Source organism: Lepeophtheirus salmonis, chromosome 1, assembly GCF_016086655.4.
Source record: "Lepeophtheirus salmonis chromosome 1, UVic_Lsal_1.4, whole genome shotgun sequence".
Lineage (NCBI taxonomy): Eukaryota > Metazoa > Arthropoda > Copepoda > Siphonostomatoida > Caligidae > Lepeophtheirus > Lepeophtheirus salmonis.
The window spans coordinates 22,642,108-22,786,286 of record NC_052131.2 but is presented as its reverse complement, the minus strand read 5'-3'; the positions used below and the strand labels follow the sequence as shown (position 1 = coordinate 22,786,286).

General features: G+C 32.4%; 11 protein-coding genes, 10 long non-coding RNA genes and 1 other non-coding gene across 34 annotated transcripts; 9 read left to right on the top strand and 13 right to left on the bottom strand.

Moving 5' to 3' along the window:
- Nucleotides 1-4,707: 4,707 nt before the first annotated feature.
- l(2)k09022 (HEAT repeat containing 1 homolog l(2)k09022) lies at nucleotides 4,708-11,463 on the bottom strand. Its single transcript, XM_040719038.2, has 5 exons — nucleotides 10,943-11,463; nucleotides 10,672-10,888; nucleotides 5,522-10,600; nucleotides 5,360-5,464; nucleotides 4,708-5,293 (listed from the first exon to the last, which is right to left on the bottom strand). Exons 2-5 carry the CDS (start codon nucleotides 10,783-10,785, stop codon nucleotides 5,090-5,092), a joined length of 5,502 nt encoding a protein of 1,833 aa, XP_040574972.1. The 5' UTR covers nucleotides 10,786-10,888; nucleotides 10,943-11,463; the 3' UTR covers nucleotides 4,708-5,089.
- A 738-nt stretch (nucleotides 11,464-12,201) lies between these two features.
- Nucleotides 12,202-13,741, top strand: LOC121123969 (acyl-coenzyme A diphosphatase NUDT19). The gene is made up of 2 exons (XM_071889390.1): nucleotides 12,202-13,197; nucleotides 13,259-13,741. Exons 1-2 carry the CDS (start codon nucleotides 12,793-12,795, stop codon nucleotides 13,718-13,720), a joined length of 867 nt encoding a protein of 288 aa, XP_071745491.1. The 5' UTR covers nucleotides 12,202-12,792; the 3' UTR covers nucleotides 13,721-13,741.
- Nucleotides 13,742-13,981: 240 nt separating this feature from the next.
- Nucleotides 13,982-16,587, bottom strand: Rbsn-5 (Rabenosyn-5). The gene is given in 6 exon segments (XM_071889396.1): nucleotides 13,982-14,240; nucleotides 14,309-14,713; nucleotides 14,715-15,019; nucleotides 15,021-15,773; nucleotides 15,988-16,065; nucleotides 16,417-16,587. Coding segments are annotated over 4 exon segments (1,656 nt in total). The 5' UTR covers nucleotides 15,768-15,773; nucleotides 15,988-16,065; nucleotides 16,417-16,587; the 3' UTR covers nucleotides 13,982-14,041.
- Nucleotides 16,588-16,873: 286 nt separating this feature from the next.
- Nucleotides 16,874-17,324, top strand: LOC121123980 (uncharacterized). Its single transcript, XR_005866168.2, has 2 exons — nucleotides 16,874-17,004; nucleotides 17,090-17,324. It is a non-coding gene; the product is annotated as an uncharacterized lncRNA (long non-coding RNA).
- Nucleotides 17,325-19,086: 1,762 nt separating this feature from the next.
- RagC-D (Ras-related GTP binding C/D) lies at nucleotides 19,087-20,837 on the top strand. 2 transcript variants are annotated; one of them, XM_040719084.2, is made up of 2 exons: nucleotides 19,087-19,423; nucleotides 19,511-20,837. In XM_040719084.2, the coding sequence occupies exon 2, from the start codon at nucleotides 19,533-19,535 to the stop codon at nucleotides 20,616-20,618; it is 1,086 nt and encodes a 361-aa protein (XP_040575018.1). In that variant the 5' UTR covers nucleotides 19,087-19,423; nucleotides 19,511-19,532; the 3' UTR covers nucleotides 20,619-20,837. The 2 variants fall into 2 exon arrangements, with proteins under 2 accessions (XP_040575018.1, XP_040575012.1); XM_040719078.2 differs by having other exon boundaries at nucleotides 19,500-20,837.
- Nucleotides 20,838-23,078: 2,241 nt separating this feature from the next.
- On the bottom strand, nucleotides 23,079-25,010 carry LOC121124001 (RNA exonuclease 4). The gene is made up of 5 exons (XM_040719091.2): nucleotides 24,765-25,010; nucleotides 23,964-24,646; nucleotides 23,699-23,892; nucleotides 23,418-23,638; nucleotides 23,079-23,349 (listed from the first exon to the last, which is right to left on the bottom strand). The coding sequence occupies exons 2-5, from the start codon at nucleotides 24,335-24,337 to the stop codon at nucleotides 23,161-23,163; spliced, it is 978 nt and encodes a 325-aa protein (XP_040575025.1). The 5' UTR covers nucleotides 24,338-24,646; nucleotides 24,765-25,010; the 3' UTR covers nucleotides 23,079-23,160.
- LOC121124012 (transmembrane protein 242) lies at nucleotides 24,373-24,918 on the bottom strand. The gene is made up of 3 exons (XM_071890495.1): nucleotides 24,765-24,918; nucleotides 24,431-24,646; nucleotides 24,373-24,377 (listed from the first exon to the last, which is right to left on the bottom strand). Exons 1-3 carry the CDS (start codon nucleotides 24,916-24,918, stop codon nucleotides 24,373-24,375), a joined length of 375 nt encoding a protein of 124 aa, XP_071746596.1.
- Nucleotides 25,011-45,988: 20,978 nt separating the features above from the next.
- LOC121124061 (uncharacterized) lies at nucleotides 45,989-50,676 on the top strand. The gene is made up of 3 exons (XR_011780742.1): nucleotides 45,989-46,522; nucleotides 50,476-50,596; nucleotides 50,659-50,676. It is a non-coding gene; the product is annotated as an uncharacterized protein (transcript).
- A 445-nt stretch (nucleotides 50,677-51,121) lies between these two features.
- LOC121124018 (leukocyte receptor cluster member 8 homolog) lies at nucleotides 51,122-55,781 on the bottom strand. Its single transcript, XM_040719115.2, is given in 7 exon segments — nucleotides 51,122-52,420; nucleotides 53,332-53,539; nucleotides 53,601-54,505; nucleotides 54,572-54,715; nucleotides 54,989-55,355; nucleotides 55,416-55,658; nucleotides 55,661-55,781. Coding segments are annotated over 7 exon segments (2,166 nt in total). The 3' UTR covers nucleotides 51,122-52,242.
- Nucleotides 55,782-55,895: 114 nt separating this feature from the next.
- LOC121124036 (uncharacterized) lies at nucleotides 55,896-58,107 on the top strand. Of its 2 annotated transcripts, XR_011780739.1 has the most exons (4): nucleotides 55,896-56,031; nucleotides 56,114-56,188; nucleotides 56,321-57,065; nucleotides 57,122-58,107. It is a non-coding gene; the product is annotated as an uncharacterized lncRNA (long non-coding RNA). The 2 variants fall into 2 exon arrangements; XR_011780738.1 differs by lacking the exon at nucleotides 55,896-56,031 and having other exon boundaries at nucleotides 56,066-56,188.
- Nucleotides 58,108-58,883: 776 nt separating this feature from the next.
- Nucleotides 58,884-60,606, bottom strand: LOC121124042 (uncharacterized). 5 transcript variants are annotated; one of them, XM_040719158.2, is made up of 3 exons: nucleotides 60,432-60,583; nucleotides 59,983-60,376; nucleotides 58,884-59,521 (listed from the first exon to the last, which is right to left on the bottom strand). In XM_040719158.2, exons 2-3 carry the CDS (start codon nucleotides 60,354-60,356, stop codon nucleotides 59,461-59,463), a joined length of 435 nt encoding a protein of 144 aa, XP_040575092.1. In that variant the 5' UTR covers nucleotides 60,357-60,376; nucleotides 60,432-60,583; the 3' UTR covers nucleotides 58,884-59,460. The 5 variants fall into 5 exon arrangements, with proteins under 5 accessions (XP_040575092.1, XP_040575085.1, XP_040575100.1 ...); XM_040719166.2 differs by having other exon boundaries at nucleotides 59,312-59,521; nucleotides 60,489-60,606; XM_071889367.1 differs by having other exon boundaries at nucleotides 59,312-59,521; nucleotides 59,983-60,441; nucleotides 60,580-60,606.
- Nucleotides 60,607-61,053: 447 nt separating this feature from the next.
- Nucleotides 61,054-62,764, top strand: LOC121124026 (inhibitor of growth protein 5). The gene is given in 3 exon segments (XM_071889375.1): nucleotides 61,054-61,464; nucleotides 61,536-62,274; nucleotides 62,276-62,764. Coding segments are annotated over 2 exon segments (807 nt in total). The 5' UTR covers nucleotides 61,054-61,464; nucleotides 61,536-61,707; the 3' UTR covers nucleotides 62,516-62,764.
- A 1,584-nt stretch (nucleotides 62,765-64,348) lies between these two features.
- Nucleotides 64,349-66,619, top strand: LOC139905708 (uncharacterized). Its single transcript, XR_011780720.1, has 2 exons — nucleotides 64,349-65,426; nucleotides 65,571-66,619. It is a non-coding gene; the product is annotated as an uncharacterized lncRNA (long non-coding RNA).
- A 1,089-nt stretch (nucleotides 66,620-67,708) lies between these two features.
- On the bottom strand, nucleotides 67,709-68,985 carry LOC139905705 (uncharacterized). The gene is made up of 4 exons (XR_011780719.1): nucleotides 68,305-68,985; nucleotides 68,113-68,252; nucleotides 67,963-68,051; nucleotides 67,709-67,903 (listed from the first exon to the last, which is right to left on the bottom strand). It is a non-coding gene; the product is annotated as an uncharacterized lncRNA (long non-coding RNA).
- Nucleotides 68,986-69,751: 766 nt separating this feature from the next.
- LOC121124069 (uncharacterized) lies at nucleotides 69,752-73,939 on the bottom strand. Of its 5 annotated transcripts, XR_005866193.2 has the most exons (9): nucleotides 73,258-73,875; nucleotides 71,792-71,975; nucleotides 71,319-71,714; nucleotides 70,917-71,229; nucleotides 70,718-70,747; nucleotides 70,516-70,664; nucleotides 70,360-70,461; nucleotides 70,201-70,294; nucleotides 69,752-70,142 (listed from the first exon to the last, which is right to left on the bottom strand). It is a non-coding gene; the product is annotated as an uncharacterized lncRNA (long non-coding RNA). The 5 variants fall into 5 exon arrangements; XR_005866190.2 differs by lacking the exon at nucleotides 73,258-73,875 and adding an exon at nucleotides 73,882-73,939 and having other exon boundaries at nucleotides 70,917-71,714; XR_005866194.2 differs by having other exon boundaries at nucleotides 70,917-71,717.
- A 1,897-nt stretch (nucleotides 73,940-75,836) lies between these two features.
- On the top strand, nucleotides 75,837-79,505 carry LOC121132309 (chymotrypsin-like protease CTRL-1). Its single transcript, XM_040727724.2, has 6 exons — nucleotides 75,837-75,914; nucleotides 78,110-78,204; nucleotides 78,263-78,421; nucleotides 78,480-78,688; nucleotides 78,781-78,994; nucleotides 79,052-79,505. The coding sequence occupies exons 2-6, from the start codon at nucleotides 78,141-78,143 to the stop codon at nucleotides 79,339-79,341; spliced, it is 936 nt and encodes a 311-aa protein (XP_040583658.2). The 5' UTR covers nucleotides 75,837-75,914; nucleotides 78,110-78,140; the 3' UTR covers nucleotides 79,342-79,505.
- Nucleotides 79,506-87,130: 7,625 nt separating this feature from the next.
- Nucleotides 87,131-89,330, bottom strand: LOC139907599 (uncharacterized). 2 transcript variants are annotated; one of them, XR_011784314.1, is made up of 3 exons: nucleotides 89,122-89,330; nucleotides 87,247-87,430; nucleotides 87,131-87,169 (listed from the first exon to the last, which is right to left on the bottom strand). It is a non-coding gene; the product is annotated as an uncharacterized lncRNA (long non-coding RNA). The 2 variants fall into 2 exon arrangements; XR_011784315.1 differs by having other exon boundaries at nucleotides 87,134-87,172.
- A 1,741-nt stretch (nucleotides 89,331-91,071) lies between these two features.
- On the top strand, nucleotides 91,072-94,251 carry LOC121132394 (transmembrane protease serine 2-like). The gene is made up of 5 exons (XM_071890444.1): nucleotides 91,072-91,161; nucleotides 93,359-93,453; nucleotides 93,512-93,670; nucleotides 93,729-93,937; nucleotides 94,030-94,251. The coding sequence occupies exons 2-5, from the start codon at nucleotides 93,390-93,392 to the stop codon at nucleotides 94,249-94,251; spliced, it is 654 nt and encodes a 217-aa protein (XP_071746545.1). The 5' UTR covers nucleotides 91,072-91,161; nucleotides 93,359-93,389.
- Nucleotides 94,252-99,410: 5,159 nt separating this feature from the next.
- On the bottom strand, nucleotides 99,411-101,579 carry LOC139905695 (uncharacterized). Its single transcript, XR_011780715.1, has 2 exons — nucleotides 101,123-101,579; nucleotides 99,411-101,057 (listed from the first exon to the last, which is right to left on the bottom strand). It is a non-coding gene; the product is annotated as an uncharacterized lncRNA (long non-coding RNA).
- Nucleotides 101,580-102,079: 500 nt separating this feature from the next.
- LOC121124088 (uncharacterized) lies at nucleotides 102,080-110,602 on the bottom strand. Its single transcript, XR_005866204.2, has 3 exons — nucleotides 108,064-110,602; nucleotides 105,214-108,006; nucleotides 102,080-102,449 (listed from the first exon to the last, which is right to left on the bottom strand). It is a non-coding gene; the product is annotated as an uncharacterized lncRNA (long non-coding RNA).
- Nucleotides 102,949-104,179, bottom strand: LOC121124081 (uncharacterized). Its single transcript, XR_005866196.1, has 2 exons — nucleotides 103,562-104,179; nucleotides 102,949-103,506 (listed from the first exon to the last, which is right to left on the bottom strand). It is a non-coding gene; the product is annotated as an uncharacterized lncRNA (long non-coding RNA).
- Nucleotides 110,603-116,500: 5,898 nt separating the features above from the next.
- On the bottom strand, nucleotides 116,501-138,885 carry LOC139905697 (uncharacterized). Of its 2 annotated transcripts, XR_011780717.1 has the most exons (4): nucleotides 138,796-138,885; nucleotides 138,388-138,757; nucleotides 117,418-117,594; nucleotides 116,501-116,718 (listed from the first exon to the last, which is right to left on the bottom strand). It is a non-coding gene; the product is annotated as an uncharacterized lncRNA (long non-coding RNA). The 2 variants fall into 2 exon arrangements; XR_011780716.1 differs by lacking the exon at nucleotides 117,418-117,594.
- Nucleotides 138,886-144,179: the final 5,294 nt, after the last annotated feature.

The window sequence follows — 144,179 nt, the reverse complement described above, 5'->3', positions numbered from 1 at the left end:
AAGAGGTAATTGTCAAAAAGAAAAAAGTGGATATTGAAACAGGGAATGGGACCTTTAGACATTTTTTTTACAAAGACATAAGTGAAAGGCTCCAATGACAAGTATTAAATTACAATCGAATCGAAAAATTAGAATATATGAGAAGCATGGCCCCTGGAATCTCCATACATTTTACCATCAGTTACGTAGTATGTATTTTATGTGTCTTCTTATTTTAATAATTAAAATAATGTATATAATCGTTATTATAGCAATTGAAGGATATAAAATCATCCTATTAAAATATTTTATTTATATGAACTATAACTAATGACTTGAGTATATATATATATATATAAAATAGACATAACACAAACTATTGGCTTCTCCAGAGCTGATCTATAAATAGATGGCATAAAATGAAACATGCAAAATCACGTTGAATAAAAAGTAATCAATTAAGTATTAAGTGATAAAAAGTCATACACCACAACGTAATGAAAATATGGTATCCTTCAGGGCTGATGTTTTTTCCCTATTATCAATGATCCAAACAAGGTTGACAAGATAGCCCTCTTGATTGAGCATGATCGAGAGAGTTCCAAGAGCGGAAAATAGGCTTCTGAAGAATGATAGGGTAAATTCAGAAAATATACAAAGGAGATCATTGATTAAGATATAGTCCAGCTTGATGATTTTACCGACCATCTGGGATAACTAAGATGTAATATATACATTGCCGGCGTCGCTTTGGCCAAGGAGTGAGCAGGGAAATTATTCAGAAAATACTTATATATACTAATAAATTTGATTTGAATGTTTTGTTGTTGTCGAGAAAGATCCTAATAATTGTAATTCTCTTACTATTGTATTAACGATGGAGCAGGAAATTGTATAAATTTTATACTAGATATACTAAGCACACTATATCAATCCTGTTAAATATATCTTAGTTAGATATTTTAAAATAGTTTGTTCTGATAAAATTCTTTGGTGATTTCCAGCTTGAGAAGAAAGTCGAGACGGAGTCTACAAAGAATGAGTAGTAATATCGTAAGAACTAATATTAATAAAATATATATATATTACACAATGGAATAATACTAAGGCCAAGTGAGATGAATCCAAGAAAGGGATACACCTTCGTAAACTATTTAATCTCGTTGATAGTAAAAGTAGATACGTTAGAGAAATAAGAGGCTACCCGCCATCTTCGGACAAGAGCTATGAATAATGACTCATTAATCAATATTCTTTTCTTTCTATCGATGGGAGTTTTTTCCATTTCTTCAATCCTCAACCCAATCCCACGAATATGATTCATTAACGTGCCAAAAGTCAATGAGTCCTTGGTTTTTTATAATGCCATAAGATAGTACTATACATTGATGCAAGTTTTGTCCATGTAATTTATAGGATCAAAATAATATTAATTTAATGGTTTTTCGGGGTACTTTGTGGGGAGTCTGACCTTAAGTTTCCGACAGAATTTATTTAGCAGTCTTGGTTTTTTATGATGTCCTGACATAGTACTATGCAGTATTTGCAAAAATAAACCAGATTAAACAAATTTATTTGAAGGGTGGGGAAGGGTGATGTGATGAGACTTTGTGGATCACCTTATTTAACAGGATTGATATAGTGTGCTTAGTATATCTAGTATAAAATTTATACAATTTCCTGCTCCATCGTTAATACAATAGTAAGAGAATTACAATTATTAGGATCTTTCTCGACAACAACGAAACATTCAAATCAAATTTATTAGTATATATAAGTATTTTCTGAATAATTTCCCTACTCACTCCTTGGTCAAAGCGACGCCGGCAATGTATATATTACATCTTAGTTACAGACTGTAAATAACAATACAGAATCAAGCATAGTGCATAGGTACTTGTGCATTGTGCGCGTTAAATTATTTCCTATAATTAACAACATATTTCGATTACATTCTCTTCGAGCTGGCATGAACTATTTGAATTGGACAAAAATGGATTACTCTCAAACATTATAATAATTGACCCAAACCTTAAGATCTAAATATATTCGAAGATTACAAGAAGGTTGTTTCACTTCACAAATTGAAGTTTTAATATGGTCAACCTAGGTAATTCGTTCTTGAATCTGGTTTATATCCTAATAAGTTAAAACTTTTAAGGATAACTTTAAATGACGTCATAATAATGAAATAATATTTGATGAGTATCATCCTGATTATATCATTGAGTATCATTTTCCATCCCTAGAAATGACGCATCAATATAAATAATGCTTTCTTTTGTTTGGTAATCAGGAAAATAAAACAAAGGAACCAGATAATTGAAGTAGTATTTGGGAGGTACGATTACGTTTAACACAACTCCCTAGCTCGGTTTATCTGGAACTTACCCAATATATATATTTTCATCATCTATTAAAAAAGTATATTCTCGACATTTTTCACCCTGGTTTCTAGTGCCCGTATGTCGGAAGACAGTGTATTGTCAGTGCATGAGCCACTCCAGGCTGACATGCAACAACGCTTCTACCATGAATTGTCTCATGTAAGAGCCAACGTTGCTAAATATAGATACCAACGTGTTCATTTGGAAAAAAAGTGAAGGCCATCATTAGGAAGACACCAAGAAACAATGTTCTTAAACATTATGACGTCATGACAGTTGGAAATAGGAACAAATTAATATATTACTTGAAAGTAAATTCAAGTAATATTCTATTTTATATCTCAGACTCTGAGTTATTATTCATTTTGACTAAGACCCATTTGGCTATCGGTCATGGTGGAGGAGACAAAATGTCGGAAAAACTTGCTCAAAAGTTTACAAGAATATTACCCGTTATGATGTTGAACTATTTTTTTCAACTGTGTGAGACATCCCAGAAAAAACGAAAAGGTGCCAAAAGAGGTAAAGTGGTTAAGCCAATGATGAATTTTACAAGCTTGGAACTACAGAAGGAAAACAATTATATGTACTATTACAATTCCCTGTATGCAAAAATAATTTGGTGAGATTTGCTAATTGAATCCCTCTTCGATTAGAAGCTATTTCTCAATCTACTGGAAGCGGCAAGGATTTTCCAAAATGCCAAAATAGTAGGTGCCTTTGCGTTAAACAAAAGTTAAGTGCAATTCAAAATCTCATTGTTGTCTTTTTACTACAATAAGTAATATGTATAAGTGAATTTATCTGAATGTAAAAAGATATTTTAATCGAAAGATGTATGTCTGTGTGTACATCAGAGTGTCGGAACAGTTTTTTGCGAATAATCTATATTAACTAGTAACATGCCAGCTTTTCCATTTTCAGTCTCCTTTTTACTATCATTTTTTTCTAAAAAATAATATCTATTATTTCAAATACCTAATTCATAATAAAGTTTTCGAATCCCATCTCGTCAACATTTAATACTTTGCCTAAACAGTTAGTGGTCATTATATATGATACCTAGTTATTACATATATTACCTAGGAAAATATTTAAAAAAAATCATTTATTATATAATTTGCTTGACACCATCAGACCTTATATACATTACCGAGGTATTCAATATAATGCCTCATTATTCATATTGCCGGTAACATTCATATAAAATAGAATTTGTGTGTCCTTCATGAGCGCCCACACCGTTGAACCTAGGAGTCTGAAATTTTGCAGTGGATGCCTCTTTTGAACCTGGTAAAGCTATGATGAGTGGCGATTTCGGGGGGCATATAAGGGGGGATTATACCAGATAAAAGGGTTGTTTGATGCTTAGAGAATCTGTAACGATGGAATTTGACCTACTTCGGGGCACAGACCTTCACCATCTGTGGTTTTGGTTGTGTTATAACACGGCAGCTGTGGAGTTTAAACTACTATGGGTGCCAGCGATAGGTTTTGATTCCTGTAGGGACCAACTGTCCACCTGTACAACCTTATGGGCGAGGTATATTTTTCAAAATAAAATGGGGTCTCGCGTGACAATTTCTTATCATAAAATAGTTTGATTGTCCGAATACAATATAAATTTCAATGAAAGTGCACACAATTATAAAATTGCTTGAAATGAAGTTGTATAATAATAAAATTGCTTCCGATGAATTATTAAACAATCAAATTACCTGCTACTTTTTATTTCCATGCTATGCATACAATTTAATAATTTAGGAAGATGAAATATATCAGAAAAGTGATGATGAGAATTCCAAAACTTCTTCATATATTTGATTAGAAATGGATATGACAATTTTTGAACCTAAGATTAAGAGTGACAATGAGAATTTAAGAGATAACAGTCTTTACATAATTTTCATGTCAAAAATATTGTTCGTTCATATTGGATATTCCTTAAAATCGTTCTTCCTCCATGTACATTATAATAGTGATCCTGAATCCCTAGTTGAGAAAAACTTATTTCTTCCCCTTATATTTATGTATCTTTAAATTTTTAGTACATTCTCTCTTTCCCGTGAGTCATTTAGGTTTATGAAGTGTTGAAATTATGCAAATATATTTAGAAAGAGACTAATTGGAACATAGGTTACACTTAAGGAAATATAATTAAAATCCCTGAAATCAAAATAACAAAAAAAAATTTAATCGATATTTAGATGTCATATTTAACACTGAGTCTTTATATTAATGGGAAAAATAGTCTTCAAGGAATGACTTGTATGCATTTTTTTTAATTTGCACAAATACATATATAGATAGCGGACCGTAGACAAAATTACGCCACTGACACTCTACAACTAAGTCGTTTTTTATTGTTTCTATATTTTTCACAAATATTATTATACGAGTATAATAGTAAAATATTTTCATTCCAACAAAAAAATATGCAAATGTAAGGAAGTGTAAAAAGAAATTATTGGTACATAGGGAAATACAACACAATATTTTTATATGTATACATTAGTTTTCTTAAATAAGGCTAACTTGGAAGAAGCTGATTTCTTAACAACAAATAATGTAATTAAAGGTATATTATTATAAGTTAATTTCAAAAACTTGATTCAAAAATGGAGGCGTCAAGATTGAGTACTCCTGAATAGTTATCATTATTATCAATCATATACTCCTACTGAAAAAACTAACTTCTAAGTTCTTCAAGACAACAAATAATTTTACATTTCAAAGAAGTTATCGATGGACTGTCCAAATACATTCTCCATTTTCTTAAGCAGATTTTTGGTTTGTTTTTGAATGCTCTTGTCGTCATCTTCCGTAGTTTCTGCTAAAAAGGGAACAGCATCGGGGAGGACACTCATATAACTATCTCCTCTTGAATCCACAAATTCGGAAATTAGTTTCAAAATGTACTTACGAATCTAGGAAAATAAAAATAACGTTAAAAAATTCTACAAGAACATATAAATAAGTAAATAATTTCGTACCTTCACGTTAGTACTTCTAAGATTCAACAAGACTTGATAATGAAGATATTTCCATTGAGAGTCGTCTTCCATACTGTTAGCAAGGACACTCACACAGGCATTCATCTACAAAAAAAAAAAGTAGTAATCAAGTAAGTTCAATCTAAATAAGCCACAAATTACCCTCTCTAACATAGTATCCGACGGTTTTTCAATTTCATAATGATTGAGAATAACATTAACGTTATCCTCATAGTTTGAACCCATTACAGTTTCTGCTTTGTTATAGGTAAGAATAGTTTCCAGTCCCTCAAGAGCAAAAGCAACAGTTTGTTCATCTTCTGAATCCAATGAAGGAACCAAGATTTTATCCTCAATTCCATCCACTTCCTTCTTAATAAATCTCTTCGATAAATGAGCAATCAATTTAGAAATGACAGGCTCAATCATAAAAGAAAAGAGGGATTTGAGTTTCTTCCCAACTTGAAGAATCACATGAAAAATGGTTGTTACGTGACAAGTTTCTTCAGGTGAATTGAGTACTCGATAAAATAGTGGTTTAAAATCATCTAGAGGTAATTTTAAGGTGAGAGTCAAAAATGTTTCAATGACGGAGGACTCAATCATATCAACTTGATTGTTTTCATTTTCCAATCGATAACGAAATGCTAATGTGAAAAAATCCATAAGTGGTGGACATAAAGTCATAGCTTCTTTCTTGGAAAGATTTGATAAGCTTTCCTTTAGTATCTCTAATAAATTGTCCAGAGAAGATGGAGTATCCCGAAGTTGCTGGAAGCATTTTAAACTGATATTAATCAGAGATTGAGTCGGTATACCAGAGGAGAGAGTCAGCATCAAGTTTTTGATGTGTTTATTACCATCTTTATCCAGCGAACAGGTTGCAATTATCAATTTACAGTAAAATGGATTGAGAAAGCCTCCGAAGGCTTCTACTACCTTTTGAGTTGCAAGAATGGTTGAGTTAAGAACAACGGCTTCGTTGGACCCTATCGCGAGTAATTTCAAAATCCAATTCATAAATCCAGATAGTAGAGGAACAGCCTTTGGACCAATCGAAATTAGTATCTCAATAACACACAATAGAGTGGACGCCTCAAGATTATGCTGTCCAGAGAGCGTTGATAAATATTTTTTATTGCAGAGCTTAATGGCAATATTTTGAAATTCTTTACTGTATTGCGACCCTAAAAGTCTTGACAAAGACCGAATTGCCATGAGAGCCATTTGACGATTATAATCCACTGGATTGTTAAAAGAAATGTTGAGAAGAGGCTCCAATAATTCAATATCATCTTCATTGAAATTAACTGCTCCCAACTTGATATTAAGAACCTCTAGAGTTTTACGTAGGACCGAATCCGTCTCAGAAGCTAAAAGAGACTTCATAAGTCCAATTAGAGCTTCGTTAGGAAGAATGTTTAAAGCAGATTCAAGTACTTTTTCTGATTGTGAAACTAAGTGCTTGTGGATCTTGGAATCTTTGGAAGACTTCAACACTTCTTCCAAATTTAAAATGGCAACTTCCAAGAGTAATTCCAATTCACGAGGATGTTTCTTGATCGCTTTTTTGTTATCCCCTTGATAGGTGGAAAGAGCTTCTGTCAACTGAGACGCAAAAACTCTAGATGTTAGCAGATGAGTAACAAAAATGAGGCCTTTTAGTTTGAGTAGATCAAATTCATTACTAGCTTTATCCTCGTCTTTCTCTTCCTTGAGTGCCAAAATTGACCTCAGCTTAGAAGTATTTTGTTTTGTGTTAACGGCAATTCGAATAATGGTCTCCAATTGAGTCAGGACGTTAAATGACTCGAACAAATCCATAAGTTTAATTTGTACCTCATGGGCCCTTTTGGCCTTCTGATAAATTGTTTTCGAAAGTAATTGCATAGCAAATATCCAGAGATACTCATTTTCACCAAGCAGAACTAGCAACTTATGCAGAAAAGTTTTGAATCTATGAGAGGGAAGATCATCAGCAGCATCTGCAAAGGTAGTGATTATTTTGACAGTAGTTGAACGCAATTTTTCAGAGTCGGAGTCACATACTTTTTGTATGTGAGGTATTATAATTTCAATCGCTTGACAGGCAACATCAAACGAATGCCTAGAATCCATTTTAACAAAATGATTACCCATAAACGTAAAAATGGGTATAGAGTTATGCAATACATAGTCTGGATTGCAAGCAGATGATTTTGCCAAGATGAGGAGAGCTGTGCTTTTTGTATTTGGGATTCGTGAATTACGAATGCAGTGAACTATCAACTCAGGATTGATTGAATCCACAGTTGATAATTCAGATTCACTTAAGCATTCAATAATAGCTAAGACACCAGAGAGAACCAAGTCTTGGGAATATGAATCAGATGAACTAGATTGGTCATAGAAAAGAGCATGCTTAAGAAGCACAAAATATGGCTTAATCAGAGATATTCCTTTAGGGCCCAAATTTCTTCTACGAAGAATGCATTCCAATAGAAAATGAGTTTTCGCCCATTTTAATTCAATTTCCTTCAAAGAATTTTCATCCATTTTTTTACGGGCATGAGTAGAAGATGTAAAGAAGGAGCTACCCCAAATATCATTAAGTTTCACAACAAAATCGTCAACGCCAACCCTAGCAAGTTTATCCAAAACCATCCTACAAGCCATCATGGTATCACCTTCAACTTTTAAGCAACCACTGAGGTCGATAAACTGATTAAACAAAGTAACTTGATCTTCAATGAGCACAATGTTGTTTTCCAAGACTTCCAAGATCTTTGAGGAAACGAAAGTATTCAACCCGTATCCCATCTTTTGTGATGACATCATTAGATTCCAAAAAAAGTTGGAACATTCATTATTTTTCTGCGTTAAGAACGCAATCATTTTATGGAAAAAATAATCGAATATCCTTGACCAAGAGTCTGAAACGAAAGAATCTTGAATTGTAGATACATTCATCAAATTTTTTGAGGCAAAACGTGCAACCAAGCTAATTTCAGGTGTGTTAACAAGGAATAGGGAGAGTCTAGCAAAAATGTGAACATCACAGTCAACACATAACTTTGACAAGGCAATAAGATTTTGTTCTTCATTTTTTCCCTTAAATTCTTTCATGAGATATGGTAAATTCCCTAAATCAGCCTCTATTTCAGCTCTATGGCTTAGTATAAACCCAATGAGAGGAAGAAAGTTATCATTTTTAGATATGACTTTAAATTTCCCCGAGTGGACAAAGTTCAGAATATCAAAACACAACCCCATAGTTTCGGGAGTTCGTTCAAGATCTGACAGACTTGCCAATATTCGAGGGAAAACGTGAGAATTATACGAAATAAACCTCTTGTTAGTATGTCTACATTTCTCAATGTATGATAGAAATTCAGAAAGCAGTTTAGTGACAATATTGGTTGATACTCCATAGTCTGAGGAAAGTGGCAATGAAAATATGTTGGCTAGAATGTTCTCATACATGTAATCTTGTGCTATGCCCCAAGTGCGGATAAAAGTTTTCACTCTAAAGAACAAATTTTTGAAGCGCTTTTTATCAGACTTGGATGCAAAGAGAATAAATTCATTAGAAATTTTTTCAAATTCTGACTCAGTGAATGAACCCATTTTCAAAATTTCATCAAAAACATGGTCTAACAATTGACTATTAATTCCCCGGGATCCTTCTTTGAGAGGCTTAACAATCCATTCCTCAACACGATTGCATTTTTCATCCTCCATTGTCATTTTGGATGAGACAATCAGATTTAAAAACTTTAAAATACGATTCACAGACTTGACAGGATCACTTTTGTCATTACAAAAGGATAGAAGACCAATGACAACTACTGCAGAATCTTGATATAGTTCTTCCTTTATGTCATCAAAACTAGAAGGCAAAGATGACATTTCCATCAAGCTTTTGTAGATATCGTGATTGAAATTATCCTCACTCGAGATTTCTTTCGTACCCAATTCAGAAAATATTTTAAGCCTTATTTCGTTAGCAGATTTTTTTGCAGAGGGAAGGCAAGCAAATAACAAGGGAAGAGCAAGGAGGCGAAGATCAATTTTCAGCTCTTCAAATAGTTTCATATGATGTTCAGACTCAAAGAGAGCAATGAAATTATGAACGCAGTGCGAAATAATTCCATCATTTTTGGGATACAATCTCATCACATTTGTGGTAAAGTTAAGCAAATCAAGAGGTTCCATTTGCATCAATAAAAACTTTTGAGGACTTTGCCCGATGACTTTGGTAACGAGGTCAATGTTATCAACGACTTCGCCACTCGAAATAAGTTTGGTGTATTCGGAATAAGACAAAATCTTTTTACTTAGTGTTGAGTTGATGAAAGCTTCATCGAGAAGAATTTTTTTCGCTTCTATCTGGCTCTCAGAAGGAGAATCATTTGTTTCATCCATAAACAATATATCTGCTTCAGCAGAACTCTTCTTCATAGAGTATTTATTGGATTCATAGGGAAAAAGGGATCTAATAAGACCTAAAATCTTCTTGCAAAGCCTCGAAATAGCTTTGACTAGTCTCTTGATCTCCTCTTTTTTCAATGCTTTCATCCGTATTTGAACTATACTGACTTTTGCAGCAAGGGCTTTAGCTGCTTCGACACTAGGTACCCATGATGAACTCAGCATTTCATTTATAATGGAAAGTAGTTTTTCTAGCTCAAGGGTAGGAACTAATAAGTCATCATCTTCATTGACCAGGGATACTAAGCACATGACATATGTATCACAGACCACGCTTTTATAGCTCAATGCATCATCAATTTCCTCTGTTGAATCTTTGGAAAATATACTTGTGACAACATCCTCCATTTTTAAAAGTAACCGGAGAGCTTTTTCTTTTGCACCTTGGGTTCGATACAGCACCATAATTAAGGATAGAACCTCACGACATGGTGTTATGGTATTCATAATCTTCACAAGTCGATTACTAACTTTCTCCGTGAATTCTACTCTTGGAAGAATAAAAGAAAGGAGAACGTAGGCACATGACTTGAACTCCTTTTCAGATGATTTGAGACCTGCAAAAATAACTTTTAAAAGCAGAATCAATTGCCCTTCTCTAAGACTGTCCATGGTGTTTAGAGAAAGAGTAACATAAGAGGCGTAAAAATGAGCCAATTTGGCACCAAGGGGTTTATAGGAGAGTAGAGATTCTGTCATAAGTTTTAAGAAGCCGTCATTTCCAGAGATATGCCTTAGAATCCCCTGCTTGGAGACAGGAGAACATGATGCCTATAAGGAATGTCATAATTAGCATATATAAGATGAATAATTAAGATGTTTGGGAAGAGTTTAATAATTACTTTGAAGCTACGTAGCCAGTGGGGATAGGCAGGGCAATTCTTTTCGGGTAGGATTTGGACTGCTCTTGCGAATATTTCATATTCGTAGAAAGGAAGAAGAGTGATGAAAAACATTTCTGGCTCAGAGACATGGAGTTTTTTTTTCAGTAACGAGGAATTGCAAAATCCATTGGACGTCTTTGAGTAAGGCGTAGGGCCCTAGGATGGGAAGGATGTCCTGAAAAAAGAGAAATTAGAACATTACTAGGTATGAACAAAGTATGTGCTTTACCTTGATATGAGCGGGTTTCGGAGTGTCAGTAGGAGGAAGGTACTCGTGGCGCGCATTGGGCCAAAGGAGTTCCCAAAATCCGGCCAAATCTTTGATTTTGTCGTGTACAAGTGCCAAAAATGCTTCTTTGGCAAGGTTATGAAGTGTAGCTTTGTCAAAGGATCCATCAGCGATGAGTGAGTCCTCCGTATGTACTAAGGAGGTGGCCTTGAGTTGATTCAATTGCCTTGAGAGCGAGGTACTCATGATGAATGGAAAAGAGGATTAAATTAGTGACCGACCACGTGGATAAATTAAAGTTCCTCTCCTCAACTTAGATTGAAATCCAGATTCTAGTGTTTATTTATGTGTGTGCTGATTAGTTAAGCTGCTGGCTAAACAACATGTGAGATGTATTTACTGTCTATAGCTTAGTATTTAAAATCTGATATTTTATATATCCATATTATATATATACTGTGTACTGATATACTATAGTTTTATACCTACACGATACACATATATAGGCTAGGTTTATATATATTTATAATAATATTTCATAGCATGTATGAATTCATACGCATTATCTCTAGAGCAAAAGCTAGGGCTGGCCTTCAGGATAATATCTTAAAAGTTCTAACTTTTTAACTATAACTTATTATAATATCAATTATTTTCTCTCTAGCTGGACTCTATCCAGCTAGTTCATTCTTTTGTAGCAATACTATTTACCTCCCGGCCAGTATTTACCCCATTTTCTTTCTCTCTCTTCATTTCTTAAATAATTATAATTTATTAAGAGTCGATAACATAGTAATGATATTATTAATTAATAATTATTATGATGACTATGACTAATGTACACATGGGACCCATGACATTAGTTATTATACTTTTATTATATAAATTTAGCTAAAAACTCCCATCATATCTAGTTCATAATAAATTAATAAAGGACTCAAGTCTATACTATTTTATATTGAACGTGTAATATATATATATATATATATATTTTTTGCATATTTGAAAATCCATTATTAGCAGCTACAGGAATTATATTTCAAAATTTCCAACCCTAATGGTCAGAGTATTCCTTGGATACTCTATACCAGGATATTAATTATTATAATAAATAGGAATGTACAGATTGTCTATATCCTCGTGAGAATACATTTTTTTTAAATAGATCATTTAGTGGTGCTTGATAATCAAACGTAATGACAGCTAAACTGCTCTTCCCTTAAACATTCTTCAAATTCTCAGTGTTACCATATTTTTTTCGGTTTCTTTTTATTTTTACATACCGAAAATACTTTCGATTTACAACCATATATTTTATATAACTCATTGTATTTACTATTTATGCAATCGTGATTCGTGATGCGTTGGTGCATCAAGTAATTGTAAACATGGACATTGCGTACTAGTTCTTATTTTTTTTTAGTTTTTACCTTTAAAAATAGTACTGACAACTCCTTGTGGAGAACAGATTGATAATGGGCATGACAACTCGATACTGGAGGGACGCTGCATCTCTCATTCTTCTATCAAATTATTCGAAGATGTCTAAGTATCAATATAACTATGAAGTCCTTACTGGGATTCGTAGTGCCAAGAGTTCATTCATGCCAAAGGCTCTTGTATATCCAGGTGGTACTATTTCAACTAAGGATGACTTGAATCATCTTTGGATGGATACACTCTCTACTTTCTGGAAAGAAGATCCATCAAGGAACACAGAAATATCATAAGGAAAATTACATTAGCTATTTTGTATTAATATACATAGTTAACTTATTAGTTGAACTGCTTGAAGTAAATCGTAAATGAAAAAATGCTTAATGTGATTCTCCTTACATGTTTTCTTTAAAATGATTTATATGTTATACAGTGTTATCATAGATCCCTCAACTGCAGATAGACCTTTTTTGATTTCTAATGTTGAGTGTTCTAGTCACCTACATCGAGATATTGGTTTTCGACTTACTGCATTGCGTGAAACATTCGAAGAGACTGGAGTTCTCCTTTTCAAGTCTCTTCATTCCCAACCTCTGGATGTGAGCTCCTTCACGGATTGGAGGATTAAGATCAAAGAAAATCCTGGATTGTTTATGAAAATGTGCCATGAGATGGAAATTGCTCCTGATATATGGTCATTGTATGAATGGTCAAGTTGGTTAACTCCTTTAGGACTTAAAGCGAAGGGTGGTAGACGATTTGATACCATATTCTACATGGCGTTTACGGATAAAGAGTCTCACTCTCATGTTAAAGGGGTTGGTGTTGAACTTAATAGTAGGATTTTCTTAAAATATTGCATGTAACATTTTTTAAAAGGATGAAAATGAAATTTTCTCCGTTGAATGGAGTAGTCCCGACTCAATACTTTTTGATCGCGAAGAAAAAGAATACTATGTTGGTCCACCCCAGCTGTGGGAAACTGCTAAACTTTTAAATTTCCGTACGCTTACCTCGTTACAAGAATTTTGCTTAAAAAGGAGTAAGAGGGGATGTAGATCTTTGTTCCCAGTTCTGGCAAGGCTTCCAAAAGAACAAGGGTACTTTTCCTTCTTACCCGGAGATGATTACTATCCAGAAGAAGTCAATCCGAGACAACCAGAAGAGGAATACGAAATCTATGATGTAGATGAAGATTATAAAGAAGTTATGAGATACACAAGATGTCGAAATAGGATTTACATGAGCTTAGATAGGCAATTTTCTCTTCCTTTTTCAAATGTGAAGGATCCTCATGGTCATGTTAAACCTGTTGAATATATGGATTTTATGATCAAATAAAGAACAACGTTGTGTAGTTTAGTAAGAAAGAATGTATTTATTAAAACATCTTTATAAGTTTGTTGGAAAGGTTCAGATGGGCCTGCATTTCTTGCAGTAAACATAAACATTACCCAATGGTAGAGGATTTTACTATTCCCTTTTCCCAGCTACATACTTAATATTTATAAAATACACAAAGGAAATACTTCTTGGAGTGTGATAAAATAACGAATCTTTTGTTATTTCGAATGTATCAAAACTAATTAAATAATTCGTTAGTGATGTTTATAAAGTGTATTTTGACTATATATAAAAAATACTTCATGACTAGAACAAAAATTAGTTTTCGTGAAATGGATTTTTATTGATAGATTCGTCATTGTTTTGGGATCCTGGGGGCATGGGAGGAGTAGAGGCAGTAAATATATGTTTGTAAGAGTTATAGTTGTCTTCAAGTTCTTTTCTTTCGGCAGTTGATCTTTTATATTCAACTTTTAAGTCCCTCAAGTTGGCTTCAAGTGTTTGAACTTCATTTATTCTATATATTTGGAGGGAAAAAAAGAGCATACAGCACTCAAACCAAAAAAAAAAATGTATAAAAGTTACCTATTGGCATTTTTGGCTTCAGAAATATATCCTTCTATAATATGTATCTGCTGTAAAATTGGATCATCATTGGAAGAGAGTAAGTTTAGATAGCTTGCATTAGGAGAAAGTACAAATCCATCCTCCAACCTCATTTTTTCTATCGAAGGTTTGGACTTAACCGGCATATTAAATGAAGATAATCTCTGTTGTTGTCTTTGTTCATACTTCTTTTGAGCAATAAGAGCTGAAATCTTTTCATCTTCTACCCGCTTAGAAGTTTCCTCTAGTCTTTTAAATTTCAGTATTTCAAATTCTGATTCAGAAGGCACGTCATCTAATCCTACAAGATTATCTTTGATAAACATAAGAGCTAGCGAACGTACTCTTTCTTGTAAATTGTTGGCTGTGCCGCCTTCCTCCCCCCTCAGTCAGTCCATTAGCAAGTATACGTTTTGAAATAGCATCTATATTATCAGCAACTTTCATGATCTTGACACGTATGTACTTAGCATCTTCTAAGCGATAATCAGTTTCTCCAGATTGAAGACTTTCGACCATTTTTGTATAAAACTTGCTCATTTCATCTGCTTCTGCCATCACATCTTTGAGATGTTCATAGTACTGAACGATGATAGGAGGTTCTCCCGTCTCATCACGTACATGTGAATCCCTTTTTTTTATAATATCGGCACAATATTTGCAACTTCGAAAAGAGGAAGATGAACTTTTAGAAGACTCGGGTGAAAAAAGAGATGTCAGACTCTCTTTGGATCCATATTTTTTTCATTGTTTTTATTCCAAACTCATGATCTGGAGAAGGAATATTAAACTCAGAGATAGTGGCTGGATTAATAAGGCGCTTTGCCATATCAAAAGAAATAGCACAAGAACATTCAGCACACAAAACAGATCCACAGAGTCTGCAATGATGTTTCCTCTTTGTAACATTGAATGACTTGGAGCAGTCTGGACACCTTTTAACCGTTTCCTCATCCATCCAAGGAACAATATTCTTTTCGTGATTTCTTCGCTTGACTGGATCATTAGGTAAATTAGTCATTAACTTTTCCAAGCGTATAATTAACTTATTTGTATCAGTAGCGAAACGATCCGTCTTTTTGGATCTCAGCCTAGAAAATTCCTCATAAAAATCTTGTTTTACAGGGTGATATGATTCCGGCCATGCATCGTAGTGTATTCCCGTGACAGGATGGGCATTTAATTCCTCTTGGCCATTATCAGTGTCATTAGTCTTCCAAGGAATGTGTGCTTTACTCAGCAAAGGTTTCTTTGAGACACGAATTTCATCGACTTTCTTCTTTAAACCATCTATTATGTTCAGAACGGATTTAGTTTCGGACGATGATGACGATTTGGTATTGTTATGTTTCTCATGAAAATGAACCTCTAGTTGCAAAACATCTCCAAGATCTTGCATACACATAGGACAAATGAAGCCTTCTTTAACACTTGCCATCTTGATCTATAACAGAACGACAGATATTTTAATACTATGTATCTTAAATCAACATACATTTTATTTTATTTTATTTTCTTATTTAAATATTCACACGAGAGTAATTTTTCAATTAGCAAATATTAAAACAGCAATCAAAATCGTGTTGTTCATACTTCTATCAGGACTTTTTATATCATGAATTTCATTGAATTATTTTGTATATTATAGTTATAATTACCTAATGCACATTCTATGAAATTGTATCCATTTAAGGTTAAGTTAGTGTGTGAACAAGAAAAGTGAATATTTTCCAAATCTAAAAATAATTATATAATAATCGTTATCGTTTCTTTAGTTATTTATATAATAATCATAATACTGATTCTAGTAATGCGTTAATTATAACCTAGTCTGAATGGATAATAATTGAGTATAATAAAAACATGTCATCTGACATCTGCTTCCTTATGAATACTAAGAGCAACTGAAGCTATACTCATGGGTCTTATTAAATAAAGAAAATTATATATATATATTTTTTTCAAATTCATTACAACATGATAGTCGGGCCAAACATCAATAATATAATTTATAATTCTGCAATTACCAAGTTAATAATTTATTTATTGATCTTACAAAAGAGTGTCATATTAACAAAGATACTAACCTTAAGATGAAATTAAAAAGTCCCGTCGATGAGGCACTTCACATGAATGTATGGTATTTATAATATTAAGTGGGTGTTCCGTTCACTTTTAGTTTTGTTGTGTGTTTATGTCAAACATCTAGCTCTAACCATTTTCATGAGGGGGAGTTGAGAAGAAGAAGAGAGAAAACTGAAAAGTAAAAATAAACATTTGTAGTCCATCATATCATATTTTTTATATATTCTGAAGGCTCTTTGTGGATCTAATTGTGTATTAGGTCAACAAAAACAATCATGTTCTCTCTCTTGAGTATCTCCCCAGTCTACAATCTATTATTTTTTAAAAAGGGCATACATATTCGTGAAACACGATGTATACGTTAGTTGAAAATATTATGATCTGTGAGTATGCTAAAAAAACAACAATATATAATTAACGTGGTAACCCTGACAATTAGAAGAATGTTTTGGGACAAGAGAAGCAGAGCTGTCATGACGTTTCATTAAATTATGCATCTATGAGAGCTAACTCCACTCCCAGTGATGTAGGTAGTAATTACTCCAATGTCGATCTTCAATTCTACTCTAGTCCAACAAGGACTTAGACAGGTTCATACAACGCTATAATTCTACTTCAGGACTAAAGTTATATTTCTTTTTTTTCGCCTCGGCTATGAACTTCCAAATTTCAAAGACTTTGTTATTTTTAACAAAATCTTTCCTTCATGACGTCACTCTCGCCCCTTTGTCCAAAGCTCGCCCTCTTTCCTCTGAAAAGGAACCGACTAGTTTTTGTGTTTTTTAAGAAAAAATTTGAAAAAACACATGGCAACAAGAAAATACAGAAGCCTCTTCTATATTTATTGATTCTGTATTTTGCTCTGAACTTGATATATTTCATTTTTTAAATAAAAGATGCGGAAAAACGACACTTTTCTTTAGATTCTTATAATTTATTCATCATTCATAGTGATAAGGAATATAATAGGTTATATTATATACAAGTTTTAATTTAAAAAATACTTATTTAAAAATATACATATATAAGAATTTTTGTTCGATTTAGTATATTGTAAGTGATCTCATTTTTTATGAGGGTGCCCTGTGAATTAATTAGGTATATTTAAAATATTAGAAATTTTTTACTCATCGAGAATTGTTTCGATCCTGATATCTCCTTCAAAAAACAGTCCACTTATGAGGTCTGTTATTTTTCCTATGAATTGATGAATTTTCATCCTGTCGTCCCTCGTGGAATAAGGAATCCGAATTGGAATATTTCTTGAGATAGATAATCAAGTTAGTAGTATCTTCCTTTGATCCTAATTCTTTCCGAAGTAATATAAAAAGTATATTTGTAATCGAAAGTTTCAAATTTTTGGAATAGATACATATAATTAATATCTTATATTTGAAGAAATATCGAAATGTGATAAAAATTTAAATTACAAGTTGTAGGAGAGACTGATAATGTGAAAAATCTTACTTTGTACCCGCCATAATTGAAATCAGTGAAGGTCCAAATTATTAATTAAATAATAAAATTATTTAATGCGGTGAAGGGCAGAATGAAATACTTAATTATGTTTATTATGTCTTGCAGTGGTAAAACGTGCTTAGACAAGTCCAAGTTGAGTCTCGAGTCCTATTCCTCATTTTAGTGATAATAATTAAGATATTCACAGATTTTAATGATGGTGGACACAAGTTTGGATTTTCTACGTTATTAGTCTCTTCTACTACTCGTAATCTTAAGTTTAAATATATCTCGATCTCTCGTCAAATATGAATTATATCCATCTATCTTTTGAAACTTTCCATTACGTTAATGCAGTTGATATTACTTCGAGTAGATTTGGGATATTTGTTTGTTTTTCAATGTTGGAATGATATTATATATTAAAAATTATAATGAACTATTTCAAGTATTCCATTTTGATGTTCATGACTCCATTTCAACGCATAAAGGAGTTATCCTAAAATCCCTTCTCAGATATTTATTATAGCATGAATCATCTTGTACATACTCCTTCAAAAATCGATCCCCAAATGCATCGCATAAAATAACTAATTAAAATTCATTGTTTAGCCAATTTTTTGTCATGGAAATGTTTATTAAAGGTTATATGTAATACTTAGGTCGAAAAAATCAGTCTAAGTAAAGGAGCTTTTGAGTCTTGTAACTTTAAGTAAAGCTAAGTATCTTTTAAAAATGTTCTTATTAATTTCAAGTATTAAAATTTTGATGAATTGGTGGATGATTATGCCACGTGACTTATATATAAAGAAGAGACATTGATGTTTTGAAGAAGAAAATAAATTGTACATATTGACTAAGAACCTGCCACTTAATTATTTCTGAGCAGCTCCCTGGCTCAAAGCTCTCTAGTTTTTTTTACTTAAAGTATCTTACACACCATCTATAAATATTAAGTACTCAATTCCAAACCCTGGAAATATAACATAATAAGAAATAATCTAATCGAAAATGATAGCATATGTATTAATGACCCATTTTTGTTTTCAATATTACTTATACACTTAGGCGGTCAGACTGGGCGAGGCATTGAATGTTATTCTTATTTGACATAACTGATAATAGAGATATAAAAATAACTCGTAATGATGATAAAATACTGTTTATTGTGCCTACTCTAAACTATTATATGTAATTTTTGCCCTTGATAATTTAGTATTTAAAGATTATAGGTTGTTAGAAGGGAAATTTTTGAGAGTCCATCCTGTTTTATTTAAGGAAATTATATTTATACGATGTTATAGCTAGACGAATATAGCATGAATTTCTCAACACTAGTTGAGAAATCCATGTATAGAAAAAACATAAAAAATCTCTTTGGTTGATAAATGATATTATATTATTTATCTAAATATATCATATATAATTAAAGTAGTCAAGTGAGAATTGCTCTACTTCTCCTTTAGAATAGTAATTACTTATTAGTTTCTACTTTTGTGTACCTAACTTCATCGTATAGATAATAATTATTAAGTACTATTATCATAATATGTAAGTGAAACATCAAACATTGAATGGAAACTTGTCAGGTCTCTCTGTCACTTGCGTCATTTTGATTTTAAATAAGTTTACTCCTAGTTTATCTGTCTCTGGAACCACCATGTCCTATGTGTCCTATACTGAGTCGTACTGTGAGGAAAGTGAAGGGAACTCTTCTCGATTTGCCATCTACGAATCCGATGACTATGAGCTCGATTCCAAGAAAAATCAAATAAATGAAATGGACAAGCCCAAAATCCTTCTTATGGGACTCCGCCGAAGTGGAAAATCTTCGATCCGCAAAGTAGTCTTCCATAAGATGTCTCCAAACGAGTCCCTCTTTTTAGAGAGCAACAACGTTGTGCTTAAGGAGGAGATCACCCACTCCTCCTATGTACAATTTAGCATTTGGGACTTCCCGGGACAAATTGACTTCTTTGACTCTTCATTCAATGCAGAGAAAATATTCAAGGGAACGGGAGCTCTGATTTTCGTTATTGACGCACAGGATGACTACTTGGAGGCACTCAATAAACTTAATAGTACAGTCATTAAGGCATATGCTGTTGATCCGAATATTAAGTTTGAGGTCTTTATTCATAAAGTGGATGGACTCCCTGATGATACAAAAATGGTTACACAAAGAGATATTCATCAGCGTGCTACGGATGAGCTGTCAGAGATGTGTCTGGAAATTCATCTCACCTTTTATTTGACCTCCATCTATGACTATTCCATTTTTGAAGCCTTTTCAAAAGTGGTTCAAAAACTCATTCCCCAGTTACCGACTCTAGAAAATCTTTTGAATGTGTTCATTTCTAACTCTACCATTGAGAAAGCCTTCTTATTTGATGTGATATCCAAAATATATCTTGCTACCGACTCATCTCCAGTAGATATGCAAACCTATGAACTCTGTTGTGACATGATTGATGTGGTTATTGACGTCTCATGTATTTATGGAGCAACAGGTTCCTCTGAAGAAGCATTGTCATTTGATCATAAAAGTTCAAGCATTATTAGACTCAACAATTCAACGATTCTATACTTGAAGGAAGTGAATAAGGCTCTTGCATTAGTTTGTGTGCTAAGGGAAGAAAATTTTATCAAACAAAGTTCTATTGACTATAACTTTTCAGTCCTAAGAAAGGCCGTTGAGGAAGTCTTTCAGTTCAAAAGTAAACTCCTATCCGGAATATCTATCTAGGTATCAGTACATTGAGTGCTTCAGTTAATTACTTTACACAAAGTTTGTCTTACTTATTTATATTTTCCTTTATTTCTTGGAAATATTTGTAAAATACCAATTCAAAAATTATTGTGATTCCTTCATTATATTTACTAATTATACATAGATAAATGCACTGCATTCTAATTGTTTCGACATAATGTTATAGTCTATTAATTAAATACATTTTAAAAACTATTGCATGAATTCGTTTATTACAATCCTCCTTAACTTGGACGTGAAAAAGTAAAGTACCGTGACCCACTAGTGTAGTGATGTGTTAATTAATCCTAACCGATTGACTTCTTATATAAAAAGCCAGAGGTAGCCTTGTATTATGAGTCTCGAGTCACACCCGATATACCTCATTTCAGTCCACATATTATATTATTTCTATAAAAAAATAAATGGGAAACAATATTAAGGAGTATTTTTATAAATAAGATTGCCAGATCTAAGGATATCTAAGTTAATATTAACCTTAAATTAACATTTACAGTGTTAATTTTGTCAGCTATGAATAGACGAAATGTATTTGTCAACGCATCTATTTTGCGAGACAATTATGAGGCAAATACGTTAGAAACCCTTTTTTTTTGTTACACCTGACTGAAACAAATCTTTTCTTTTCTTGAATAACATTAGATTTAAATTATATCAAATACTTTCTCAATAAATTTAAAAACTAAATTTTCGCCCAAATTCGGGAAAGTTATATTTTACAATGTAGATCACCTTTCTTAAAAGTAATGGCAATTGATTATTTTAGACTGTTTGAAATATACCTTCAAGAACAATTTCACCAACACCTTTCCAATCAAATAAAGTGATAGCATTAAATACTAAAATTTAAGTTTCAACTTGTAGGAAACGTTTTAGTAAGTCAATCATGTTCAATAAAAACTTCCTTGATATGTGTTACTGCTAAGATATTAAATATAGACACTTAGTCCCAATTAGGATCTATTAGCAATTAGTTCTAATGTAACAATATTTTAATATCAGTACAGTTGAAGAATATCAATGGTACAGATGACCATAGCTGTAATCACAATAATGAAATAGCATTTGTATGTCTAGTTTTGTCGAATATAATCACCTAATAGTTCCCAATAACTTATGCCTTTTTATAACTAATAGCAGAATAATATACCTTGTAGACAAATATAATTATTATCCATATAGACCGTTCATAATAAATGGAACCTTATAACTGGAATTGATATGAGTGATTTACGCATTATATACATCAGGGACACCGAAGGACTCTTATCAATGAAAAAGTCTGCTCAGAGTTGGAGACGAAGCTGAGTTGACTTAAAAAGGAATGGACTCAAAAATTTCGATGAAGGAACTTTGGATGGAGGACGATAACTCTCTTTGAGTCTTTTGTTTTTTAAATATAACTCCTTAGTTCTTATAGAAGTATACGATGATTCCTTAGAAGATCTGGAGCAATGTATGTATTCTTGAGCATAGATATAATTTTTCACGAGTTCAAACCACTACCACAGACATTAATATATACATGAATATTGTTTAGGCCTTCGTTGCCATCGACTTAAAATGACTTTAGATACCTTTTCTTTATAAAAGTGACAAAATTTTCTTAGCAAAACATTTCATTTTACATACATTTTGCTTTAACTAAGTAAAAGTATAGGTACTTGCAAATTTTGGTTTGTATCAGTTAAGGGCGTTGTTAGTTTTAATCATTTAGGGAGGGAGCGTAGCTCCAAAAATTATCAACACTTTAATATCATTACTTATATAAATAGGCTTATTTTTTAAGTATATATGATAAAAGGGGACTAGCAACAAAATTGGTATAAGGCAAATCGTTTGACAGTGATACAATGGAAAACAGATTCATTCAACTTCAATACCGTAGATTGTGATAAAAATACCTATCATATATTTGATGGCATTGTTATTTAACTAAATTTGTTATACTCATCAAAAAGCTGTTATGTGTAATACAATTGTATAACTACTTCTACTCATGAAATATTACTTAACTACTTAAAACAGGTAAAGTATTATTATTATTATAAAATGTGTACATTTTTTTAACTTTAGAGCCATTTTTAACTACCTTTCAATACTTTTCAAAAGAGCTCAAAATTTACAAATTTTAAATGGCATGGCCCTAGCCAAGTGACAACCCGCTCGGGAGATATTATTCTCTAGAAATCAATGTGCGTTCGATCCCCGGTGATTCCTAGAGAAAGAAATATATAATCTATGCATAAGGATTTCACTATAAGATTCCTAGGTTAGATGGAGTACTTGTAATACTATAATGTTTACTTATAATTAATCAGTGCAACTCCATCTAACAAATGAAAGGAACATTAAAAAAGACCAACAGGAACATTTTAAGACCTTAAACCCAAACATTTTTAAAATTAAAAAAAAATATCCACTTTGAAATACACATTTGATTAATTATTAATTTATTAAGAGCGACGACATTTATAATTTTTCTACAAAAAATGTCTTTATTACACAAAGATGTTGATCATTCGTTAGAATCACTACTACTGTCCACGTATATTGCTCTGTCATTGGACGAACTTTTAACAGTTTTTTCACAAGTTTGCTTCTTTTCCGATTTGTTCTTTTTCAGAGAATTTTCCCACTCTTTACGATGCATTGTGTAGAGACGAACAGCAGCACGAGCGTCCTCCACTGGACTATGTTCCCCTTCCTGAAAAAAAGAAGAGCAAAGATAATATTGGTTGAAATTGCCAAGATAGGATTCAAAAAGGGTATTACTTGAACATTAACAGACAAGATTGTAGCCGTAAGTTTTTTAAGACTTGGAGTTCTCCCATCGAATATTTTTCTAAAAGGTTTATATATTGATGTATCACGGATATACTTTTTCGGATGACTTAGATATAAAACTTTGAGATCGTGTTTTATGGCGTGTCCAACAAGGATACGGCCCTTGATGATTTCAGAGATCTCTTCTTGTACAACTTTAAATTCAATACCTAAAAATATTAAGGTATTCATTATCATGGCTAATTGGAGAGGAAAATGTAGAAACATGCCTTTTGCAATATCTTTTGGTCTTATGCCACTCACATCCGTACGGTAGTCGGTCACTTTTTCTGAAGGTTTCACAAATTTATCGTAGATTGTTTTACCAAAATGATTCACAATAGAAGCTCTAGCCAAAATAGATCGCGCCCCATTAAATCCCACACCCACCATTTCACAATCCATACCAATGATTTTAGTTAAACTAATAAAAAATAAAACACACACACACATATAAATTCGGAGTAAAACCTTGAAGACTACAATATACCCTACCCTTCAAAGGATTTGTTCTTGACTAACGACTTCTCACTACTAATATTGCCTGTATTTCCAGACTCTGTTTGAATACCATTTTCCGGTTCTGGTCGATCTTCAGGATCTAATAGCTCCATATCAACATCATCAAACCATATGTCGGGCTTAAGTTTGGCCTCTTTGATGGGAGGTTTTTTAGATATTATTTTCTTTATAAGTTTGCAATTGGGTTCAGTGTGTTTTTTTCCTTCAGTCTTTGAGGTTGATTTAATTAAGGATGCTGAGAGTTTTAGCCAGTTAGAAGAGTAATCTTTGGAGCTGGATGGGATTTTTGCAGAGGATGTCTCTTTTGGTTTCTTCTTAAATTTCTTTTTCACTAGTTTTTTGGACATTTTGTTGAGCTGCCTTTTTGGCTCTATCCTCTCTTTCAGACTGTTCAATTATATAGGTGAGTAGATCAGTGAGTCCTTCAAACTCAGTTCGACCTTTAGGTGGAGTCTTTTTTGTCACTCTAGGTAAGACTTGTCCTACTTTTTGTTTAAAATCCTCAAAGTCGTGAGCTCCCGACACTTTCCATATACCCCAGAAAAAGATTCCTGTGCCACAAATGGACAAGAGTGAACCATAAGCCAAAGCACGTGCAGCAAATGCAACACCAGACTCTTTTTTCACGACAATTCCTTCAGCAAAGGATTTGGGATCTATTTGAAAGGAATAGTCATTGTTGAACAAGATAAAATTCATGTCATTGATTAAATATCGCATAATTAATTAATAATTAAGAGAAGCATAACCGCATTAATTAATCACGTTACATACCTTTTTTTTTAATGGATGTAATGGCTCCCCCAAATCCAGAAAATAATCCAATTCCAGCAGCAAGAAACAAAAATAACCCAGATTTAAGTTTGTAGGATAAATTATTTGAGGGATTTTCACTTGCAGAAGAAGTAACAGTCTTGCCCGTATCCATTGGGTCTAACAACGTAAAGGAATATTTTTGTTGAATCTGTAGCCAATAATGAAGAATAACATCCAACTTCTAGCCAACATACTTAGAGATTCACAGCCAATATTATCAAAACAAGGTTAGGCCAATAAGCTCTAATACTATCTGGAAGGACACACGCTCAAATCACGCAACCTGTTGTGCCGAAAAACATCATTCTATAATTATAAGGCTATTATATTTGTCGTAATTGTAATTTTATATCAAAATCACGTGGTATTTTAAGCTTTTCCTCCATTTTGGAATGATATTTTGCATCCCAAAAAAATTGTATTCGAGCAAAGAATAACGGACTGACTAAATGAATACAATTTAAAATCTAAGTACATAAATGGTATAGAGTTTTCTAAATTAAAGTTTAAAAATATTATTAAATTAATTATTGAAACTAATGAATTTGCCATTCAAAAATAAAGTGTCAACTTCGGATCGGGTTTGTACAAGATTATGTATTAAGTTTCAATCAAATAATATAAAATATTATATCCTCCATAGATCTTAGAAAAATAATGTAATTAGTTCATAACAATGATTTATTGTGTTATTTGCCAAATAGAGAGGAATAGAAAACTTCATACTGACTGCATCGGTTACTCATATACCCAATTCATGATTTTAGAAGAATCAAAATAATGTAATATTAAGTAATTACATTTAATTGAGTCGGGAGATAGTATTTACGCACGCAAGTTGAATGGATTTGGAATTAGAATGAGTTTTTTTCACATGATATAAAATATTCTCCCATGAATGTTGTATTAATAGTATAGTTAATTCATTGGGAAGAACAAGATTCTTATGTTTGGTTCCGAAATAGAACAATTGGAAACATCCGTCAGACTGGATCAATTTCCTATATCCCCATTTATGAACTTAAAAGGATCAAAATAATATAATTTTGAGTAACAAGATACTTCGATTGAAGGTTTTTTTATGGATAACGTCATGACGTCTCTTTTATATTTCAAATTTTGTTTATCAGTCATTATGAACACAATTTTGGAAGTCCAATAATGTCTATGTCAGTCAATCGATTTTTTTAAAATTTTGCCATTTGATAAACAAAGTTTACCGGATCATACCCGTATTTTACCGTGGATTTCTGGAAGTTGACGAAAATTAACTTTTTAAAAAAGTCGAATTGAAATGTATTAAAAGTGTTTAAACTCGATTTTTTTATACGAAGTTGTAACTGACAAAAGAAAGCATAGGTAGCCATAGGTAAATTAGTTATTTATAGTTCTTATCTAACTAATTTTGTACCTTACTAGACAAAATCCTAAGTTTACATTATCATATTCGTATTTTACCGGAGACGTCTGGAAGTTTACCAAAATTAACTTTTTTTTTAAAAAGTATATTTCAAATGTATTAGAGCTGAGAAGAAAAAAAAGTTACACAGAATTGTAAATCGGTTCATAAAGAATAGTTCGCTGAGAAAAAGAAAGAAAATTAATTAAAATTCGCGGAGTAATTAGCGATAGAAAAAGTATATATATATTTTTTTATATAGAGAAAACAAGAAAAACCTCAAAAAGTAGGTATGTCACTTACTTTGTGGCGCCCTCTATGTTTGCAACCTCCCTACATAACAAGTATACGACTGATGCTAGACTTCCACCACGCTTTTTAATGGTGACGTCATACAATATGAGTGGTTGCGTCTTATGTGAATATCTTGCCATCAGTCGGTACGATAAATCAAATTGAAAATTCCAGCAAGCCCGATTAGATGTTGGTCTAACCTTGTATTTCTATTAACCTTGCATTAAAATAATGATTTAAACTGATGAATTTGCCCTAAAAAAATAAAGTGTCAACTTCAGATCAGATCAGAAGGACAAATTCATTAGATGAAGTTATTAGTTTGATAATTTTTTTTAACATTTACGTTACAAAAGCCTTTAACATATATGTACTTCGATTTTGAGTTGTAAATATGCAGTGAGTCATTATTTTTGCCTCAAAATCATTTTTTGGAGATTTCAAATATTACCCAAACATGGAAGAGTTACTTCAAAATACCATTTGATGTTGATATAAAACTAAAACTACGACACACGTTATACCTTTGTAAGTGTACTAAATATGGAGCAGACACTCTGGACGAAATGTGCCGCTTGTATTCAGCCAAGAGTGGGACAAGAAGATGGCCCGTTACCGTCTTTTCCAATATATTGGTCCTTGCCGCCATTAATACCTAGATTCTTTACAAAGAAACTCCAGGAATTTACATTTATCGCTGACATTTTTACTGAATTTAACAATTAATTTATGTAAAACAGATAATCTAGAACACCATATATACGAAGAATCCAACATCCCGAAAGCGTAAGAATTGTCGAATACAAGACTGCAAAAACAAAAGACCTATCAAATGCCAAAAATGTAATATGTTATTGTGCGGTAAATGTGCAGGAATTAAAAATAAAATTTGGCAGACTATTTGCAACAAAAAATGATATTGAAAAGTAAAAAAGATTTGTAATATTTATGTGTGTAAAAAATATAGCTAAGAGTTAAACTATTGGCTTGTTATTGTTCATTCAAATGATGTGTTCTATAGTATAAAGGTCTAAAAGGACCCCTTGGTAGTTACTAGGGGGTTTAATCAGTCGGTAGTTCTTGTGTTAAAAACCAGGAGGGATGAACTTGAATGATAAAGAAGAGTCAGAAGCTTATGTATGTACAGCTTTTTTAACCTACCCCTTTTTGGACTAAGCACATCTTAAGAGATTAAAACAAACATGAACGAATCATAAAGAGATCAGAGCTTATTCAAATGCCAGGTCCGAATAATAATGTCGAAAGTTAAATAATGAGAGAATTCGACTGATTGAAGAAGGAATCCATTAGAAAAAAACCAAATCTTCAAATTATCGAGACTGTAGAGACCACGGTGGATAAAGGTTATCATGAAAAATATCATATAATCAGGATACATTTCAAATAACTATTTTGACTTGCATTCATGAAGATACTGGTCTCTCAAACGAAATGCAAGATGGACACCAATAATAATTTCATCACAAAAAAGAAGAAGGTAATTTGGAAATAAAGGTATCCTAACGATAGCCATGTAGTCCAAATATGGCCCCAGCTCACTTTTTCTTCTTCTCTGAAATAAAAAAGAGATTGATTGGCCGCTGTTATGGGTCCCTGCTGAAGATCAAGAATGTCAGGGATGGGCCATCAAGAGTATAAAACAAACTGCTTTTAATGAAAACTTTAGCAAATACAAAAATTGCTGAAACAAGGTCTACAAAAAACAGGCTGATTACACCGAAAAATAATATTTATATTTCATGTCAGTATCTGAATCAATAAATTAGTCAACGACTAACACGTGTATTGAAATTTGTTACTCTCTTATATGCAAATCATATTACTACCACTCGTGAACCATCTCCTGCTACCAATGAGTCATCATTACCAACACCATCTACAAAAATTAGCCATCATTATCTGGACCAAAAATGAGTATTCCAAAGCAGCATAGTAATAGTTTTCCTCTACAAAGTCATATATGCCTTAATAAGAGGCTTCAAAGGACATGTGCATAATTGCGGTGAAAATTGGAGTTTTTAAAACATAGTATTCTAGGAATCCATTCGATCTTTGGGCTCAGTAATTATAAAGTAACTCTAATGTTAAAACGGAGAATATCTTCACAGTTTGTCTAGTTTTAAGATCTGCACCTTCTGATAGCCAATATTTTTCCATCATGACTGCTGTTGAAGGAAGAAGCAAAGCAAAACAAAATAGACGTATGTGCTTTAAAGTTCAGGTACCAATACGGTTTAACTTGTTCAAATAAAAACAAGTTATTTTATCCCAAATTTATCTGGCTTATTGCTGATAAATTGCGTAAATGGACATAAGGACTTAGTTGGGAATAACTGTTCATCAACCGTTACTTCATAACTGGGAACATAGTATTTAGAACAATTGTCGGCAAATTCATACCATACTAGGGATATCAGAGCAAATTTATAATTCTCTAGTCTCTGTGATCGTTTTGATCGTTAATCAAATCTTAAAAACTTAAAAGTTTCTCGGGAACATTTTCGACTCGTTGTGTTTTTGAATAGTTGAATGCCTCACATTTTTGACCAAAGTTGTTCAACGGATATATCCACCAACCTCAATACCCCTCTTGCATACATAAGCCCAACAAACTGCTCAAGTTCTTCCCCTGTCAAATCCTAATCACCCATAACACGTTTTCCCTCAACAACAGTACATTTTAGAATGTGACAAAGTATCTTTTCTTCAATCATTAGCCTTAGAGCTGATAATTTGGAATTAATGTTGATTTTTATTTTAATCAGCTGAGACAGGTCCTTTTTTACATGAGAATATGTTATGGACTGCAGTATGAACGGGTAATACACTATTGGGTCCTATTTTAGTCCAAACAGTTCCATTTTTGCATATTAGGTCATCAGAGAAACTGATTATAGACTCTTCATTGTGGTTTTTGCTACTGTGTAGAACTCTACTTTCATAGTCGCCAATTTCAGAATGATCACTCAAAATTTCATCCACGTTTGATTACTCAAAATAAATGTCAAAAATGTCCAACACATCAAAATCAATCGAATCATTGGCTTTTTCATCCTCAGATTGATCTTCAGAAATACTTTGAAGGAATTTCAAGGCTTTTTGGGCTGAAACTTTTCGTGATCCATCCCGAGACATTTTATATGATAGTCAATGATTATGTAAATCCCAAAACCGAAGTAAAACACAAGATATTACAATGAGCAATCCAAAAACGACACTGAACAAAGGAATTACTCAATTCAGTTGACTGTGATAAAATGCATGAGGTTCAATGATATATAAAAAGAACATATAAAATGGATAATCTGTATGAATATCCATGCAGTTTGGAAGACAAATCACTTCATAAAATAATGTTCTGTAGTATAAGGGTCAAAAATGACCCTTGGTAGGGTTTCGTTAATATTTCTTAAAATGAACAGAGCCATGAATAAGAGCTTTGGATATGTTACAAAGCTGATAGACATAGAAATCTATAGGAAAAATCATAATCATAATCTAAAATTAAGTTATTCCTTTTCAAAAATATATTTTCTAACAATACACCTAGATTAATTATTGTTATGTGTTTCCACCCCAAGTGTAACTCCAACTAATAATTATTATTATTAATCAATTTAAAATATGTTGACCTACATTCACTCTTTAAAAACTTTTATCTTAATTTCCTTCATGAAATTTATCCTTGAAATTAGGGTAATAATCATAAAAACATGATTTTTTTTGCCTAAATCGTTCTCAAAATTTTATAAAACCTGTGAAATTTTTTATTTTTATCCATTTTGAGTGTTTAAAAAAAAATTCATAAACCTGTTTTTGTGGAAATTGATATTTTATGTCAATTTTTTCATTATTTTATGGGCTAAAAGAAGAAGTATAAGCTGAATAAGTCGACAACAATTCAATTTTTTTCAAAATTTTTTATAGCGGTTGCATTTTGAACTACCACTTTTTCGACGTTTGACAGCTGTAGTAACATTTTCATTGTGTCTAATATATTGTAAAAGGTCTCCGGTTTACGAAATGATTAAGTTTACCCTCGAAGAAAATCGGAAAATACTGAAGACTTACTTCCAAAATGGAGAGTCTTCAAACGAAACTGCAAGAAAATTACGTCGGTCGAAATAAAGCGCCTTCCAGGCAGTTTGTGGATAAATTTGTGAAGCGTGTGCGCAAAATTGGTTCGTTAATGGATAAGACAACGCGTTCCCGTGTTCGTCCAATACGCTCAATCGAAAACATTGCTGCTGTTGCCGAAAGCGAAAAAACGAGCAAGGAGCTACCGTTACAGTCAATGGTGAGCGCTATCGGGCCATATTGGAAGATTTTTTGTTCCCCCAAATGGAAAAGGAAGACATCGACGACATTTGGTTCCAACAGGATGGCGCTACGTGTCACACAGCCAACGTTACAGTGGATCTTTTAATTTAATGATAAAGCGTTTTTTTTTAATTTAAAAAAATATTTTCTATTATATCCATGGATAATTCATTTTTAGTCTATAAATTATGACAATCTCAATTACTTCTTTTTCAGTCCATTAGGGAGGTTTAAACAGAAAAATGTCCGAATATATTTTGTACCTTTGTTATATTTAAAAAAATAAATATAAGTCCTTATATTTTCTAAATATGGACACTAATCAATTAAAATATCCTTGGAGCATAACGTTTATATTAATGTATATCTATAACATCCAATGTTGTTGTGATAAATATTAACAATAATTAAATATATATATATATATATCCTTGGTACTTTCAGACAGGCAATACAATTGTCATATTTATATTGTAACGCATAGATCAAACCTGCCAAATCTTATTTTAACAAAATTTACATGGAAAGATCTAAAAACTAGATAGTTTTTAGAATGCTTGACCGTTTTATTTCTAAAGGTAATGAATACTAAACTGAAAAGAAGATGAGGCGTGCAAGGGGAGATATGATTTAATATGGCATATTATCTAAAGAGGGGATGTATGCAAAGAAAAAAAATAAGTATAGCGATTAGCATACATATAAATCTGGTGTATTTTTTTGCTTGCCCGTGAATTTGTAATTGGTAGTATAGAGAAAAACTCGACTAGAAAAGGAAAAACGGTTGTTGTATGTTCTCTTTCTTATTTTTTCTTCAATATTTAATAATCTGTGGCGTGTTAACATCTCCCTCTAAAGGAGGAATTCTTCCCTACCTTTGGTGTAAATTGATTTAAAAATTAACGATAAATAAATATTTATAATATTTTCCCTGCATGTCGCTTTTTCTATGACGTCACTCTAATGTATCTTACATTTTCCACTTTTTGAAGGGGAAATGTGGGGTTTTTTTTTCAAGAACAAAACCTAAGCCCGAAAAGTATCTAAAGCCTGTGCTGTTCAAACCATATCCTCTGAGTTTAAAATGGAACCTGATCATAGCTATTGCATGAAAGTAGAAGCCAAGATATACTCTAGATAAGTACGGGATATTGTTGAATAATAACCAAGGATGCAGTCCATGGTTGTTAGTATCAGGCAGTATGAGCCGCTCTCACCTTCAAAATAGATTCTATGGATGCAAGTGGGAAGTTACTTGATCCCACACAATCATATAAGAGCATAAAGGACTTCCTAAAGAATTCGCCAAACAAAAGAAACAGAGGGGAAAGATTGAATCCGAACCCTCGCAGGCCCAGGAATCCACTTTCATTCTCTTTATAAGCCATCAATCAAATTATGATCTCAGACTCTGAGCCACTTAAAATGGTTCTCAAATTTTAAAACGTCCGCATTCTCCTATCTGCGGGAATTGGATCCATATTTAGGAATTCATCCTGATGCTTCAACGTCCGGATTTGACATCACTTTTTTCGGACGAGAGGTTGGAGCAAGGTGATAAAATTACACATCCATATGCCTAAAAGCATAGCTTTTAGTCAAATAATTCTAAACTAAATTTCTCGATATCCTACATAGAATTAAAATAATTTATGTGTGTGTCGGATGTACGTTCAGACCAGACCAGATTTCTGGGCACTGGAGGGCAAGTTTTTATTTCTTTTGCTAATAATTTTTTTTTCATAAAACAAGATGGATTCCCCGTGTCTCAAAGTTTTTTTTAAAAGAATATATTTGTGTTTTTAAAAAATGCACAAAAAAAAATCAAAAAAACGAATTATTATCCTAACAGAAAAAGGGAGAACGTATATTAAATAGGAATTAAAAAAGGAAAGAAAGGATAAAGAGGATTAGCGAGTTATTCTGAGTAGGTGTTTGCATTATGATTGAACTAGGAACAACTTATATAATAATTATATTTATTCCAAAATCAACCTTACTTCTGGTTGCGATGAGTTTCTTTTTTCTCCTATAATAAAACAGTTCCCCATTAGTTTAGGAATGTGAATGACAATAAATGAATCATAAAGTCAAACATTGAAAAAATTGGCTAATTTCTATCAAAATCAGTATTTTCACATGGTTTGCATTTTCAAGAGTGACAAAAAGGGGTACAGATTTGATTATATATTTACATCAAATGGACAGAAAACATCAAAAAATATTGGTTTAACAATAGAAATTTACCTATTAATTATTTATAGCAGATCGTTTTAGTTTAGAATTTTAACATAAACACACTAAATATTAATTAAATCTTTTTAATTTTTCAACACGGTATCTTTAAGATAGCGTGTTTGTGCTAGTATTTCTTTAATATATATATTTTTTTTTATCATTGGAGACTGATGGGTCTTACATCTTGTACATAGGTCGAAGATTCTTCATGAGACGATCTTTTCCGATGGTTATACATCTGCAAAGTGAGTATCTTCCCATAAATTAATTTAAAACTAAAGAGTAAATATAAGCTTTACTTCAAACAAGTTGGAAAGAAGGAACACAAATTCTAGCATAATTTATATATTTTATTTCTTTTAATTATTTATGGTATCATTAATCTCAGATAAACAATAAAACACTCAAAAATTCAATAACTGCCCATCTTGCCCCTTGGAGGTCCCATGCATCAATAACCACCGCTTGTAGTACCCTCTTTCCCGTCTAAAAAAACGAGCATTCCCTTTGCTGACCATTATTGAGCTGTCCCAACTTCCGTTTTAAACTTTGGAATTTCCATCAATTTCTCCACTTCTAGGGATATCCAACAAATACTTGAATGAATGATTTAAAGATGGATCCTTGAAGTTTAAAGCCTAATGAAAGAGGGTTTCATTCTTAATAAAGCTCAAGATCTTTCCGAAAAAGAAAACGCCTGTTCTATGGCCCAAATAGAATGGGAATAACCATTTGAATGCCTTTGTTTCTTAGGAGGAGAGCTACCCGTACTTTTTTTGGGGGGGTACCAAGGACGACTCCTGAAGGAACCAAGACAAACTTCCTTCCTCAACTTAATTGTCGAACCTCAATTCATCCTCAACAAAGACCTCTTTGTGCACTTTAGAATTAAAATTCTCTATAACATTAGACTGGAATATTGGAGTAGGTCTCATGCAGAGTTTCTCATTGAAGTTTAGATAATATATATTTCTTTAGTTTAACAATGAATTACTAAATTTGATAGATGATCACTTTCTACGAAACCTCTGAAGTTCATATTTCTCATTTAGTTATTCAAGTGTTATTTTTTAATACTGCTTTTGCTTTAGACTTCTGATAATGTCATTAATTACTTATTTTTACTCGTAAACAGTTAAGGAATATATTCATGAACTTCAGCAAGTCTTTGAAAGCCCTTATTTTTTATCAAAATCACGTGGCGAATAAGTATCACCATCATTTTTGTCATATAGGATTCAAGGTGTTTTGTTCCGAGACAACAATTGTATTTCCTTATTTTGGTAGAGTGACTGAAAATCCTTTCCTTGAGGAAGTACTCTTATGAGTGGGTGATGAAAAACACAAAACTTATCCCTTATTAATTGGAATGGGCCTTTCCAACCCAGGAATTAATACGACACCAGTTTTCCAAATTTACATCATACGAGAGATTGACCTAAGAATATAAAATTCACTACAACATATTATATCTACGATCTCTTCATGAGATCATAGACACGCTGAGGTTTTCGAGAAGAGTTGTCACTATCCGCATAAGTTTATGACATACTAGAATATATTATTCTTGCACCAATCCATTTATAATATCAATAAAATTTTAAATACTTAATTATTAATATTAATAGACTTCAAAAAAAGCGAGAAAATTGAAGACTTAAGAACATGAACTTTGTTAAATTAATGAGAATAACTTCTTTCATCTGAACCTTCTAATTTAATCTACAAATTTTATATTAACTAATATAATCAAACTGAATCCAATGATTAAGGAGCCGGAAAAAAATTATTCACACTTTATATTAAGCTAATGACAGTATAAAGTTATTAAAATTATTGAATTCAGAAATAAGCTTAATAGCTTCTGATTCTTTTTTGTTCTTTGAAAAAACAATTTTTAAAAAGCTAATAAATATATAATATTTATTAGCTTTTTGTTGGTAGTGTTTGTTCGTTATTGCATAATAAAGGTATTTGATTATTGAAAATCAGAATTATTATAAATGTAGTGTTCAGCTACACGAGTTGATCTCCTTTGAGACATTGTACCTCTCAGTTTTATTCGGATACGGAAATAAAGAAGTGCCTTAAATTACCGCATTTAATTACAGAAACACCAAACTGGTGACCCAAACTTGAGTAAATCTAACCCAAGTCTTGAAGTTTCTCTAGTATTATAGAAATTTAAGATTTTCCCTTCTCGCTGTGCAAGCCCAAATCGTAGTTCCGGCTTCTCGAAGCGCAATTCAATTTGTATCGTGTCACAGAAAAGTATGAAAGGTATAATCACCTACTATCAGCGAATGACGATTGAGTCCTGGATTTCTTTGATGATGAAGATGAGGATACCCCAAGCAGCACGCTCTATTCTGATATGAAGGAGTAAATCCTGGATGAATATAAAATTTCGACACAAGATAAAATAGAGAGCCTTTTTTAGCTTATCGAAGCGCCTCAAAATCATTCTGCCGACGAAATGGTTAGCTTTGTGAGGTGTTACCTGTCCAACATCCCGGACATGTGTGGGGGGGGGGCATCATCAAACGAATCCTCGTAAGGAGTCTTCCAGAGGACCAAAGAGCTGGATTGTCCGTGCCGTTTGCTGATAATAATTTATCGGACTTCATAAGGATTGTCAAATACAATGTGATTATATCAGATAAATCTAGTATCCTTAGTAACATCGAGCTACCTTTTGGTTCTTCACTTTGCCTTACTAGTAAAGGGATAGAATGTTTTTACCATTGGGAATGAGGTAAAGAAGTGACTAAGTGGGAAACGTCTCACACTTTTCCAAAACTTATTAGTTCAAAAAATGGATTAGTCGGTGAATGTCGAACTCAACGTTAAAAATCTGTAGTTCCTTAAGTATAGACTCAGGTTCAATGCCTAATAATCTTTTATTTGTCAATAGTGAGGAAAAACGGTTCCTCATTGATACTGGATCTCAGGGGTCCATAGTTCAGAAAACATCACATTTCAGCTACATTGATCGAGCGCCTCCCAAGCGTGTTGCTGCCAACGGAGCTCGCCTGGAAACATATAGTCTTAGGAAATTATGGATAAAGTTCGATCCTGTTGGCCTGGTTGAGTGGCAAACATAGAATACAGTGTCATTGGTGCCAATTTCCTAGCCATTTCAGATTGTCTGTCGATATGGAATGTAGAATGTTGCGACGTAACGAAGTGTTGATAACAATAAAAGTAATATCGCCAATAAATTATGTTTCGAATTTCCTTCCTCTCAGTTTGAGGAGGAATTCTGCTATTTACTCTGTCACGGTGTCAAACACGAGATCTTCACAACAGGGAGCCCTTGTTACTCGCGTACTCGTCGAATAACTCTGGAGAAGGAACCTATAGTTAAGGCAGAGATATCCAAACTAATTTCACCAAAATTTTGCGAAGGTCAAAATCAAATTTGTCTTCCCCAATAAATTTGGTAGAAAAGAAGGATGGTTCCTGGTGTATGGTCGGAGACTATAAGCAATTGAACAATCTTACGCTCCCAGATTGTTACCCAATGTTCACGACTTCATTCGAATTATTGGAGGTTGCAAATATTTCACAAAATTGGACCTCAAGCGCTCCTACTATCAAGTTCCTATGTCGAGCGAAGACGCCAATAAAACGGCTATTACTTCATGCCACGGATTGTACGAGTTTACAGGACTCTGTAATGCCTCTAATATATTCCAATAATTGATGGATTCGTTATTTGGACAGATGGAGTTTGTACTTGCTTACATTGACGATATAATGGTGGCCTCGCTGTCAGAAAAAGAGCATCACAACTACATCCAGCAGGATCTTTAAGTTCTGAAGGATAATGATCTTGCTTACAGTGTAGATAAAAGTGAGTTTTGCAGAGTAGGATTGAATTTCTGTGACTCATCATCAGCGAAAACGATATTCGTTCCATCCAAGAAAAACTCGATCAGATGAGACTGCTTCATCGACCCCGCAAAGGTAAAACTTACATAATTGAATTTGGATTGTTAATTATTATAGAAGATTTGTTCCCAACCTGGGGGTACAATTGGTCCTATTGTATAAATTGTTACGCATGTTTAAAGGTTCCTCAGTGGAGTGGAAGGAATTACAGGATATTCTTTCCAGTGTTACTACCCTTGGGCATCAATCCCCTGACATTTTTCTCACTATCGACGAGTCGGACAAAGCTATTGGTGGAGTGCTGGAAAAGCAAGATGATCAAGGCAATTTCTTCCCATTAGGATTCTTTAGTAAGGCTTTAAATGCAACGCAGACTCGATATTCGACGTTCGAGAAGGAGCTCTTTGGGGTTAGAGTGGGCCTTCGACATTTTACATTTTTCATTGAAGGTCGTATGATTACTGTGTTTACGGACACTTGGCTCCTAGTCTACTCTATTAAATCTAAGAATCATACTTAGTCAAACTAAGTTTAACGATATTTTGTTGAAATTTCTGAATATGGAGCCTAATTTCATCATATAAGTGGTAAAAATGTTCCAGCAGATTTCCTTTCCAGACTAAACAACATTCTAACAGACGTGATTGATTGGGAGGAACTCTGGAGGATTCAGGAGCAGGAAGATGTACCACTGGATGAAAATCCCAATCATCAAGATTTGAATGGATTGAAAATAATATGTCACATGTATAATCCAGTCCCCCGACCAATCGTGCTATCATCACTAGTGCTGAAAATCTTTTTTTTTTCGAAAAATTTGGGAGAGCCTCAAGGATGATGTGAGCACTTCCGTTGGTAGTTGCAATACATTTGCCAAGGCAAAAATTACGGCTCATGTGAACAAGAAGTCAGCGGCTGTGTATATGCCTGTTAAGAAGTTTAATCAAATTAACATGGATTTAGTGGGCCATTTTAGTCCCAGTCAACGAAATGAGGTATTTATTATTGTCCATGATCGATAAATGAACGAGATGCTAAGAAGCAGCTCCTGTCGTTGCTGAAACATTTAAAGTGGGATGGATATCGAGATTTGGGGTACTGTCTATCGTTAGCTCAGATCTAGGCAGACAGTTCATCTCCGACATATGGAAACGTATGTGCAGGCATTTAAAAATTGACTGTAAATACAACACCCCCTACCAACCACAGGCCAATGAATTGATCGAAAGGGCACATAGGACGCTTAAAGAGGCATTAAGATCTCGGCTTTCCGAAAATGAGGAAAATTGGATCACACCTCTACATAGGGTACAACTCTTTGATGTGACTATGGAGTTACTCCCACACAGGAGGTGTATGGTGAGGATATTCGTTCTACTTCTCTCGCCGACGTATTTGGATGGTAGAAGTTAGTCAATCATGAGATTTGTGGTGTTTATAATCTAATAATACTTAATAGGATATAATACAAGGAATTAAAAAACCCATACTCGTTATAGAAAGGAATACGTGCTTTATTGAATAAAATGACTCTACAACGTGTAAGAGCGTAGGAAACAGAATTACAAACTGTTAAACAGTTGTTCCCAAATTACAAGGTTATTTACGAAATTAAATAACAAAATGATTACAGTTGTTACGTCTCTAGTTTTTAGTTTTTTAAATCCAATTCGATTCTATATTTGAGTGTAAATATATAACAAAATTAAGAAAAGTATCAAAACACTAAAATATTAGTATTTACATGAATTTTTTTAAGCCCAAAGTATTCCGATGTAAGACTTCTAGCTCACTCATGTTTAAAAATTACAAATACAACTGTTTCTTCTTTTCCTTCATTGATGTTTTTTATTTTTATGAAGGTCTACTAAACTGTTTACCTACTTATTTGTCTTTGGTTTTTATTAATAGAAAAAGACAACCTTCTGAGGTTTCATTGATTTTTAAAATTTCCACTTATCCAATTTTTGATTCCAAAAACCTTTGGACGGGTGTAGGTATGGCTTTGAATTCCATTAATCAGAAGAAGTGGGGAAGTGAGAGAAGAGTTGGAACGGCGTAGAAAGATATTTATTTCATGGTCATATTTGATGGATCTTTCATACAGAGCAATCGGATATATGGTTCTGCTTCCATCCATCTTTCCCGTTTATTTTAATAACCAATCTACACTCCTTCAAATATTCTCTTCAATGACATGGTCTGTTCAAGAGATCTTGCCTCTTTGTGTAGCTACTCCTGTATATCAAGGTCTATGATAGGGACTTTTGATTGAGTGAATTTCTGTTTGGAACTTTTGATCGGATAACATTTTTTTTTCAACCCCTCCCTCACCGCTATCAATATTTGCGAGGGGGTAGTTGATTAATATGGCTTGTTCTGATTTCGGAACCAATCTTCACAGTCTAGAGAGCACTGCCTATAGTTCTGACTTTGGTGTCAGAAATCCATTTTGGACATCTGGGCTGATAGTTCTTGTACGAGACGAGTCCTTCGAGAGAGACTTCATAGCGTGAGAGTGGTGCAGAGGGTACCATCTAGGGGATCCGAAGGGTTCGAGAGAACAAGAGCTCATCCTCCGAGCAATTATGGTTTTTCCTACAGAGATCTTTCATAACTTTCATAACAGCACACTCGGCCTGGCTGTTATACTGTGGATGACTTGGAGGAAAGCTTGAGAAGGAAGTACCCATTAGGGTAGCTTTATCTCGAATTGTATCTAGTTAGTCGAATCTAGTTAGCAAATTGAGGACCAATATCAGAATGGGCACTCTCAGGAAAACTAAATTTCGTGAACCATGAAAAGAACTGGGAGAGAGTGGATTGAGTGGAGGTGTTGTTCATTATGGGAGCCTCAATTAACTTTGAAATAGCATCCATTAAGATTAAAATGTCATTTTTATTTATCTTCGCGTAGTCGACGTGTACTTGTTCCCAAGCATCGGCAGAAGCAAAAAGGGATCAATCGGAAAGAAGGAGAGGATGCATTGGTATGGGAGATGGTACTGGTGTTGACGTAGTTGATGATGTCGGAATCGATGTTGGGCCATCAGACCATACAAAATGCAATTGTCTTTATTTTGGCAGTACCACGGTGTGTGAGGTGTAGTTCTTCCAGGAATTTCTTTAGAAGAGAGGGGATAACCCAGCACAGCATAGGAAGGAGAGAATTAGCAAAATAATTTTAGTATGTATCTTCATTATGGTTAAAGACGGAATATGACAAATTAGCAATGGCAATGCCAATAAATAAATCACAAGGCCAAACATTTGAAAAAATGGTCGTGGTCAAATAATTTAAAAATTCAAATAAATAATGTTATTCATAGCTTAGTTTATATATTTGAATCAAGTGTCAAAGTACTTAATTTATTCCAAGAAAATAATTAAAAAAACCAAGGACGATTTTTTTTTGGGTAGCCTCTAGGGGTTGATAAAAAAAGGTTATGTTCCGTTCTTGGTTTTTTAAAATTATTGTTCTGGAATAGTCCTTTCTCATCCCATGAATGAATATATGTCATCGCAGATATCCAACATTTGATCAAGAGCCTACGAAATCACTTAATTAGAGGACATGCGACATCAATACCAGCACGTTTTGTAACGAAATATAGTCTTTCCTCTGATACTGTGAACAATTTCAAAGAATGAAAGTGAACCTTGCCTCTCACCTTCTCAGCCGACAAACGGCATCAGTAATTTGAGTGTTCGTTTCTGCTGGATCCTTTAATTATAAATATCTTACAACAACTTGGTTTTGTGATCAAGTAGGGTTTTTGTTTGACCTCACCACTTCCAGAAGACGCTCTCTTGCTCTCAGTATACGTTTAATATAAATATATAAAGAGACCATGGATTTCCTTATTTCCTTCCGAGATCTTTTTGAGAACTTACACATTAATGGGTATAATTGATGGAAGCCAATCCAAAGAGGCATAATTTGAAGTACATCATTTCTGATAACATTACAATATAAGTTTCTTTCGATTTATACATTTGATTTCTTGTTGTGTATTCGCTTTACTCAAGACTGTGTTGATAATTTGTTCCCCTATATAAGAGGAATAAATCCTACAACAAATGTAAAGGAGTTAAAGATTGCCTGAAACTAGTGACTTTGTCACAGTACATCTCTGGGAGAGATAATGAGAGCTATCAACTTGATGATTCCGTGTTCCTCAATGATCTGGAGGTTATATCTCAACAGCTTTCTAAAAAAGTAGAAGTTAACTATGACAATTTTTTCTATTTGTTTGCCTGAACACGAATATCTCGAAAAAGTATCTTTAACTCCCTTGGTAGGTTATTGCATCTGCAGAAATATCAAGTCTTCATTTACCCAATGCTTAAAACAGTGATTTTTAACCTTACGTATGGTACTGAGCCCTGCAACCTTCATCAATGCATCCACCAAAACCCTTCGTGATTGAAAAAAAATTAAATATGATTTCTTCAGAACAAAGATATATACTTTATTAGTGCACAAATTGACCCATGCATCAGTTGCAACCAAAGCCCACTGTGCTAGAAGAACAAAACTAACAAAACATTTATTTCGCACAAAACCATAACTCAATTAATATTTGCCGCAAATCAATGTGTCTTTTGTTATTGCTTTTTAGACACAACTTCAGAAATATGTGGCTTCACCTTGTCAAGTGCCCCTCTTCTATAGTTTTCGCAACAGTCTGTTCATTTTCTTCTTTTTGATGTCGACCATCCTCAAAACAGATTCTTTACAAATATATGTTGTTACAGATGGTTTGTAATAAATAATCTTAAGCAGCTTTTTCCGACATGGTATTCCTCATCTTCAACGCAGCTGGTTTTACAAGTGTTTACCCAATGGTATGTGCTTTGCAATGATATAAACAACTTTGTACGATATTATGGGGATTGGTTTGTCGATGGGTACAAAGCTGAGGGCAGGCAGAGTAGCCATTTCATCAAATCTAGCTCTCTTCACCTTGAATTCAGCAAGTGTTGTGTTCTTGTATTTGCCATGTCCGTGCAGCTACAGGAAGTGTTCCTTCAGTTTTCCGGTGCTAGACTAGAATTAATCAACTTGGAAGTGAAAATCATGGATTGAAGACACTGACTCCCATCACCTTCCTTTATACATGTGAATCCATATTGTACATATTCGTCAGACCACTTTCTTTTTTTTGCAGCCCCAAGTTAACTAATGAGCTCAACAAGTTCCCTGCAGTACAAATATCAAAGCTTAGCAATGGTGCTTAATCACCTGTAGCCAATGATAAAAAATAACCTAAATGTATTTATTTGGTGTAACACATTTTTACTGAGCAACTAAATATTTGTAATCTATCTCACGGCAGAGCACCCCAGATTTTTTTTTATGTTGGTATCTGAGCAATGCAACGCTGTTGCAACACACTCGAACTGAAAGTTAGTCGCACCAGTCGACAGTATCATCAGTGGATGCAGAGGGCTTGCCAAAACCCTGAAGGGTTCGATTGAACCCAGCTTAAGAACCACTGGTTTAAAGTATTATCTAAGGACTATAATAATTGTTCTTCTTTAAATTTACTTTTAAAAAGAAAAGTCTTTTTCGGAAAACTCTGTAATTTATTGTAGTGATTCTTCAATTTCAGTGTTTGAAAAAGGTCGCTACATATTTGAAAGCTAGAGTCCAAGAATGTTTCAGAAGAACAATCCTATTCATGAGATTTCTTCGTCAATCCTGACAAATCTATCCAATGATTGTCACCCTGAAGGATTGGGTAAAATTGTAAAAAAAAAATGTAATTGTAAGCTACACTTTTATTGTAGAGATAAAAATTTAAAATTTGAAGTTTTCCCAAAGTACACCGGTAAATAACGGTTCCAATTCATTATGAATAAAAACAACATTTATTTCATATGAATTACTACAAAATACCATAAGTGCATAATTAATTACAAAGGACTTGAAGTAAAGGAAGATCTTAAACTATATGTGGAAGATATATTTATGCTATAATATATGTATGAGGGCGTAACTTCTAGAGGGGGAAACTGCATAGGGCGTAACTTCGGGTCACAGGGTTGGCCTTGATTGAAGGACAAGCATACACAACCACAGAAATTCACATTTAACATATAGACTAGAGTAGGTTTGGCAGGCGTTCCCTAGGACATTATGAAATTAAAATTAATTAAGAACTCTTCTGCTTAATATAAAACAAAAAATATTGACCGTAAAATTTTAATAGTTATTCTCACTGCATATTGGTATTGGTATGTATCTTTGTGCACTTTCTTTTATGAAAAGAAAGGGTAGGGTTGACCGACCATGCCCGGAACAAGAAGAAATTAAGATCTTAAAATTTCTTAATTATTCTTGCTGCGTGTTGTAGTTCCTTTCTTATCAGCATCAAGGAATCCTCTTAATGTCCCCAAATAGGCTCCGGATCTCAGGTTGTACAGGTGAGGTGCTGGCCCAAAATACAGCTCAAACCCTTTCGTACCAAGGAACCCTTCTAATATCCTATAGTACACAAGAGCCCCGGACTGTGTAGATGAACTGCTGGGGATGCAGCATCAAAAACCCTCTTAATATCCTAAAATACACCCCACCCCGGCTCTCCAGGCTTTATAGGTGAAATACTGACGCAAAATATAGTTTAAACTCTACCGCCACCGCATTTGTAAGCACCAAGAACCCCTTCTAATAGGCTAGAATACACCCCACCCACGGGTTGTGGGCTGCTGGCCCTTGAGGCAGGTTAAGTTCTTCCACTGCTGCTTCCCTGAGCATCAAAGAACTATCAAGCTGTAACCAAGAAGATCGACAATTCGGGATATCGAAAAGAAGAGAAATAAATTATGGAAGTGATTTGAGAGATATCAGCGTCGGGCCACACTGTTCACGAAACCTCAACTGGGATGTTACTTCAATCTTTAATATCCATGATTGGAACAACAACACTGAGTCTTTCATCACCGTAGTCATTCATAAAAGTCAATTGATTATTTTTATAAAAAAAGGAGTTAGTATATTTGATACTTGTTATTAAAAAATGAGATTTTAATAATAAAAATGAGGGAGAAACATCAAAATAAATGCGCGTAATACGCAGTACCAAAAGATAATATTTATTTAATGTCAACATGTTTGGAACTAAAAAAACACATACCATGAGGCAAGTTAGAGATAGGAAATTAAAATATTGTTGCAAAACATATTTTTAATCTATAATACTTAATAAAATAAAAAACTTGTACCTTGATTCAAATCAATTATTTTAAAGGAACCACATCATAGTTTCATTTTTTTCCATTTTTAAAGATTTTCAAATCAAAACCCCTCCACAAAGGACCCTTTTTTTAGACGTTTGATAGTTATTTTCTTGTTAAGAGGAATGAAATGCAAAATAAAAAATATCCTGCGATCAAATTTCCAACTTTTGCCATTACGGTACACCCTAATAGATATACCTATCATATAGAAATAGATAGACAATAATATTACATAAATTTTGGGGATATAATTGATTGGAAACATCGAAAGGAAAATCCTCAAATCAACGTCTCAGAATATTTTTGTAGACCAAACATATCCAATGACTACTATATATATATGTGTGGAGGTAACATAAAAGCAAGCTGGGAAAAACGCATAATAAGTTTTTTACTACAATGAAAAACCAACTAGGATTTTTTAAATAGTCAAATACAATATTAAACCACTGAAAAACTGTCTAACAAGTTATTAATATAATTGATATTTGTTTAAATTCTTCTATAAACATATTATATACAAGTTAAGTCAATTTGATTGTGCGGTATTTCAACTATAAATCGAATTTTGATATCATCAATTTCAGTTGGTGAAGCATGTTCATAAATAGCGAATCCCTTTCTTATTTTAGTTATTCATGCAACATCAATACTTATCCACTCTTCTTTAAAAATAATTTTAACGTCAAGGGGTCTAAGTATGATCAGTTTTACCAAATATCCGATTTTTATCAGGTTCAGTAAACCTTAAAAACCGCGGCTCCTAAGAATTTCATCGCTTTTTTGGATACGGATACGTTTATCATTTTTTCGCAATATTGAGAAAAAGTATTCCAGCTTGTTTTTATGTTATCGCTACACATATGTATATATACAGTAGTCATTGCAGTATGACAAGTGTAAAAGTCAATTACTGTAAATTAAATTTAGATGACGAATTACTTTTATTTAGTGATGTGCCACAAAAAAAAAGACTCGTAAACTGGTACTCGAGTTTTATGAAGTAAATAAAAAAAGACACAAAAACTCGGGTCGTGGACATAAAAGTAGAGTATTACTCGAGACTCGTCAAAACATGGGATTCTTTTTTTCTTTTTCGAGCCCATTATAACATGAAAATCTTCCTAGACTGACTTCCTTTTTCTGTGAAATTTAGAAGTTTTTTCCCTACAGAGAGAAATGTGTTGACTTTTCTGGAATGTGAGCTCATAATCCCGGGTTGTTAAACAAATAATCTTTGTTTGATTTTTTAAAGACTAGCAGGAGTACTCGACATCGCTTGGAATTACTTAGCCGTCTATTTTTCGTTATATTATCATTAATGTACATTCATACCAATAAACAAAAACGTTAATTGATCCAACGTTTTTGTCCACAACCTCTTTACCACAATCATTTTTCCAGACATCTAAGATCCTTTGATAAGTACATATATAATATATTCAATTACAAATAGAGAGTTCTCTAGAGAGCTACACAACTTTTTTAAGGACAAGTTTCAATAATTCATTAAAAAATATGATTCTTTCGACAGACAAGTTTTTTAGGGAGCAAAAAATCTAGGGTGAGTATCGAGTATTCAAGCGAGTAACGAGTACAACTCGTAATTCCTTGAGTATTTTTTTAAAGAAAATACTCAAATAGTTAAAATTCAGCTCGCAGCACATCACTACTTTAATTGAAAGAGGAACGTATTTAAATATATATATATATATATTCATTGTCGTCATCATTCACTTGTAAAAATGCAAGAATAAAAAAATACACGCATATTGTAACAAGGAAGACCTAATTTCGATACAATTGTTTTAAAGGCCTTATTTCTATCTAAGAAAAACAGAATATTAGGGAGAATATCAATAAATAATTGAAGGACGAATGAATATATATGTTTTTACTTGTTAAGAATATTGATTTTTTATTCTATTTCTCAATAATTTCTTCCACCTGTGTTGACTTTTAAAAGTACTTTTTTTTCGCATTGAATACCCATTTTCTGGTAGTTAAAACATATTTGTTGTATAAATAATATTCAATGTATTCCACGTTCGGAAGAGGATTCCCTCTTTTTTTCTCACACGTTCCCTTCTCTGATCCATGATTGTCTCCTCTTGTATGTGTACCTATTATTATAGTAGTGTTTAAACAAGAGTCAGACCTGTCTCAACACTTATATATTTAACATCTCATAAAGTGGATTACCTTCTAAAAATTGAATAGCTTGAAATTAATCTGGCAACAACACCTTTAAATTAAACGAGAATGAAGTCAAAGAATCCTCCCTATCTAGGATTAATCAAGGAGGAAGGTTCGTATTCATATAAACATTAGAATATACATTGCATATCCTCAAGCAGAAGTGTTGAGCAATCCTCTCTGTCCTTCAAATGAATCTATTTTAATGTGAGATATAAAAACCAATTGTCTTATTCTCTTACTCCAGTCATAGAACTCTAGTAAATATATTATATATCCAGTCTTTAATCTCATTAAAAAAACAAAAAACTTTGATCTTAAATACTGTATTTTAAAACTATTAAGTAACCTTGAAACGCTTCATTATATCGTTTTTAGCAAGGTTAATAGAAATACAAGGTTATACCATAACACATAACGCTTTTAATATTGACGTCATAGTAAATGAGTGGTTGCGTGTTTCTCAAAATCTGTTTTTCTTGTCGGGCTGTCGGTAGGATACATTAAATTGAAAACTCTAGCAATAGTGACGTAATAGACTATGTGAGGTTGCCTGTTTTGTCCAAATCTGATTGTCTTGCCCAGCAGTCGGTACAGTACATTAGTTTGAAAATTCTAGCAAGCCCAATTACATCTAAGCTTGTATTTCTATTAACCTTGATTTATATTTTGATTTCCAAAACATACAACACGGTGCTCAATCACTATTAGTGTCGGTTTTAGAAATTAATATATCTAAGAATAAAGATTATATGGATTTTGTTTTAAATTTTGATTCCCGTCGAATTAGTCGATTTTCAATTAAAAGTAAAAAAGATCTCCCTGAATATTTCATCTATTTAAGAAATCTAGAGAGAAAATAATAAAAATAGGACATGTCGGGCTGGGGACGATTTTTAATCCCATTTCATATTAGGGGGAGGTGAAGGACAGGAAATATTTAAATTAACTTTAAACTTAAAATAATCGACTTTAAGTTAAATTAAATCCGGTGTTTAGGGGAGAGTGAGGCCAGTTGGCGTTCAGTTTATTATTAACTATGCTACCATAAAAATCAGTTCAAATGTCTATATACTTTTACAAGCTAAGTAAAAAGCAAAAATGTGCATGCTTACCTTCTCCTACACTATGCATGGAAACATGGTTTGAATGTAATTTTTCTATTAGTAGAATATTAATGAAATTAAACCTTTAATTGAATTAAAAAAATCGTGTAATGAATGACATTTAAATTAGAATGAGTGAAGGGAATTAAATTATTTTTTGTATTATTTATTTTAACAAAAATAATAAATAAATTAAGATTGTTATAATTCTTCGATCCAGAAAATCTCGAATTTTTCATTAACAACATTTTGTGTGTTGTACATGATTTTATAAGAAAGGTCTACCACTGACTCTATGAAAAATGATTAAATATGGAGGCCTAATCAACTTCTATTTTTAATGAAATAAAATTACCAAAACGAAAACTTGACCAACTAATCTATATGTAATTAAATCTTGCGGCAATTACTTAATTTTTAACTTTTTAATTATCAGTCGTATTTTGGTAGAATACTTATGAAATATGATCACAATTGGTTTAATTAAAACTTCGGCTCGTATACAATATTATTAAGTTGGATTGTTACTTTTTATTCTGGACCTTGCTATATATCCTGATTTGCAATAGATGACTCTTTAACATCTTGTCATTAATGTCAATATTGGGCAGTACTTGATTCATAATATTTCTGCAAATTCATAAGGATCTTTTTAAATGTAATACTACATTATCAGAGATTAGAAGATGGTCAAATAACATTATTACAATAAAAAAATCATCAAAAAATAAGCGATGTCTTTATTAATAACAACAGATACTTAAACTCCAAAAATAACAATATACACTTGTCCTTGATGAAGATATTAGTGGCTAGAGAAAATAATTTACACATGCTATTATAATGTTATACTAACAGATTTATCTAGTTTATGTCTGGATATATACAATAAATTTTATTAAGTAATAATCATATTTATACTAGTTTAATGTATGAGTTTCGATGTAACTGTATCAGTTACAAATACAATACCTATCTGGGTCCAAATTTCTTGGAAATGCTCCTTTTCATTTATTAATTGTTATTTTCCTCGAAAACTTATACATTAAATTATTCTCAGAAAGTTTATAAAAATAATATTGTTTGCATAATTCTAAGCGATAGCATACTTAAAAAAACTAACTAACTCAGAAATTTACAACAATAAATTTAATATTCAATTAATCCAAACCAAATTGTGGTTTATGAACAGTGAATAGATATTGACGATAATTAATTAATTGAATAAGTATTCATATGGCATTAAGTTTATTTATTATAGATATAAGTTATAGTATTAACTACTAATAATAAAATAAATAGCACGTAGTTTTATAAAATACACACGCTCGTTTTTAGCGTTCAAGTCCTGTTGTAAAAGATGTCTTTGCCTAAGAGTATGTATTTCTATAAAAATATTACTAGGGTATAAAATTTATATTGATATAAATAGTTTGCATTAAATAACAGCACTTTTTTAATCAAATTATTCAATATATAAGCTAAAAATTTGATGATTAAGTGAGCAGCCAACTCAATGGAAATAAAAAATAGAAGTGTTTAAAAAATTCTTCAAACAAAAGCTTGTGAATTAACTTCATTTTTATTCAGTATTAAAGTGTATATTGTGCGTAATATATGTGTTAAATTATAAAATTACGTAGATTAAAAACATATATTATATCTCACTAAAATGACAATTATTTAATAATTCAGCTTTCTATAAACAATATGAATTAAATTTTGAAATGGGTAAGATATGAGCTGTTTAAGTTTTCATTTTATTTTATTGATAAAAGAAAATTATTTTGCACTTCAGTCAAAATAAGCGCACGCAAAAAAAAAAATATCGCTTCTTATTCATTTCAGTATTCCCATGCCTTTGTATGTAGAAGTACATAATGTCTATCGCTATTTGAAGAAATATCTATTATATATTTTAATGAAGCCCAGAATAGTGATTAGATTCCTCATTTTTCCATACTCGTCTCATCCCTACTTAAGTTTATTTTGAACTTAAATGTGCTTATTTTGAATCCTAATGAGAATTCCGCTGATGAATAACAGAATAACTTGTCAGAATTCCTTCATTTTTTGAAGCAAAAAGATGAAGGACATAAACAATTTTTGAGTAATACTTTTGAAAATATTTGTATAAGTAACCTGTGTTTTTGATAGATTTCCAGTAAATTATTGATGCGGAGTACAATTTGTTACTTGTACCAATTGAAACCAAGAAATGGATTTAGAGCACATGAGCTAGTTCAAATGCCCACATTTTATATTTAAATCTAAAATATAACATACTTTAACTAACTTAAAGCCATTACTTTATACAAACTTTGAACTTTACTAACAGGTAGGTAAGCTAAATAATACACTCCCTGATATTAACTACAATATGTCCCTCTAACCAGTGTTTATTGCTCTACATTTAACTGAATCTCGAAATACAAACCTTTTAATCCCTCTAAGTAAGCCCTTATGTGATCTCCTTTAGCAAACCTAATATAGGATGCCCCCCCTGGTAAGTAAATAATAAAAAAGTAATTTTCATAGATCAGAAATAAAATAATAACATCAATTATTAGTTGATACTTAAAATGACTGATATTGTAAATAAATATGGCATTATGAGACATATAAATTTTAACTTGTACAATTTACGTATTCATGTTACAACTTGTTCATCAGATAAATTAATAATCTATAACAATCCTTATAGTGAAGAAATAATAATTAAGATTAATTATGTTTGTCGTAAGAAAATGTGTGAGATATGAGTATATATAATATTAAACAAGAGACCGCTTCCGTGAAGTAATAATAATAGTTAAACGAAACAAGGCCCAACAACTGGTATTTATAACACTTTTCATATAAAATTAGGAAGTCACATCGTCCAAAATTTCCTTGTATTTAAACATTCATCTAAGAGAGAAGCCACGTACATTTGATATATACAATATGTATGTTTCAGTTGGTCTCACAAGTATTCTAAAGGAGTAATTTATCGACTCTTAAAAAGATTGGAGTGCCCGCTGCCTCGACAGTTCCCACGATTGTAAACAATATTTGACACACATTAAGTAGATATAAAAGTATAATATTTGTATATCTCAAGAGTCAACATTTTATTTACACATTATACCTTGTTTCTTAGTATATAACATGGATTCACCGACATATATCAAGTCATCATATGTTCAACCCCAACCTCTATCAAGCGCCAATAAAGCCATGAAACCTAGTTTGCCTGAAACAAACATACTCATTGTTGGAGGTTGTCCTCAGTGCAGGGTGTGTATAATTAATTACTATAAGGAATCAAGGAGATTTTTATCAGGAAAGTAACACTTTAATTTCAGATTGGATTGCTTAACGAAAGATTTACTAACATGGGGATTTTTTGTGCCATTTCTTTCTTTCCATTAGGTCTCTTCTACTTATTTACAAGCAAAAAGAAGAAATGTGCAAATTGCGACTTCACTGAGTCATAATGAAGGAGTGACAATTCACGCCCAATGACAACCCATTCTTAATAAATAAAAATTCCCCCAGAGTAACGGATATCTACAATTATCGAAGTAATAATTTAGTACTGTTGAGAAATAATAATAAAGACATTTGTAATAAAGAAAGCATTTTATTGATCTTTCCTTTCAAGTATTTATAAATGGTTCATCATTTTTCAAACGTTGATTACCAAATCTAGATAAAAAATTCTAGAAATAGAGATTTCATCATCCCCACACTTACGAATAAAGAGGACTTTGATTGACTGAGTAAGAAATAGGGTTAAGAAAGGTAGGTAAGGAAGATTGATTCTTTTATGTATATATAGGTATATGCGAGTAATCCAGTTTTTTTTTTTTTTTTTTTTTTTTTTAAATATAGATATCTTCTAAATAAAATGTAGGGAAATGGATAAATATGATAATTATAATAGTAAAAAGGAAATCCAAACATCAATATAGGAGGAATTAAAATCGTGTTCCAATAATAATAATAATAACAACAACAATAATTCCTTGAAATTCACTCCATTTTTTTTTCTCTTCAAAAACAAGGCTGTAATACATTTTTCCCACTTAATTGATATAGAGGGAAGAACACCTATAATATCTTACCGCAAATAAATGAGTACAGCGGGATTATTGTTCAATTTTATAATAATAATAATCAACCTTCTTCATCTTTTTATCACCATTTTTTTCTTTCTCTTATTTTGAGACTTAATAAACTTTTTCTAGAAAGCAACCTAAACAAAAGTTTAAAAAGATTCTTAGCATTTCCATATAACAAAGTATTCTCGAACTTTGTTGTATCCGCAATAAATAATAACCAGTTGTGATTATTAAATCTTCTCATCCATACTCATCATCATCCCGTAAATACATGTTATCTTGAGCCTCAAGTAAATGCGTTGTGTGATTCAAAGCTTTATATCATCAGATTCATCCCAGATTCATCATGTCTCATTAATCTCTTGTTGATTCAAATAGCACAAACGTATATATATATCTATATATATGTATGTATACCCAGAAATGAAGTTGATTTTAACGCAACATATTATTTCTTCTTCATTAACCATAGGTATTACGAAAAAAGTGTCTATATCACTATAGGAGAAGGACTTTTAGATAAATGCTTAGTTGAACATAATAGAGCAGTGGGAGAAAATGTTTTTTTAATTATTTTTAAAAAAAACATTATTGGGGTTGATTTTAAAAATGTAATATTTTTATTGCATGTCCTTGAGGCAAACCATGCTACTTTTAGTATCAAGCATCGTTTTGTTTTCATCTGAGTACATCAGCGAAAAAGGCTCAGTAAATTTATGCCAATCCTCTTTTATAGTGGATGGATTAAGAAAGCCTAGCTCCTTCTGAATGAACGAAATTGGAACATTGACACGATATCTAAAAAAAGTTGGTAAAAGTATTAATATCAAAGATCATAACGTATAAATGTATCAACACAGAAATTATCCTCGTTTACATGATTAAACATAAAATGAATTATAAATGCGGGTATAACTCACCATCACTTAGCACATTTCAGCGCTAAATAAAAAATAAAAAATGGCACAAATATTTTTTCATATGAGATTAAACTAATTTAGCATCAGCGATTTGCACAAAAATAAATGCAGTAAGAAAAAAGTAGACAATTTTTCAGATAAGTAAGGGGTTGTTTAAGTCTTACAGCAATTAAATTTAGACTGGTTTTTACACTTAGAAAAAAAATACTCGGAAGTGTAGCAGTTTATGACCACTTCTGTACTGAGTAATAGACATTTTCATAAAAGCACTTCATACCTCAAAATATATAAAATAAGTTGAACACTTATATTTAAGGCTAGTAGTCTGCAACCTTATCATTAAAATTATACTCTTCTTTTTTTTTGGCAAGATGGGCTAGTCATTTTGTCATAATATGATGAGATCTAGGAACCCTTCTTATTGAAGTTTTCAAAATCGTATCATATTTAACAAATCACTTATTAATAAATTATTTCAATAAATAAAAAATGCATTAACTATCTACGACTATAATATCACAGAAGCTCTGCCATTTGAATACTTTTGATTTGTAATTTTTCAACAAGACTTGAACTTAAAAAAGTGTTTTCATCCATCTTAAGGAGAAGAATATACATCAGGGTATAAATTTGTGTATATCAACATCAGTGCGAGCTAAGAACACAAGCTAGGTATATACTATTATAAGCTTAACTTAAACTTTAAAGACAAATAAATTTAAATCCCAAAATAAACAAAATGTGTTCAGTTTCATGATCTCAAAAACTATTATCAATAATATGACATACGCTTTAATTATCATTCTAAGTGCAGCCTTCCTTTCACGATTGATAAACCAATCTATTAGATACCCAGACATTTTAGGTGCAGTTGCGTATAACTTGAAGAATCTATTGTAGTTTTGCTCACACCAAGCAGTTCTGAGTTTCAGAATATGTGAGAGACATTTATTTTTTTTCTCTTGATTCGTGAGCTCAGCTAAAACTGTTTGAATATCTATAAAGCAAAATGAAAATGAGAGAAAATGTAAAAAAGTACAAAATAATAAACTCCTTACCTAGTGCCTCTTTGGTGTACATATAATATAAAATTCGATACGAGGTAAATTCTAAGCGATTTTCACCACCAATATCGGCATATAACATTTTTAACTGCGATTGACATTGATTGAACTCCGTATAATCTCCTTTTTCAAGGGCAACTCGCGCATGCGTTTCATAAACCTTGACTGTAAAATCATTCCGAATACCTTGCACGGTCAAATCTTGTCTTATAGACTTAAATTGACCACACGTATAATGATAATCTTGTTTAGTCAACCAATGTTTCATAGTCATTTGTAAAGATTTTTCTAATATATGTACGGGTCTAACCATGTGTGGTTCAGGAGCTGTAGTAAGACGCAAATATATTTTTTCTAGATCTTGACATGTCCCTACTATGTGAAGAGAATCCCAATTTAAACTGTTTTCGTCTAGATTGTCTGATAAAAGCTGATTATTAAGTGAAGAGAGTAAATTAGTTTGCTTTTTTGGATGAGAGCGCTTTCCATTATCAGCAAATCTTGCAGCTCGTTTTTGTCGTCTTTCAGTGGTTGCTAAATCCTCATCAACACTCATATTTTTTTGACCATTGGTATAAAAATATGGAACCTTAGTTCCGTCAGCATTTTTCTTCTTACCTAGTTGTTTACCTTTTCCAAGAGGAATATGATTAGGATTTTTATTAAGTATTTGCTTTTTATCCTTTTCAGGAGTATAATTGCTATTTTCATCGTCTGTATCTATTTGCTCTCGTTTATTTTTTTTATTACGTTTAGAAACCGGAGACCGCGGAGAAGGTGATCGCTGCCGGCGTATACCAAGACGATTACCAAACTTAGCACCATAGCCTGCAGAGGGCCCTGGTTTTGTTATAGACACCTTAGCTATTTTTGGGGAATTTAAGTCAGAACTCAAATTTCTGTCAAAAAGAAAAGAATCCAATTAATAAAATAATAAGCACACGAAATATTAAATAAATACTCACGAAGGAAGAGGTTCATTATCCCAGTCCTTTTTCCATAGCGTACCATCATTAGCAGCTTTAGTAATCTTACCCTTAAGAATGATTTCAACCTGATCCTTATCAATGTCAGTGACACACTTTGAGAAGCAACGACTCACATAATTCCTTAAATAATGAAAAAAAGAATACAAATAAATAAGTTTGAATACATAAGTCTACTTCAAATAGAAGATTTATATATTGCGTACAAGATGTCATTTTGCACCCATAGCGATATATATATATATAGCATCTAGTACTAGTTACAACCCAAAATGAGAAGAAGTATATTAAATAAAGAATTTAGAGTAGTTTTTAATTGAATACTTCTAAGATGTTTAGTTCATTAATGGTACATTTTTAATGTTTTAATTATATAAGTAATAAATCTATTCTTACTTTAGAGACTGTGGCCAGTCACTATTGTTCATCGCAGAAGCCGGTAATCCTTGAGGTGTTGACATAACAGAAGAATCAGAGGGCTTCTTTGTAGAGGTCACAATACCTGGAATACGTCCTGGAGCCGGAAGAACTATGGTTTGATTTTCTTGGGGATTGAGGGGTGGAGGAGGAATGGCTTCTACTACTGAACAAGAATTGGAATTCTTCTTCTTCTTCTTATTTTTCTTTTTTCCAGTAGGAGTCTGTGGAGTTTGTTGTTGTTGCTGCTGCTGCTGCTGCTGAAGGAGCTGATTCTGTTGAGGAATGAACATGGGAGGGAATTTCATCCAGGGGGGAGGAGGACCACGCCACATCATTCGAGGCCCTAAAAGAAAAGAGCTAGCTAGTAATGAATGTTAAGCAGAAGAATGGAGGGACTAATTACCATGAGGGGAGAAGGAGGGATGTGGGGGCAGGGGCGGCATTTGGGATTCACTATTACTGCAAGAAGAACTCGCCTCCATCTCAGAAGGAGGCCCAGTCCCTGCGTCTTCCCCTTCTTCAAGAGGACCCTTCTTGTCACCCTCAATCTTGTCCGTCCTTTCCTCTTCTCCAGGAACTCCGGGCTCAATGCTTGAGAAACTCTGGTAATCATAATTGGATCCAGCAGGAGGAGGAGGAGGCGGCGGGGAGGTGGCGGCGGAGGCGGTGGGGGAGGTGTGGCGCCACCTTTCCAACCTATCCAATGAGGAGGTGGAGGACGAAACCCCGGAGGTGGACCTTTCCATTGTCCCCAACGATTTGGATGCATCACCACTTTTCAGCACAATCCTTAATAACTACCTTAACCTTGTATTCACTTGAGCAAATAGCCACCAAACCAGAGCAATTGATTCACAACCTACAAAATTGAAACACTCACTCACAAGTCCAACGTAGAATGAGAATATAGAATCAAGTGAAGAGAATTGAGAAAGGAGAGCTACTAGCTAGCTAGAGAAAGGAAAAGAAAAGAAGAGGAGAATCAAGCTGCAAGATACTTAGCTAGAGGCTAGATAGGCGTAGGTCCTTAGCATCTATCTAGCTAAACTACAGCAGAAAAGAAAAAAATCCAATTAAATATGTATAAATTTCTTTCTCTAGCTATGGACAATAAAGGACCGACATAAAAAAATATGATAATGGAAGAGATTCTTTATTAGTTGCAAACATGAAAAGGTGATTAATTTTCCAGAGTTGATATCATTATTATTGAAGATAACAGCTTAGGAAAATAAAATTTTGTCCAATATTATTATAACTAAGAATATGTTCGAATAAGTACTAACATTGATTTACTCCTTTACCCAGATTTGATTTACCATTTAGTAGTCCTGAAAATTGAGTTTATGATGGGCATGATAGAAAAAATGAAAAGAAACGGAAAATCAACATGGTCATTCTGACAGTCTGAAGGGGGAGAAGGAAATAAACAAGGACTATAATTACTCCGATGTCGATCCCCAATTCTACGGTTGAGTCCAATAAGGACTTACATTTATAACTTTCTGAGGGTTACGCTCCGTATTTTATGAGCACACAGGAATGTTCAATCAGGTTTGGACTATTATTAAATCTATTTCGGAAATTCAGGAATTAAATAATGACAACTGCTAAGGAAAAGAAAATTCATACTTCAGATTTTTCAATTCCAAAACAAAAAAACGGGCCAGATAAAAAACTTAGACGATTTATATCACTACTCTTCAGATTGCCAACTCAAAAAAAGAAAAAAGAGGGATTTAAAAAATGACCCCGATTTTCATCACTAGATGGCGCATATATATAAATATAACATTCAATAGAATTATTGTTAAATGTGTGACTTCATATTGTGAGGATATGTGAGGAATTTTTTCAGTTTTGCCTTAGAAAAAAGTACAATAATTCGGGGCTTATCCAAAAAATATACATGATTTGGAAAAGAAACAAAATTTACGATTAATAATCATCGTCAGAATTAAAGTTATTTTTAATATTTTGTAACATACCTACAAAATCGACTCTTTTGACTTTCTTTCTTTTCTCCCGGTTAAATTTGAAAATTAATTATATAGTTGAGTATTATTTTATTAAATTATTAAATTATTCTAATAATATTTTTACTTGCAGATTTGGGAAGAATGGATTTGGAATTCAAGAGTGATAGAAGAGTGCATTGGCATTATCTTCAATTAGACAATAAACGTCAAGTCACGGAGCGCATCAAATCTCTTAAAACTGAGCTTGTGGACTTGAAAATGAGAAAATTAGAATTACTTAGCAAAAATATGGACTTGTCTCAAATTTCTTCTTCTAGAGACCAGCTCCAATTCCTCAATACTATACGAGGTTACTACATTGAGGATAAAAAGAATGGAAACACCGTGATACACTTCAATGACGCAACCAAGTCCAGTCTCGTCCTAAACAAAAAGAACTTCCTCGTCTCCATAAATATTCCAAAGAACATTGCACGACTGGACATTGGATTTCATGTGAGGGACAAGCATGAATTTGCTCACGAAATATATAATCAATTAAAGTCCTATGAGTCCAGGCGTCTTCAAGCCCAGAAAATGACAGACATGTATCACGGGAAAGGCTTGTTTCAAGTACAAAATAACCGATCCTTCACAAATATCATCATTGGGCTCAATATAACTGATGAATCGAAAAACAAAATAACCATCCAGGTTAATTTCCGGTATAAAAAGAATAGTTACAGACCTAGTAGCATCAGGGTTATTGACATGAGTGATACTCTTAGTGAAGAGGATTTGGAAATTCTTCTGGAGCAATGTTCTGTGTTTAATAACTACCAATTGGATGTTGCTTTAGGCAAATCCTTTCTTTCGTTGTGATTTATGTAGTATGTTTTTTATCCTCTGCATACTATTTAATTATAGAAAAATACAACAACATTTGAGTTACATTTCCATTAGGTAAATTTCTATATTCAAATGTATGACTAACAATTTTATTAAAAAGTGCGTACAACATTTTTGAAACAGTTTAATATTAGAAAAGGATGTATTGAGTCAAGGAATTAATTATTTGTTGGCAATAAAGAAATAAAACTATTAAAATATATCATTTAATGATATTTTTAACCTTTACATTGCGTATTTATTTTGCACATCCAATAAAAAACCTTTGTACATGGGGTGAAAGAAAAAAACGTTGTTTTTTTTCGTACAAAATTGGTTTTTCTATAGAAAAAAAATTATTCGCATTGAAAAGCGGAGTCTTCAAAACCCTTTCCAACCGATAGCGCAGTTTGAACGATATTTTTTCCGCATCAAAAAGCAAAAGTAGCGTCGTACATAACATAATAACTCACAAGCTATAGAACAGATTGTCTTGCAATGTTGACAGTTGTTCTTTAGCCTAGGCATATGAGGTTGTCAATGTAAAGCAAACATATTTTGGACATTTAATAAATAACCTCCACTTTATTATATTGAGTTACTAAATATATATAGTTTTCCAACTAGCAATGGGTATGTATCACTGCTCTATCATTTCCATTGCTAATTTATCGATCTTTAACTACACGACTTATGTCGTCGACATAACAATACTCAAAAATGCTATTTATTTTTTTTAAATCAAATTTTCTTTTAAGGCTTTTGTTTTTTATAAAATGAACCCTAAGGTCTTGTCTGCAAGAAATTGTTTTGAGTTAGAAATTATATCTGAATAAAAAAAAAAAAAAATTAAAATAACTTATTTACGGAAGTACAGCAAATCCATAATAATACAAAGATCGGGAAATAAAATTCCAACACAATATTAAGCCAATGTTTATTCACCCAAAAAAACAAAAAAACTTTCCACTTCCATCATAACATTGTTCAAATAAAAAAATGACTGCATGGTATGAAAATGAGTATTTAATTTGATACAATAAATTTATTTCTTATAAAAATAGTAATGTATATTATGAGAATACATTTATGTATATAATACAATAAAAAAAAACCATTCTAAATATTATCTCTCTCCTTGACATACACATTACTTATTCATTAGTAATGACTCTGTAAGAGTATATATTGACATTATATTCTTCGATGCTAATAATCAACTTTTTTTCTTTCACGTGTACTTTCGACTTGTGATTCCTTAAGAGTAGTGTATGAAGTCAAGAATGGAGATCGGACTTTTATTTTTTAGTGTTACCCTTATATAAAGAATGAGGGAGATGAGTGGGAAAACACTTATTCTATATCAATGGAGAAAGGTGATAAAGAATATACTCCATAATACCCAAAATCCATGATGGATATTATGTATATGAAAATCTTTTATTTCATTACCATCCCCATAACTAATATATAGAGAAATATATGTATATTCACAAGGATCAAACTGACCCAACAAAAATAATCAGTTAAAGTAATTGATTTAAAAAAAAAAAAAAAGAAGTATAGATATATATATATGTAAAATAATTGTCCTTGATTGCGTTAATTTCCATCTTGAGAGTCAGACACGGCAGATTGATTGGACTCTTCTTGTAATTCGGTACTAAAATGATAATAAGAAAACTTATGTAAAATAATTTAGTCAGTATGAGCATGTGATAAAAACCGGAGTGCCCAATAAAATTTTGACATTTTCCATTTCGCTCCTTTATTCCTTAATCAAGGAGCTTGAGCAGAGCCAGTTTCAAAATATATGGGGCCTGATCAAAGAAAGAAAGCTAGGGGGGCTTAAACATTCATCTGGCAGGAACTGTAAGGATGTATTATTTTTAGGAAAATAAAATTTTAATCAAAAATCATGTTTTAAATCCTTTAAGCTCAATCTGAAATTTTTGAATGATCTTTAATAAATAAAAAATTATACAATATTAATTTAAAATTATGACAAAAAAAAATATAATCATTCTGAGAATATTGGGTATGTTTGGACATCAATTAATTTCTAATATTTTGTTTGCCGAATTATTTGAAGAAATTGAAAATATAATTTATTTCCTAACTTACAAATTCAGTTTTTTGTTTGGATCCGATTTGTTATAATTAGCATTGGATAATGATGAAGAAGTAGACCCATTGTCTGACTTGGCTTTATTATCAGAGGGCGTAGTACCATTGTTAGCACCATTAGTATTGGTATTACTACTATTAGTATTAGATGTATTGTTGAGGGACGAGTTGTTGCTATTGATGTTTTTTGGAGGAGAGTTTCCAGAGCTTCTGTTTGTGGTGGAAGGGACCCATTTGAGAATTTTCATACTTGTGTCTGAGAGCGTCACCCATTTTTTTTCCCAATGCCGCACTTTGTCAATGGACATCATAATTCGCTTGACTTCATCCTTAGTTCGACTACGAGTTTCTGCTCTTCCTGAACGTGACATCTTCTTTCCGGAGCCTCCTTCTATCATTCAAAAAATACACACTTAATCAATTCAGATTTCTTCTCCTATTATTACCTATATCTAGCTAAAAGGTTCAATATTATTGAGATCCTTAGTTATTAATTATTATACCTTTATTTGTTTGTTTATATTATATAAATAGTATAAATAATAATAATAGTAATAATTGAATGATAACTAAGTTAGCTATTATTATAGGTACCAATTACGGCGATGGCCACTCCAATCCTCACTAACAAAAGGAAAGAAAAAGGAAGAAACTAATAGGACATACACTTTTCTTTCCCTTCTCTTTCTTTTCTTTCTTTCACCGGCCAGAAAGTTACTCACGACGTTACCTCGCTAACACAAAAGTACCTTATGTATTTTGTTGTCAGCTGTCGATTCCCTCTTCTCCCTTGATACGTCATGGCTATTTCATAATTATTCTTTTTGATAAATACACAAAGCTATAAGTTATTCTATACTGAGGCTCCGTTTTCAAAAGAACAAGAATGCAATTTCTTGTTGATCCCTCGTCGTTTATATATTAGCCATTTTATTATTTAAATGAAGAAATTTTGGCTACTACTCATAACTATTCTTTTTATAAAATATTACTAAGCAATATTATAATACAATATCAAATAAAATACTGTATAGATTTTATTCTATATAATTCATTTTAAAAATGGTGAAGAAATAATATGACAGTGGAGTGATAGTCTGGGAGTGTATAAGAGAGGCAATTGGTATGATTTACTTATTTGGCTAACTACCAGATTATTTTGGGCCTTTTTTCTGTTTCTTTTGGGATGAAAGGTTGCGTCATACCATAAAGGTAACGACGTGAATTCTATTTGGTTACCATATTCATTCTACGTCATCAAGTGCTATCTTTCTTTAACTCGATCCTACTATAAAACCCAATAGATTCATGTCCCGCCAATGTAAGACTTTGTTGATTAACCTCTTTGGATTGACGTCATAATATACTAAGTAAAATTGTTCCCTCAAGAGGGAATTTTTTTGGACTACTCCGATTTTGTACATTAATTTTCATTTACTAGGCGGAGCAACGGATTCTTTACTTAAATATCTATTAACTGTAAGTATTAACTATTTGAGGTAGTATTCTCATCGTCTTGAATTAAATAAAAATGATCCAAATATCCTTAGTTTTTTTTCCAGAATTGTATATGATATGACTCCAGAAGCTATGCACATATTTTAGCGCCAAAATATCCCTTGGCCCAGGAATTTGCACTTAAATCACTTTCGATACTCTAACTCATCTTTTTAATTTTCATAAATATCCATCCGTTTATCCAATCTTATGTCTGAAAGCAAAATGTTTTCCAATCTCTATCTAGAGCACTACCTGGAGTCTCTTGAAACACTTCCAGAAGAGTTGAAGCGTAATTTCACGCTAATGTACGAGCTTGATGTTAAAAACAAGAGCATTTTAGATAATTTAGACGCTGCTTCGGATGAGTATCTACGGAAAGTGAGGGAATTGTCACCTGAACGACGAAAGATTGAGATGGAAAAAATTCAGCACATGTTTAAAAAGTCTAAAGAACATGGAGACGAGAAAGTTAAAATTGCTATTAAAACCTATGAACTTGTGGATAAGCATATCCGTCGTCTAGATTCAGATTTGGCCAAATTTGAGAGTGAGATAAAGGAGAAGGGCCGATTGAGCCAGTCTGAGGACGAAGAGGATGAGGAAGAGCTTGATGATAAGCCTCTTCATAAAAACTCTAAATTAAATAAAAAGAACGTTTCCAAACATAAGAAAAACAATGACTCAAAAAAGATACAAAAAGACTATAACTCACAGAATAAAAGGAACAAGGAGTCCAAGGAAGATCTCAAAAAGAAAAAGTCAAAAAATCCTAACTTAGTTCCAAAAAAAAGACGATTCCCTTCTTTCTGACATTTCAAAAGGACCACAAGAGGTTTTGGATATGCCTGTGGATCCCAATGAGCCTACATATTGTACGTGTCATCAAGTGTCATATGGTGAAATGATTGGTTGTGATAATGTGGACTGCCCTATTGAGTGGTTTCATTTCGGTTGTATGGGATTAAATACCAAGCCCAAGGGTCGATGGTATTGTCCTCTATGTTCACATATGTTTAAGAAAAAGAAATAGTGTTGCAAAACTTAAATTAAATAGGCTTCCTTGGCTTGGAATAAATAAAGAAGATGAATCGTCGAAGTTTATATTACTTGTTTAACTATCTCATGTTCGTTAAGAAACGATTACCATCTTTTTTTTGTTTGTTTGTTTTTAGTGATTACTATGGCCTTACTCACTCCTGCGTTGCTGTTGATTAATCACAGATATTTATTTATATTTATGTTCTAGTGAATCTCTAAATAAATGATTTTCCTGAGTTAATTACTTCATTTTGTTGTAGTAAACATATGTTTAGCATTCCATGATTTTTTGCTATGCATAATGGACGAAAGGACGTTTGCTAGACTAATTGTTCATCTCAAATATTTATTTATTATATATTACTCTATTTTGACTTATATTAAATATTTTCATGTAAATAAGCTATCTTTTCTTTAAAAATATGAAATTTCGAAACTTCAAAGACTACTTCTCACCATTGAAAACAAAGATTTAATTTTAATATATGTAAATACTATATATAGTATAACAGATACTACCATAATTTGAGTTTCAAAGATTAAACTTATTATTTACAATAAAAGTTTATTTAACTAAGTACAGTTTCTAACAAGAATTTCACTTCTACTAGAATGATTTAAAAAGTAAAATTATATTACTTATCACTTAAACTAGATAAAACAATAATAAAAGTAGGTCCCGTATTGAAATGCAATTTTTGAAAAAAACTACTGATTGGTATAACCTTTTAAAGGATTAAAATAATAGTAGGCATGTTGTGTTAAAATTTGGCAAGTCTAAGTCAAAGCATTTTGAAGTGAATTAACTGAAAGTAAAAAGTTTCTCAGTTTTAACTACAATCATATTGGTAGATCTTATTATGGATGGAAAATAGATATACCTACAGGACTAAAAAAAAAAGAGGAGACAGACAAAAATAAACTTCAATTTAAATTCACTAATTTGAAATTGGCCACAACTCATGGATTCTCAAATTTATCATTGCAATTATAACTTAATAAAAAAACATATAGGCTAAATCAATAAGTTGAAATGGATTTCAATATAAAAAAATTAATTTAAAAGGACAATCTGGATATCATCAAAAATGTATTAAATATTAATGTTACGGGCAATGTGGAAAATCGGGTATTCTGCACATTGCCCGTCAGAGACGGCAATCTTTAAAATTTCCAATACAATGGTGAATTTAACTTCAATTACATTGTCAGTTGAAATGATTGTTGGTAATTTGATTATTAAACAATTCATTGCAAGCCATTTGATTATTATACTATTTCATTGCAAGCAATTTGATAATCTAGTGCATATGTTCTATCTGTTGATTGCAGGCCGCATTGCTGCCCTTTTAAAGTTTAGGTGGGCCCACTGCCCACTTCAATTAGTCTTTCTTATAAAAATTATCACAATATTATCAAAGCACGTTGAACGCTCATAATATCTCGAGACTCTAAAAGTGTTCACAAATTAGATTTTGTAAGTAGATTGGTCTTGAAAAATTAGATTTTGTCTTTTTTATATTTGGTCTAAAATTGAAATAAATTTGTATGTAGAGTTAGTTTTGTTTTATAAATACATTTTTCAAGAAATTTAACTTAATAGGTTCTGCGGCCCATTAAAATATTTCAAGTGGCAATACAACCTATTATATTAAAGGGCTAGACATCCCTGATCTAGTACATTTATATTGTATTCCGACAATCAAAATATAGTATTATAAGAAATTGTTAACAGAGACTCAAGTTTATTTTGCAAAATATAATTGTAATTCCTATCATAGTAATACGGTTTCTGAGCTTTTAATGTCATTCTTGAGAAAGCTGCATCGTCGGGCTTTTGTGAAACTGAAAGTAGATGGAAGGAAAGTTAATTTTTTATTAGATCTGGGTGTTAAGTCAATATCTTACCAATTAAGATGGTACCTTGTCAAGTAAATTGTAGCAAGGCAGGTTGCATTACGATTTTTGGTGGTGGAAGAGGATCCATCGCTCTTATAGTTCATTTACAGTTTCGTCAGTCGTGTAGAAGATTAAAATTTGTCGTGACAGGCGTAAACCATTCTGGGATTCCTATTCTGCCTGGTGAAGCTCAGTGGTGCTGTTTATCAACCTGATGTGTCTTCGTCGACGAACAGAGATGTGCAAGCCCTGTTGAATGAATTTTCTACCCTCTTTGATGACATACAGGGGCAAACTGTATCCCATGCCAAAAAAGTTGTCCATATTAAAGAGGACGGAAGACAGCGCGATATTGGTTCTTGTCCCGTTCTGCTTACCCTCCTGTGGAAATTATTGAGGAGCTTGGTGAAACTAGATGACAAGATCTGAATCTGTGCGGATTATACGCAGACTTTATCATCTGCCACACCCGGACGAATTATTCTGTGCCTTAGCTGGCGCTAAATTATTTTCAAAGTTGGGTTTTCTACGGTGTTATAAGCAATGCATGTTAGATGAAGACTCGAAGAAGTTGCTCACTATTAATATGCAACTCGGACTTCTACGCCATAATACACTTCCGCATGGCTTAGCCTCTGCCCCTGCTATCGTGCAAGGTGCATAGTATAAACTTTTCGAGAGCTTGAGTGGAGTTAAAGTTAAAGCACTCGAACGGAGCACATGAATACATTGAGAGAAGTCTTTGAACACCTGCCATCCGCTGGTACACACCTTAAGAAGAAGAAGTGCATCTTGTAAGAGGAACAACTAAAATTATCTTGGTTTTAAAATTTCTTCTAGAGGTCGCTCGTTAGATCCAGAGCTGATTTGTCCAGTGTCTCTTTTCCGAACTCCAACATAGTCGACCGAGGTCAAATTGTTCTTGGGTCTCGTGCAATATTATGGGCAGTTGTAATGTATTCGTGTTTCCTTCCCCCTTGTTCTCTTATTTCTTTAATTTCCTTGTATGTATATATATGTGTAAATTACAGCCTTTTACCTCAATTTTAGTATAAATAGTTGTGTATTTTATGTATGTATCAGAGTAGGTTTTTGTTTAACTAATAATATAGATGTTCTTATAAATAAACCTTGTTTTATTCCTCCAGGTCTTTCCTCTGCTCATTTATCTCGGTCATCCTGGATTGCTTGGTTTAAACAGTTTCCTTCTCCTCACCTTCGTCACTTACAACATTGGCGACGAGGATGGGATCAGGATCACGTGACCTCCCTGCTGTGGGATCGTCGGCGAAGCTAGCCCTGCTGGATTTGGGTATCCCCTTTTCGTCGACAGGTAGAACGCTCGTTCGTCTACGGAAGGCGGAACAATACGGACTGTGCCTCAGTTTGGCCCTCGTGGAGCAAGGAAGAGAACCATGGTCACTTATAAGAAGTGAAGTGTGTGTCCATATCAGGGACCACATCATTCAAAGTGGATTTCATCCTATGAAGTTCTGGTTCTCCGTTGTTCCTACTCTCCCGTTCACCTCATTGGGTTATGAATGTGCAATGGTTTCTCCTCTGGATCATCCAGAGTTGGATGAGGGTACATCGAGGGAGATCGACATGTCTTCCAGGGACGAGCAGGGTACACGTGTCCCTAAAACCTCTATAAGGGTGAACGACGTTTCTCCATGGAACGAGCAGGGTGCTCGTGTGCCTTTAACCTCTATAAGGGTGAACGATATGTCTCCCAGGGACGAGCAGGGTACTCGTGTCCTAAAACCTCTATAAGGGTGAACGACATTTCTCCCAGGAACGGGAAGTGTGCTCGGGTTCCTAAAACCTCTATGTGGAGTAGTGTTCTCTCCTTTCTCCAGTGCGCATGCTGAGAACACGACACGTCTATTGAGATAAATTTTGTATATGCAAGAGCAAATGGTTTGTCCGCACCTGGTTATGGATGGAGCGGATCAATAAGCTTCTATTCATGGAGCAGAACCTGGTTAAGCACCGGCATGGATTTGGTGCTTGGGGGGGGGTGTAATGGTTTTGTGTTTCCTTCCCCCTTGTTCTCTTACTTCTCTTATTTCCTTGTATGTACATATGTGTAAAGTACAGTCTTTTACTTCATTTTAAGTATAAATAGTTGTGTATTTTATGTATGTATCAGAGTAGGTTTTTGTTCAACTATTAATATAGATGTTCCTATAAACAAGCCTTGTATTATTCCTCCACGTCTTTCCTTTCCTTATTTGTCTCTCGGTCATCCTGGATTGTGTATAAGAGACGCGGTTTTTAAGGTTAACTGAACCTAATAAAAATTGGCTATTTGGTAACCCTGATCATAAAAGATACTGAGACGTCATGACGTTAAAATTATTTATAAAGAAAAGTATATAATTATTCACGTTGCGAGAATAAGGACAATAAGAAGGGGATTAGCTTGTTAAGAAAAAGCCTCAAATACTGAAAATGATAGTATTGATGACATCAAAATTCAAATTAAAGTTTAAATACTGCACGATCAAATTGACTGAACTTGTATATAATATGTATAGTTGATAATATTGTAGAGAATAACGCGTGCGAGTAGAAGGGGGAGAAAGACATATGGTATTATTGTTTAAATACTGATGAGATTATCATCTGCCTGCTGTATTATGATTATTTATATATATTATTTTATTATATGATTTTTGAGGGTATAACGAAAGAATTTATTAGCAAAATGTTTAATAAAAATATACTACGTATAATTGACTTAGACGGTTTTTATCCGTTACAGTGGATTTGAAAACGTCACATTCTATGAAATTGTAATTCATTATGAACCATATTCTCAGAATAATAACTAATAAAACGACAAAGTAAGAGTATTTCGAAATATATTTGAAGTTCCAAGTTTAAAATAGAAGGCTTAAATTAAATATAATCTACATACTAAAAATAAACCATCATACATTTAAGTTAAATATACAAAATTAAACAATTAGAATCATATAACTAATAATAACAATAAATTATAAACACAGAATATTGAAATAATAGATTGATCCAAATAATATTTTCTTGTTCTAACATCGGAATTCAGTTCAATATGTCATAACTTTAGGTTGCAAAACACAAGCCAGGCGTGGGGTTTAATAAAAATATCATCACCCTTTTTTCCTCATGTGCAAGTTGCATATACAATTGTGCACAGGATAGAAAAATCTCTACCGATAAGATCTTAATTATTAATAATAAAGTAAATGTCAAAATCATAAAATAATGTTAGATTTAAATCCATATCTTCTTCCAGTACGAACAGCTTCTAGAATCCCACTTTCATTTATTTCATGTTTATCTAAGAAAAGAAAAGTTAATCCATGCAGTAAAATTTTAAACCTTAATTACTTATCTTAGATATAAAAATTATGTAGTAATATCCGGCGATATTACTCCTTATTAAGAGCATCAAAAAAAGACCCCTGGTGATTTATGCTTGTATAACAACATACTATTATAATGAAGGATACACACAATTACTAATTATAATGCTACACCCAATGTAACTACCTCCGTTGTTGTGACCATTTAAGCCGTTGTTTTTGCCTTTTATGAGTTTTTGAACATCATTTCTTGGAGCTTATGAACCATAGCTAATCCTTAAGTGACAAAAAGTAATATTTATAGACTATGTAATATTGGAAAACCTAATGATCATACCAAAGTCTTTAAGCGAAGTAAGTAGTCTCAGACAAACTAGTTGCGAACCATCCAAAGCTACTACCCCCGTTGTTGTGACCATTTAAGCAGTTGTTTTTGCCCTTTACTGAGTTGTGTATCATAATTCTTGATATGTTTAGCTAAAATAAAATCATATTTTATGGTTAGATTTAAAAAAAATTGAATACTTACTGTGAGATAGTACAAAATTCAGAGTTCCATTTCGATATTCGTAAATACTTTTTACTGATAACTTGATCATCATTTGGTGTGGATGACTCAAAACATTTTTATATGTATTTCTATATATGACATCAGTACCAACATCCTCCATTAATTTAATGATGGTTCCTCGGGAAGGGATATGTTTACCCTTGTATTTCTCCATAAATTTTTTGAACGTAGATGATTAGCAATGGATAAGGTTATATTACATGCAATAAGCATCGTTGTGAGATCAAAGTTAAAGTCTGACTTGATGTATTCATCGTCAAATTGATTTTATAGATGAATATCCATACTCTTGTTATGAGATGAGGATAATGAGTGGCGTGTAATTCTAGACAGGGGACTAAAGGCACATTTATATCGACAAATCCGACAAACCATCTGTTTCTCATCCGGTAAGTATTTTCCAAATTCCTGGGCCTCCATTTTCATAAATCCAGACAGAAGGCGACGTCATTTTGGGGATTTTATTCAGTTCTCTATCGACTATCACCATCTCATATTATATTAATATTGAATAATAAAAGGGGAATGATAACGTTCATGATTGATAGAAGAAGATGTATATTATTTAATCAATGATGCCATAAGTAATTCTTCTTTTCTCCTCGCACGCTTTTGTATTCTTACCAAAATTATCACCCTTAATAATATGTTCATATAAGAATTGAAACAAATATCTATAATATTAATAACTTGTTCGACAGCTTTTCAGAGGTTAAATATTGTATTTGACCTTTTAAAAAACCCCTTTTCCGTTTTTCATTGAAGTAAAAAACTTTTGGGTTTTTCTCTGTTTCATCAAAAAAATACCAGCTTTTTTTTATGTTATCCTCAAACATATGTTTATTACAATCCCTACACATATCTGACAAGGCCAAAAGAAAGAAAAAATACAGGAAAAACGACACTAAAAATCATATCTCTTTGCATTTTTTTAATAAAATTATTTAGAAATCCGAAATAACGACCATTTCCGGCGAAAAAAATTGCGCAAACGTCGAGTTTAAAATGGGCTTCTTGTTGTATCTGGAAGAATAAATTATCAGGTGCACTTTGCTGATGATGTCCTCCATGTCAAATTCCCTTGAATAATTCAGATAACCCGAGCATCTTCTTGATATACGCTGAGCTGTGCTTTGCACAACCCAATTGGAGGATGGTCTTCCTCCCGGTCTCCTCCATCGTAAATACTTGTTTTGAATTGAAAGCTACGCAACAAACTTTAAGCTCAACATCTCATTTAAAAATTGAAATAGTAATCAAGAATTGGTATCAAAATAGATTCAAAAAACATGGTATTGGAAACGGTTAAAATTTTGTGATTCGTACATTTCTACTTCATGTATTTATATATCAAAACGAAATGTCCTTGAGGAAAAATAGTTTAAAGCAAACGTACAGAGCACTATTTATAATTTTATGATTTATATTTATTTAATAGTTTTTATTCAAAACTATCGTATTTTTATACAAGTAAATGCTTGATAAAGTAATCGCTGTGATAAAGGATTCTGAAATTATACTATGTACTTGATAAATTAAAAAGGAGAAAGCATACTACAAATGATTTATTCTTATATTTCAAGGAAGGCGGTATAACTACTCTTGGTTTTATTCATCAGGCATAGGACCATAACCCCTATAACAAGCTGTTTTTCCTGATTCTGAGCAATCTGGTGAGCATGCCTTGTGGCAAAGTTTCCACATTGTACTACAATATGGATGATAGTTCTCGCAATATCCATGTTGTTTATAACGATAACATTGGTGATCATATATCATCAGATTTTCACATTTTTCTATAAAAAAAATATGTCAATTAAAACAATTAGAACTAATTAAAGAATGTATGCCTACTATCACACCATTCACAGGCTTTAGAACAAAAGTATCGAACACTTTTTATTCGAATTACAAATCTGGGGTCTCAATATGTCTCTACATTTATTAACTAAAAAGGTATTCAAGGATAATTATCAATATGTTGTATGTACGTGAAGGGAAATAAAAACTTACGAAAGCAAAAAACACAGGAACGTAAACAATCATCTTTTTCACGTGCAAAACAAAAACTGAGTGTTTTTTTGCATGTTGTGAGATTATTTCTACAATCATCATCTTATATGATGAATGAATTAATTAAATATGAGCATATACTATGTATATATTTACCACAACATCCACATGTTGATCTACAATGCTCATAATAATCTAACTCAAAACATTTCCTATATCTCTGGCACCTCGAAAGGTGAGAAATTTTTTTTCTACTTGGCCTTTCTTTATGAAATACGGATTACCAATTTTATCTTGACAACCATCTATTGAATAAACAAAATTTAGACTCAAAAATCTAAAAAACTAATTTACTTACGAACCAAAAGTGGTATTATCATTATTTCATCTAAAAAGAAGAAAAAAATATTCCAGAATATATATTATTTTAAATGATATAAGAACACATGGAAATATTTCAATTTTGTAAATCATATATAGGTAAAAAGATTTATTCAAAAATAATGAAAGATTATACCATAAAATTAAAAGGAAAATACAATCTAAATTATACTTACATTCACCATTGATTTCAACTCCAATAAAAAGTCAAAGAAGTACAGCTGTAAACGACATGTTGCTACTGGAACGTGAGATGCGTATTTAAAATTCAAATTTTCCTTTATAAATTTGTATTATTTTATCTATTGACGTTACAAATAACAATTTTACTTTAATCCCTTAGGTATATTACGTTAGTATTTGTATGTATTCAGTATATGTATAATTTTTCTTTTCCTTACGAACATATGTTAGTTAGATCGTTTTGTCAAAAATAATGCCCATAAAAATCATAAATGACTTTGTTTCGGTTTAAAGTCCTTAAACACGCTAAAAAAAAGTTAATATGAGATAAATCTGCAAATTAATAACTTATTCCCTCTCTTTTATTAAAAAAAAAAGAAGATGATTCCAAGTACTTTTTATGATCTTTAAAACTCCTTTACATTTTTCCTTCCTTGATCGTACAAAATGTATATTGTGCCTCTGTAAGAGACAGTCATTTGGAGCTTGCTCTCAGAAAAGATATCTAAAATCGAAAGAACGTCTATACACGTTTATAAACTATATACGTCTAGCAGTTGATCACATCAGCAATATTCAGCTCAGTGACATAATTTGTAGAGATGGAGACTATCACACTGAAAACATTAATAATTGACCATCTGACAAAATTCGAAAGCAGATTGCAAGTTTATTTCTCTATTTTTGGCGATGAAGAACTTGTTTATCTCAAAAATCCTTTTGCATCAAATCCAGTTATTACAACCAGGGCCAGTTAAGAAAGTGGCTCTAAGGAACTTCAATGTTATGAACTGCTAGTCATGTTTATTTTGGAGAAATATTATGTATATTTTGGATTTAAATCGTACACTATAATTATAGAACCTACCGTTCGAATAATTCTTCTTTCTACGTCGACTTGTTTTTGTGAATCTACCTTTTCAATGATGATGGGGACTAAAAACACGTTACAGTTCCGCTCTGAAAACAAATGAACACGATGTTTGATGTGCATTATGCAGTCTTAATCCCCAAATAGATACACTTGCAACTCAAAACCAAAGTCCAGCATCCTATTAAAAGGATTAAAACATCTGTCAAATAGGTTTATTTTATTTATTTTTTATATAGATAGCTAATTAATTTGGATGCGTAAAAACGGAATATATCGTTATAATTAACAAAGGAAAGACATAAATTGAAGGGAATTTTATTATTATAAATTTAGGGATAGGTAACGATAACTATCAAATGGTAAAGGAGTACCCCGTAAGAGATAGGTTGGTAAGCCCTGATTTAGATGGTAATATAAAAGAAGCTCAACCCTTGAAATACGTTTTTTTAGTCACAAAGGACTGACTCACGAAGAAAGTAATGAGCTCAAATGATTGAACATAAATATTTTTGCAAAATTGAAATATTGGAAGAATTATATATATCAAAAAAATCTATAAAATATGATGAATTCGATATGTAAAAACATAACTCTAAATTTGGTGCATAATACTTTTTGAAAAAAATATCATTTAAATATTTAAAACCTAAACTAAGTTATAAAAATTTATTTTCAAACAAATTCAAAATAATTAACACATTGACTGTAAGGAAATTAAGTACAAAAAATCTAAATTTACCATAGATTCTGCTTATAAAATATACATCTATTATCTGTATGAAGAACTATTCATTTTTGAAAAATTTGTTTTGAAAAAGCCATCTTTAAAAATAAATTAAGTTCGTATTACTATCGGAATTAAACTTGTGTATTTATCAACAATAAAATGATTTTCAATTTGGAATTGAATAATCATTCATCATATAAAATCTTTGAAGCAAATTTAAGTATTCAATCCCTAAAGAAATATGAAGGAAAACAACTTCAATACATGACAAATGATTTTCAACATTACTTCATTCTATATTATTATTTAATATTCAATAATAAACAATCAGAACTAAATATTAAAAAAATGTAATTCAAAGAATCAAATTGTCATAAAAAAGTGAATTATTTGATTATAATGTAATTTATGACACACTCAGTGCAAAAATAATTATATAATATATTGACAGACTCATATTTTCGAATACTCCTCTTAACATAAAAAGAAATGAAAAATCGTGTATGTAGAAACCCTTAGCAAAACATGTGAACAAATGTTCTTTGTTTACGTGTTAGATTGAATGCGACCTGCCCATCACAACAATATACTAAAAATATCAGTCAGTCTACAAAATTTTATAACAAAATGATATAATGGACCTATTGTACACGTATATCTTTAAGCTCAATTGGCAATATAATTTATCAGAACTTTTTAATTGGATATGAAATGGTATTTCTGACAATAATACTTTTTATTTGGGTGACTTGTACTTAAACAAAGAAGTACTTATTGGCTGTTGTTTTTTCCTGTATATTTTCCTCTTCCAGCTTTTTGTCTGAAGGACATTTAGTATTAATTGACTCACTTAAATTATTAAATAATCAATAGTCTAATTTTTCTGCATAATTAAATATAAATGGAGCAATCCGTTGATGTTGAAGTGAGAGATAGATTAAAGGGGGGATTAGAATGGTATAATTTGGCAAATTTCGTCATTATCATTAATCCCTCATATCAAGTTCATCTCTGAATTGAAACCGTATGACGTCACTTGATTTTATAGATGAATATCCATGCTCTTGATATGAGGATAATGAGTGGCGTGTAATTCTAGACAGGGAACTAAAGGCACATTTATATCGACAAATCCGACAAACCATCTGTTTCTTATGCGGTAAGTATTTCCCAAATTCCTGGGCCTCCATTTTCATAAATCCAGACAGAAGGCGACGTTATTTTTTAGGCATTTTATTCAGTTCTCTATCGACTATCACCATCTAATATTATATTAATATTGAATAATAAAGTATAACCTTCTACATATTTCTATTAACATTTCTTGAACATGTAGTGATATTAACAAGGGTCTTACTTCCGTAATACGATATGTCTCACTCACGCCTTCCCTCGCTCTCTCACACAAATGCCTTAGCTAGTTATAACATATACATTCATACCTATTCATACAAACATAACATGGACTTACTTAACATGTGTATTTTTCAATATTTTAGTTTGGCTACCTGTCAATCACTGTTAATATATGCTAAAGAATGGCATAATATTTTCATATATACTAATCCTCGTTTCATCCACTCTGAGTCCTAAAAGATGAATGATCCTGAAAGTTATAGGTTTTAAAATATGTGTTGTAAAAATTACGATCGTACCTCGCTAACACAAAAATACCCTATGTATTTTGTTGTCAGCTGTCGATTCATTCTTCTTTCTTGATATGTCATGGCTATTTTGTCATTTATTCTTTTTAGTAAATACACAAAGTAATAAGTTATTATTCTATACATATGCTCCGTCTCCAAAAGAACAGGAATACAATTCCTTGTTGATCCCTCGTCGTTTATATAATATATATTTTTGTCATTTTAGTATTTAAATGAAAATTTTTGGTTATTTCTTCATAGAAATAATTTAATAACTACTCTTTTTATCAAATATTACTAAGCAATATTATATAACAGTATCAAATAAAATGCTATGTAGATTTTAATAATATGTAATTAATTTTAAAAATAGGGAAGAAATAATATGACAAAGGAGTATATAAGAGATAAATGGAAGTTGGTATGATTGATGTTGGATTTGGCTAACTACCAGATGCTTTTGGACCTTTTTTCTGTTTAAAGAAACTTATGTTTTCCTTTCATTTCAAAGACAAAGATTTTTAAGCTGAATACATATGCTCGGACAAACCTATAACACACATTTTGTTGAAGAAAGATTTATGTATGTGATTCAATACTTTTATAATTAAGTTCAACACCCGAATAATATCAAAAATTATCATTTATATCTCAACTGAAAGAAAAACTGGATTTGAACAGCGTTCCAAAAGCTATTTGACTTTAACATGAAGCTCAATTTTTTTTCATAACTAAAGAGTATGTAGGACTAATACAATTTGAATAAAATATTGAAAGCATTAATTATAATTTTCTTGTCATTTTACTCTCCTTGATTGTAGCAAGTAATAAGTGATCACACCTAGACCGTTTATTAAATTAAGAAGACATTGTTAAACTTCAGTTGAGAAAAGCAAGCCAACAAACAAAAAACAGTAGTTTTTCCTTTTTAGTCATTGTCATTAGTATTAAAATAATTTGTGTGGATCTGGTGTACGTTCCGTTTAGAAAAAAAATGATGAAAACGCATTTATTTCTTTCATGGAGACATATACAGACTTTAAAAATAAAATAAGAGTTGATTGCCCGTATCTCAAAGTCGATTCGAAAATGCCCCAAAAAAAAAAATTATTGTGCAACCCATAGTTCTAAACTGTGTTTTGTTACTTTTACGATTACTCCTTTTTTTCTATATTTGGCCGAGTTTTCGGTTCTGCCAAGGTTAATAGAAATACAAAGTTTAACCATCATGTAAGAATTTGCCAGAATTTTCAATTTAATGGATCATACGGACTACCGGCCAAGAAAAACATATTTTGAGAAACACTCAACCACTCATCTACTATGACATCAATATTAAAAGTTTGGAGGAAGTCGAACATCCGTCGTACAGGCGTTATGGTATGACCTTGTATTTTTACACACCTTGGGTTCTGCCATAAACCCAAGATCCACCAATACAACAGACTTTAAGTACTTCATTGAATATAAATTGAAAATTCTGCTGCAGTGGACATGCTTAGCTACTTACTTTTCCTTTTTCAATTTATCTTGTTGACTCAGTTTGGTTTGACTAAAGTCGACAAAACACCAGTTTCACAAGTACATTCATTCAACTTTGAATGAATGTTGAACAAATAAACAAATTGCCAGTTGTGAGAGTAAACTTCTCTGTTATATATATATATAGTATTAACCAAAAGAGCTTCAGTATTCATTACTTCAAGGACTCCTACTTGGCTTGTTTCATTACATCTGTCGAAAGGTAAATATAAGTTTTTTTACCTTTATTCTTCAAAAAGTATCATTTAGTATGATTTTCATAATTTCTAACTCCAACTAGACTTTTTATATACGTAGTAACCTGCTACAAATACAATTGTAACTTTTGAAGGGATATATTCAAATGCAATTTGTATTTAAAAACTATTGACTTTTAACAATATCCAAACTCCATCGTCATTTTATATCTTAGAAATATTTCCATAAAACATATTCACTGCGAAAGGTGACGTGTTTATAATGCGGCATATTAAAAGTTTTAATGTTAGGGGACATCGTTTATTGTGTGTTCTCCCATGTAGTTAAGGCACTAATATGAGACAATGCAAACACGGATTAATGAAAAGTAAATCTGGTACAACTGTCACTCTGCCACATCAGTAGCTTATTATGATTCCTTACGATGACATAGTCCCATTTTCTTTTTGATGAGGAACAAAAACGTTTTGCACTCTTTTGTATTTTGTGAAATTTTAATGAGAAAAAAGCAGGATGGTGAGGATTCACTATCAATGGTTAATCTCAGATGGGAAAAGTTTCTATCAATCCCGGAAGAATGACACGAGGAACAAGAGATGGTTGGCAAAAAGTTTTGTTAACGATCCTAGAATCGTGAAGAACAAGTACTTACTGCACAGCTGACAACAAAATTCGTAGTGTATTTCACTATTGGAACGTCGTGATAAATCTTGTATCTAAAGAGCATTTTACTTTTAGCCATGGCATCGAATTGCACTGAGGAGGTCAAATTGAGACCGTTGTCAAAAATGTTAGCTGGCATGACATTATCGTCATTATTGATCAAACTAACCAACATTATTTTGGACAGAAACTTGGTTTTCATCACAGGCGGAACACTACCTCTGCCTCTTTGAGCACACAGTCATTCTTTAGGCTGTAGGCAGCGTTCAAAATGAGTAGTTTGCTGAGTAGTTTTATATTGCCTGGATTTGATTTACAAATTTGGTAGAGTTTTTTTTTCCTCTTGGCAAGTTATTTTGTCATTCATTTTCGTGTTAAGAAGGTGAGGCCTTCACTTCTAGTAAGAATTCAAGCCAAGGTCGCCCATGATGGTCCTGGCAATTATTTTCTGACTGATATACCTTGTTTGCGCATGAACAGCTATTTGGATACCAGGTTTGCTTTAATGGATCTCTTGAGCCTGCCAAGAAGTGACCAGTCCACTTTTTGGTTATGTGTGAACCACATGAGGAATGGAAAATCCCCTTAACCACTCTTCAGTTCCTTACAGACGTTAAAGATGCTGCTCCTGGTATATTTTTTGACTTTTATGATTTCCTTAGCATCCTTGATGGCCTCAAAAAATTCTGCAAATACATGTTTATCCTCTTGCTGCTTAATGGTGAAACTGAACATATAAAGGATAAAAACAAAAGTGGTTATCTATTGACAATACGTTCGGATGAAGTTAGAGCTAAGAAAGGTTTTTTTTTTAAATCAAATATTTTCCGGATACTTATGCCCATAATAAGTAAGTAACCGAGTATGTCTGGGTAAAGTGTGTTCTCGAGGCGGTTGAAGAGCTTTTGGGAGTGTTTGAGGTTGATCAGAGGCATTTAGGAGTGCTTTATTTGCATTTTTTTGTGTGAAAATCGGCCCTACATCATCATGTATAAGTAGTTATGAAGGTTTTGTGAATTAAATGACAGCTAACTGACTCTGAACAGCACTTTTCTAGAGCAATTGCCCCGATGGACTTCACTGGGTTCTCATTGACACTAACCTTGAGAACGAACGTTTCACTCAGTCCCAGAGTTAAAATAATTGTGAAATTATCTCTCCTTTAGTTGATTCCAAGGAGGGATCGCTGCCTTTGGCATCTGGTATTACATTATGAGAAAAAATATGAAATACTTAAAAAAATAAAAATAAATGAGGACGGAATGCCATTATTGAAATTCTGTAAATGAGTCATAGAGCTAAATAAGTTCAGAATGAGGTATTTAAATAAAAAAAAATTGAAAAATAGATAATATAACTTAATAAAATATTCTTAGTGTGTGTTTAGTCATACTTATATTGTCTAATGATAAGATCATTACTTTTCAATCAGGTCATTTTTACAGTAAACACTTAAGCATTATCAAATTATAAACGGTTCAAATATTTCTAAATATGTATTTCGATTTCAATTCAAAGTTTCCAATATTTTTATAGCAAACATTAAAAACTAATCTAGGACTGCAACATGAAGCTGATTATTTCATGGATCTGTATACTCTCAGTAACTTCTGCAGCATATGGTGAAAAAGGTTCAATGACATAATTTTAATAAACATTTATCACAAATTAATTTTTAAATATTATTAGAATGTAGAACGTCTTCTGGCAAATGTGAATTTCCGTTCGTTTATTCTGGGACGCATAGTATTTGTACTCAAAGTGGTTCAAAGGATGAACCTAGACCTTGGTGTTACCAGGGATCTGATAGTGATAGTAAGTGGGACTATTGCCCAGAAAATTGTTTCGGTATGTGTCATGTAATCATTGAAATAGTATATCAACAAATAATTATTATTTCACCAAGAATGTGGAGTATCCAATAACATAACAATCTCATGTAATAAGCAATGGCAGGGCGAAGAGGGAGATTTGGAAAACGATGCATTCCCTTGGCATGTGTTTATAGTAGGGAGAGCTGAACAAGAAAAATTATGTAACGGAATTATATTAACTCATAATCGTCTGCTAACTACAGCTAATTGTGCACAATATTATCATTCAAAAGTAATTGATGTAAGTGTAATATTTTAGATGAACGTAGCTCTAATGATGATATATTATATTGCTTCAAAGAATCATTAATAGCCTTTTTATTTTGATAATAGGTATATGCTGGATCAGGTGGACGCTTTCCATCAAATGGTTATCAGGCAGCATCCATTCAAAAGTATATTCAACATGAAAATTACAACATAACGACACGTGAAAACAACATTGCCATAATTTTCCTTAATAATACTTTAGTATGGAATGATAAAGTTCTTCCCATTTGCTTTTCCAGCGATAACTTTCCAGTCGAGGAGGGGAAAAAAGCGACTTGTAAGTGAAATAATAATTATTTTGAATAAGTATGAATACATTCCTTGTATTTTTCAGTTACTGGATCAAATATTGTACAAAATGACTATAAAATAAGTCGTATTCACTATTCTATAGTCAAAACAGTGCCGGATTATGTCCACAAGGTTTGCAAAGAAGAGGGTCTCCTATGCACAACGAGAAACACAGTAAATGATTACCATAATGAGGGAGGACCATTAACCGTATGTCAAAATTCGACAAGATGTGTTGTTGTGGGCATATTATCATACATAAAGTCTCATAGGAATATCCTTGTTTTTACAAATATTTCAATGCATATAGATTGGATAAACAAATATATTTAAACTGTATCTGTTAGAGTAGTAATTGTCAAGCATAGATGAGGAACAACACTTTGACCACTTGATAAATTTAAGATATTTAATTCATAATTAAAAAACTGTCTCATCTTTTTATCCTTTTGTATAAAAGGACATTAATATAATAAATTGAAATTTGTTTTTTTAAAGCTCTCATTTTAACACATTATTTATTTATTTTTATTTAATAAGAGGAGTGTTATATTATTCTGAACTTGGACTACTTAAGTTCAAACTTTCTCCTTCCTGCTAATAACAAACGAATACGAAGCTTCTTAATTTGAAGGACATTCAAATGTGGTCTTAAGATACTTCCAGGCTTCTTTCTAATGGGTTAAGCTCCTTTTTTATTTAAATTATACTTTCTAATTGATAAATGAAAACAACTGCTTATTTACTATAAACTAAGTTATTTTATTCTTCTCTTTCCTCCTTTTCTCTATTCTGAACTTTGCTTCGGACCATTTTCTCTATCTGGGGCAGTATCCCGGAAATCTATTCTAAAACAAACTAACCTGTGTTTTTTGTTTTAATTAATAAAAATTCTTAGAGAAAATTATTTAGGAAGTCTCGAAAAATTTAGATTTTATAATTTGCTCTTAGATTTTACAATTAATATGCGTTACTAAAACTAAATCCTGGAGTTTCTATAATCGATTTTATTCTAAATAAAATTCCTTTTTACTAGACATTTTAGAGACCATTTTCTTGTTGTAAATAAAAACTCCTTACCCTACGACCATCTCTATCTCTCACTTCAACATCAACGGATCGCTCCATTTATGTTTAATTATGCAGAAAAATTAGACTATTGATTATGTAATAATTTAAGTATGAGTCAATTAATACTAAATGTCAAAAAGGAAAAAACAATATCCAATAAGTACTTCCAAGTCACCCAAATAAAAAGTATGTATTATTGTCAGAAATACCATTTCATATCGGGTTAAAAAGTTCTGATAAATTATATTGCCAATTGTGGGTAAAGATATACGTGTGCAATAGGTCCATTATATCATTTTGTTATAAATTTTTGTAGACTGACTGATATTTTAGTATATTGTTGTGATTGGCAGGTCGCATTTAATCTAAAACGTAAATAAAGACCATTTGTTCAACATGTTTTGTTAAGGGTTTCTACTTGACATTGGAAATAAGTTCGTTCGTTAGAGCAAACTTTTGTTGAACTATATCTGCAACTCTGTGTAATCCATGAGCAATACATGTAATGTGAATCAATTTTTTTCGAAGATATTCTCCTGCTTTGAGTCAATATGAGGCAGCATCAGAGATGAAAACTGTAAGTCTACACTGGACAAAATCTTCTCCCAATAACTTATAAACTGAGCTTATGACAATGTTTTTGACATTGTTGGATCCCACAGAAATGCCCGTCCAAAGGGCCAATCAAAATTGCCATAATCGACCTTTCTTGATGATCTCTTGTCCCATCTAGTCCAACCAAAATATCCTTTTCTTTCACCTCTTTTTTTATTGTATTCAAAACTCCTTGGCATATTTCCCCAATCAAGTTGTTAACGACCCATCGACCTCCAGATGTTTTTCCAGTATATTCTTTCAATAAACTTTGAGAAATTGGGATGATCCAGAATATTTAAAGGGATATTACACTACACAAATAACTTTGCTATGTCCAAATTGAGTAATGCACCGTTTAATTCTCCTTCGTCTCCTTTAATCTTGTGTTTCTTGACGACTCTTAAGCTTTTGATGTGATGGGAGGTTTTAGAGTGGCGGATTACTTGCCCTAAAGAACGAGATAGGTACGATAAATCGCAAAAACAGCAAGATATACTTTTATTTTCCAAATCATAATTCAACGCATCAGTACCCCTGTTGCTAGAAACCCATGAAAAAAAGGTATGTTTTCTTCGGTATGATGCACGTGAGAGAGCAATAAGGGGAAGTTGCTTTGCTGATGACTAGTACAAACTGAGCAAAAGTTATTTAGATCATGCAAGGGTACCAACGTGTTTTATTCCTTTTTTATATAATATCTTTCAAGCAATCAAATTCGTTCCTGTTCAACGATGTCAACAACCCTATATCAAGGAATACTAAAAACAACTGGAAGTGCGTTTTAAAATCGCACTCACTTTTTTTATACACGAGAAGGCTGACACATTCTTCATTTATTTTATAAATTATAATAAAGGAAAATTTGGTTCACCACAGTTAATTAATTTTTTTTTGTTATTACTTATTATTTAATTAATAATGATGTACAAGTGCTCTGCTCCTGGATGCCAGCAGGGCTATGACGGCATTACTAAGGATCCGGATGTGAGCTTTCACAAATTCCCCATGAAGGACTCCAAAATTCAAACCAAATAGCACCAATAGTGTGCATTTGGAGAATAAAAGACACGTATGCAATATTTATGGAAGAGACCGTTCTTTCGCCACAAGATATCTATTACAAACTCTTTTCGGAATCATTACCCTCGGGGTTCTTGTTGTTTAAAATTCCAAAAGTTGCTTTTGTCAAAATCATACATTCAGATATGAAAGGGCTAGACATTGCTGCTTACCTGGAGGAGTAAGAAGACCTCTCCTTCAGAATTTTCTGTTATAACATCGAGCTAAGTAAGATTTTAGTTTCACATTGCATAAATTCAGAAAATAAAATTAACTTTGTTGCTGAAGCCATCAACATTGCCGCTCTTCTGGGTTCCATGGAAGGAGACATATGTGAACAGCTCCTTAATTTTTCTAACTCGGCAGAAATGGACCAAATTGAATCTTCCAAGCTCGCTTTCATAATGGAGCAAATGTATCATCTCTTCAAACAGCCTAAAGGTAGAAGATTTTCTTCTGTACTCCTTTCCGTTGCTTTGATATTGCACAATCTCAGTTCTAGCCTCTGCGAACAAATAAATACGTCCAATGCTCAGTCACTTCCGTCTCCCAGATATCTTAGGACCGTATCCAGTGTGATTACGGTAGAAACAGTATGCCCTTCTTCCACGGCAAAGTTCTTAAAAGCACCAATTAGAGGCTTGAAGAGCAGAGAAAAAAATGTAACACTGATGATTGATGAGATTTACTCGCCCCAAAGAGTAGAGTTTGTTAGAGGAAATTATATTAGTATATTAGAAAGTTCCACTAGAATACACGTCTTAAATAATATAAGAACTAAGACACGGGTATGTAAGATAACTGTATAGACAAAGAATTTAAGGGTCAATTATTTATCCATAAATCTTTTTATTGAATTATTGCTATAGATTTATTCATACAGGCTCTTTATTGTTTGCAAGAACAGAGTCAGCATTAGAATATCCCCTGTCTAACTTCTCTTCAGGTATTAAATTATGAGCTGAACCCCGGTATATCAATAGAAGCTTTTCTCATAGTACAAGATATAATCAATATCTCAATGAAATAAAAAGGAGTTTTATACTTGGTTAGTTGCATTGAAGTAACTCATATCATACAATATCAAATACCTTACCAACGTTTATGAATAACGCTGCATAATTGAATGATTTTTTCTTGGAATTAGTAATAAAGAAATAAATAGTAATTGAATATTTCTAGAAATATTTTCGGCTAGTCTATTTTTAACGAAACCTTTCTGGGTTTTATTAACGATTATTTGTATCCCGAGGTATCTGGAGATTTTAATTTTATCCTAATAAACGTTAAAATTAATTCTCTTAATATAGTAGTCCTTATCATTTTACAATAATTTAGCAATCTAGGTCTGTGTGAACATGTTTCACAATGCAATATTATTAAGTCGATTATTTGACTAATTGTAATTCTCAATCTCTATTTTAGAGGCCGAAAAACTTCAGGAATTAAATATAAATGGGTCACTTATATTATTTACATGTAATCAATAAATAGTAATAAAGTAAATTGGATATGAAAGATATTAAAATTGGAATTAATTTTCCTGCATTTAAAATATTATTTAATCATTACAATAAGTATAGTAATGGACTTAATAACATTTAAATTTGAAACATTTTCACACAATCTTAAATTGCTAATTTAATAAATACTCTATAAGAAATTATAAAGTTGATCTAAAAAAAATCAAACTTTTTTTTTAACAATAAATCTTCTGAAATTGTAATATAAGTTTTAAAGGTCTACTGGATATAAAATTCATCAACTCAACAAATTTCAATTATATGTTATCATATTTCGATGTTTTCTCAAGTGGCTTTCACTCCTTAACGTCATCCTTAAAGGAGTTTGAGGAACCATCTGAGTCTATTATCGTATTAATATTGATGGCTCAACTTTTGAATAATAAATCATTATATCCTTTTACGCCACTGATCTTGCAGCCAAACAAGTAGTATTCATTGGATATATATTTAAGGCAAAAAAGTGAGAAAGCCCAAAAACGTTACAAGGCTAAGAAAGAAGGTCAATAATGGCTCACTACCAAGAAAATAGAAATCCAAAATAGTGGGACTTACTTTTTGATAAAACGAAGATGGTATGTATTCACCTTTTATCTTTTTTCATCAATTGACTTTTGTATGGCTTAAAGCAGCTGACTCTACTTATTATAAACTCAGCTAGAGTACTACTTATGATTATTTTTTCCATATAAGTGAAGGACTTTGTGCTGTTTTTGAGTATGAAATAGAAGAATATATCGCTGGTTTTTCATTACTCCGCAAATCACTAATTAATTATTTGCTTGAGATACAGGTATTTCTAATTTAGCTTATTTTATAGTTTTACTCGTCTACTAATACTAATTAATCTGCAACAAATGTTGCTGACTAAAGGATCCAAGCTATGCTACAAGGTTTTCCGAACTCAGTCTCGAGGAGGGGGCTCTAACTGGCTCTCTTTACAAAAACAATTATTAAAAAAATTGGTCATTTATATTTTTCACTTTGGTTAGCGCAGTTACAGAGAGAACTTACAGAAAAACTAGAATGGGCACTTGGTAGAGCACAAAAACTTTACTTAAAATCCTATTCCCTAACAATTAACAATAATTTCAGGTATCTATATCTTAATTTGTTCAAAAATTACTATTTTGAAATCACTATTCAAAATATATCATTTTGTATCACGCAACGTTTATAAATTATAATCACGCAACTTCCATATATTTTCTTCAATTATGGGCTCAAGAAAATCTTTAACATAATCGACCTTATATTATAATTTTGTACTGACCATAACGTATATCTTGCTGTTTTTGCGATTTATCGTACCTATCTCGTTCTTTATGGCAAGTAATCCGCCACTCTAAAACCTCCCATCACATCAAAAGCTTAAGAGTCGTCAAGAAACACAAGATTAAAGGAGACGAAGGAGAATTAAACGGTGCATTACTCAATTTGGACTTAGCAAAGTTATTTGTGTAGTGTAATATCCCTTTAAATATTCTGGATCATCCCAATTTCTCAAAAATTATTGAAAGAATATACTGGAAAAACTTCTGGAGGTCGATGGGTCGTTAACAACTTGATTGGGGAAATATGCAAAGGAGTTTTGAATACAATAAAAAAAGAGGTGAAAGAAAAAGATATTTTGGTTGGACTAGATGGGACAAGAGATCATCAAGAAAGGTCGATTATGGCAATTTTGATTGGCCCTTTGGACGGGCATTTCTGTGGGAAACCTTACCTTATTGACTTGATTGAAATTATAAACGCAAACAATGTCAAAAATATCGTCATAAGCTCAGTTTATAAGTTATTGGGAGAAGATTTTGTCCAGTGTAGACTTACAGTTTTCATCTCTGATGCTGCCTCATATTGACTCAAAGCAGGAGAATATCTTCGAAAAAAATTGATTCACATTACATGTATTGCTCATGGATTACACAGAGTTGCAGATATAGTTCAACAAAAGTTTGCTCTAACGAACGAACTTATTTCCAATGTCAAGTAGAAACCCTTAACAAAACATGTTGAACAAATGGTCTTTTATTTTGTATAAAATAGTTTTTATAGATCACGTTTAGTGCTCATCATTTTTTTAGAATAACTCCTATGGCCATGCATAAATGTAAATTAAGAATAAAAGCTGTATTTAAATCTTTATTGACGCATTAAAAAACTTTTTTTCTCCTTTCAAACTTGGAACGAGATATGTTAACAAAAGATAACATACTATAAAAATAAAATTTTGAATAGATTATTCCCTTAAAAAAAATCCAAATGCTTCCAAACAATCCGTAATCCAAATTTGAAAAAAGTAGAAAACAAACTGGCATATTTTACTTGCAGTATAAGAACTTTTTCTAATTTCGACTTATCACTGCACGATAAAATCTACCTATTATAGAAAGCTGGCTTGTGCATATAGGCAAATGCTAAAAGCGCGTGACTCCTACGGGCGCAGAAATTGGGGAGGAAAGAAAATCCACTATTCTAAAAAGAGGTTGGTTTTATTATGTTAGAAGAAGTTTTTTTTCCCCTTCAACAATTTTACTCGCACGCTTAGCTTGTTTTTACTTCTTTTTTATATATACGTATATATAGGTAAGGGTGATAATTTTGGTAAGTATACAAAAGCGTGCGAGGAGAAGAGAAGAATTACTTATGGCATCATTGATTAAATAATTTACATCTTCTTCTATCAATCATGAACGTTATCATTCCCGCCTTTATTATTCAATATTAATATAATATGAGATGGTGATAGTCGATAGAGAACTGAATACAATCCCCAAAATGACGTCGCCTTCTGTCTGGATTTATAAAAATGGAGGCCCAGGAATTTGGAAAATACTTACCGGATGAGAAACAGATGGTTTGTCGGATTTGTCGATATAAATGTGCCTTTAGTCCCCTGTCTAGAATTACACGCCACTCATTATCCTCATCTCATAACAAGAGTATGGATAATCATCTATAAAATCAATTTGACGATGAATACATCAAGTCATACTTTAACTTTGATCTCACAACGATGCTTATTGCATGTAATATAACTTTATCCATTGCTAATCATCTACGTTCAAAAAATTTATGGAGAAATACAAGGGTAAACATATCCCTTCCCGAGGAACCATCATTAAATTAATGGAGGATGTTGGTACTGATGTCATATATAGAAATACATATAAAAATGTTTTGAGTCATCCACACCAAATGACGATCAAGTTATCAGTAAAAAGTATTTACGAATATCGAAATGGAACTCTGAATTTTGTACTATCTCACAGTAAGTATTCAATTTTTTTTTTAATCTAACCATAAAATATGATTCTATTTTAGCTAAACATATCAAGAATTATGATACACAACTCAGTAAAGGGCAAAAACAACTGCTTAAATGGTCACAACAACGGGGGTAGTAGCTTTGGATGGTTTGCAACTAGTTTGTCTGAGACTACTTACTTAGCTTTAAGACTTGGGTATGATAATTAGGTTTTCCAATATTACATAGTCAATAAATATTACTTTTTTATCACTAAAGGCTTAGCTATGGTTGATGGGCTCCAAGAAATGGTGTTCAGAAAACACATAAAAGGCAAAAACAACATTTTAAATGGTCACAACAACGAGGGTAGTTACGTTGGGTGTTGCATTATAATTAATAATTGTGTATATCCATCATGATAATAGTATGTTGTTATATAAGCATACCTAAATAACGGGGAAAATCTTTTTGATGCTCATAATAGGGAGTAATATCGCCGGACATTACTACATAATTAGCTTTTGCTCTAAATCTTTAAGATGCATTTATTTATAACATTTTTTTATTAGTATATTTATTGTCTAATTTTATGATTTTGACATTTACTTTATTATTAATAATTAGTTAAGAAAGTGGCTCTAAGGAACTTCAATGTTATGAACTGCTAGTCATGTTTATTTTGGAGAAATATTATGTATATTTTGGATTTAAATCGTACACTATAATTATAGAACCTACCGTTCGAATAATTCTTCTTTCTACGTCGACTTGTTTTTGTGAATCTACCTTTTCAATGATGATGGGGACTAAAAACACGTTACAGTTCCGCTCTGAAAACAAATGAACACGATGTTTGATGTGCATTATGCAGTCTTAATCCCCAAATAGATACACTTGCAACTCAAAACCAAAGTCCAGCATCCTATTAAAAGGATTAAAACATCTGTCAAATAGGTTTATTTTATTTATTTTTTATATAGATAGCTAATTAATTTGGATGCGTAAAAACGGAATATATCGTTATAATTAACAAAGGAAAGACATAAATTGAAGGGAATTTTATTATTATAAATTTAGGGATAGGTAACGATAACTATCAAATGGTAAAGGAGTACCCCGTAAGAGATAGGTTGGTAAGCCCTGATTTAGATGGTAATATAAAAGAAGCTCAACCCTTGAAATACGTTTTTTTAGTCACAAAGGACTGACTCACGAAGAAAGTAATGAGCTCAAATGATTGAACATAAATATTTTTGCAAAATTGAAATATTGGAAGAATTATATATATCAAAAAAATCTATAAAATATGATGAATTCGATATGTAAAAACATAACTCTAAATTTGGTGCATAATACTTTTTGAAAAAAAAAATATCATTTTAATATTTAAAACCTAAACTAAGTTATAAAAATTTATTTTCAAACAAATTCAAAATAATTAACACATTGACTGTAAGGAAATTAAGTACAAAAAATCTAAATTTACCATAGATTCTGCTTATAAAATATACATCTATTATCTGTATGAAGAACTATTCATTTTTGAAAAATTTGTTTTTGAAAAAGCCATCTTTAAAAATAAATTAAGTTCGTATTACTATCGGAATTAAACTTGTGTATTTATCAACAATAAAATGATTTTCAATTTGGAATTGAATAATCATTCATCATATAAAATCTTTGAAGCAAATTTAAGTATTCAATCCCTAAAGAAATATGAAGGAAAACAACTTCAATACATGACAAATGATTTTCAACATTACTTCATTCTATATTATTATTTAATATTCAATAATAAACAATCAGAACTAAATATTAAAAAATGTAATTCAAAGAATCAAATTGTCATAAAAAAGTGAATTATTTGATTATAATGTAATTTATGACACACTCAGTGCAAAAATAATTATATAATATATTGACAGACTCATATTTTCGAATACTCCTCTTAACATAAAAAGAAATGAAAAATCGTGTATGTAGAAACCCTTAGCAAAACATGTGAACAAATGTTCTTTGTTTACGTGTTAGATTGAATGCGACCTGCCCATCACAACAATATACTAAAAATATCAGTCAGTCTACAAAATTTTATAACAAAATGATATAATGGACCTATTGTACACGTATATCTTTAAGCTCAATTGGCAATTTAATTTATCAGAACTTTTAATTGGATATGAAATGGTATTTCTGACAATAATACTTTTTATTTGGGTGACTTGTACTTAAACAAAGAAGTACTTATTGGCTGTTGTTTTTTCCTGTATATTTTCCTCTTCCAGCTTTTTGTCTGAAGGACATTTAGTATTAATTGACTCACTTAAATTATTAAATAATCAATAGTCTAATTTTTCTGCATAATTAAATATAAATGGAGCAATCCGTTGATGTTGAAGTGAGAGATAGATTAAAGGGGATTAGAATGGTATAATTTGGCAAATTTCGTCATTATCATTAATCCCTCATATCAAGTTCATCTCTGAATTGAAACCGTATGACGTCACTTGATTTTATAGATGAATATCCATGCTCTTGATATGAGGATAATGAGTGGCGTGTAATTCTAGACAGGGAACTAAAGGCACATTTATATCGACAAATCCGACAAACCATCTGTTTCTTATGCGGTAAGTATTTCCCAAATTCCTGGGCCTCCATTTTCATAAATCCAGACAGAAGGCGACGTTATTTTTTAGGCATTTTATTCAGTTCTCTATCGACTATCACCATCTAATATTATATTAATATTGAATAATAAAGTATAACCTTCTACATATTTCTATTAACATTTCTTGAACATGTAGTGATATTAACAAGGGTCTTACTTCCGTAATACGATATGTCTCACTCACGCCTTCCCTCGCTCTCTCACACAAATGCCTTAGCTAGTTATAACATATACATTCATACCTATTCATACAAACATAACATGGACTTACTTAACATGTGTATTTTTCAATATTTTAGTTTGGCTACCTGTCAATCACTGTTAATATATGCTAAAGAATGGCATAATATTTTCATATATACTAATCCTCGTTTCATCCACTCTGAGTCCTAAAAGATGAATGATCCTGAAAGTTATAGGTTTTAAAATATGTGTTGTAAAAATTACGATCGTACCTCGCTAACACAAAATACCCTATGTATTTTGTTGTCAGCTGTCGATTCATTCTTCTTTCTTGATATGTCATGGCTATTTTGTCATTTATTCTTTTTAGTAAATACACAAAGTAATAAGTTATTATTCTATACATATGCTCCGTCTCCAAAAGAACAGGAATACAATTCCTTGTTGATCCCTCGTCGTTTATATAATATATATTTTTGTCATTTTAGTATTTAAATGAAAATTTTTGGTTATTTCTTCATAGAAATAATTTAATAACTACTCTTTTTATCAAATATTACTAAGCAATATTATATAACAGTATCAAATAAAATGCTATGTAGATTTTAATAATATGTAATTAATTTTAAAAATGGGGAAGAAATAATATGACAAAGGAGTATATAAGAGATAAATGGAAGTTGGTATGATTGATGTTGGATTTGGCTAACTACCAGATGCTTTTGGACCTTTTTTCTGTTTAAAGAAACTTATGTTTTCCTTTCATTTCAAAGACAAAGATTTTTAAGCTGAATACATATGCTCGGACAAACCTATAACACACATTTATGTATGTGATTCAATACTTTTATAATTAAGTTCAACGCCCGAATAATATCAAAAATTATCATTTATATCTCAACTGAAAGAAAAACTGGATTTGAACAGCGTTCCAAAAGCTATTTGACTTTAACATGAAGCTCAATTTTTGTTCATAACTAAAGAGTATTATAAAATATTGAAAGCATTAATTATAATTTTTTTGTCATTTTACTCTCCTTGATTGTAGCAAGTAATAAGTGATCACACCTAGACCGTTTATTAAATTAAGAAGACATTGTTAAACTTCAGTTGAGAAAAGCAAACCAACAAACAAAAAACAGTAGTTTTTCCTTTTTAGTCATTGTCATTAGTATTAAAATAATTTGTGTGGATCTGGTGTACGTTCCGTTTAGAAAAAAATTATGAAAACGCATTTATTTCTTTCATGGAGACATATACAGACTTTAAAAATAAAATAAGAGTTGAATAAGATTGCTAGAATTTTCAATTTAAAGGATCATACGGACTACCGGCCAAGAAAAACATATTTTGAGAAACACTCAACCACTCATCTACTATGACATCAATATTAAAAGTTTGGAGGAAGTCGAACATCCGTCGTACAGGCGTTATGGTATGACCTTGTATTTTTACACACCTTGGGTTCTGCCATAAACCCAAGATCCACCAATACAACAGACTTTAAGTACTTCATTGAATATAAATTGAAAATTCTGCTGCAGTGGACATGCTTAGCTACTTACTTTTCCTTTTTCAATTTATCTTGTTGACTCAGTTTGGTTTGACTAAAGACGACAAAACACCAGTTTCACAAGTACATTCATTCAACTTTGAATGAATGTTGAACAAATAAACAAATTGCCAGTTGTGAGAGTAAACTTCTCTGTTATATATATATATAGTATTAACCAAAAGAGCTTCAGTATTCATTACTTCAAGGACTCCTACTTGGCTTGTTTCATTACATCTGTCGAAAGGTAAATATAAGTTTTTTTACCTTTATTCTTCAAAAGTATCATTTAGTATGATTTTCATAATTTCTAACTCCAACTAGACTTTTTATATACGTAGTAACCTGCTACAAATACAATTGTAACTTTTGAAGGGATATATTCAAATGCAATTTGTATTTAAAAACTATTGACTTTTAACAATATCCAAACTCCATTGTCATTTTATATCTTAGAAATATTTCCATAAAACATATTCACTGCGAAAGGTGACGTAATTATAATGCGGCATATTAAAAGTTTTAATGTTAGGGGACATCGTTTATTGTGTGTTCTCCCATGTAGTTAAGGCACTAATATGAGACAATGCAAACACGGATTAATGAAAAGTAAATCTGGTACAACTGTCACTCTGCCACATCAGTAGCTTATTATGATTCCTTACGATGACATAGTCCCATTTTCTTTTTTGATGAGGAACAAAAACGTTTTGCAATCTCTTTTGTATTTTGTGAAATTTTAATGAGAAAAAAGCAGGATGGTGAGGATTCACTATCAATGGTTAATCTCAGATGGTAAAAGTTTCTATCAATCCCGGAAGAATGACACGAGGAACAAGAGATGGTTGGCAAAAAGTTTTGTTAACGATCCTAGAATCGTGAAGAACAAGTACTTACTGCACAGCTGACAACAAAATTCGTAGTGTATTTCACTATTGGAACGTCGTGATAAATCTTGTATCTAAAGAGCATTTTACTTTTAGCCATGGCATCGAATTGCACTGAGGAGGTCAAATTGAGACCGTTGTCAAAAATGTTAGCTGGCATGACATTATCGTCATTATTGATCAAACTAACCAACATTATTTTGGACGGAAACTTGGTTTTCATCACAGGCAGAACACTACCTCTGCCTCTTTGAGCACACAGTCATTCTTTAGGCTGTAGGCAGCGTTCAAAATGAGTAGTTTGCTGAGTAGTTTTATATTGCCTGGATTTGATTTACAAATTTGGTAGAGTTTTTTTTTTTTCCTCTTGGCAAGTTATTTTGTCATTCATTTTCGTGTTAAGAAGGTGAGGCCTTCACTTCTAGTAAGAATTCAAGCCAAGGTCGCCCATGATGGTCCTGGCAATTATTTTCTGACTGATATACCTTGTTTGCGCATGAACAGCTATTTGGATACCAGGTTTGCTTTAATGGATCTCTTGAGCCTGCCAAGAAGTGACCAGTCCACTTTTTGGTTATGTGTGAACCACATGAGGAATGGAAAATCCCCTTAACCACTCTTCAGTTCCTTACAGACGTTAAAGATGCTGCTCCTGGTATATTTTTTGACTTTTATGATTTCCTTAGCATCCTTGATGGCCTCAAAAAATTCTGCAAATACATGTTTATCCTCTTGCTGCTTAATGGTGAAACTGAACATATAAAGGATAAAAACAAAAGTGGTTATCTATTGACAATACGTTCGGATGAAGTTAGAGCTAAGAAAGGTTTTTTTTTTAAATCAAATATTTTCCGGATACTTATGCCCATAATAAGTAACCGAGTATGTCTGGGTAAAGTGTGTTCTCGAGGCGGTTGAAGAGCTTTTGGGAGTGTTTGAGGTTGATCAGAGGCATTTAGGAGTGCTTTATTTGCATTTTTTTGTGTGAAAATCGGCCCTACATCATCATGTATAAGTAGTTATGAAGGTTTTCGTGAATTAAATGACAGCTAACTGACTCTGAACAGCACTTTTCTAGAGCAATTGCCCCGATGGACTTCACTGGGTTCTCATTGACACTAACCTTGAGAACGAACGTTTCACTCAGTCCCAGAGTTAAAATAATTGTGAAATTATCTCTCCTTTAGTTGATTCCAAGGAGGGATCGCTGCCTTTGGCATCTGGTATTACATTATGAGAAAAAATATGAAATACTTAAAAAAATAAAAATAAATGAGGACGGAATGCCATTATTGAAATTCTGTAAATGAGTCATAGAGCTAAATAAGTTCAGAATGAGGTATTTAAATAAAAAAAAATTGAAAAATAGATAATATAACTTAATAAAATATTCTTAGTGTGTGTTTAGTCATACTTATATTGTCTAATGATAAGATCATTACTTTTCAATCAGGTCATTTTTAAAGTAAACACTTAAGCATTATCAAATTATAAAAGGTTCAAATATTTCTAAATATGTATTTCGATTTCAATTCAAAGTTTCCAATATTTTTATAGCAAACATTAAAAACTAATCTAGGACTGCAACATGAAGCTGATTATTTCATGGATCTGTATACTCTCAGTAACTTCTGCAGCATATGGTGGAAAAGGTTCAATGACATAATTTTAATAAACATTTATCACAAATTAATTTTTAAATATTATTAGAATGTAGAACGTCTTCTGGCAAATGTGAATTTCCGTTCGTTTATTCTGGGACGCATAGTATTTGTACTCAAAGTGGTTCAAAGGATGAACGTAGACCTTGGTGTTACCAGGGATCTGATAGTGATAGTAAGTGGGACTATTGCCCAGAAAATTGTTTCGGTATGTGTCATGTAATCATTGAAATAGTATATCAACAAATAATTATTATTTCACCAAGAATGTGGAGTATCCAATAACATAACAATCTCATGTAATAAGCAACGGCAGGGCGAAGAGGGAGATTTGGAAAACGATGCATTCCCTTGGCATGTGTTTATAGTAGGGAGAGCTGAACAAGAAAAATTATGTAACGGAATTATATTAACTCATAATCGTCTGCTAACTACAGCTAATTGTGCACAATATTATAATTCAAAAGTAATTGATGTAAGTGTAATATTTTAGATGAACGTAGCTCTAATGATGATATATTATATTGCTTCAAAGAATCATTAATAGCCTTTTTATTTTGATAATAGGTATATGCTGGATCAGGTGGACGCTTTCCATCAAATGGTTATCAGGCAGCATCCATTCAAAAGTATATTCAACATGAAAATTACAACATGACTACACGTGAAAACAACATTGCCATAATTTTCCTTAATAATAATTTAGTATGGAATGATAAAGTTCTTCCCATTTGCTTTTCCAGCGATAACTTTCCAGTAGAGGATGGGAGACTAGCGACTTGTAAGTGAAATACGAATTATTTTGAATAAGTATGAATACATTCCTTGTATTTTTCAGTTACTGGATCAATATTGTACAAAATGACTATAAAATAAGTCGTATTCACTATTCTATAGTCAAAACAGTGCCGGATTATTCAGACAAGGTTTGCAAAAATGAGGGTTTCATATGCACAACAAGCAACTCAGTAACGAATTACCGTAATGAGGGAGGACCATTAACCGTATGTCAAAATTCGACAAGATGTGTTGTTGTGGGCATATTATCATACATAAAGTCTCATAGGAATATCCTTGTTTTTACAAATATTTCAATGCATATAGATTGGATAAACAAATATATTTAAACTGTATCTGTTAGAGTAGTAATTGTCAAGCATAGATGAGGAACAACACTTTGACCACTTGATAAATTTAAGATATTTAATTCATAATTAAAAAACTGTCTCATCTTTTTATCCTTTTGTATAAAAGGACATTAATATAATAAATTGAAATTTGTTTTTTTAAAGCTCTCATTTTAACACATTATTTATTTATTTTTATTTAATAAGAGGAGTGTTATATTATTCTGAACTTGGACTACTTAAGTTCAAACTTTCTCCTTCCTGCTAATAACAAACGAATACGAAGCTTCTTAATTTGAAGGACATTCAAATGTGGTCTTAAGATACTTCCAGGCTTCTTTCTAATGGGTTAAGCTCCTTTTTTATTTAAATTATACTTTCTAATTGATAAATGAAAACAACTGCTTATTTACTATAAACTAAGTTATTTTATTCTTCTCTTTCCTCCTTTTCTCTATTCTGAACTTTGCTTCGGACCATTTTCTCTATCTGGGGCAGTATCCCGGAAATCTATACAAAAACAAACTAACCTGTGTTTTTTGTTTTAATTAATAAAAATTCTTAGAGAAAATTATTTAGGAAGTCTCGAAAAATTTAGATTTTATAATTTGCTCTTAGATTTTACAATTAATATGCGTTACTAAAACTAAATCCTGGAGTTTCTATAATCGATTTTATTCTAAATAAAATTCCTTTTTACTAGACATTTTAGAGACCATTTTCTTGTTGTAAATAAAAACTCCTTACCCTACGACCATCTCTATCTCTCACTTCAACATCAACGGATCGCTCCATTTATGTTTAATTATGCAGAAAAATTAGACTATTGATTATGTAATAATTTAAGTATGAGTCAATTAATACTAAATGTCAAAAAGGAAAAAACAATATCCAATAAGTACTTCCAAGTCACCCAAATAAAAAGTATGTATTATTGTCAGAAATACCATTTCATATCGGGTTAAAAAGTTCTGATAAATTATATTGCCAATTGTGGGTAAAGATATACGTGTGCAATAGGTCCATTATATCATTTTGTTATAAATTTTTGTAGACTGACTGATATTTTAGTATATTGTTGTGATTGGCAGGTCGCATTTCTCTATGACTCATTTACAGAATTTCAATAATGGCATTCTGTCCTCATTTATTTTTATTTTTTAAGTATTTCATATTTTTCTCATAATGTAATACAGGATGCCAAAGGCAGCGAGCCCTCCTTGGAATCAACTAAAGGAGAGATAACTTCACAATTATTTTAACTCTGGGACTGAGTGAAACGTTCATTCTCAAGGTTAGTGTCAATGAGAACCCAGTGAAGTCCATCGGGGCAATTGCTCTAGAAAAGTGATGTTCAGAGTCAGTTAGCTGTCTTTTAATTCACAAAACCCTCATAACTACTTATACATGATGATGTAGGGCCGATTTTCACACAAAAAAATGCAAATAAAGCACTCCTAAATGCCTCTGATCAACCTCAAACACTCCCAAAAGCTCTTCAACCGCCTCGAGCACACACTTTGCCCAGACATACTCGGTTACTTCTGGGACATATATTATGGGCAGAAGTATCCGGAAAATATTTGATTTAAAAAAAAATCTTTCTTAGCTCTAACTTCATCCGAACGTATTGTCAATAGATAACCACTTTTGTTTTTATCCTTTATACGTTCAGTTTCACCATTAAGCAGCAAGAGGATAAACATCTATTCGCAGAATTTTTTGAGGCCTTCAAGGATGCTAAGAAAATCAAAAAAGTCAAAAAATATACCAGGAGCACCATTTTTAACGTCTGTAAGGAACTGAAGTGTGGTTAAGCGGCTTTTCCATTCCTCATGTGGTTCACACATAACCAAAAAGTGGACTGGTCACTTCTTGGCAGGCTCAAGAGATCCATTAAAGCAAACCTGGTATCCAAATAGCTGTTCATGCGCAAACAAGGTATATCAGTCAGAAAATAATTGCCAGGACCATCATGGGCGACCTTGGCTTGAATTCTTACTAGAAGTGAAGGCCTCACCTTCTTAACACGAAAATGAATGACAAAATAACTTGCCAAGAGGATAAAAAAACTCTACCAAATTTGTAAATCAAATCCAGGGAATATAAAACTACTCAGCAGACTACTCATTTTGAACGCTGCCTACAGCCTAAAGAATGACTGTGTGCTCAAAGAGGCAGAGGTAGTGTTCTGCCTGTGATGAAAACCAACGGTCTCAAGTTGACCTCCTCAGTACAATTTGATGCCATGGCTAAAAGTAAAATGCTCTTTAAATACAAGATTTATCACGACGTTCCAATAGTGAAATACACTACGAATTTTGTTGTCAGCTGTTGATTCCTTCCTCTCACTTCATACGTCATTGCTATTTGATAATGTAATCTTTTTGATAAATAAACAAAGAAATAAGTTATTCTGCGATAATGGTCTGGTTCCAAAAGATCAGGAATACAACTTCTTGTTGACCCCTGGTAGCTTATATAATTGGGGTTGATAATTTTGGTAAGGATACAAAAGCGTGCTAGGATAAGAGAAAAAATACTAATGGTATTATTGTCCATTGACTAAAATAACAATTAATAAACATCTTCCTCTATCAAGAACGTTATCAATTCCCGCCTTTATTATTCAATATTAATATAATATTAGATACTGATAGTCGATAGAGAACTGAATAAAATGTCTAAAATAATGTCTCTTTCTTGTTGGATTTTATGGAAATGGAGGCCCAGTAATTTGGAAATACTTATCGGACGAGAAACAGATGGTTTGTCGGATTTGTCGATATAAATGTGCCTTTAGTCCCCTATTTAGAATTAAACGCCACTCATTATCCTCATTTCATATCAAGAGGATGGATATTCATCTATAAAATCAAGTTATACATCAAGTCAGACTTTAACTGTGATATCACAAAAACGCTGATTCCATGTAATATACCCTTATCCATTGCTAATCATCCTAAGTTCAAAAAAATTATGGAGAAAAACACAGGTATAATAAAGGTATAATAATTGGCATAATTTTCAGCATGTTTTGAGTCATCCACACCAAATTACGATCAAAGTTATCAGTAAAAAGTATAAAATATTCACTAATTTTTAAATGGAACTCTGAATCTTGTACCATCTAAGAGTAAGTATTCATTTTGTTTAAATCTAATCATAAAATAGGATTCTATTTTGGCTAAAAATATCAAGAATTATGATAAACAACCCATTAAATGGCAAAAAAAGTGATTAAATGGGAACAACAACGGGAGTAGTAGCTTTGGATGGTTCGCACCTAGTTTGTCTGGCACTAGTTTCTTCACTTAAAGACCTGGACATGATCATTAGGTTTTCCAATATTTTTTGAATGGTCGATATTGTTAGAGCTGATAAAGGAGGTAATCGAACATCCCCATAGCGCCTTGAGATCCCTTATGCTCTCTGTGAAGAGGAACTTGGCCCACTTCAACCAGAAAGATGTAATGAAGGCTGTCCAAACTGTCCCGTTTACAGTTGGAGATCAATGCCGAGGGTGATGATATTGAATGATAAAACAGCAAATTGTTCAATATAAATTCCCTATGTCATAAATTTTGTTTGTACAAGTCATCTGCTATTATTTAAAATTAACTTAAAATATTGTCCAGATTTTTTTGCCCAACCTCGTATTTAAAGAAACTCGATTTATTTGCTATTCTAATTATTTTAATGAGGTTAAAGTACTTTTAGAAATAATCATGGTCTTTTGCAAATATACATGTGTCAAAAATTGACACATGTATATTTGCAAAAGTAAATTAAATATTTTATATACAATATATAATTCATCTTACTGTATTGACTTAATTATAACCTTAATTCATTCATCTATATAGAGGATGATTCATTTAAACGTTCACAAAGTGAGAGAGAAAACAAACACGCAGGTACTTTATTTCTTAACCGAGAGAAAAATCCCATTATAAAATAAACTTGAAATATTTTAAATAGCCCTTAGATCGGACCCCAGGTTCCCAACGTGCCCCAAAACGTTCCGGTACCTTATTTACCGTCCTACTCGGTAAAGTCCAAAATGTTCTCCTTATCCCATGTCTTAGGGATCCTGTGGTGCTGTAGTTACTTTCATTCGAAACCTGTTCAACATTGCTTCAGAAAAAGAATATAAAGGGTTCCATTCCCTTGAGTTAGGAGGCCGCCAAGAACTCGGCGAGACGTACATCAAGAAAAGCAAGAATTCTTTTGCTACTGTGACAGGATGCTCCATCTTGGTCCGGATTCAAAGTCGGTCTTCATGATGCTACTGCATACCCAGGAGAACACTTTGGTACGCCAAAACTGATTTAAGCTTTGGTGTTAACTTTCTGGCCCTCCTTCAAGATGAAAGGGGGTATGGCGTGACAATCACTGCTAATAAGGGCAAGAAACATAACCTGCAGTAAGTACTTGTTCTTCACGATTCTAGGATCGTTAACAAAACTTTTTGCCAACCATCTCTTGTTCCTCGTGTCATTCTTCCGGGATTGATAGAAACTTTTCCCATCTGAGATTAACCATTGATAGTGAATCCTCACCATCCTGCTTTTTTCTCATTAAAATTTCACAAAATACAAAAGAGTGCAAAACGTTTTTGTTCCTCATCAAAAAGAAAATGGGACTATGTACAGGAGTTGCCGTGGTAATAGAGGTGGCTCAAAGTTTACGGAAAGAGACAAAAGTAGCTCTTGAGAGATTCTGAATGTACCCAAGACTTATCTTGAACCTTAACCGATCCCACATAAACATAAGATATTGACATACCGACCAACGAAAAAAAGAAACGCTTTACATAAATTGTCATTGTTGTATTTTAAAAAAAAAAAAAAACAGGAAAAAAAAAAAAACAACTGGTAACTATTATTGGATTATATATGTTTTGCTGGTAATTATTTTCTGTTTAGAATGCCATTTTCCTTTATTTTCCCTTTTTCAGAGGCAAGATACCTCTGTCTCTTACAGATGATATATATTTCCTTTTCTAAATATCATTGATCATTTCTTCGACATGCATCCATCAGAATCTTTACTGCTGTGGACATTACGATCCTTTTAATATTCTACACTGAACTCGTCAAGTAGACTTGCGTTGCTTTTCGTGCTACCTGAGATAATTGAATTCTTACTAGTTTAAGTATCAACTTCGGACGTTACAGCTCTCAAAACAATATCTAGGTTCTTTTCACGGGATGGCCAAATTATTTACTTGCAATCCATCATTCTTGTCAGGTTCTCGCTCCGTTTGGAATTCCCCGGACATTGAATTATTCCAAGAAGACCGTTACGGAAATAATATGGGATTTTTTAATGCCTTGTCATTGGCATTTATACCACTGGGATAAATATGGACTTCCATCAGTTACTTGCAGTTTGGTGCCCTTCTGAGATTCCACAATAGCGGTGTGTTCCTCTGTTCTCACATCATTGGTTTTCATAGAACTTTCCTGTTGCAATCTTTGGACTGTCCTTTTTGCCTCTACCTTACTATGGACAACAAGGTAGGGTTTACTATCTGAGAAGGTATCACTCTGTGTTTCTAGATTTGAAAGTCTTTCCGTTTTTAATACAGCTTCCTAGCATGACTTTGTTGTATTATTGATATCCCCAATATTTTTTTTTTTACATTTGGCCAATGATTGGCCAAATCTGAATTAGTTACTACATTGCTTGCGTGATTGATCAAAAACCAGTTTGATGATACTTCCTAGAACCCGCAAAAGCTGAGGAATTTTATGAGGATCTCCCGTTACTTCGAGCAGGAGAGAACCCAAACCCATGGTTTCATCTGCCTCTTTTACTGCAGGGTGTTATGATAAACTTTTTTGATTTTTCGTTGATCTCACAGGTCCAACTACATACACTGTTTCAGTAAAGAGCTTCAAATTCCAAACTAGTTCGTCCTCTGGTACTTTTGAAAGGTATGGTAGAGCTTGGATTTTAAATGGGCGTTTTGTCAATTTTTCAAGTGAAGATTTTAAACCAATGACATCAATTTTAAATTTTAAAACTGTTGACGTCTGTTCATAGCCCAAGGGAAGAGTTAAATTTGAAATTTTTTTATGATATTATAAAACGTTTTTGTACACATTATTGCATAGCCGGGTTCCATTTCTGCACTTATATGTTTGTTGATCGCTAATTCGGCTACGTGTAATCCAGAAAAATGTCCTCCTTTGGAGTATTGTCATCTAAGAACTTTATTTGTAATTAAAACAAAGACCACAAGGAAGCTTCTGGCAGAAATTGAATCGAAGGGCCTGCAGAAATTTTTGCGATCTGGGGTACTCATTATTTCTCGACGAAACATGATCTGAGATTTTTTTTAGCAACGACCGAGGAAAAAGATGGCGGAGTTTCCTCCCTCTCTTTATCACTCATCCAATTGAGAATGGATTAGCCGTTACGCGTTATTAAGATAGCCAAAATGCTCAATTTGAGCAAATGCTAGAAGTAACCAATCGATAGTTCAAACAGTCGGTTGAGAGGAATAAATAAGCGTGAATACATACCTACATCTGTTGTATTTTTTTCAGCTCTACAGCAGAGCCCTAACCGTGATTTTAATCTAATAAAGGTAAATATTATGTTCTCTTTAGTAAACAAAGTATAGGCATAGGCTGAGAAGGAGGATACCCTCACATTTTTAAATGAATAACAGGACGTCAACGCAGGTGAATGAATAAGGAGAAACATCCCTTCATAAGAATCTCACTATTCCTGATCCATGACCTTTGAAAGTATCTAAGCCAGTCTTGGGGAATCCTACGTCGTAAATGAATATCCAAACCAATACCCCAGACTTTTAGGTTTCCGATGATGTAAGAAAACCCCACACTACACAATCTAAGTCCTCAGAATATAACAAAAAAGTCAAAGGAGCAAGGCTAAAACTTCCTCACTCTATAAAAATACATTGGTGTTTAACTCTCCTTAAAAGGGGGAGATGATGTGTGATTGTTCTTGTTATTATTTATGTATTTATAGTACCTTGTATGTATTACATACGAGTAAATGAATATAGACTCTTTCTTACATATACTAGCAAAGTAACAAGTGGTATTTATTTTATAATCTTTAAGGATTATTTAGTGCTACGTGTTTGTAATTATAATTATCAGCCACGGCGCAGTCGTGAAAGAACCAATTAAGTAATTAAGTTAATCAAGTCCATAGTATCGGGACAACGACAAATAACGAAGATCGATAAAATTGAGAGAATACATATTAAACGTGGATCATCAAAGGTTACATATATTTGGAAAAGTTCCGTTAACAAGTAGATATATTAATACAAGTATACTGTGTCTTGTCAAAGACTCCTGTAAGCAGGACAGGACACTGCGCTCGTGCATTTCCAATATGGGTATTTGATTATTTTATATGGAATGTCTCTCTTAAAGTGTTTTGCTACAAAATAAAGAGTTTTTTAAAGTATTTTACTAGGGAAAATAATAAAAATGAGGATATATATTTCTAATAGAAGTGGTATTTTATTAGTACTTTAATCAAAATAAACAGGAAAAACATATAAAAAAGAAAAGTTTTGTATCGTCATTGACTGGAAGTTTTTTCTCAGCTACCTACCAAAAGATAAACTGCAGCTTATGATATCCTATATTTGAATAATAAAGACTCCTTTTGATGTTTTTATTCTAGATTTATAAGTCAATCAATATTGAATCTGAAGTAAATTATATTTATTCTTAACAATTTCGTCTCTGTGTAGCATGAACATGATCATTGGTGGAAAATTTTGCTCAGTTACTTACCAGAGAGTTAGTTAATACTAATGAACACAAATTTTTCGAAAAATATACCTTTATTCAATTTCTAGACCTGTCCTTAAGACAGTTCGTTGTTTTTTATGATGTATTTTATAATCGATATTTTTTATTTTGTAACTTTAAAAGATAAGAATTGTCATTTTTTGGAAAAAATTTCCTCAGTTATCCACCACAACACTTACTGGGGCTTATGATATCTATTATTTGAATAATTAAGGCTCTTTTGAACATTTATATATACTTATAAGAAAATCAAAATTGAATATAATGATTAATTTATTTATTTTTAACAATTTCGCCTGTGTGAAGATGCAACATGATCATTGATGGAATATTGTGTATAGTAGAAATCTTCTAGTGAATGACGATTCAAAACTTTAAAAGTAATGAAATTACTACCTAGTAGATTATTGGTTGTGGCTAATTAACACTAATTTTCTAAAAAAAATATCTTATCTCCAGACCTGTCTATATGAGAGTTCATACATGTTGTGTGATTGCTTGTATTATTATTTATGTATACAAAGTACCTTGTTTGGATTACAAACGAGTAAATGAATATAGATTTATTCTTATATATACTATCAAAGTAACAAGTCGTGATTTATTTTATAATCATTAAGGATTATTTAGTGCTACGTATTTGTAATTATAATTATCAGCCGTGGCGCAGTCGCCAAAACCAATTAAGTGATTACGTTAATCAAGTCCATAATATCTTGAAAACGACAAATAACGAAGATGGATAAAATTGAGAGAATACATATTAAACGTGGAATTGTGATTGATTGGGCTATTGAAAGTTATTGAGTCTGGAGGTGTGTCTCAGATTAACATTAACTCTTGTCATGATATACAGCTGATCTTCTTGTTCTACAAAAACAATAGGCCCGGCAACAAAGTAGAGAGCATTACTCTCTCCCTTGGAAGATAGTTCCTGGAGGTCATCTGGTTGCCAGTTAGTCAAAATGAACTCATCTTTTACCAGGTCTTTATCCAGCAGAGCTTTAATTTCTGAAAATCGTCACAACTTCAGTCGGCCTTGATGACGCTATAGGAGTTGAGAGGTATTTGGGACAGTTTGGCCATCTACATCTGGCTTGAGGAGCCTGTAAAAGAAGGACAGTTATTAGCATACACATCAAAAGTGAGCAGCTTTCTTACCTCTTTTACCTAGCCTTGCTAAGGGGCTGACTTCTTTTAGACTCACAGATGAAATCAGAGTTGTTGAAATGCAGGGAATACAGCTTTGTACTTTTGGATGATGCCTAATCTATCTTCTTCACACCTGTTTCTCTAGGAATTGCTCTCAGCCAGGCGGTATCAAGTCCAGGGTTTCTCTCTTAGTTTGGCCACACATAGATCGTAACATCAGACTGCTGTGGTTCGTCGTCATAACTGTTCCACACATTGGATCATAACACTTAATGGGCATGATTGGAATTACGAAACACAATAAAGATGGCGTGCACAAAATAACTAATGGTCATTAGTTATTACTGATTATCTTATCAAACATGTTGCATTATTTTTCTGTTTTATTTTCAATAGCCCCATGTAGCACGCATATTTGAATTCATGTTTGCGCGTGCCCGGTCTTGCTTACAGGAGCCCTTGGTGTAGTGTATATCATTGTGGGAAGTGATTCAAATTGATTGTTGTTGTTAGTGCATTTGACTTTGTAATTAATTAAGATTGCAACTAAAACCAGGAAGAGCTGTTCAGGAATGAAATGTGTTCTCACTAGAGCTATTACAAGTCTTAAAACTCATATAAATGTGAACAAGGTAATATGAAGTTTATTATATTCATTTTTATCAATTTGTCTCTGTGAAGATTCAACATGAAAATTTATGGAAAATGTTGTCTCATCTACCTACCAAAACACTAGTTCATAAATTTTCGAAAAAAAGTATCTTTTTTTAATTAATTATATTAGTATATTAGTGATGTATTTTATTATCGATATTGTCAATTTTGTTTCTTTAAAAGAATGGAATCGTCATTGACTGGAAATTATTTTCTCAGTTACCTGCAAGATCATGAATTGTGTATTATGATGTCCCATATTCAAAAATAAGGGCTCTTTCGATATTAATATCCGTTTATACGAAAATCAAAATTGAATATTTGCCTTAAGACAGTTAATAGTTCTTAATGATGTATATTATGATTGATATTTTTACTTTTAAAGTTTTGAATCAACATTTACGTGATGATTTAGCTCAGCTACCTACCAAAACATGTACTGCGGCGTATGACGTCATATATTTGAAAAACTTCTTTCGATATTTAAATCTGTTAATAAGAAAATGAAAATTGAATATGAAGTTTATTTTATTCATTTTTAAACAATTCAATTCTGTGAAGCTTGAACATGATCATTAATGGAAAATTTTGTCTCAGCTACCTAACAATACATAGTTGTTGATCTCCAAACCTGTTCATAAGACAGTTCATATTTACAATAATATATATTAAAATTGATATTTTCAATTTTGTTACTTTAAAAGTTTTGAATCGTCATTGACTGGAAGTTTTTTCTCAGCTACCTATTAAAAGATGAACTGCAGCTTATCCTATATTTGAATAATACAGACTCCTTTGATATTTTTATTCTAGATTAATAAGACATTCAATATTGAATCTGATGTCTATTGTATTTATTCTTAACAATTTCGTCTCTGTGAAGCATGAATATGATCATTGGTGGAAAGTTTTGCTCAGTTACTTACCAGAAAGTTAGTTAATACTAATGAACACAAATTTTTCGAAAAAATATACCTTTTTTCAATTTCTAGACCTGTCCTTATGACAGTTCGTTGTTTTTAATGATGTATTTTATAATCGATATTTTTAATTTTGTAACTTTAAAAAATCAGAATTGTCATTTTTTTGGAAAAAATTTCCTCAGTTATCCACCACAACACTTACTGCGGCTTATGATATCTAATATTTGAATAATTAAGGCTCCTTTGCACATTTATATATACTTATAAGAAAATCAAAAACGAATATAATGTTTAATTTATTCATTTTTAACAATTTCGTCTCTGTGAAGCTTGAGCATGCTCATTAATGGATCATTTCTGTCTCAGCTTCTTTCAGAGCTTTGGTTTATGCTAATGAACGCAAATTTACCAAGAAAATTAGCTTTATTAGATCTCCAGACCAGTCCACAAGACAGTTTACACTTTTTAGTGATATATATAATTATCGATATTTTCATTTTTTTTACTTTTAAAAATTTTAATCGACATTGACATGAAGGTTTTTCATCAGTCCCCTATCAGAACATGTATTGCAGCTTATGATGTCCTATATTTGAAGAATTAAGGTTCTTTTCGATATTTGTATATGTTTATAGGAAAATCAAAATTGAATGTTTATTATATTCATTTTTAACTATTTCGTCTCTGTGAAGCTTGAGCATGATCATTCATTAAAATTTTTGTCTCAACTTCCTTTCAGAACATAGGTTTATGCTAATGAACACAATTTTTCCTACAAAAATAGCTTTATTCTATCTTTCAGACAGTTCGTAGTTTTTAATGATTTATATTATTATCGATATTTTCTATTTTTTTTTTTTTTTTTTTTTTTTTTTTTTAAATTACAACTCCAGGGATAGACCAAAGCATCTGTAATTTTTTTTATTCTTAACCTCAATTTAAAAGATTTTATACAAGAATAAAGTATTCATTTAATAATATTGGAAATAAAATAAAAATTAAAAGAATGAACGAAAATAATTATCAAAAATATTTAAAGAATGGACACAAATATTAGGGAAACGATAAAACCTATAACAAAAATTACAATAATAAAAATTTTCACAGCTATAGCTCATCTGAGAAACGATTATGTTTTCTCAAAAATTTCACAATTTGTTTTAAATTTTTCAGGTGACGTTATGATTCAGAGGGTATGAAACTCACGAAGTCATAAATTTCCATATACTCTTGGTATTTTAATATTAAAAGCAACGTATCTGGATGTGGCATCTATTATAATGTCTCTTAAATCTTCTACTCTGATCGGCTCACACAAAGTTATTTTTTGGCAATATATGCCTTGGAATTTCGAAGTCCATAGCAGAGTGCCTTAGTTTTGGGTGGCGAATTCCTTCTCACAGATAATCCAAAAAGAATAATGGCCAATAGATAACTTGACTTTGTATTTATGAGACCCTTCATACTTCCAAATACAAATGATGTAAGTGTTTCCAGACGGGGGCACTCAGTAAATGCGTGGATGATGGAATTATACATTTTCCCACAGTCTGTACACGTTTTATAGAAGGAGATACATCCTGCTGAGATTTGTAAATGAGCCGTAAATTTACGACCGTCCAAGATTCCACATGTGGATCTTAATATTATATTGATCCAGATTAGTGGAAGTTTTAGAAGTCTCATGTATTCATTGGCCACCTTAATTGGTTCGTTTAATGCAATTTCTCCTCATTTAAGTTTCACGGACCAAAGTGCCGGGCTTGGTTCCGCTTTGAGCTTCTTTTTAACGGATATAGTAACTTCCCTTTGATAACTATTATCCGAGAACGCGTCGTGGATATATCAGTGATTATATTTTTCTCCACCGCTACCCACTCCAAACATGCTGCATCTTCTTGTTGCTCTGAGAAGTACTTCCTTTTATAATTTTGGTGGATGATGTCCATTGTGGAACTCCAGTCGTACACTGGAGAACCTCTCCACATAATTTTCACTGCTATAGACAATGGTTTTTATATATCTCTAATATGATTGTTTGATCAATTTGTACGAAACAACATCCACTTAAGACCTCCTTTTGAAGAGATATATCCTTTCCATGTAGCATCTTTGACTTTTTATGACATCAATGAATATATTTTTATACATCTTTTTGCACAACTTTTTCCAACAAAACTGGGCCTCCAACTAGATACTTCTTCGGCCGTTACAGAACAGGAATATATCTACTGGGAAGAAGTGTTTCTGAGCAAGACTTTTCTTAATTCAAACTTAATTCATCCAATCTTGGATTTGATGCCCCCTTATATAAAACTATAGGAACAACCTAGGTATTGTAAATATCAATACGTTTTTGGAGGTTCAAATGTCTCCAATCATGCATTTTTATCAAAATGTATCCATTCGATTTGGACCAATTTTTGTCAGAATCGTCATTTTTGTTCCATTATAATCCAAGTATTACAGCTTTTTCATTAGTGAAACTGCCCCTACATGTAATTTTTCCGACTGCCTGCACGAACCACACAAAAGAATAGAATTATTTTTATTGATTATTATGAGATCAGTTCTTACCTCAAAAATATCAAAATAATTCAATATAATTTCAATCCTCTTTTTTAATTGTTTTTCTGAGTTTGCTTCAATCATTAAAGTAATATCATCAGTATAAAGGTCGATGACATGCTTCTGTTGTCCAAAACTTCCTCCAAACCCCCTGTATTTACGTTGGATTATTTTCGTAAGCTCGTTCAGAGCAGCAATGAAGAGTAGCGGTGACACGGGGCCACTATGACGACAACTTCTCTTTATTTTGATCCCCATTCCTTCAAGATTGCCTACCGTGACAGTCATGTCCCAATATACAATAGAGCTCTTATTGAATTGAATTATTTATTTGGCAGAAGTTTTTTAACAGCACTCATGACTTACTTATGTTTTATAGAGTCAAAAAGCTTTGGAAAAGTCAACACCAATCAACGCTCCATATGATCTTCTTTCCGACACTACTTCAATTGCGAATAGGGTATTCCATAAAATATCTAATATTCACTTTACTTTTAAAAAACCATTCTGCTCATTACCAAGGTTCACGTTCGAAATACGGGCAATTTGTTTTGATAGTACACCTGGTAGAATCCTTTATGCAACATTTAATATTGTTATTGGCCTCCAATGGTTGAAATCGGTGCCGTTGCCCTTTTTAGGTATTAGGACTATTCTTCCTCTTGTAAGAGGCTCTGGTTACGGTCCTGATTTTTCCATGTATTTTCCCAAAAGGAAGAAATAGGGTGCTATTTCATTCTTTGCCAAAACAAGTCTTTCTGCTAATACCATCTGGCCAATATCTTTATCTGCCTTGAAATGTTTGCTTACATATTCTATTATATTTTTTTCCAAAAACACACTAAAATACCGAATTACTCTCCTTCTTGGAAAGATAACAAGCCTCCCTCCAAGAATTCTCCCAATGAAAGTATCCTAAAATATTTTCCGCCCTCTCCAGAACTTTATTGCCCAAAATGATTTTTACCACTCGAGGTACTTAAACTGCATCCTATGATTGTTCTCAACGTCGATTTTCTCCCTGGGCTCTGCCTCTGTAATTTTGGAGACTCTATACAGATGTATTACTTCTGCAGTTAACGTCCTTATAACATGAGATCCCTGTAAAAGTATGTGGTCCAAGGTAAACTTAAGTTCCTTTGATTCCTCTTTTTTTTTTCTAAAGAATTTACCAGTAGTTAATCTGATTATTCAAATGAGACTCATCGATACAGTATACAGCGAGTCATACAAAGTGAAGTGGTCTTGTCCTGATCCCCAGGATATAATCTACATGCAGATTTCCTATAAATAATAAAGAGTAGATTCTAACTTTTGTATGTTTATCGTAGCCTGGAAAAAAGTTTAGCATTTTACATTCAGGCCGTACGCATTTATTAAAATAAATGAATCGTCCCCCAAAGAGATATGAATCATATGCCAATCGCTGGCAGACGTGAATTCTTTTTTACAAGTCGATACACCCAGTTTCTAAGACACCAATGATAGGACACCTCTACTTGAACCATCTCCCGTGAAGAATTTGCAATCATTTATGGGTAAGCAGCATGCACATACTTCTTCGCAAGAAGATGACACGGAATACCTAACGTCTTGTAGGCATATTATTTCTGGATTAAGGGAAAGTAATTTCTTCATGAGAGCGTGTCTAATTTTCCTGTCTTTTCCTCCCCGAGTGTTGAGTGAGACAATTCTATTAATATCGAGCTTGAATTTTTTTCCATTTTGATAGACATTTTTAAACTTCTACAATAACAACATGTGACATAAATTGTAGTCTGTACTTGTCGAATTACAATTATATTGGAGGCTTGGGCCCACAATTTATACGAGGAGACACAAATCTTGATCTTGTTCTATGAAGGCAAATCAAGGTTTCAGATCTTCCAGTTTTTTATTATCCCTAGGTCTCCCTTGTATATCTGAAGACCCACTAATATCTGGATCCTCCACAGAAACATCCTCTTTATCATTTTCCATACATATGTCATTTGACTTCCCATGATTAGAGTCACCCTCGTTACTCTTTTCTCTTGTTCTGTTGCCCTTCCTCTTTAAACATACTTCCCTGCATTCATTGCAGGGGTGCACCCTACTTCCATTTCCAGAGCAGACTTGAGTCTTCGTAGTTGTCTCGTCTGCAGTTTTATCTATTTTATCTTATGAGATCCTATCCTCCTTTTCAATTTCACAATCATTGTGTTGTCTTGTATAGTATTATGGTATTTTATCAACCTTGTCTTGTTCCTGAAGACTCGATTAGCCCTTGGAGTTGACCTCTTCTGTGAAATATATGGCGTGGCTGTTTGCCTGGCGACGAAGCCTACTTTTAATCCATTGAGAATATGTCTTTGGCCCCTTGGCCAATTGATTGCATTTTGTTCTACCATGTCTAAATTCAAAGCATTTAGAGCATTGGTTTATCCCCCTATCAAATTTTAATTGATAAATTTCAACATTTATAGGAAGAAAAGAAAGCACATTATTGGAGGTTCTTTTTGAGTGAATATTTAAAGAAGAACTCGGTGCTTTAAAAGATGGGGAAATTGTTGAAATAAAAGGGAGTTTTTTATATCGTGGGTATCTATTGGCTTTTGTTGGGCCACTTTGATGCTCTCTACTTTTATGAATTGGGATAGCTGATCTGCCACAGAATCATACGTCACTTACCCCCATGCATTTCTTAGACGTATATTGAATGTTCTGTCTCTACTTAAACAGTCAGAGACTTTAACCCTGATCTCACTAACATGATTACTGCATGTAAACCCCTTATCTATTGCTAATCATCCTACGTTAAATTTTTTTATCTAGAAACACACTGGTAAACCCGTCCCTTCCATAGGAAAGTTTAAGTGATATTTTAAATATAAATACAATTCTCTTATATTATTCAACTAATACATTTTTAAAAATAAGCGGGGCTAACCAATCTGGTCCGGGTTTCTCCTTAATTCCTTCGTCCACCAAGTAACAGTATGGCTCTGGGAATTTAATTGCAGAGGCGCTACTGTGTCATGCGTTATTTTAACATATTTGGTGACTTTAGAGGAATGTTTTTCTATTTATTTTAAAGAAATATCATCCCCACAAAATGCTAAAGTTGTTGTTATTAAAGTTTGTAGTTTCTTCGAAAATTCAGACCATTTCACACTCCTGCAGTTTCTCATTAGGACCGGCTCCACTTTTAATTTCATTCGGAACTTAATATATTTATGGTCGGACATGTTTGTCTTATTAAAACTCACCATAATTATATATAAAGAAGAATATTTTTTGTGGATATTACATCTATAATCGATGACCCAACTCCTCCATAAATGGGAATTTTCGACCTTCATTGAAAACATTTAATTGTAATAAGGCACACATTTCTTCTATTTGCTCACCTCTTATTTTAGTCGTTTCTGAGCCCAACGAAGAACTGTGAGCATTGGTGTCCATACCTATTATTATGGGTACTTTTTCTTCCTTACATTTAGTTGCATAAGGAAGCTGCACGTAATTTTTATATCTGCATAATACGATACTATTATTACTTGCTTTTGTTGAATTCTCATGGTAATTGCTTTCATATATAAAATGGATCAAAGAATACTTTTCAAACAAAACTGGGAATTTAGAGTACATATTTCACAAATGTCAACAAGTTTCTACATAGTGTTGCCTGTGGCAAAACATAAATTCTAAATTTCACAGAGACAGGAAGTCAGTCTTGGAAGAGTTGCATGTCATAATCGGGTCGAAAAAGAGCTTTTGTCATATTTTCCATAGGCTAGCTTTCCTAGATTCCCCTAAAATAACAATATGTGCACCGATCGCATGTGTTTACTTTTAGAACACATTTGATCACGTTTAGTTTGTGTTCCATTTGTTTACCTGAGATAACAGATAATGGGGCCCCGGCTAAACAAAAGCGTTTGATCCCTCTCGACGGAAAAATATGGTTTTGGCTACGTCCTGATCGTGCTATGTGCACACTCTGCTTTGAAAATGCTGTGTGCCGAACTTCCAACACTTCAAGGCACTTGGAGATAAAGCATGAATGACTATATAAAGACACAACCAAAAGAGCCGAAGCTGTTAAACTTGCAGTGGTGAGATACAGCAAACAATCAAGCTCTCTTGAAGTATTTTGACCTTTCTCAGCTGTGCAAAACTCTTTTTGACGAGTTACCAACAAAGGTACCAACTGAACACGGATAAAATACATTATCACGTCGTCTTGTACTACTCAACGGTGCATTGATGACATGGGAGGTAATAACATTTTTATTGTAGCCCTAGATGAGATTAGTAATGTGAAAGATATCTCTCAATTGGGTGCCATGACAAGATACTGTGACAGTGACACTACAACTTTGAGAAAGGAGCTCTCCTGTGCAGACCATGTAAGACACAACAAGGGGCGGGGACGTAGCTATGGTGATCATATAGCATTTTGAGTATAGGAGAGTTGATATAAGGAAGGTGTTTGCTGTAACTACAGACGGCGCGCTTCAATAATTGGCAAGCGGAAGTGAGCCGGGAAACTAATTGAGGAAAAAGTTGGCCACTCCATCATGAAGTTCCGCTCAATAATTCAGCATGAAAAGCTGGGTGCTAAAATGCCAAATTTTAATTGTAATGATGCCATGACTATAATGGCAAAGGTGATCAACTTCCTTGTAGGACTGTCAGCACTAACACAAATGTAGTTTAGATCCCTGCTGTAGGAGATGTACATTTTTGATTCGTGGAATACTTTTGTCAACAAGCTTGCAGTATTTTTAGGTGACATTGTGTCCTCCACTTTCCGCTACTTACAACCCCTGATGGAGTAGTCCTCAAAATACAACATCAGCACTGCTGAAATAGCCGAATACACACTTGAGCTAGAGGCCAAGTTCCAGACCCACTTCGTGGATTTCAGACGGTACAGTCAGATGTTCTCCTTGCTGATCAAGCCTCACAGCTTAGATTAACAGGACCTAGATGCAGCTGTCATCAACTAGATGGATATGCAGGACGTGGAGATGTAGTTGATAGAGCTGAAGAGCTCATCACTTTGGGTGACGAAGTATGCAGAGCTCCGAAAGCAATTGGAATCTATCCCTGTACAACAGTACGGAGCCTGTATCTTGTAATGCTGGGCGTCTGCTCCAGCTATGTACAGCTGTTTAAAGAACATTGTATTACCCCTCCTCTTTGTGTTTGGCTCAACTTACATGTGAGTGCACGTGAACTGTGTACTATCCGTAGCTGTGTGGGGACTGATAATTCCAAGTGATGTTTACAATTGAAAGTGACAAACTTTGAATATCAGATAAGAAAGCTCAGCCAAGAAAAGCAAGGACATGGATCCCACTGACTGTTATGTGAGATTAATGGTGCCATATAGCTTCAGCTTAAACTATTAAGTTGTTGTTTGTTCATATAAAATGCTGTGGCTGTTTGTTATGGTATACATGCTTAGGCCTACAATAATAAAAAGAACTAAAATTCTAGTGTAATGTTAGAAATGTATGATTAAGATATATGTAGTAATAAAAAATAAATATAATAGCGAGGATCCTGGGAATCGTTACCTATGATGCGCACAGGATGCCCTCGTATTGGTTCCCGAAAGGCCTGAAAATCGGACCCAGGAAGGACCAGGACGTCCTCAAGGAGGTGGTCTTTCCCTGGATGATTTCTAACTACCCAGAGGGAAACTATGTGTTCCAGCACTCTGGGGTGCAAAGCCATGACTAAGCAGCAATGTGTTGAAAATATTTTTTCCAATTTCTAGAAACACGATTTCTGACCTCCCTCCTCACCCGACATGAATCATCTGGACTATGGTATCTGGGGCCGAGAAGCAGTGAGCAGCCATGCCCGATGGTCATGTCGCCAAGGAGTGTGCACCCTTCAGGCCCAGCCAATAAGCCATCGTGGAAGGAGAGGGCGGCTATTTCGAGAAATAACTTTGTAATTATTGTTCTTTTGAATAATATATAGCCAACTCGTTCAACACTATGTTTGTTGATAAAGTCGATTTTTCGTATCCTATGCTAAAAGTTCCCATTTACTGTCACACAATGTGTAAAAAGGATAACCATACAGAAGAAAGACTAAAAAATAAAATAACTTCCAATAACATTGCTATTTAAAGAGTAAGTAGTGGGAAATTAAACAACAGCCTTCGATACACACTAGTGCAGAATTTATTATTTTAGTACCTGATTTGGTTATATTCACGGGCAAACGATAAACATCAGCCTCAAGATTTAAAATTATTGTACTGGTCAAGTTCATAAGTTTGAGTTAAAGTAGAGTAGTAGAAACTTTTGTGTTCTATCAGAGCCTCCAAAAATTGTACCCTCAGCCCGTTCCTTGTACCACTGACACAAAATAGATATCCCAAACGTTGGCATTGCTTTATCAGCCCTTTAAATCATATTTAAAAAAGTAAAAGATAAAAATAATTCTTTTATTTCTAGAATTTTTTTTAAAGAACTATTGAAACGGAACGGAACGGAAATCTCATATTTTGCTGTTTCTTATTCTTATTTGGTGGAAATAAATGAGTCCCTTCACTTCATACTCTCTCAATCCAAATTCCTTTTTTTAAGGAGATTTGAACTACAGAAAAGGTGATGTGATCGAAATCAGGATCGAAAATATTCCTTTGTAGGTGCAATACAATGACATCGATCCCTATCCCTATTATGCTTAAGAACATTGAAAGCGGAAACATTGTTGAATCTTGGCAAAAAGTTTATGCAGTCTACTCAAGAAAAAGGAGACAAATTGAATGATAAATTGAAAGTTGGGACTGATATTACTTCTTATAAGAGAATAAAGATAATTATATCAATAATTATATATAAAAAGTCTACTACTAGCAGTCCAGGGGATTGTTTTTAATATTAAAAAAATCTCCCATATTTTGACGATTTTATATGTAGTTATGTACAAACCCTTGAACTTTCTTATTTCCGAAACTATTCGCTGAAATCATTTTTTCATGAATGGACAGGAAGTACTTTAATTTATATACGTACGTATTTTTATTTTTTTGTTCCATCTCCCTTTTTCATTACTTTCTCGTATTCAAAATCGATTGTTTCATTTTTCGAAAATACTTTTTTTTTAAATATGACATAAACTAGTGCAACATCATTTTGTGGTTGTAACCTTATGAGTGTTAGTTATTCCTTAATTCTTGAGAAAGGTACATCAAGGTATTAAGTATTCACGTATGTATGTGCTCATGAAAGACATGAGATGAACTCTGAGGATTTCCTTTGGAACATACAAAGACACGTTTCTACTCTAGGACAGGAAAGAAAAACTCCAGTGCGAGTACTTATTTGATAAACAACACGAAGTTTTATTTAATAGAGAGAGTAACTCTGAGCATTTGTTGGGGAGTTACAAAGATGTCTTACACACCTGACACTCCAGCACATGAAGGAAATAATAGTGTGCTAGTATTGCTTTAGTACGCGACACGTATTCTTATTTAATAATAAGAGTTACTCTTATCAAATTTTGGAAATTATAGACGCAGTGATGCATAAAATATGTCTTGCGTTATTTAAATATGAAATAACCCGAAAATGACAGTGGTAATCTAGACAACTTGAAGAATGTTGGGAAGGGACTAGGTATTAATTATGTTCAATTTTTACAAGCTCAACTACTCTTGGTTAATTTACAACTCTCAGCAGTGAAGTTTTTTTTTTTTTTTTTTGTGAGATTTTGTGCCTATTTTTAGTTATTATTTTTTAAAAGGGGCTGTGTATAAAGAAGATGAACAAGGGCTCGTTAATAAAACATTCTTTTTATCTAATATGATGTATGTCAAAAACTCAAAGTATTTTCTATAAATAAGAGAACTTGTAGGATTCCTATTTTCTATAATGTAGTAATTTTAAAATTTTAATATTATAAAAATATGTAAAAAATGGAAAATTGTTTTTACTAGCTAATTTTATGACATTGAGCATAACAATTATAATCATTATTAGTGATGTGTTATCGATTTAATCAACACCCTGATCCAAAGACAAATATCTATCGCATAAAACATAATTCAGGATCCTGAGTGAACGTACTACAGAAATGTCGTTAAAACTGTAGCAAATTTTATTTATTAAACTCAATATTATAATTTCCTAGGTTATATCTGGTGGTAGGTACTTTACCCTTAAATTAATTTGCCTCAAGACATTTCGGATTTAACTATTTCGCCTTAGGACTATAAATAGTCATTGTCTGTTGAAAAAAGGTCCTGGTTGTATAAAGTTAGGTGGATGGGACAAAGATTGGACATACTATTGTTGAATTTGTCATGTTCAAATAATATGTTAATTAATTAACATGCATTATGTATGCGTTGTAATCTACTAGACACCCTTGCGCCAATGTTCGTGAGGACCAAATGAAAGTATGCCCCAAAATTTCAATGCATACACCAATTAAAACTTACAATGTAATGAATTCGAACAAAATAAAAATAATCAATAACCGTGCGCGGAAAACTGTCCTGAAGAAAATTGCCAGTAGAATATTGCCCTTATTTTGATCAGACTTAATGATGAATAATAACACATAAATTCGCTTAATATTACTTAGGACAAATATTTAAACATATTTGTTTGTTCCATCCGCCAAGGGACTACATTCAAGTGTGAGTATTATTATTGTAATACATTTTTTACTATAAACAGCGTCATCACAGAGAAAGTGACTTCAGTTTAAAATGGAGATAATTTTCTTCACTCGCATTTCTACCACCAAATAATGTGATCCATACATTTGAAGAACTAACTGAAGATGAAACAGTCCTCATAGAATTTATTGCATATTTTGAATTGACATACATTGGAAAATTAAGAGAAGAAACAATATGCAAAGAGATGTACCAAAATACCCCATCAAATTATGGAATGTGTTTAATCGAACAAGGAAAGGTGAGCCCAGGACGAACAATGGGGTAGAATGTTATAAGTGTTTAATAAGTGTGTTACATCTTGGCATCTTCATCTTTGGCATCTAATTGAAGCATTTAAAAAAGAAGAATTTATGTCAAGATCGAAACTTATTCAATATGATAGAAGTGATATTTTTCAACAAAATAAAAAATATCAAACAATTAATAAGCCTATTCCCCATATTGATAGAAAATATGACGAATATGATGATAAAACTTTATACCTCAAAGGGTTAAAAAATTGAATTCATTTACCATTTACTTGCAGAATTAGAGAAATTATTTCCAACAGAAATTAGATAGATACTCTAACCTTTTCAAAAAGAAAAACAAAAAGTTTTTTAAAATTGAGTGTACTCAATCTAATTATTTTTTGGTATTAGAGGGACATGTAATGCATTGGCAGTGGTTTTTAAGGATCCAGGGGCACCCTCAAGTACCCCGAGTAAACTGAGGGCTTGGAACTTTTTTTTCATATTAGAGGGGTTTCTTGGATGTATATGATGCTTTGCGGAGGTTTTTAATTATCCCACACTACCCCTTGGACTTTAAACAAGTTTGTGGTGGAGGGGGTTTTTGAATTGGCGGTGGTTTTTAACAATCCCACACTACCCCGAGACATTGGTCAATATTTATTCAACAATATGTTAAGAGGCCCTAAGCCCCCTCCCTTACCAATCCTCTCAATCCATTTATTGGAAGATTGGATTGAATTTTAAAAAATACAATGGAATGAATTGTATAACAATAATATTACTCACACTTGAATGTACTCTCTGAGGGGATGAAACAAACAACATTTATCATAAATAATATTAAACGAATTTATAATGTGTTATTATTCATCATGAAGTTTGATCAAAATACGGGCTATTTTCTCCATATCAATTTTCCTCTATGCCAATATTCCACTGGCAATTTTCCCCATGGCAGTTTTCCTAGTATCGTAATAACATTAGTGTAATAGGAAAAAGCATAGCAAATATTATATTAGAAGAAGTGCTATTAACTTATCTGGTATTAATTATAATTTGAGGATATGGAGTTTATATATATACTTTATTCTACACGCGGAGAATCCAGAATGACTCTCATATTAATATATTATACGTATTATACAAAATACATACGGAACATTTATACATAGGTCACCAAACCTATAGCTATGCATATATATATAACATCCCCTTTTCCCCCCCAGGAGAATGATTACAAAATATAAATCTAATTTATATGAAATGAAATCCGCTTGTTCCCTTCTGTTGAATCCAAACGGATGAATCTCCTATTACGATGCCAAAGACGACCATTTTTCATACGTATGAGATATCGCCTTTGAGATTCCTGTGTTTCAATTGTACCTAGATGGGTCCATCTTTTGGTTATATGATCTTGTATCCGAACCGATTCACCGATCTTCAATACAGATAACTTCTTCCCATCTCCTTTTTTTAAAATTGGGTTTGGAACCTTACAAAGTTCTTGGCTTCTCTTTTGATGGAATTCAGGTAGCATAGGTATAATAGATCTAGTACTACGACCGAAGACGATTTTAGTTGGACTCAATCCATCTTCTATTCTCGGAGTATTTCTCATTTCTAAAATTCCAAGATTGATTTTTGACTGATCTATCTTATTTCCATTCATAGTTTTCTTTACTAAATATTTTAACTTCTTCACACAAGCTTCAGCCAATCCATTGGATTGTGGGTTATGTGGAGAAGAACATCGCCATTCAACTCCCCAAAAGGATAAAAATTCTTGAAATTCCCTGGACGAGAAGTTTGTTCCCCATCTGATTCTAAAACTTCAGGTATACCATAATCAATGAAGAATCTCTCCATTACTTTCTTAATCACTCTTGATGTGCATCCACTATGCTCAAAATAATGTAAAGCAGGATATCCAGAAAGTCTATCTACATAAACCAAGAAATTCTTTCCACTTACAGAAAATATATCCACAGCTACTGCTTGAAATGGTCTTGTCATTTTAGGTCCTTTAATTGAGTCTCCATTAATAAACTAGGTAATAACTTCTGGCATTCCTCACACTTTCTCACCATATCTTCGATGTCTATATCTATTCCCGGCCAATAAATTATCTCTCTGGCACGCTGCTTAGTCTTCACTATACCTTGATGAGATACATGCAGGTTTTCCAATATTTCTTTCCGAGCTACTCTTGGTATAACAATTCTTTTATTATTGACGATAATCAAACCTTCATAAATCGATAGACTATCTCTCAAATTCCAGTAGAGTTTTAATTCTTCAGGGAGATTTTTGATATTATTTCCAAAACCGTCTTTAATAAAATTTATCAATTTTAGATAATTAACATCTTCTTGTGCTTGGTCTCTCAATTTTCTTAATCTTCGATCCTTGATCTGATCCGTTTGAATTTTTTTACCACATACAGCTCTTATTAATATTCTTCTTGCAACCTCATTCGTATGCACATCCTCCAATATGTCGTCCTTCCTCGGATTCCAGTATGGATTTCTTGACAAATTATCAGCTGCTAACATTTTTCTTCCTGGTTTCCAAGCAACAGTGAAGTTATAACGCATTTGCGTCCTTTCTTTGATTTCTTTTTGTCTTGGATTCTCAATTTCGTCCAAAGTTTTCTTGTTGAGGATATTTACAATTGCTTGATGATCTGTTTCAATATGAAAATGAGGTAATCCTTGAAGATAAACATTTAATGTTTTTGTTGCCCAATATATGGCCATCATCTCAAGCGTTGTCATTCCATAATTCTCTTCTGCTGCACTCAACCATCTAGAATTTGCTTCAATAAGATGCCATTTTCCTTCATTGTCTTCTTGTCTTAAGATATACCCAAGACCTTTTTTTCTTAGAAGCATCAGTCTCTAAAACAGTTTTTCTATTCGGCATGAAGTGACTCTTTTGAGGTAATTTAACCAAAGACTTCTTGACATCTTCAAATATGTCATCTTGTTCTTTAGTCCATATGTACTCATTCTTGTTGGATAATAAAGGTCTCAATGTGACAGATAAGTTGGCTATTTCCTTTGAAAATCCGCTCATTTGATTGACCATTCCCATGAACGATCTCAACTCAGTTCTGTTTTGAGGAGCTGGTATTTTTGAAAGAGCTTCTGTTTTTCTAGGATCGATATTAATTCCATGTTCTCCGACGATATAACCAATATACTCAACCTTTGGCTTAGCAAATTGAAATTTTTCTTTATTGAGTGATATTCCAAACTTCCTACTTCGATCAAGAAATTCCTTGACACTTTTAACATGATGCTCAAATGTCTCATCATATTTTAAAATATCATCAACCAACTTCTTTGTATTTGGCAATTCCCCATAAGCTTGGTCCATCATAAGATTGAATACGTCACTTGTTGCATTTAATCCCATTGGCCATCTTTTAAACTTGAATCTTCCCCACGGAGTTATGAACGTTGTTAAGTCTTGGCTCTCATGGTGTAAAGGGATCTGCCAATATCCTTTAATTGCATCAAACGTGGAAAAGTACTTATTTCCAGGTTTAATGTTTGAAATTATCTCCTTAGGATTAGTCATAGGATGTATAGGTCTTTTCACAAACTTATTTAATTTTGTTAGATCCACTGTTAGTCTAACCTTACCATTTTTCTTCCCCACCACAACCATAGGGTGACACCATTCCGTAGGTTTATTTCCTAGCGGCTCAATTATTCCTTTTTCAACAATTCTTCCAATTCCTTCTTCGTAGCTTCTCTATAAGCAAAGGGAATCGCCCTTGCTGTGTACATTTTCCAAGTTTCTGCTCCTTCCATTAAAGATATTTTTATCGGTGCGCATTTCATCTTTCTTAATGGTTGATTTCCATCAATTAATACATCAGGATACTCCTCCACAAGCTTGTCTCTCATGGTTTTAATTTCTTCATCGGAAATATATTTCATTTCCTTGATTCCACGAGCACTAGGTTCTTTGGCTCTTTTCCATTTACCTCGCTCAATTTGGCTTGGATAATCTTCCGGTAAATCCTTAATCTTTTACACAATACCCACGACATTAGAAATTTAACATTTTCCTTTACTATTATAATCTCTTCTTTAATTTCCTCATTTCCAAAACCTACATTTAAAATGATGGATCCTAGTTGATTAAAAGTAGCTCCAGTAGCTCCATTTAAACGAGAATCTGAAGGTCTATTTAAATGTCTAAGTGGTATTCCAATTTCTTGTAAAAAAATTTCATCCGCAATAGATACCTCACTACCAGAATCTGGAATTGCATAACTATAATTGCATAAGTATGTTCCATCCAGAGATTTTAATCGAACTTGTATTGCTGGTGAGGGACTAAATGTGGTCACGTTTCTTACCGTGACTCTTCTGTTTCTTGCAATTCCATTTTTACAGGCCTTTGAATCTTTAAAATGACCAATTCTTTTACAATTCCTACATTCCTGTTTCCAAGCAGGACATTTATTTATAATATGGTCTCTTGAGCAGAATATACAATCCATTATTTTTCTTTCAGGAGGATTTTTCCTAAAACTATTTTTGTTTCGACTAAGGCTTTGATCCCTGAATTTTCCTCTTGTTATCTTGTTGACTTTTGCAGAATTTAACTTTTCGTCATCCCTCTTCGACATTTCCTCAGCTCTACATCTATCAATAACTTTTTGAAGTGTACATTCTTTTTCTTCTATGGCCATAAGTTTTTTCCTCGTTTCTTCATCCCGAAGTCCCACAATTAATTTAACTTTGATATTTTCTTCGAAACAGTCTTTATTTTCACATCTTTCATTTAATTCGGCACGATTTGCAGTTCGAGTTACTTCTACATAGAAGTCCTCGAATGATTGACCTTCTTTTGATATAAGGAATGGAATTTAACCTTATCAAGAATGATGTTATATTGAGAGCGAAAATACTTCCTCAATTCTTCTAAAATTTCAGGAATGGATAACACTGTGTTTTCTTTAATCCCAATTGAGACTCTTAATTTCTCCCTCATTTCTATATCCATGAATGATCTTAAATTCGCTAGCTGTTTTGTGTGAGAGTAGCTATCAACTCCTGCTAGTTGCCTGTAGTCTTCAAAACTGGGTTTCCATTCAATAAACTCATTCAAATCCATGCTTCCTCTCAATAGTTCCGGTTCCTTATATGCAATTTTTCCGTATACTTTACACGCTCCATCCTTTGAAGGCAGATGCTGATGCTCCTTGCCAGCTAATTCCTCCATTTTTTTCGTGAGTTCCTTCATAATTTCTTCATCCATGCGATCTCTCTCTTCCATGAACATCAAGATATCCTCTTGTTGCTCCTTTGTTTCAGACTTCAACTCCATTAATTCTAAAATATCCTCTAAGATGTGTAATCTTCCACGGGCCCTTTGATGAGAAATTTCTACTAATTCCATTCTGTTTGAACGCTTCAGTTCATTAATGCTCCTTGTGACATGACCTTTGTATGCCTTAACTTTTGATTTTATAAAGTCAAACTTCTTACTTTTAAGTTCTTCCATTATGTTTCTTAAGATTGGTTCTGGTTTATCGACTGCGCCATATGATATACGTGGATATGAGATATATGAGGATATGGAGTTTATATATATACTTTATTCTACACGCGGAGAATCCAGAATGACTCTCATATTAATATATTATTATACACAAAATACATACGGAACATTTATACATAGGTCACCAAACCTATAGCAATGAATCTACTTTATGTTCCAAAATCATCATGTTTAAAACAACTTTTTAGCGCTATCAACGTAATTACTATCTATATAAACAATAATTTTTAACAAAGTACAGAAGCAAAGGGGCCTTGTATCTTATATAAAGAATACAAAGAAACTACATGAGAAAATTCCAAAGGAGTTATCCAATTAATTGATTATGATAGATTTCATTACTTCAATCCCTTATAAGACCGGCAGAACCACAATTGATCGCCAAACTTGGGTGTATATGTGCGTTGACGTAATGTTTTAATAACTTCTTAGACGAGAAAATAACCATGATCTGAACTATAAGTGTATTACTTGTGATTAGCTTCGGACACTGGCCATTGATTTGACTAATTATGTTTCCTCATGATTTTTTTATGTGGCAAGAAACTGTCTACCTCATGATAAATTTGTGGATATAACTTTTGTCTCTTGTTATTTTGAATTACAAAATAGCCCAGTTTCTGATCAAATAGTCTTAAAATCTAAATGAAATAACACATTTTTTACGTTAGAAAATAACTACTTCCACTTCATAACTCTAACATTAATGGTGTCTATGACATTTATGAACCCACTTACTCTTTCTACATAGCGGAATTCAAGAAACGATTATACTTCTTTATGATAACCTAAATTTTGTAAAAATTACTTTTTGTTAAGATATTTTATTTTAATAAATGGATCAGTGACTTTATATGGTGACAAATGAACAAACTCATTTGTCTCTTGTTCCAGATATTATGTCTCAGACATGAATATCATAGCCCAAACAGTATTGAAAATATATACATATTTCATAAAAACACGGACGAATATACCAGTTATAAAGGGAGTGAGAAAAAAGTTTTTGATTATATCTCTTCGACAAAGCAATATATTTAATATTTGTAGAATTCATATTCTTTGTCAAGGTCAATGTCTTTCAAGCCATGCTTAACAAAAAAAAGGCAGCAAGCAAGAATTAAAGTTTTATTTATTACTTATTTATATCATAAAAACCTTATAAATAGCAATTCATTATTTCTAATAAACTATATAAAGACTTTTAATTGCATAGCAAATGATTTCTGTAGAATAATTTTTATTTTGATGAAGTAAGTTTTTTTTTTGTGTCTGAAGACTACAGATTTTAAATATTAATCCATAACCGATACTTAATTACATTTTATGTATTTATAAATTTTTCTATGGCCAAAAACTCATTTATGAACTCATGTAATCCGTAAAAGAGGTTTATATTTTAATTCAATAATTGATTATAAATTCGTATTTTCTTCAATATATTTAATAGAATTATAATAACAATTTAAAGTAAGAACTATGATCTGTTCAATATATAGTCAGGGCACAAAAATGATTATGTTGACTTATTCTTGTACACAAAAGTTTCTTAATAATATCAAGAAGATTAGCACACAAGGATTTGCTCATACCTCAACATGTTTTAAGTAAATTTTTTTAACAGACCATCTGAAACAAAAAAATTTCTAAAAATATCGTTTCTCGCCTATCAATAATTTAGTTATACCATATATAGAAAACTAGTGCATCAATCGTATGGACTAATATAGGCTCCAGCCAAATGTATTTTAACGTGTAGACGGCTCCAACTAAGCAGCTTGGGATTCCCAAGGCTTGAAATTAGACGTTGATCAGCTTAGGTAAGTATTTAGTTCTACCCTCTCATTTTTTCTTAATATATATATATTACATGAAAGATTGAATCTATATTTTTTAGTATTTACTATCAGTTCCTGATATGTCAATTTTGATCATTAATTATAAGGGTCATAGTGAAAACTAAAGGTATGCCTTATAATAGGAATTCATTGTGTATCAAGTGGTTAGACATATTGATATTATTTGTAGTGTTAATATCATTTGCCCCTGTCTTTATTTTATCTTAGTGGTAGGTACCAAATGAGTACAAAATACTATTTCTGTATTAGAATAGTTCACATCTGAACATAAAATCATATTTAATGAAACATTTATGCATAGATTGACAAACATAGATTTAAAAATTATCTACATTATAGAAAAGAAGACGAACAATTTTTAGAGATAGCTATGAAATAATTTTTAACATTTAATTTAGATAAATCCTATAAACTTTCTTTTTTTGATGAGATATTCATCCAGCTTTACAATATTTTAGCCATTTTTTAGAACAACAGTAAATGGAGATTTATACTACGGCTTGTTGGAGTTTTTTTTGCGGATTATGTACCTATTTGTAGGCATTTCTATTCTTATGAACAATTTAAAGGAAATACTTCTAGCGTTTGACACTATGTCATATAAGAGACAAGAATGGTATGTTAACAGGCCCTAAAACTACAGTGTGCTTAGTTGTAAATTAACCAATAGTTGTTTAAGTCCATAAAAATGTAATATAAGAAATACTTATTCTCCTACCTAACCTTCTCCAAGTTGTCAGGATTACCATTGTCATTTTCAGTGTATTTCATATTTACATAATGGCAGGACATATTTTATGCATCACTGCGTCTATAATGGATCGTGTGGGATCGTACTTGGAGCCAGATATTATAATTTTAAAGGGTGACAAGGTTTACGTGGTAGATCCAACCACTGTATCCGATGCGTGGGAACTTCCGAATCGAGAAAAAGAGGTAAGTAAGGAACGGACGTGTTTAAAAAATTAATAATTGCGCATCTTTAACTCGGTGACAAGTATGAACTGAATGATTTAATCGTAATACCTGTTGTAATAAATTGGAGAGGGGTATTCTCTAAACAGTACTATATCTCTAAATGGACAACATCCCTCAGGGTGTGCAGGTGAAGTATTGGGCCCTAAATTAGTTTGAACTCCAACAACGCTCGGTTTCTAAATCGAAGGGCAACTTTTAATATACTATAATAGACCCCAGTTCACAGGTATTGCAGGTGAGCATCGGGGGACCCTTCTGAGTCTCACTATTTGGCCGTGAATGTGAACAAATGTGCCACTAAAAATAATAAATTTTGTTCTTGTGTGTTGTGAGGGCTGCAGTATAGTATCCCACATTTATAATGTGTTATTATTCATCATTAAGTTTGTACAAAAAAAGGGCAATTTTCGTATCTTACAATTTTTTACAGGGCAGTTTTCAGTGCACACTATACTGGTCTTAGCAATTCCAACTCTTGAACCGTTAGAATTGGATCCAATAAAATAGACGCAAGACGTTGCTTAAATTTTTGTCAGTCTAGATTCTGAATACTCTATGAGTTGTAAGTCTACATTTTTATTCACTATGCTAACCCAGCGCTTACCTATTGTTTTTAATTTTTAATTTTTTTTTTGAAGGCCCTCGACTTGACATCTGTTTAAAGAATGATCTTCTCAGCTTTCAACCAGAATATTAAGAAAAGGGAGAGGATACAAATGTTAATCTCGGGTATATCATCGAGTCAGGAGATTACGAGCTGCTGGACCTTCCATTGCATTTTAGGTAAGTGGAAATTTCTCCATTAATTGTCGTTGGTCACTTTTTGCCAAAATACAAATCAGACTCAAAAATAATATCTTTAAAATAACTAAACATATTTATATTAAGAATCTCTTCCTATGCCTTAAAATTTATCCCAGCCATAGATAGCAAACAAGCACTTAAGCTCAAGAAAGGGGAATATGATCGATTTTTTGTTATGGGGGGGAGGGGGGGTATAATATATTAGATAATTATAAGTTTTACATGTTGTGTGAGTAGTTCTGGTATTGGCATCGAAACATAAAAGATTTTAGAACAATATGTAGTCATTAGCATTAAATATTATTAAACTATTTTCTCAAAAACATTTTTATTTCTCATCCAGATATTAAATTACTTTTGTGTATAATCAGCTCGAGTCAGAGTTACATGATTATAAAATTTCTTGAAAAATATAACAACTTGCTAATTTAACAATTGGTTTTATTTTATGTCATTTCTTTCGATTAATAAGAACTATATATGATTATGGAGTTGAAATGAGTGGAAATATATCGAAGAGCTCCGTAAAAATCTTTATAAAAACATAGAGGTGTAAACAAAGACTTGTAACTTGATACAAAAGACTTTGGGATGAATTATATTACTTTTTGTATGGACTCTACTGTTTTGATTTAATTAAAGAAGAAAGGTACTAATGGGAGTTAGTATTGTTTTTTAAAGAGTATCCTCGTTAGGACATTGTTTACATCAATATTTATTTTATTTTTACTAAAAAAATTGATCATCTAATTAATTGGAGTAATATTTGATTATAATTTCTTAAGATTTTATATCTTGAAATATACTCATTTTTCAAAAGGTTATCTTAATAAATGATTACATAATATAATAAATCAAGTTCATGTGCTCGCGTGTTTCTCAACAGATTCGACATAATGCCTAGAAAACTAACAGATATTGATTGCCCGTTCTGAGATATGATGAAGTTATCGAGAGCGATAAAGAGGCATTGCCGATTGTTCTATTTGATACTTATAGTTTGAGTCATGATATACCACATACACAGGACTTGGAACCGTGTTCCATGCACCGTGTTTGGTAAAATAATAAGTCATAACTAATAAATATTATTTACTTTGTGGACATCATCTTTATTGTACTTTGTAATTCCAATCATGCCCACTAAATGTTGTGCTCCAGCGTGTAGAACAGGCCATAACAACGAGCCACAACATTTTGGTGTTACAAACTATCTGTGCCCAAACAATGAGAGAAACCCCAGAGTTGATACCGCCTTGCTGAGCGTCATTCCAAGAGAAACAGATCTGAAGAAGACAGATTAGGCACCTTCCAAAAGTATAGCCTGTGGTCCCTGCATTTCAACAAATCTGATTTCATCTGTGAGTTTAAAAGAAGTTAGACCCTAGTCAAAGCTCTAAAGAAGAGATAAGATAGCTGCTCACTTTTAATGCGTATGCTCATAACTGTCCTTCTTTTACAGGTACCTCAAACCAGAAGTAGTACCATCCCTATGTTCAAACTGCCCCAACTACCTCACAACTTCCAAAGCTTCATCAAAGCTAACTTAAGCTTCGACCACGTCACCTAGGGCTCAACAGTTCAATGAAATGAGTTCTGTGGAAGAACTTGGTGACACATTGGCCAAGGAAACACTCCCATCACAATTCATCCTCATCACAAAACCAAGTGTTGCCCTTTTGAAGCTATCCCATGATGAGAAATTGGACCCCCAAGTAGTAGCCAACACCCCGGTTGAGACAGATATGTGATTCAAAATGTACACCTCTGGAGTGTTGATTGACAAAAAGGCAGTGTCACACGTCACCTCAGAAGGCAACGTCAACACTATAATTCAAGCCATCAATTTGGCTTCCATTCTGGGAGCAAATAAGAATTGAATAAAACAGAGACCTGGGAAGACATTTTCAACAAGTTAGTCAAGTTTCTCAACTCCTCAGAGTCTGACTACTTCAGAAATTAAATGTCTGCTGGATGAAGACCTGGTATAAGCTAAGCTCATGTTGACTAAGTGACAACCAAATCTCTCATACCTACGTATATCATATGGCACAGTCGATAAACCAGAACCAATCTTAAGAAACATAATGGAAGAACTTATAAGTAAGAAGTTTGCCTTTATAAAATCAAAAGTTAAGGCATACAAAGGTCATGTCACACGGAGCATTAATGAACTAAAGCACTCAAACAGAATTGAAATAGTAGACAATTCTCATGAAAGGCCCGTGGAAGATTACACGTCTTAGTGGATATTTTAGAATTTATTGGAGTTCAAGTCTGAAACGAAGGAGCAACAGGAGGATATCTTGATGTTCATCGAAGAGAGAGATCGCATGGATGAAGAAATTATGGAAGGACTCACGAAAAAAATGGAGAAACTAGATGGCAAGGAGGATCATAATCTGCCTTCAAGGGATGGAGCGTGTAAACAATACGGAAAAATGGCATATAAGGAACCGGAACTATTGAGAGGAAGCATGGATTTGAATTAGTTTATTGAATGGAAACTCCGGTTTGAAGACTACAGGCAACTAGCAGAAGTTGATAGCTATTCTCACGCAAAACAGCTAGCGAATTTAAGATTCTTCATGGATATAGAAATGAGGGAGAAATTAAGAGTCTCAATTGGGATTGAAGAAAATACAGAGTTATCCATTCCTGAATTTTTTGAAGAATTGAGGAAATATTTTCGCTCTCAATATAACATCATTCTTGACAAAGTTAAATTCCATTCCTTGTATCAAAAAGAAAGTCAATCATTCGAGGACTTCTATGTAGAGGTAACTCGAACTGCAAATCGGGCCGAATTAAATGACTGATGCGGTAATAAAGACTGTTTGCAAGGAAATATCAATGTTAAATTAATTGTGGGACTTCACAATGAAGAAATGAGGAAAAAACTTATGGCCATAGAAGAAAAAGAATGTACACTTCAAAAAGTTATTGATAGATATGGAGCTGAGAAAATGTCGAAGAGAGATGACCAAAAGTTAAGATAAACCACCTCCATGTTTTTTTTGAGAGTGTCTTCCATTTTATAATCCATTCTGCAAACTTAATCAAGAAAATCAATTCGCTCCCACTCATTTACAGAAATTGGTTTTAATGAATTGTTTGTCTTTTGGACGTACATAATATTAGAGTTCATATTTATGCAATTCCATCTATTAGATTTGATTCACATGACCAAATTCGGTTACAAGAATAACATCCTCATTTTTTAAAGATGCACATGATAATTTTCGTCTTCTAATGAAGTTGTTATAATTTGTTTTGAGGATATGCACCGAATGGAAGAACATAAATATTTTTCTTTTGGAAATGGAAAAAGGATTCAGTATTTATCTAGGAAAAATTCAATTTTCTAGTTCATCCACATATAATTTTTTGTTTCAGCCATTTAACTCTAGATTTTAAATAATCAATTGTTGAGACTGACACCTCTCCTTGAACTGAATTAACACTTGTTATTCTTCTGATACGAGATTCAGATGGCAAGTAAATAATTCCAGATTCTCTAATTTAATTATATAGAGCTGGGCTTGTATTGTCCCAAATTATTGAAATTCTTACAAATTTAAGAAAGTATCTTCGTCCTTTTACACTTAAAGTAAAGGTGAAGTTGTTCTATAATAAAGCTGATATCATTTTTCTAATTAAAGTCTTGATGATGTACTGCTTTTTCGAATGTCTCAATGGCTTACTTAATGCTTGAAGCTAGTTCGGGTTCATTCTGTGTATTTTCTTAAATTGCTATAATGTTATTGATATCAGAATAACGGTTCAGTCACTCTGATGAACATATATGATTCACTTCGACACTAGGTATAGGAAGTCCTTCTGAAAAATTGAGAAAGAGAGGCCATTATTTTCTTTTAAACCAAACAAAATGTAAGGAACAAGATCCTGTGATAATAAGGTGATAAACATGACGAAGAATTAATTATATATTAAATTAATATCTTAGGGTAAACACGCCTTATCCAGGTTTTTTTATATCCGTAAAAATTTAATTTTATCTCCTCGAAATAAATATTCAATTTGAGAATTAACACAAAGTCTATCTTGCTCAAATCTGTATTATTCCAAAATTATCAACCTTAATTATGCATCACTAAGGTTGATAATTTTGGTAAGAATACAAAAGCGTGCGAGGATAAGGGAAGAAATATTTCATCATTGATTAAATAATATAAATCTTCTTCTATCAAGAACGTTATCATTCCTGCCTTTATTATTCAATATTAATATATTATTAGATGCTGATAGTCGATAGAGAACTGAATAAAATGCCTAAAATAATGTCACCTTCAGTCTGGATATCGTAAAATGGAGGCCCAGGAATTTGGAAAATACTTATCGGATGAGAAACAGATGGCTTGTTGGATTTGTCGATATAAATGTACCTTTAGTCCCCTGTCAAGAATTACACGCCACTCATTATCCTTATCTCTTTAACTTTGATCTTACAAAGATGTTTATTGCATTTAATGTAACCTTATCTATTGCTGATCATTCTATGTTAAAAAAAATTATGGAGAAATCCACGGGTAAATTCGTCCCTTCCCGAGGAACTATCATTAATTAATGGATGATATTGGTAATGATGTCGTTTATAAAAATACCCACATTGTAAGTTGTGAAGTTAAGATAATTTCTAGTATGTTTAGAGGAATCCACACAAATTTCGAGATGGAACTCTGAATTTTGTACCATCTAACAGTAAGAATTCATTTTTTTTTAAATCTAATCATAACATATGATTATATTTTAGCTAAAATTATCAAGAATTGTGATACACAACTCATGAAATGGCAAAAACAACTGCTTAAATGGTCACAACAACGGGGGTAGTAGCTTTGGACGTCCTGTTTTTCCCTGAGCTGATTATTTTCTTTGTTTATCTATTAGTGACCAGGATTACACCTAAAGTTTCTATGCAAATTTGATATAATACGGTTATATATTGTCACAGTAAGTCATTTAAATTCACAATAAGCCTTGTTTGCTATTGAAATTAGACGCCAATGTCGTCGTACAAAAGAGTCCTCCTCCAGATCCTTCACATACATCCTCACAGTCAAACCACTCACATTGAAAGTCTTTGCATCCTGCTTCATCGACTTGGCCGTACTTCTAGTGATTACGGTGTCCACATCCTCCATGATCCCGATTTTCAGGTGTCTACCACTGCCAGGGGACCTTTCGAGAGTCTGATCTGAAGCCTGTATGTTTTTAATATTGTAAACACTCACATGGGTATGGAGCAAATCCGACACCTTTTTGCCTCCATACTAAAAACTCTTAATTTTTAAGAGTTTTTTTTTATTGTATATTATCTGGGATAGTCCCTACTTTAATAACACAACCTAGTGTTCTAAATATTTACCTAAAGTAACCAAGATTGATTTAAAGTCAAGTCCACGATTTGACCAAGCACACTGTAGTTACAGCTGAACGGAGAATGTGTTTTTGCTTCTGTTTGTTCGTTAGTTACCAGGATTACAGCAAAAGTTACAATCGATTTTGATCATTCTCGGTAGCAAGAATATATATTATAGTTGCAGTAAGGGACACATAAGCTTGGAGAGGTAAAAGTTACACAGTATTTTACAAATGCCTAATCGACCATAACTTTGGGAAAAATTGAGATACATTCTAGATAAATTGCATTTGTGAGGTTTTTGAAATAAAAAATTGTAAAACTCCTTAAATAAAGGATTCAAAAACGCATCTATCAAATTTGATATGTGTGGTGTTAAAGGGTAAATATTAAAATTAATTTTTATTTGCATCTTTGAAATTAAAAAAATTGATTCTTTTTTTTTTTTTATGCGTCCCACATAAAACGTAAATTGATATGTACAAAGAACATATAATTATATATATAATTAAAATCCATTATTAAATATTGACCGACTTATGATTTTTTTAAATTTAATAATGGCTTCATATGAATATTGGTACTTGCATTAAAATTTGTTAAATAAATAATGAATAAAATTAATAAAATATTTTATTTGAAATACTTATATCCGTTAATAAGAAAATAAAATATGATGTCTATTTTATTCGTTATGAACAATTGCGTATTAGTGAAGATTCAACATGATCATTCATGGAAAATTTGGTTTCATTTTCCTTCCAAAACATGGTTTTATGTTAATGAACACAACTTTTTCAAAAAAAATAGCTTTATTCCATCTCCAGACCTGTCCATAAGACAATTCATACTTCTTAATGATGTATATTATTATACATATTTTCATTTTTGTTACTTTTAAAAATTTGAATCGACATTGACTGGATCAATTTTATCAGTGCCAATCTACATCATTAAAAACTACGAACTATCTTGAGATCGAATCAAGCTAATTTTCTTACTCAAATTTGTGTTCATTATTATAAACCTACGTTCCGGAATATAGCTGAGACAAAAAATTCCATCAATAATCATGTAGAATCTTCACAGACACAAAATTGTTAAACAGGAATGAAGTAGACTCAACGTTCAATTTTGATTTTCTTATAAACGGATAAAAATATCGAAAAGAGCCTTTAGTTTTCTAATATAGGACATCACAAGCCAAGTACATATTCTGGGAGGTAACTGAGCAATATCTACCAGTCAATGACGATTCAAACCTTTTAATGTAACAAAATAGAATATATTGGTAACTATATACATCAGTAAAAACTACTAACTGTCTGATGTCTTGAGATAGAATCAAGCTATTTGTTTCGGAAAATTTGTATTCATTCGTATAAATCTATGCTCTGAAAGATATCAAGGACAAAGTTTTCATAAATTATCATGTTGAATCTTCACAAAAACGAAATTGTTAAAAATTGAATAAGGTAGACTTCATATTCAATTTTAATTTTCTTATAACGGATATAAATATCGAAAAGAGCCTTTTTATTTTTAATATAGGACATCATAAGCCAAAGTACATGTTCTCGTAGGTAACTGAGCAATATCTACAAGTCAATGACGATTTAAAACTTTTAAATTAACAAAATTGAAAATATGGATTATAAAATACATCATTAATAATTATGAACTGTCTTATGGACAGGTCTTGAGATCGAATGAAGCTATTTTTTTTTTTTTTGAAAAGTTTGTGTTCATTAATATAAACCTATGTTGTGGAAGATTGTTGAGACAAAATTTTCATAAATGATCATCTTGAACTTTCAGAGAGACGAAATTGTTCAGAATGAATGAAGTAGACACAATATTCAATTTTGATTTTCTTATAAACTGATATAAATATCGAAAAACACCTTTTTTTTCAATTGTAGGACATCATAAGCCATAGTGCATATGCTGAGTAGGTAACTGAGCAAAATATTCCAGTCAATGACTATTCAAAACTTTTAAATTAACAAAATTAAATATATCGGAAACAATATACATCATATATATCATCATACATATAATCGTTATATAAAAGGATATCTTTTTGGCATAGTTGCAATACATTTTAGTAAGGTCTTTGAATTCTTATCACATAATTATATTTCTGAAGCCGTGATAAGTATTTTAGGAAAAAAAAAAATCCTAAAAAACTTATATTAGGGCAATGCTTAATAATGGAACACCTTTTCTGAGGCTAGGTGAAAATGAAAGAGAGTTAATTTATAAGAAAAGAATAAGCCCAAGGCTGTCCTTTGGCTCCTTTACTATTCATTTTGGTGTTAAAAAGCATGTCCGAATCCAGCATAAAAAAGTCAGGAGGCTTTGGTATACAATTTCACGACCCAAACATGTAATTGATTTATATGCCGAGAACATAACCATTATAATTGAAGCAAATTATGAGAAAAAGATTAGTGAAAAGGATTGAAATAGTCATTAACTTGGAAGATAAATTAGGACGGATAAAAAATAGAGAAAAAGCTGGGATTCTTCCTTTATGCACATGGTGTCCACAGATAAAAGAAAAAAAATATGGACTTCCCTATTAAAAAATAAATTGAAGAACTAAGTATAGAATGGGGGAAAATGGTGAGGCAGACTCCGTTGGTTGACCCTGAATCAAAAATTCAATCGAAAATAAGAGTTTGGAGATCCTTCAATCAGCAAAAAATAATAGACGTTTACAATAACCTGGTGATTCCATTGGTAATTTATAAGGCTACTTTAATACCCAGATTAGTAGAAGTTACAATGAAGGAACAAGAAAAGTGGCTAGGAAAGTGTTTTCATCGAATGTACATAGAAGCAGAAGTTAGAACTAAATCTCAAATGGGAGGAGGATTGACACTTCTATAAAGATTTTCGCCTAAAATTTATCAAAAGATTATTATAGAGCCGATAACAAATTTGAATACGGAGTTAGACCTGGCTTTATCTTCTAGTTTAGTTTACCAGTTTACAGACAGTCATTGACTCCCTCCCGGGGTGCTAGCCAAAGAATTTTATGGGAGGCCAATCTCCAAATCCCCTCCGACTCTTCTGTGGATATTATTCGGGGAATTGTAAAAAGAAATATTTTTTTATAGAGAACTAACACAAGACAACTAGAGCTTTTTTGTACCAAGACGGAACATACTCACAACATCAATGAGAATACTCCATTTAGGTGTGGAAAATTTATGAGGTCTGCAAACCAGCCCCGTCTGGAATCGGTTGTTGTTTTTTTTACTTGTTTTTGTAAAGTGTGCAGTGTGTTTATTTTCTCTATAAATAACTTAATCGTCGTTTTTATTCGAATTTTAAAGTGTCATTTCTAGAGTTGCGTGAGATTATAAGTATGTACACTTTTATTATGGTGTCTTATGTCCGAAGGATTCAATTTCAACTATATTGTTTATTTATTTTGTATAACATTGCAACTTCATCGGATTTTAATAAAGACAATAAAAAAAATTATATGTTTCAAAAGATTTCAATAAAATTAGATATACCACGTGGAGATCCACCATAACCGTCCCTAACAAAGGTAACTGTTCCACGATGCCAAATTCCTATGATAACCTGGACAATGTTACGGTTTTTATAGGAGTTTCATGAAGCAACTTGTTGCGGGACATTTTTGGGCTTCTCAATTGCAATCTTAGTGGCGTCCAACACTACCCATGTAACTGGAAACTTGGTTTTGAAATCTTTTGGCATGTGCTGTTTAACAACTTCTTTAGACGGCCACATTTCATACTCTTGCAATTGCATATAGAGAAATGCGAGCCATGTTTGAAAGACTCTAACAGCAGTAACTTCAGAAACACAAAAAAAACCACGCAAATTCGAAATCTTTGGTGTTCCTTCTTAGCTTGACTAATGTCAGTACACATTCGTCAAGTGGTGACAGTTGGGATTTGTACTTGAGATTTGTGGTGGCTGCACCAAAATAGTTGAAAAAGTAGATGAGGTGATATAAGTCATAAAATCTAGTGTAAAACTCGGCAGCCTCTGAATCATTGGCTTGTATCTTCATGGAAAGGAATAGACTGTATGATGTCTGATTAATGTCGTTATGTATCTGTGTCTGAATAGTCCCTTTTTTACCAATTAGCATCCTCTTCTTATATGCTCTTCCTTCATTGACATTGTCCTCAATGTATCTGACTTTAACATCATCTTGAGTGGTGTTGACTTCGTTTGGTTGTTGACAATTTTTATACCTCTTTTCATGAAATGATGGCTCTGTTGATCTTCTATATAAAAAAATCAATGGTACCACTCCTTTTTAAGGCATTTACGAAGCCTAGGAACGTCAGGATCCCATCCTCCTGGACGATCGTAATCTTCTTTCTTGAAATGTTCGTGACATACTTTTGAATGCAAAGAAGGAGCCCCAAGATTATTAGTATTGAGGTTGATACGATTCATAGCAACCCTCCATTTCACTTGTAAAGTGGGTTCCTTTGGGAACCTAAAGCCTCCTATACCTTTACATCAAGATAGACTACAATAATTCACCATTGTTCTTCACTAATAACTCCGTAGATGGAGTCTTTTTAACTTTCAACGATGTAATTTGAGGATCTATCCTTTAAAAGTCTTGAATGATTACCTCTAAGCTCTTTAAATTTAAAGTTCACGCAGCCTACAACAGAAAACGAGCTCAGAACAATTTAAAAACGACTAAACGATTGGTAAACTCTGAACGCTTTAGATTAAAAACGTTAGAAGATATAAATAATTTAATCCAACAAAATTAATCAATTATTTTTACATATACAACATTCCAAGATTTCGATGTGTTGATATAAATCATTCTTAATGTAACGTCAATATAAAGGAATTGAATCTCTGCTTTTGAGGATACACTAATTTTATGTATCTACTTAAATTCGAAAAAAAATGTCCAAAAGATTAAGAAAGTAGTAGCCCCGACAAGATGAGCAATAAATTACAGAAAATAGTATCGGATAAAAATTTTAATTGGTCATCAGGAAAAGGTTAATTGCCAGGGTGAAAGCAAATTGCAAAGGTTATTTCGTTTTTTTCAGATAAAGGAGACAAATTAGTCGATAATAAAATAATTATTATCGACTAATAACTAAGTTAACTATTGGCTGTAATGGGCAAGTCACAAAATTTATAGAAAGGAAGTTAGGAGCAAAGAATAGTCCTTATTAAAAACAAGATAAAAAAAATATATTGTATATTGCTAAGAGAAATTAACTTGAAAAATGATCAGATGATTTATAACGGAAGGTTGTGCCATTATTGATTATAAAACATTTAATACATTATATTGTCTTCATTGAATCCTACTTAATTATTTTTTTCTGTCCTCATAGAGCAAATGTATCATTTTATAAAAAAATAGTCTTTAATAATTTAAAAATAAAAGTTTTAGTAAACATTAGCTTCGATTTTTGGATGAGCAAGAGGCAAAGTAGAACTACGCCTTATTACCCTATGGATCCTTCCCTATTCTTTGTATCGTTTTTACTGGATTTTTTACACTATAATTTCATAGTTTTACTTTGCATCTTTATCCAATACTCCACCAAAAATTAAGCTAAAGACTCAACGACAAACAATATCGGCAATTGGGAGGGGTACATAGGGCAATGAGGCATAGTTATATTTTGCCCGATGCTCCACCAAAAAATATAACCAATATTCTTTAATGTTAATGCTATTTAATTTAAAAAAATGCTGAGTATGTGGTTGAGACTGTACGACGATTTTTGAAACCATATTAGGAAATTGAATCGATCACTCATTGGCCGAAATTAGCTTAGATCAAGCCCAAGAAGTAGGTCGTAGGCTGCACATTCTTAGGAGAACTGAACTAATTTGTGATTGTGCAAACAATAGCCTACTTCTGACATAAGAATAGGGAGAATAAATAAGGCGTGGTAATTTTACAGAAGATAAATTATTTAATTGTGTCATTTTTATATAAATTTTAAATTAAAACAGTTTTATGAAGAAAATAGGCTAACTTAATTTATTATGGTAATAGAAAGCAAATGTAATACACATTTCTATTTGATAAATATTCGTAGTACAACTTGGAGCCATCAAATAGTTTAGAACAATGATATAACTTATAATTACCAATCAATATTAAATTATTACATTTATTATTTATCTAATATTACTTTAAAAAGTATTCATTCTATTTTAACATCAAAAATGGAAGTAAAATTACTTATATTAATAAAAGACTGATAAAACTTAATCCTTACAAATTTGTAAGGAGTCTTTTGATAGCATTTATTATTTTAGTAATGTATAGCTAAATAAAATAAACATATTTTTAAAATTATTATCCTGTATTATTATTTGCAAACGCTGCATTTTATAAAACTTCATCCCTATTTTGCAGAATATTTGGTCTCCAAAACTTTTATGCAATTATAATATTAGAAAATACCAACTTTTAACAACAAATATATTATCATTTTATTGAATGATTAATGTTGTTAAGAATGAGATGGGCTAACTGGGATAATATAAATGCTTTTTCAAAATCATCTAAATATTTTAATCTATTATAGCCATGTAGATAGAACTTTCTCAGTAGATGAACAACTTTCATTTGGTGCATTCAAAATTCTTACTTATTTTTAACACGCAAAAATTTGAAATTATTAGCCTCTTTAAAGATAATGCCCTATGATCAGGATAATACGACCAATGTTGCATTAGTATAAAAGTAACTAAATTATTTTATTGTTTTTATATAGATGTTAAATGGATAATATTGCATTAAGAGTATTATATGATTAATAAAAAAACTCGAACATCACATATAGTGTAAACAATATGTGTTTGTTTGTCTTCATATTCAAGTTTAAAGTTGTACTTTCTGTGAGGCCCCTTCCATAAATTAAGGATTTCAAGACCTTATGACAGATTAGTGTATCTCCTATTACCCCCACAGAGCCATTTCATAAATGTTTTATTAAGTCATTTAAAAAATATCATATTATAAACATTTAATATTTACATATTATCCAGGTTCTATTCTATTTGTTTGCACAACAAATTGAACAGAACCAACGAATATTGTACAATTAAAAAAAATTATCTACTTAAATAAAAGGTAAAATAATAAATACATACCTTCTTCATATGGGTGGCAGAATTAGTTTGAATGCAATACAGCTGAAAGTTGATGTCATTTTCTTCCAGATGTCAAAACAAAGTATATCTAGAATGAAAAGGTAAGTGTATATTAAGGTGTCTAACAGTACCCAGGGGTCAACTAAAAGTGAAGAACTTTTAGCATCCATGCTCAATATTTATTAAATAAACATCGACTATTATGATGATCATAAAGCACAAGTGAAGTCTATGCTTGAGCCGATCCTTGAGAGATGAATAGATCAAACACGTAGTCATTGAATCGAAGGATTTGTTAGTAGTTTGAGAGTTCATAAAATGAACCTTTCTTTCTTGACTTCTTCTGACGATTGATTTTGCAATAAAGATTCTTGACTTAATGATAATTATACTATAAAGATTCTGTACTTAGTCATGATTATCCAATAAAGATTATTCTTAGTGAATCAGTGAGGAGCAAGAGCTATATTAATATTATGTTATGTATGAAAATCCAAATTAGAAATATAATTAGCCCAGTCAATGGCCAGTGTCCGACATTAATCTCAAGCGATATCCTTATAGTTCAGATCATTGTTATTTTCTCGACTAAGAAGTTATTAAAACATCACATCAACGTATTTTAAACCAATTTTTGTCGATCAATTGTGGTTCTACCAGTCTTATAAGGGATTGAAGTAATTAAATCTATCATAATTAATTGTTTGGGTAACTTTTTCGGAATTTTCTAATTTAGTTTCTTCATATTCTTTATATAAAATACAAGGGCCCTTTGCTTCATGGATAACTTCTGGACTTTGTTCAAAATTATTGTTCATATAGATAGCAATTCCGTTGATAGCTCTAAAAAAGTTGTTTTTCTCTTCATTTTAAACATGATGACTTTGGAGCATGAAGTATGTGCCATTCACATCAATTAAACAAAGGACCAGTATAATTAATGTAAATGGTAGAGGAGAAGTGTGAACGGAAAAGTGATCAAATATAACTAAGGCTGCTGAATTTTTCAGCGAAGATTATATTTCAAAAAACAGAATTACCACTCCCCCTATAAAACTGCGATTAAAGAATTTCTACTCGGGCTCACTCTAAAAATACGATGATTTGTAAATCAAAATAAAACCATTAGATAATCAGTACTTTGATAATAAAAATCAAATGGGACAGCACCACAATTATAGTCAAATGCAGAAATACTGTATGGTGAAACATGGGTATTTAAAAAAAAAAATCAATTTTTCCTATTTGTTAGTCTTCAGAGGCAAAATTTATTGTTTAGAGCTGGTCTGAACTGTGCTCCATACTATTTTCCCAAAAGACATTTTCCCTTAAAGTAATTTTGTCTCATGAATATTTCGCCTTAATATATAAATAAATGAGGTTTATATGTCGTTATTCTTTATTTTGGTTAAAATTAATAATCCCTTCGAATTTTTATTGAAAAAAATGTTAAGTTTATTCATGCAAAAAGTGCATAAAATATTTTTTTTAAGTTGGAATAATGATGGAATTATGCCAATGCCTCTTAATATACTTTTTGTCAGTCCATGAGTCTTAATTAACACGAATAATGGATCGTGTCCAATTATAATTAGTAACATATAAGTTAATAGCACTCCTTCTAATGTAATAGTTGCCGTGCTTTTTTTCTATTATACTAATGTTATTACGGTACTAGGAAAACTACCATGGCTAAAATTGCCAGTGGAAGATTGCCATAGAGGAAAATTGATATGGAGAAAATAGCCCGTATTTTGATCAAACTTCATGATGAATAATAACACATTATAAATTCGTTTGATATTATTTATGACAAATGTTGTTTGTTCCATCCCCCCGAGGGAGTACATTCAAGTGTGAGTAATATTATTACAATACTATTTCATTGCATTTTTTTAAGTTCAATCCAATCTTGTAATAAATGGATTGAGAGGAATGGTAAGGGAGGGGGTGATAAATAGCTTAGGGTCTCTTAAAATATGGTTGAATACCCTCGGCCCTCAGATTGGCCAATGTCACGGTGGTTGTGTGGGGCTGTTAAAAGCCACTGCCAATTCATCCAAAGAGCCCCTCTAACACTACAAACTAGTTCAAAGCCCTTGCATTGGCCGGGGTTCCAGGGGTATTGTGGGATAATAAAAACCACCGCCATAGCATCATATACATCCAAGAAACTCCTCTAATGTCAAAAAATAGTTCCAAGTCCTTGGTTTGCTCTGGGTACTTCAGGGTACCTCTGGATCCTTAAAACCACCACCAAAGCATCACAAACAACCTAAGAATCCTTCTAATTCAAAAAAAAAAAAAAAATTGAGTTTTTATCACAATTTTAAATTTGGAAAGGTTAGAGTATCTATTCATATTGAATAAGTTTCGATCTTGCCATAAATTCTTCTTTTTTAAATGTTTCAATTAGATGTCAAAGATTAAGATGCAAAGATGTAACACACTTATTAATTGCATTAGGGATTCTCTCCACGGCCATTGTTCGTCTTGTGCTCACCATTCCTTTTTCAATCAAAGACATTCCATAATTTGATGGGCTATCTTGGTGCATCTCTTCGCATGTTGTTTCTTTTTCCTCTTAATTTTCCAATGAACGTCAATTAGATATATGCAATAAATTCAATGAGGGCTGTTTCATCTTCAGCTAGTTCTTCAAATGTATGGATCACATTATTTGGTTGTAGAAATTCGAGTGAAGAAAATTGTCTCAATTTTAAACTAAAGTAACTTTCTTTGTGATAACGCTGTTTATAGCCAAGATCGACAATTTTTTTGTATAAATTTTGGGAGAAATGAAAAAACAACCTTTCAATTTACAATTAGGATTTTGTATCTAAAGTGTATTGAAAGGGGCCATTTCAAAATCAACTAAAACAGAGTAGAAGATTCTGAAATCATTTTCTTTAATTTTTGATAAAATTTTAAGTAGATATCTTCTGCTTTACTTGGTAGGAGTGCAAATATTTTTGGGATATAAGTGTTTTGAACGATTGTGTGAATTGTAACGACTTGATAGTAAATGTCTGGTGCAATTTTAAAAGTTCCATCTATTGCCCATTTTTATGCTTTGCAAGGCCTTCCAATCTTGGACTTGTACCAAAACATAAAAATCCAATTTAGGTCTTGGATGTATTTACTTTGGTAGTACCTAGATAAATGCGCAGATCGTTGAACAAAGAAAAAATTCAGTGCTCCGATCGCATTGAAAAGTACAATTTCTCTTATTTATAGGAATGTTGTACTAAAAAGTCCTTGTTCAATTTCTTTATAAACAGCACCTTTTAAAAAATAATAACTAAGAAAAAAAAAAACTGCACCGCGGCATATTGTAGATTAGCCATAGTAGTTTAATTCCATAAAAATGTAATATAAGAAATACCTACTCTCTTAATTTTTCTTCATTAGCATCAACCAATATTCTGAAAGGAAGCTGAGACAAAATTTTCCATCAATGATCATGCTCAAGCGTCACAAAAACGAAATTGTTAAAAATGAAGAAAATAAACATTATATTCAATTTTGATTTTCTTATAAATTTTCAAATATCGGATATCATAAGCTGAAGGACATATTCTGGTAGGTAACTGAGCAATATCTTCACTTCATTTGACGATACAGTATTTAAAATTAAAAATAACGATCATAATATTTATTATTAAAAACTATGAACTGTCTAATGGACAAGTCTGGAGATCGAATTAAGCTATTTTTTTTGGAAAATTTGTGTTCATTAGCACCAATTTATGTTCTGGTAGGCAGCTGAGATACCATTTTCTATCAATGATCATGTTGAATCTTAGCAAATACGAAATTGACAAAAATTAATGAAATATACTTTTTATTCAATTTGGATTTTATTATAATTTAAGTTAAAGAGGAAGAGACTGGAACTTTATATTCTCCCTACCCTGTAGGGTGGCGGAGGCGTTACCACAGACATTTTTGAAACATTTCAGGATCAAGGGTGGTAGGCCTAACCTTGCACTGGCCTTCAACAGTAACTCGTGTGAGACTGAATCAAAGGCCTTTGCAGAGACTATAAAGGCCACTGCCATTCTACTTTTCTTGTTTGATTTTGTGGCTAATTGAAATAGGGTTTTGAGAATAAGGGAGTTCTCTGAAGATCCATTTACCACACGAAAACCCCTAAAGTACCTTCAGCAGCCTCTAACATCATGATGAAGTGTGTCGTTGATGGTGACATCACGAATATGATCATCAACATAACTTTTCTTACATGTAACGTTATTTTACTCAAACTTGCAGTTCTTATCTGGTACTCTCAGTTCAGCAACCATTCAATTAATTATTGTTTTGCCTTCTTTCTACTTTTATAAAATTCATATCTTGCAGCTTGAACGCAAGTTGTATCCTTAAAGTGCTGTGAAAGTTTGTCAATGATCATACTAAAGAACTTTGAAGTTATGTCTTTTGAACTAAATAAATTCGTTAGGAAGATCATAACGTTTTATTTCAATATTGAGTACTTAATTGTAACTGTATCTGATATATTTTAATGTTAAATAACATAAATTAGTTGTCATAAACTAAATATTGATGTTTCTAATATTATAGATGATGTTAATCTTAATTCATTATCTTAAACAAAACTACAATACTACTTAACAAAATCATAGGTGTTATAAAATAACAGATATAAATAAGCTACTTCTGCCCCCATTCCAAATCCCAACTTCCACTTTGTTAGTGTAAATTTTTTGACTATATTTCACGATTGTTAACACAAGAATTTGGCAAATGAGCTACAATTGACCAAAGTCGATTAATTCATTGTCGAAAAGGAGGTCAAAAGGCCCTGTATTGCCATTTGATACATGCCCAACACAGAAACAAGATAAGAAAAACTGAAACGACGTGGACTAGATGATAAACTACAAGAACGATCACTACCTTGTCTATGCGGTCCAGGAGGTTCTGACAGTCAAGCAGACTAAGTTCCTAGCCTCCACGATGATATTGGAAGTTGCAGCATCAGGCAGGAAGTGGATGTCCCTGTATTGGTTTCCAAAAGGTATAAAATCGGGGCCCAGGAGAACCAAGACGTCCTCAAGGAGTTGGTTTTACCCTTGGTGATGAAGTAAAATTGCAGGTTTTCACCAACAGGCACAAGGCCATGATCAGGCAGAAATGGCTAAAGGAGAATTTTTCCGATTGATGTTAGCAATATTTGTGGCCTCCCTCCTCACCCGACATGCTCACTCATGATAAAAGATTTGAGAAATGTTTATTATTGTTACTTATGCAAAAAGGATAAGAGATTCGGAATATGCAGGAAAAAATAACAAAACCTTTGAATTACATAATTAGCATTTATTAACAGTCCACGTTTTGCTTCCGAATCCTGTATATATAATTTTTCAATCTTAAACACAAAGTCTGCTAAGTAAATTCCTTGTCCCTTTCTGATCTCTAAAACTCGAGCGTATCTCAAGCACAAAAAGTTTCTTCTAACTTTAGTTCTTTTAAATTTAAACATTTTATCCTTAAAATCACTACCTAATAACAAATATTGTTGTTAAAAGGGATTGAAATAATAATGTTATTATTCAAATAGCGATAACATGTGGAAATATTGATAATTTTAACAAATAACGTCAGTAACGGAAATTAATGGACGATTTTTATTAAACAAATTCTGTTAACCAAAAAATTACTTCTTATTTTATAAATTTATTATTTGATTTCATTTTAATGTCTACTTCATTTATTTTTTTGTGTCTCCAGATCAAAATATGGTTTGGTTTTTGTCTATCAGAACATATTCT

What these genes read in the sequence shown, in the direction of transcription:
- LOC121123969 (XM_071889390.1), top strand. Translation starts at nt 12,793, where the DNA reads ATGATTTATATGTTATACAGTGTTATCATAGATCCCTCAACTGCAGAT. An exon ending in CTCACTCTCATGTTAAAGGG is followed by an intron (nt 13,198 to 13,258) that starts GTTGGTGTTGAA and finishes ATTTTTTAAAAG; the next exon opens with GATGAAAATGAAATTTTCTC.
- RagC-D (XM_040719084.2), top strand. Translation starts at nt 19,533, where the DNA reads ATGTCCTATGTGTCCTATACTGAGTCGTACTGTGAGGAAAGTGAAGGG.
- LOC121124001 (XM_040719091.2), bottom strand. Translation starts at nt 24,337, where the DNA reads ATGTCCAAAAAACTAGTGAAAAAGAAATTTAAGAAGAAACCAAAAGAG. An exon ending in ACCAAAAGATATTGCAAAAG is followed by an intron (nt 23,639 to 23,698) that starts GCATGTTTCTAC and finishes TAATATTTTTAG; the next exon opens with GTATTGAATTTAAAGTTGTA. An exon ending in TCTTGTCTGTTAATGTTCAA is followed by an intron (nt 23,350 to 23,417) that starts GTAATACCCTTT and finishes TCTTTTTTTCAG; the next exon opens with GAAGGGGAACATAGTCCAGT.
- LOC121124012 (XM_071890495.1), bottom strand. Translation starts at nt 24,918, where the DNA reads ATGGATACGGGCAAGACTGTTACTTCTTCTGCAAGTGAAAATCCCTCA. An exon ending in TACATCCATTAAAAAAAAAG is followed by an intron (nt 24,647 to 24,764) that starts GTATGTAACGTG and finishes CCTTTCAAATAG; the next exon opens with ATCCCAAATCCTTTGCTGAA.
- LOC121124042 (XM_071889367.1), bottom strand. Translation starts at nt 60,383, where the DNA reads ATGATAGAAGGAGGCTCCGGAAAGAAGATGTCACGTTCAGGAAGAGCA. An exon ending in CCAAACAAAAAACTGAATTT is followed by an intron (nt 59,522 to 59,982) that starts GTAAGTTAGGAA and finishes TTATCATTTTAG; the next exon opens with TACCGAATTACAAGAAGAGT.
- LOC121132309 (XM_040727724.2), top strand. Translation starts at nt 78,141, where the DNA reads ATGAAGCTGATTATTTCATGGATCTGTATACTCTCAGTAACTTCTGCA. An exon ending in TTGCCCAGAAAATTGTTTCG is followed by an intron (nt 78,422 to 78,479) that starts GTATGTGTCATG and finishes TATTTCACCAAG; the next exon opens with AATGTGGAGTATCCAATAAC. An exon ending in ATCATTCAAAAGTAATTGAT is followed by an intron (nt 78,689 to 78,780) that starts GTAAGTGTAATA and finishes TTTTGATAATAG; the next exon opens with GTATATGCTGGATCAGGTGG.
- LOC121132394 (XM_071890444.1), top strand. Translation starts at nt 93,390, where the DNA reads ATGAAGCTGATTATTTCATGGATCTGTATACTCTCAGTAACTTCTGCA. An exon ending in TGCAGCATATGGTGGAAAAG is followed by an intron (nt 93,454 to 93,511) that starts GTTCAATGACAT and finishes AAATATTATTAG; the next exon opens with AATGTAGAACGTCTTCTGGC. An exon ending in ATAATTCAAAAGTAATTGAT is followed by an intron (nt 93,938 to 94,029) that starts GTAAGTGTAATA and finishes TTTTGATAATAG; the next exon opens with GTATATGCTGGATCAGGTGG.